Source organism: Suricata suricatta, chromosome X (assembly GCF_006229205.1).
Source record: "Suricata suricatta isolate VVHF042 chromosome X, meerkat_22Aug2017_6uvM2_HiC, whole genome shotgun sequence".
NCBI lineage: Eukaryota > Metazoa > Chordata > Mammalia > Carnivora > Herpestidae > Suricata > Suricata suricatta.
The window spans coordinates 10,406,491-10,517,808 of record NC_043717.1 but is presented as its reverse complement, the minus strand read 5'-3'; the positions used below and the strand labels follow the sequence as shown (position 1 = coordinate 10,517,808).

The window sequence follows — 111,318 nt, the reverse complement described above, 5'->3', positions numbered from 1 at the left end:
AAAACTGAACCCTTGGGACTTCATCAAGATCAAAAGCTTCTGCAAGGCAAAGGAAACAATCAAGAAAACTAATAGGCAACCGACAGAATGGGAAAAGATAGTTGCAAATGACATATCAGATAAAGGGCTAATATCGAAAATAATGCTGCAGTGAACAAAGGGGTACATGTATCTTCTCATTTTAGTGTTTTTGGTTTCTTCAGATAAATACACAGAAGTGGAATTGGTGGATCACATGGTACTTCTATTTTTAATTTTTCAAGCAACCTCCATGCTGTCTTCCATAGTGACTGTACCAATTTACATTTCTACCAACAGTGTACAAGGGTTCCCTTATTTCCACACCCTTACCAACACTTGTTATCTCTTGTCCTTTTGATACTAGCCATTCTGACAGGTGTGAGGTGATATCTCATTGTGGTTTGATTTGCATTTCCCTGATGATCAGTACTGTTGAACATCTTTTTATGTACCTGTTGGATACGTGTATATCTTTGAAAAAATGTCTATTCATATCTTCTGTCCATTTTTAAATCTGATGGGTTTCTTTTTTGGCTCTTGAGTTGTATGAGTTCATCGTATATTTTAGCTCTTAGCCCCTTATCAGATAGGTGATTTGCACATACTTTCCCGCATTCCATAGGCTGCCTTTTCGTTTTGTTGATGGGCTCCTTTGCTGTGCAGAAGCTTTTTAGTTTGATGTAGTCCCACTTGTTTATTTTTACCTTTGGTGTCACTTCCAAAAGAAAAATCACTACCAAGACCAGTGTCAAGGAGCTGACTGCCTATGTTTTCTTCTGGAATTTTTATGGTTTCAAGTCTTATATTCAAGTCATTTACCCATTTTTAGTTAATTTGTGTATATGGCATAAGATCGTTATTTAGTTTCATTCTTCTGCATGTGGCTGTCCAGTATTCCCAGCACCATGTACTGAAGAGACTGTTCTTTTCCCATTTTTTGTTCTTGGCTCTTTTGTTGGAAATTAATTAATGATATATGTGTGTGCTTATTTCTGGGCTGTTCTGCTTCATTGATCTATGTGTCTGCTTTTATACTGATACCACACTGGTTTGATCACTATAGTTTTGTAATATGGTTTGAAATCAGGTAGCATGGTGCTTCCAGCTTTGTTCTTCTTTCTTAAAATGGATTTGGCTGTTAGGGGTGTTTTGTTGTTCCATACAAATTTTAGGATTGTTCTATGAAAAATTCCATCAGAATTTTGATGGGGATTGCATTGATTCTGTAGATTGCTTTGGGTAGTGTCAGCATTTTAACAAAATTAATTCTTCCAAATGATGAGCACAACATACTTTCCATTTATTTGTGTTTTCAGTTTTTTTTTTCATTAATGTCTTATTACTGTGTGGGTCTTTCTCCTCCTTGGTTATGTTTATTCCTAGGTATTTTTTGATGCCCTTATAAATGTAATTATTCTCATTCCTCTTTCTGATAGTTCATTATTAGTGTATAAAAATGCAACAGATTTTTGTATATTGATTTTGTACCCTGCAGCTTTACTGAATTTGTTGGTTGGTTCTAGCAGTTTTTCGGTGAAGTCTTTCGGGTTTTCTCTATATAATAGCATGTCATATGATATGTCGACATAATGTCATGTCTACAAATAGCAACAGTTTTACTTCTTCCTTTCCAATTTGGATACCTTTTACTTCTTTTTCTTGCTTTTATTTCTTTCTTTTTCTGGCTAGGACTTACAATGCTATATTGAATAAAAGGGACAAGAAGGGGCATAAAAGATACTTCTTCTCAGCAAATGATGAGCTGAGGGTCACAGTGAGGAGGTAAGCAGTGGAAGGAGGGGAGGCTGGGATAGAGAATTCCAGGCAGAGATGGGACCTGTTCTAGGAAAGGGAGGTGTATACAAAAACCCTCCAAAGGCTGAAGGAAAGTATAACCATACTTTTCTAAGCCATGACCTGGAAGAAAAAGGCTGATAAGTGCAGCTTAACAAGAAATGGTTTACTAAGAGGATTTACAGATAGAAGCAGGTCTTGGGTGGCAGCAGGACAAGTAGATCCCACAACCTCACCTCCTGTAAGACCTGTTTCTGAAGCCCTAGCGGCTGTGAAGTAGGTGCTAGGAGACCACACAGGAGGAGAATGCTTGAGAATACATGTGTGTCATAGTCCTGTCTCTAAGACAGCTCTACAAGGCTTCAGGTCAGAGGGGTCATCATGGTGGATTTGTCCAAGATGGCGTTAGTCTGGTTCATACAGGACCATACCATAAAAAGGGAGGCTGAGAAGGTAGGCCAAGAGCCAGATCTTCCAGGAGTTGGAAAGCCAAGTTAGGAAATGTAATTATGGGCTAAGAGCCATGGAAGCCACTTGAGGGTCTTAATCTGGGGAGTTGCATGATAGGATGTGCATTTTCAATGAGTCCTGAATATCCCTGAATGCCATATGGAGAAAGGACTGCAGAGAATCAACAGTACTGCCTGAGATGGTTGCAGAAGTCAAATGAGAGATGCTGTGGATCAAAGAAGGGGGGTTGCAGTGGAAAGGGAGAGAAGTGGGGAGTGGAGGGGCCCCTGTGGCATCAAGGGTGAAGATCAGGTCTCTAGCTGGTACAACTGAATGGAGCGTAGTGCCATTCATTGAGATGGGGACTGAGGACCAAGTCTGGGGGAAGATCATGAGTTGTTTTTGACATTTTGTGACGGACATCTGGAACTGCCAAGTTGATGGTAGATACAAATCCTGTTCTAGAGTTAGAACAGGAGGTCTAGTTAGAATGTCCAAGGGTTAATGACGTACCAATGCTAATTACAGCTCTGGGTTTTGAGATTACCTATGGCAAGAAAGGAAAGGGAGCCTAGTTCTTTTTTTTTTTTTTTTTTTGGTAATCTTTTTAGTTCATTTATTTCTTGAGAAGAGAGAGAGAAAGAGCATGAGCAGGGGAGGGTCACAGAGAGAGAGAGAGAGAGAGAATGAATGAATGAATGCCAAGCAGGCTCTGCACTGTCAGTGTAAAGCCCAAACTCACAAACCATGAGATCATGACCTGAGCCAAAATCAAGAGTCAGAGGCATAGCTGACTGAGCCAGCCAGGCGCCCCAAGGGAGCCCTGTTCTAATATTAGCATCTTACAGACTTTGTGGAGGAAGATAAGCCAGTAAAGGACACTAAAGAGTGGTAGTGGGAGAAGAAAAACCTAATAGTTGGTGTAGCCAAATGCTGCTGTAAGAATTTACTTCAGAGTCAAGTGACAGGATGAAGTGACAAGAGGTCATCGTTGGACTTAGGGCAAGTACTGTTTCTCTGGAGTGATGGGAATAGACATTAAAATGGAGTGAGATAATAGGAATGAGATGTCCTCACCACATCTCCGTTTACATCTCATTCCTGAACAGATTTCCATCTTGATTTTGGCCTCAACCATGTGAAGCATGTCCTCAAGTCTTAGAATCAAGAGGGTCTGTTCCACTTTATGTAGAATGCGAGATGTGATTTTTTTTTCTCATTCATTCTCATTTATCTTGTGCCTCTTAAGACGATCTTGCTGATGGTGATTCTAGTTTTGGAGACACAACACATTGTACTAAATCCCTCTTGCAAATAAAGCCAACTAAACACATTATCTGGTATTAAGATTAAGGTCTGGAGTCACCTAGGTAGGAGTTACTACAGCTGTCTATGGCGGCAGCTTTCTAATGAATTTTCAGGGGAAATTTTACTGTAATCACTGACTTTGGATAGAACTCTTCTATAAAGTGTACCTCCTAAGATCTTAAGTGGTTTAAGTGATCCCAGAGTAGTAAATACTGAATTTGAAAGGAAGCTTTGCTTTTTATTTCAGTTTCCTTTTACTTTCCCTGTTTAGTAACAGCCTTTTTAGTTCAGCCACATTAAAAAACAGTTAAATTTTGTCAGACTATCATACTATTGTTAGTGCTCCTAATAATAACCTCATCCCTCCCCACTCCCTTAAAAGGAAATAGCTTGAGTCACAGTTAGGATATTGGCAAAGTACCTAAAACACATTTTTGACATTAGTTTATGATAGAGAACAGTGATTTGGTGTTTGGCTCAAAGTTGCTCAAGCACATTTGCCTGTTAGTGGGCAAGAGCAATTCTGGACAAATTTAACAGCATATAGTACTTGTGGTGAATGAATCTCAATCTGTATGCTAGTATTAGAGTGAGGGCTTGGTATAGAAAAGATGTAGAAGTATTGGAGTGGGAACAACAAACGATCCACTTCTTTGATTGTCCCAGATCCAGCAAAAGGGGACAGGCATGATATTGGGAGTTTCGAGGTTTCTTGCAAAGAAGACATACAGAGAGTGAATTCAAGTCTAAATTTCTGAGGCAACAAAAAGTCCATGCAAGACAGTTTTAGATGACTTCCAAAAACTGGTGAGATTTTTCAACACATGCGCACATGTGTGCACACATGCGCACGCGCACACACGCACACACACACACACACACACACACCTAGAATGACATGAAACTGTGCAGAGGACTTTCTGGAATAATAGAATTCAATGTACTGGACTTTGATCCAAAGTAAATTGGACAATACAAATGCTGGGAATCATGATGTAAGTTTCTGGAAGAAAAGGATTTTCTCCCTTTCTTAGAGTTTTAACCTTTTTGGTGTAGCTACCGTGACAGAGCAAATTTATGTCCAAGAAAGCTTATTTAATTAAACTGACTGAAATGAATGGGTTATTCTGAAAGAAAAGAGAAAGTTGAAAAAAAAAACCAAATTGTTTTTCACTAGAGCTTTGCTTCCAAAAGTACACAGTTACTGGACCATTGCCCTAGTGCATTAATCTGTCATAAAAATGTATCTTGAGTGTTTGTGGTTGAACAAATGTTGAAGATGCTGATTATATACTTTCCTTTAAGTTGGTTTCCATGTGTTTGAATACGTGTGTTCACTGAAAAAGAAAGTCAGCTGAGGTAGAGACACATGATGCCTGTCATTCGGTGCCTAACATGATCCTCATCTGTTTTCTTTCACGTGCGGGACATCAGTGAATTCAAATCCATCAGCTGGACTGGGTAAGGTTGGTTTAGCTTTCTGACCCTCTGTTTTCTGATCTGCAAAATGGGGGGACCAGATTGGATGAGCTTGTAGATTCCACACCCTGTGTAGCCCTCTCCCCTTGAGGGGGGGACAGAGCTAGTGAATGTGATGAGATAGCACTCACATAAATTAAGTTCGCTTATGCAGCAGGAGGGATTTTGCAGATGTAATGAAGGACAAAATTATGAAGATGTGAAAGATCTGTGTGATCTTTTTGTTGAATTATTACAAATTTAAGGGAAACTTATGGGTGGGATATTGCAAAATCAATGTGTGTGTGTGTGGGGGGGTGGTTTGAAGGGGTTTGGGTGCAGTGGTGGAAGGGAGCATCTGACCAGGTCTTCATCAGACTGGAAGGGATACTCCTTCACAGGACTCAGGGCAGCCAATCATCACTGGCCTTCTAAAGTGTTTCTCTTGACCTGGGCACTAGAATTAATAGTAGAGTACCCAGGAGGCCAGGGTGGTAATATAAAGCAGGGAAAGTTTGGAGAACTGATGATTGGCTTCGAATGTGGTGGCATGTTCAGTAAGATCATCCGAAGTGTGGAAAGTTCTAGGAAGCCGGCCTGCAAGGTGGTGGGGGCCACATCAGCAAAGCCAGGGCCTGCCTCTCCAGGGCTTCTGCACCTGCAGTATTTCCTTTCACTCATACTCATCCTGTGGCACAGTACCAGGACGATCAGACTCAGAGATGAAGAAACAGGCTGAACGAGGTCAAGTAACACCCCAAGTAACAGAGAGGGAAGTTGAACACCGAGAGTCTTACTACAGAGCCCTCACTCCTTCCACCTTTGCCTCAAATGGAACAAATGGGACGATTTCCATGGTCTCCCTGGGGCAGGGGAGAGCGGAGTCCTATGCTTCCGGGCCGATGTGGTGGCAGCGGGAAGCCTCGAGTTGTTGGTGAAAACTTAGGGGAGAGGCTGGAGCTGGATGTCAAGTAACCAATCCTGCCCTAGCTGGAACTTTCCCCACAGGAGCTCTTTCCTAGAGAATTCTTTCAGGAAAGGAGGGCATGGCCTCACAGGCCTCAGGAGATGTGCTGCTTCTGGGTAGGTCACCATTTTGTTTTTGTCGTTCTATTCTGAATTTCTCATCGTTTTGTATTTCCACTTCTTTTTCAGTTTTGAAGATGGGTCTGTCCTATCTGTTCCATTTTTATGGAGTGGGAGCTGCCATTGGGGAATTAGCATCCAGTGGTGAGGGGACCACACCGACAATCCTAGGGCCCCGCGGGTGCCTCGTCACAGGGACTGCCTTCCGTGAGCGCAGAGCCAGCCGGGTAGGACGGTCTCTCCACAGCCCATTTCCCGCTGGTTCCCGTCAGCTGGGAAGGTGTACATGGGGCGATTCTGACTCGGGGGGGGCAGCTCTAGTGAAGGTTCCGTGATGGAGCCCCACGGCATGACTGTGGTTGAGTTTGGGGGAAACGGAGAGCTGCACTGAAGAGTAGCCGGGCTCTGACCTGGGCTGACGAGAAACAAGACACACGAAGGACAGGTTCACCCGAGAACACAGGTGCATCTCTGGAAGCTCACAGCACTGTCCTTATAAAAGTGCAAAGCAGGTCCAGAACAAATGAATGTGCTCTTTAAAAGGTCAGAGGGAGCCTGAACATTGATTTTAAGATGCTTTATCAATTAGAGACCAGAGATTTTTCCTGATGATATTTATTTCATAAATGTAATTATCTTTCTAAAACATATTAAAATAGAAAACATGTTCTTTAGATCAATTATACAAAGAAAATACCAATATAGTAATAAAATACTGAAAATATATGAAAAGCACCAGAATATTAGAGAAATTACACTGGCAACAATTCTAGGAATATATTTTTTTTTTTGCAATTGTACAATAAAGTGCTATTAAATCCAGTCAAAATTAGTGGCAAGATATAAAAACAGTTATGGTATTACTGTGAAATTTGAGGCTAGGTTTAACCGCAATTGCATTTTTAGGCTACTTTCAGATCAAGCTAATACTATTTTATTAATGTTTTCATGGAAAATCTATTAATTTCCATTCTCAAGTGAAAATCTCGATCTTAATGTTGATCCTTAGCAATTTGGTCATGAACAGGTAATGACAAGAAAAAATGTAAAATTATTATCAGAGTGCTCAGAGTAATAATCATACAAAATGTGATTAAATAAAATCAAGTGAAGACAGAATAAAATCAAATGTAAAGAAGTGATTAGTTAAGAACAAAAGTTTAGTGCCTTTGATTTTATAGTTAATTTTCAGTAATCTTGCATAGTCACATTTAGTAGACACACAAACATTAACAAGATAGGTTATTAACTTCAACTGGCCAGACTGCAGCGAGGAACATTTCAGTGAGTCAATGCCATTTTCATAGGAAACATTAAAGGGACACTGTTAGGACAATACACTTCCAATTCTGACCAATGATTTCCTTATTCATTGGCTGAGGGACAGAAAACACACACAAATACTTGGGGGCCAGGTTATACGATAGCCGGAATGGAACACATAAAGGGGCCGCTGTGCACACACAGGGAGATACTATGGGCGGTACTTAGGGTGTACTGACGTCACTTTCGCGGCTGGAGTTGGCAAACTGCAACAGAAAAACCCAAATTAAGACCAAGTATCAGACCAGTGTCCTTTTAAGGTTTTATGGGAAGGCCGATTTTGAAGGGACTCTACGAAATCACTCTCCAACTCGGTTTTGGACTCCTCAGCTTCTCAAGATGAAAGCTGCCAACACTACGCTTCAGAACAAAAAATTCTCCAAACTTGGCTCAATCAAAACTCAAAATTTATTTAACAGGCAGACTGTGTTTTCTTTCAGAGGAAGTGGAGTTACATGTGGACCAACGTGGACTGAAGCTGGCTGTGTGAGTGAGAAACTAATGGCATTGGCCTCTGCCCCTGCAAGTCGTGGCGCTCTAGGAGTTGAGGGACCACCCTCGGGATTGCTGGTGGAAAGGCAGAGCGCCGCGTCCGCCCGTCGGCCCTGGTCGGAAGGTGTGTACCAGGGATCGGGAGCTCTAGTTTTCACTCCTAAATGGAGAATCGACACTCGAGTTTTCTTTTTTTTTCCCCGTCACGTGTATAGATACTCCAGTTCTGTCACGTTTCCTTATGGCTGATTTTCATGTGGAAATGAAATGTGAATGAATTCTACTGCTATGCATCTCAAAAACCAAGGTTTCAAAGAAATTTTAACTCCTTTCACTTGGAAAGGAGGGTGGAGATGGTACAAAGGCCGGTTAGACCTTTATAAGAAATGGAGCGGGGGGGGGGGGGGGGGGGGGGGGGGGGGGGGGGGGGGGGGGGGGGGGGGGGGGGGGGGGGGGGGGGGTCAGTGTCCCGCCCCAGTGAGCAATGTGCACCTGCACAAAAAAAGACTGGAAGCGAAGACCAAGAGGAGTTTTCTCCACGCCGCCACTGACAGAATTCAAGAAACCCAAGCAAACTTCGGTTCCCAAATCCTATGTAAATGTGCGTGTTCATACAAAAGTCCGAGATTAATAAGAGGCAGACTGGTAAGGAAGACAGATTAAGAAACAAAGGCTAAAAGGTGGTTTGGCATTAAATAGTTTTACATACACAAAGAATATTGACGAACATCTGGAAGAAATTCTCAAAATTACAAAGTCATGTTTACAGAAATTAGTCTGTTTTAAGTATGGGCTTTTTTTTTTCCAATATACATGTTCTATATACATAGTATAGAAAAGCTAATAAGTTGGTTCAGCTATACTACTTTTATCATAAAAAAAAGCAGATTACATTTTTTGGCTGCAACAAAGCTTGTTACTTCTACTTTTCAGTCCAGCTAATGGGTACATACAATAAAACTGAAACTTTCAAAGTATTCAAATCAAAAGGAAAAAATAAATTATATCTAAAGTATTAATTTACACAGTGGCTATGCCTTGACTTGATTAAGTATAACTATGGTCTCTTAAAATCAATCTCTCCAGTGTTTCCTTATTCTAACAGAGTTTATTTTCGGGACACATATATGTTCCCCTCTAAGTGTTGCACGTTTCCTTTCAGGAAGCACAGATGTGCAAAACTTGTAGTAGCATGAAGTTCTGGGTCCTTTTCCAACTAATGAGTGAAAGAGCTGTTTCTCACTGAACTGTAGTCCTTTAAGTGTACAACAAGTAGAAGAAAGAGATGACCAAAGCAAGCGACAGCATTGTTAAGGAGAGCAGCAGCTGCTGGAACCAGATACAACGCTGAACGTGGTCTTCAAGCTTCCTATTGCTTTCTAGTAAACGATTGAGCTAAAGAGGGGAAAAAAGGATGAAAGATTTATATCAGTAAAATGGTACATTAATCATGTGCATGACAACTAGGAATATTAGAAATCCAAACATGTACACAGGATGGGGTCCGCCTACTTGGGACAGCTGGGAGCTGGAAATGCAATGAGGTAAGAGTACATTTGGTCGGTGAACAGACGTGCGCCTGCTTACTCATGTTTCGGAAAGGTCTAATTTTCCAGCTCAAAAGGAGCAAAGCAGTCACTTCCGGGAGGTACCAAAACCAGCTAGTCAGAAACACAGCCTGTCCAGTCTTTTTCGAATTTAAACGGTACTTCTTCCTTGAGATCAAATTCTTTCTTGGATACTCTCCAAAGCACCACATCTTGTCCAAATTAGAATGGCCAGAGCTTTTAAAACGTTAACAGATCTCGAAAAGTAACTCACCGCTTACCGTTTCCCATTTGGCTTCCCCTCACAAAGAAAAGAGCATTTCTGTCGTGTCTATGCCAAAGGTTTTCTCTAGGTCAGTGCGGTACAAGTGCGTTTCTAATGTTGGTTAGCATTAACAGCTCCGTGTTAGTTAGGGAGAAAGAACGCTTACTTGTAGATAGAGATCCTCACTGGTTTTATCTGACATGTTAAAAGCACTGTCTTTCAAGGTCAGGGTGGTTGGTTTACTGCTCTCAACAATATGGCATCTTAACCTATGGAAATGCAAAGGAAACACGATTATGAAAGTAAACTGTAAAATGAAAACAGTTGAACACAGAAATAGATGTAACAGGCACGAAAGCACTCATTCTCCTCAGTTACACGCTGTGCACTGACCTTGGAAGGGGAGCGGAATTGGCCGCCCCAGGATACGCCTCTCAGGCAGAAGGAGTATCTGGGGCTCGCTATTTGTGAAGAAACAGCAGACATCAGGGCAGCTCTGGAAATCTTTTGTAAGGGGACACTGACATTTCGGAAGGAAATGTCTACTTGTAAGGGCGTCTTCCTCTGTGTACCAGGAAGAGGGGATGACAAAATCTCTAGAAGGGACCTTCTCCGTGTTGACTGTGATTTTCCTGGCAGCCTTCCCTAACTGGCTCGCTTACTCCCCAACATCTTTTCCTGGGCTGGCCATGGCATTTAAGGTGGCATCTTGGGCTATTTGGGGGGGGGGGTGCTGTTTCCCTGGCATGTCCCATGCATACAGGAGGTAGGTGTGATTTTCAACTTCTCTTTTCTCCTCTTCTGTCTTTTATTCCAGGGGATGGGGGTCCCCGCCAAGAACCCAGCAAGGCAGAGGGCCCTGCTGAGACACTGTTCTTGCTTAGGAGCCTACAGATGGGATCCTGGAAAACTGGCAGAAGCCGGCAAAGGGTAAGAATTCTTAGCAAACTCAGCTTTTCCGGGTCTCACACTACTGCCAGGTCGAGAGAGACACGTAAAACTTTCACCTTGTCCCTACCTTTCCAAATTTAGATTAGCAGAAGAAAATCGGTCAAATGAGGTTGTCCTTTCATCTCGTTCTATGTATTGAAAACCTGGGTTTGTGACCAGCAAGAATATTCTCTTGGGTCTCTGCCGGCTGGAGAATGCATGTGGACACACGCACGTAGCAGCCAGCTGAACAGGCCGGGGGTCCGGGACCCACAGGGTGAGCCGCAGCATTCGCTGTGTCCGGCAGTGCCAGCTCTCAGGGCAGTTTGTCATTCGGGGCCCCAGTGCACTTCCCTGGTATCTCACAGATCACAGGCTCTGTGACCAGAGGCCTCGCACATTGTTGTGGGAAACCGGAGCTGCCACTTGAGGCGGTGACGGCCGCTGTTTTCTCGCGCTCCCTAACGGCTGCAGTGTTGGCACCTCCTTTCGGGAAGCCTCTGTGTCCAAGGTTAAGCCATTCAAAGGCCTGTTGCCTTGAATCGCTATTCAGATTAATATAAGACGCAACTAGTCAGTGCCCGCGGGTGGGTCTTGTGCACTGGAGAAGCGTCTATGCTTAAAACATTTTCAGAGAGATCTCATCCTGAACAAGGGTCTTATTGGCCCCTCTGGAAAGACCAAATTGAAGGAGAACAAGTATGATGGCTAGCCTGAGGGACTGCCATAGAAAGAGGAGATTACAAAGTTTTTTATCTCCATTTTCAGAAGAGAACCACCTACCAAACTTAGAGAAGAGGTAAAAAGATCAGTCTCCGTCCCCGCGGACTGTGACTCGCTGCTAAGCGTTGTGGTTCTCACCGTGACTATACAGTAGTTACCAGATAAGCCACATGCCCCCCTGGGGAAGACTCTCCTCACTGGAAACATGACCAGAGTTTCTCCCAGGCCCTCCTGCAAACGCTCAGGAAACAGATCAGCTGAAGGCTGATGTCTGGGAGCTGATAGACCAGGTTTTCCCCCTAAATTAAATTGGCTCAAGGATGAACTAAACACTCAGAAAAAGGACAGCATTCTAAGGCCTTTGTTGGATACATCCTATGAACTTTTTAAAGGCATGCTGCATTAAACCCTGAAGCTCCAGAACATAGAGATCACGTCACTTTCATCTGAGTTGGAAATCTCCCCGACAGAGCAGACTGAAGAATGTAGCTGGATGGGTGGGCAAGTCCCCTGATCCCATTCAGGTTGCAACACAATTATTTGAGGAATTAAAAGCAACCTTCTTTGCCTTGCAAATCTTGACAAAACCACAGATGCAACACTGGAAGCAGTTCAAAGTCCACCTAACATGGCCCATCCCAAAACCTTTCCGCTTATCTGCAAATACATGTCGGTATTATCAAAGATCAGGGCGCTGGAAACAGAACTGTCCAGCGCTTAAGACAAAGAAGGAAAATGGAAATAGTAATTACTGTAGCCCTCTGATAATAGGCAAAACACCTAAAAAAAAAACCCCTAAACAAACCCTAATACTTTCTCTGTGCCTTTCAGGTATAAATTTTCTACTCTATCTTTTCTAGAACCTAATAGCTAACTGTTCGAAATACAAACTTTAAGGTAAACTTATTCCAACTGCCAGAAACACAATTTGAACCTAAATGTTCTTGTATAAACTACTGAGTTTTGCATTATTGTACCTCATTCATGGCTAAAATTTTAGAGCTAGGTAGCTGAAAAGTCTCTGTGTCTATATATGTATGTTATTGGATATGTGATATTTTTCTACCTCCGAACAGTATTGCCAAGATTAATTTGTAAAAGCTCTATCTGACTGGCTTAAATAAAAATAGGCACTTCCCAAATTAAGTATTCCTAAAACTCTTAGAAATATAGAAACTAACCCAAGCGTCGTTGAAGTTCATGTGATGTGGAGTAATCTTAGGTAAGATAAAAGCTAAATTATGTTTGTTGGTTATCAATATTAGATATAATGGAGAGACGCAATTTTTTTTCTACTTGAGTTTTAGGTGATATTGTCTACTTAAAAACAGTTTTTCAACTATGTTTGGTAACTGGAAACTTTAGTTTTGTTAAGTTAAATAGGAAAGTATTTCCAAACAAGATAAAATACTGAAACATTACTGAACACAGGTTTATCTTTTGGATTCTTATTACAGATGAAGCAAGAATATTTAGTCTGTTAGTAAATATATCTTGTGCCACACTGAAAAGCTACCGTGAGGAAGCATAGGCTTCTAGAAATTATGTATCCTTACATTTGCCAATCTACAGAATGTTGGTGTTAATTGACCACAATTGTTTACTACTTAGTTTTCACTAAAAATTATGGTTTCTAAGGGTAAAAAATTCTGATTCACATATGTAAATTAACACTACTCAAAAAAAATGGAGACGACGAATGCCATGTGCAAGGAAAGGTGTGGCCGTGGATGTTTGTTAAGGGGAATGAAAGTAATTTTACCCTAAATTCGAGCTGGTTATTTCTGAATAGGGAAGACGGTAAGGAAAATGTTCCACTGTCTGTAGTCAAGCTGGCTAAAATGGAATGGATTTGTTACAAGGGTTATAAAAATAAGCTTTAATGTCAATAGCATACTTATGTAAAACTAAAAGTTAACCTCTGCTAAAAGGACAGCATTTTCTTGGACTATCAGTCAGCTACTGACAAGAGACTGTGGAAGGTTTTTCTTTAAGTAATCTGCCTAGAAAGCAAAGATGGTGTGGTTTATCAAAATAATTTCCTGTGCTTCATGTTATCTTTATCATCAGGTATTTGATTCCTTAGGAAAATAGCTCTTTTAATCTTTAGAAGACTAAGTTTTATTGACAACAACGTAACTTTCTGCATTTGCCTTTGACATTTTATTGTCGCTGTGGTTAAATGGATAATTAAGTATTATTTCATGTTGATCTAGGATTCTGTTTAGTCAGGTTTTAGACACTTGACATTTTTGACAAACCACAACTCAAATTCTAAAAAGCCTTTTTGACCTTGAACTATCTCTGGAATTTTTCAGAGGGCTTCTGGAACATATCAAAAGATTTGTTTTCTCTTTTAAAAAGAGCCATACAACTAACTAGGGACTAGGTTAAGTTACATGGGAAGCACTGTCAAGTAATCCTAAACCTTCTTGAGATTGTATTTATATGATATATTATTAACATAAGTGTTCCTGAAATTGTATAAAATTCCTAGGAAATGGCTATGTTCTGGCATAATGTTACTGTTGGATGTCACAGAAGTAACTACATTTCCTTGTCAAAAGCATTACAATAAATCTCATCAGGTCTGTAACCATGGCCCTTTTGGACATTTATAGAAACTATTATCTTACTTGGATCCTTTCGCCAACGTGCTTTGTCTTCAGAGATTCATGGAAAGGACTCTGACAAGTACTCCAGAAAACGGGTTTCTGATGAAATGGTAAGAATTTCCCGTATAAAACAGCTGGTTTCAGGCAGACCAAGAATTAATAACATGGGAGGGAATGAACTGATGATTATACTTTTTAGGACTTTGAAACACTGTTTTGTTTTCCGGGGCTTCAGGAAATCTTCTACTCTTTTCTCACAAGCTATGATTGGCAGCAATTTAGTAAACTATACCTTTGTAAGCAGAATTGAAACAAGTTTTCTCCCCTACCTGGTCCCTCCACCATTCAGAAACTCACAGTGTTCTTTCATGGAAATACAGTTTTTTGCATCAGTTCAATAATCTCTTTTCCTCGGAAGAGGACACAATTCAAAGCATAGTTATAGTACTAAGGCTTTGCTGGAATGTCATATTTGAAAAAACAGGTGTAAAGGCCTAGGACTGGCTTTATGGACCCGATAAAGCCCCTGGGAAGCCTTGCTTCTGGGCTTCCGGACAGACAGCCTCGAGGTGAGGGACCGTCCTGCCCTCTGGCAGGCTCAGGGAGGGGTATCTAAATGTGCCTAATGACCCTGCCCTTGTTTGCTGTGCTTTTCCTGAACGCCGCCCGCCAGCTTTCTTCTTTCACTGGAGATGGTATTTAAGGTGCGTAGAGGGCAAATTAGTTTTCCTTCGCTACCTCTTCCTACTTGTTTTTTTCATGTATATTTTGAGAAAGCACCAGAGTAATGGGGGAGGAGCAGAGAGCAAGGGGGAGAGAGAATCCCCAGCACGTTCGCACTGTCAGCACAGAGGCCTTGAACTATGAGATCATAACCTGAGTTGAAATCAAGCGTTGGGTGCTTTACCGGCAGAGCCACCCAGGCACCCACTTCCTACTTCTTCATGCATGTGCAATAACACAAGCAACTACAGATGCTGCTCAGTAACCTACAGGAAGTTTATTTTATACGGTAATCAGTAGAACCCACCTGATCTTACTACTTATTTGCAGGAGACAACGCTTTCTAGATGGGAGTCCACGCTTTACTCAGGCCTTCAGCACCAAACCACCAAGGCTCCCTCTTTCTGGGAGGTAAGTGATCCTCTCTTGACTTACAGAAAATCAAACCATGAGGAACTGATTAAAAGAGAAAAACCTGCTTTGGAGGGATTGTTTGATAAGAACTTCAAATGAATCACCATCTTTTATACCAGTGTTACTTAACCTTTGAATTTATTTTTGTCCAAGGCTATGAAAACAAACTCTTGCTAAAAACAAAGTGCCGTGTCACAACTTGAGAATTTATCTATTCTGTCCCCAGACAAGTCAAACCCATCCCAAGCCTTAACCTGTATCTGCTTTCCCTCCTCCTTCCTTGGCCTGAGGTCTTGTGCGTTCAGCGTCCTCAGGAACCCGCTAGTAGTGACTTCCCCGCTATAGCCGGCCCCTCCCATTGAAAACCTAAGGCACACAAGCCCTTCACCCCCACTCCATTGTTCCTCCCTCCAGCAAGCCAAAGCTCTAGAACAGTCTTACTACCTCCATTTCTTTGCCCCTCGGGTGGTCAGTGATGACCTCCGTGAGGTTGCCGGTGGCCAGTGCCCACACCTCATCCTTCCTGACTGGCATGGAGTCACTTCGTAGTGCTGGTCCCTTCCTCTTTTGTCAAACGCTCTTCCCTGGACTTTTGATGACACAGCTCACCTACTGCTTTCCCTCCTGAGTCCCTGCTGGATTGTCCTTCTCTGGCCACAAAATATTCCGAGGCTGTCTTTCCCCTCTCTTCCTGGAACAGCAGACATTTACAGCTGGGCTTCCCAGGCCCGCTCCTGTACCCTCTGTGAACAAGCCTGCGATGATCATGCCGAAGGTGAATCAGGTCAGGTCGATGTCCTCCCACTGGTTGTACGACGGTGACCAAGCTCCTCCTCTGGGCCCTATCCACCTCTGTCCAGCTTCCTTCTCACCCTGCGTCCTGTCACTCCTGTGGTCCAGCCATGTGTGTTCTTTCCATTGCTTTTGAACATTTAACCCAGCCATGACCATTACTAGGTTTTCCAGCTTCTCATTTTTCAAATGGGACAAAGAACTACTTACCTCCTAGGGTCATTTTAATGACTGAGTAAAAATAAGAGTAAAGCACTTAAATAGAACAGGGCTGGCCTACGGTGGGCTCTAAGTGTTAACCCAGTTATCACGCACCTTTGTCTACACTCTGTTTTCCACACAGCCCCTCAAATAATCCTTAAAAAAAAAAAAAGCCAGATCACATCCTGGCTCTGCTTAGCACCAACTACAGTTTCTGCTCTCAAAACCAGAAGTCCTCACCGTCCTACGGTCTCTTTGACCCCCTCTCCTACCAAGTTGCACTTAACCTCCTTGCTGATCCTTACACAGGCCAAGCACACTTTTTCACTTGTGGTTCCCTCTACCTGGAAAGTACTTTTTCCAGTTAGCTATATGGCTTACTCTCTCTCTCCCGTCAAGGGCTACAAAAGTGCCATCAGAATGACTCTCCTTAACTACCGACCACGCTTTGTTTTGTCCTTCGCATTGTGGGATGTACAGCAGCATCCCTGGTTGCTGCCTGCTAGTTGCCGCGGTACCCACTGCCCACTTGTGACAATGAACAGTGTTTCCAGATATTGACAAGTGTCCCCTGGGAGGCAGAACTGGCAGAGTCCAAAAGAAAATCACAATGGTCTCCTTCCTCCTTTTCTGTGTAACTTTGCATGCAAATACATACTTGTATATGCCAACGCAGTCCGGGGTCCCCCCTAAAATATCATGGCTGCCTTTCCGTATCAGAACAAGAAGAGCTGCAGAGTACTCCTGCATCTGCTCAGGTGAGTTTGACTCGAGCTCTACTGGTGCCCATTTAGGTTTGTTCTTTCCATTTTTCACCAGTACAAACAATGCTGCGATACACTCATTCTAGGACACAAAGTGAGTGTTCCTATAAAGGGAACTGCCGGGCAGAGAGAGCTCGGTTCATGATTTGGGCACATCCAGATTCTTGCACTGGCCTGTAAGCCTCTCTCCTTGAGAAACTCCAGATCTCATTCACCTGGGCACCCCAGAGCCCCGCACAGCTCAAGGCCCACCCTAGAAGCCTAAATGTCTGCCAAATGCAAGAAGGAAGAGACACCTGCCTCTCTCTCTCTCTGATTCTTCCCATCACATCTGAGAGTCTCTAAGAAGCATACCTATGCTCCATCACTTTGTTTCTGGGAACTTCTTTCCAGAACTGAGTCAATTCTGCTGGGCCCGTGCCAGAGGACTGTTCCATTTCTGCAGCCATTATCAGAAAACGGTCTTGGGCAGAGACTGTTAAACCTGCATTCCAAAAGAGTAACTTATGATTAATATTAAACAAGAGCCTTTACAAAGGGTTGGACATGTGGTTTAAGGCATTATTCTAGAAAACTGTGGAAAAAGGACGATGGGAACCACCTTAAAAAGGAAAACGTTTTTGTAAAAATCAGGACTTTTTAAAAAATTCTATTTCAACTGGTATCAGTTTAAACAATTTTATGTATTAAAGAGACCATTTAGCCATCTCATTTTACACATGCGGAAGTGGATGCCTAAGAATGCAGCGAGGTGACTTGTTGACGCTCTGATTTCCAGATTCTAGTCCAGCTCTACGGACTTCTCACCCGGCCCCACGTGCCCCAGCGCACCCTCTGCGGCCACCAGACGCCAACTCACCTCCGTGGGGAGACACGACTATATCAACGGAAGCCCCAGGGTCACAACTGCTGTTGCTTGGCTTGACTCTGTACTTTTCGGGGGCAGTTGTTCTCACCTGTTTATAAATACAATAATCAGATAACTAACAACATAAAGATAAAAATGCTTCTGGGGAGTAAATGGCTTAAAAACGATTTTTAGAAAACTAGCAGTTAATAATAAAGTCTACAAAACAACCATGGTGGTCAAGCATAGAATGTAACTTTCCCCATCAACAGGAAAACAGTATCTTAATCTATTTTTTAAAATATTCATTAATCTTGGAAGTCCAACTGTCACTCAGCCTTCTGTTTAAACAAAAACAATCTGTGAAGTATCCTATCTGGCAATTGCCTAAATTTAATACAGATTCCAAAATACTGTGTATTAGGACATGTGACAAAAGTGTTGTCAAAGTAAAAACGCTAGATAATCAAAGAACATCCAGAACATCGTAGTGGTGCAATCTAAATTAAACAGACAATTCAGGGAAATAATCTCTATGCTACGGGGCGGTGGGAGACTCGGCCATGAGGTTAGCATCCAGCATAAGCTACGTTCCAGAACTGTATCACACTTGGGGGAGCATACACTCGTGATTTTATACTTTTATGTTTTTGCTATTATGAATTATTTATATGATGAAGAATGATTTCCCTTGGGTTTTTATTTACAACAAACATTAAAGCCTGAGATTAATTTGGACATTAGCCTATTACGGCTCATTCAAGAGCGACATACAGATCCTAGGGCAAGTTCTGGATACGCTACGCCCTGTGGTTCATACGTAAAAACACTGTGCAAGTCACAAATGCCCAATCTTTCCATTAGAATGTCTGAAATCAGATTTCCACCTATAATCTATTGTATCTTTCACACACTTACCTTAAATGCCACGATGTTTTTCGTTACATTTGTCAACACTATTAAAGTCTTCTTCTCTCCAGATTCTGTACTTCCAAAATACAGTTCTTCTGCTGGGCTAGGTGGTGACAAAAACATAAGGCAGTTGTAGAATTCAGAATAAATGACAATCTAGCTGGAAGAAAAGTGTTTGATATTTTATGCTTATTTGTATAAAGAGATTTCATCAAAAAAGATCAGAAAACAATTACCTAATATCGTTTGTGTTTAATCTTACTAATTCATTGCATGCTGTTTAAAAGTCCTGTGGTTGGTTTCCCCAAGATCAAAAGCTAAATAGAAAGAATAAGATGATTCTGAATTGACCTATAATCAGCACCTTCTAAAGGTGCCTTTAATCTCTTTGGAAGGTTATAGATAATCAAAACAGAGAAGAAACTGCCACTTCAACTTTAATGACAAACAGATTAGAATGGGGCATAATTTTGAACAATCATTACAGATCTCTTGAAGTAACAAAGACCTTACTATATAAAGGCTTTTTCTAAGTAATATGGAATACAAAAAACATAGAAGTAAAATTTGGGGTGGGAAATATTTGTCAAACAGTAAAATCAGTGGGCAGCAAAATACAAATTTTACTATTACTTGCCACTGTAGAGCTCATGAACTAAAAAAAACTAAAGGACTGAAGCAAAGTTTGAGTAGTTTTTATTCTTTTAATGTTTATTTTTGAGACAGAGTGTGAATGGAGGAGGGGCAAAGAGCAAGGAAGACACAGAATCAGAAGCGGGCCCCAGGCTCCGACCTGTCAGCACAGAGTCCCAAGTGGGCTCAAGCCGTGAGATCATGACCTGAGCACAAGTTGGACGTTTAACCGACTGAGCCACCCAGGCGCAGGTGCCTCCAAACAATGGGCAGAACAGTGTTTTTGTTTTAGATAAAAAGGTGAATTGTTCACACTGTCCTTGACTATATATGTAAGTAGATTCATTTTATATCAGGAATGTCTGCCTATCAGAGATTTATTTGAAGAACACATATTTTTAAGGACGTGCTCTCCTAGGAGGGCTTTGTCCAGCTTTGGACAAGACAAATGAGCACGGCTGCTGCCTTACTTTTAGAGCCCATCTGAAATGTAACACAGAAAAGACAAGAAGGTTATGAATCTCAGAAGTACTCTCAGTAAGCAGCAAAAAACCCATGCGATTTCTGGGAGACAGCTGCTGTTGGGGTGCCTGTGTCTGTGGAGGAGACGTGCTGGGACTTTTCTGGGGGTGGAGGCGGGGGGGGTGCCGAGCCCAAGCTGCAGCCCTAGAAGCTGCCCTGCCTACCCTGGCTCTAACCAGCTCTCCTGGCCAACTCTTCACGCTCATGAGCCAAGATCTCGGGTGTCCACAAGCCTCCAATGAAAAGTGGGAAACTTCTAAACCATTATAGGAGAAGAGGAGAAACAGACTTCCCCGGGGGGAAATGGCAAAGAAAAACCATGATCAGCACAATATGCATATGGGACCTCCTCCAGCCTCCCCCCCCCACACACACGGTAGAGATAAATCCAAATATAACAGTAATCCCAATATATGTTAACAAGCCAGTCTTCTCTCAGTTAGAATATCAGAGTTTTTAAAAGTCTGGCTCTATTGGTCATTAGAGTCATACCCAAAAGAGTTACATAGAAAGATTCCAACTATGGAACAGAAAATGATACATTAGGTCATCAAAGTTGGCACAGCAATATTAACATATGGCCATATAAATTTATCAACTAAAAGCATCATTAGTGAGAAAATCTTTATGTAATGATAATTACAAATGATCCTGAATCTCAGACGAAGTAACCCAGAAACAAAAATAGAGATCTGCTGAACTTGGGCTTTGGTTTAAAAAAAAAAAAAACTAGAAAAAAATCTATTTTTCTAGTCCAGCTTTAGCTTTTAGAAAGTCACACTGATAAGTGCTTAGTTCACTGTCATCTCTGGCATTCTCAAAGTTGTCCAAGTCAAACACTATCAGTAAAATGAGAAAAATATATGCTGTTCAGATTAACTCTTCATATATGAATATTCACTTTTATTACCTGATGTGAAATGAGGGCGCTTTAAACACACTCAATGGAATAACAAAAAGATAAATAAAAATGTCTACTACGTCTGGAAACCAAGGTGAGTCTCTGGATAACCTTTGATTAGAAAACTTTTGTACTCTTTTTCAAACTGTAGAAATACATTTTCCCTCAGGTGATCAAGACAGATTATTTAAAAAGGCATAGTTAATAAAATCCTCAACTCTTATTACCTGATGTGTAGTAAGGGCCCTTTAAACACACTCAATGGTTTCTTGAAAGCTTTCATTTTGGAATCAACCTTTTCATTCTCCTCTGCTTTGGAAGTATGTTCGGTTATGTTAATCTAGAGACCAAAAAAGGAAGAGATAAAGAAATTTAGTTTCATACTGACAGCCAGGCAGTTCATTAGGTGAAAAAGTATACATTATAGTGATTCAATCCAAATTATAATCTTTAGCATAAGCTTATTACACCTAAATTACATATTTAACATATATTAACATGACCATTAACAGGTTTCGGTGCCTACTACAAATAAGTCACTTCAGAAAATATAATATGGGCTTTCCCTTAGGGTCTTTAAATTTGTTGTAAATTATATTTATTCTTCTATCAAGCCCTTGATGACTCATAAAAATATAGCTAAGTGCTCTTTCCAAAACTGATATAGAGGAAGTAGATCAAAGGTTTTAAACTACTTTTACTTTATCTCTGATAAAAAATATTTTTGATAACACAATTCCTTCAAAGTGCGTTTTGCCCATTATTATAAAAATGCATGAAATCGGCCCTGTCATACACCATGAAGACACTACTGGTTAGCCAGTGACCTCCTTCCTCTTTCTTTTCACATACAAAACGTGAAAGGACAGGAAGTTAGACGAATTACCCAAAATCACACAGCTAGCTAGTTGCAGAACTGTGGACAGGCCACAGCTTTTGACTCAAATTCATTTTATTGTTAAAACTACCTTTTTTAGGAGAGCTGTTTGTTCTTCACTGCAAATCGTTTCCAAGGTTTCTTTGCCATCACTTTCTAGATCTTCTTTACTGGAAGCTTCGTCTTCACTGGCAATGGGCCCATTTTCACACAGCGGTGTCTGGAAGTCATCGTCTACTAGTGGTGGGTAGCTGTACTTGAAAGGGTCCTACGAGAAAGGCATTTAGAACAGCCTAAGAGCTGGGCAGACAAATACTTCCCTGAGTAAGGTTGAAAATCCACTGTCCCGGCCAGCAACCAAACCAAGACAAAAAAAAAAAATAAATAAATAAGGGGCTTAGTGAATTTAAAAAGGAAGCATTTCAAAACACAAGGGGAAAGAGCAGTGTGTGTGCAACTGACTAGCTCTCTGTAAGAAACCACGTTAGATCTTTAACTCATTCTTTGCCCCAAAAACAATTTCAGATGAATAAAAACTTGTAAGTATGTTTTTAAGTTGTTTTTTTTTTTTAAGTAATCTCTACACCTGATGGGGGGCCCGAAACCATGACCTTGAGATCAAGAGTCACTTACTCTTCCAATGGAGCCAGGAAGGTGCTCTGAAAGTGTAATTTTAAAAAAATATATATAAGCTTACAACAACAACCACATCAACAACATAATCTCCAGGAAAACCCATAGAAGGATAAAAAACAAAACAAAAAACGGGCACCTGGCTGGTTCAGTCGGTACAGCCTGTGACTCTTGATCTCAGGGTTGTGAGTTCAAGCCCCATACTGGGTATAGAGCCCACTTAAAACAAATACATTTAAAAACAACAACAACAATAGAAAACCTAAGTAGCGAAGACCTTTCTAATCATAGCACAAAACCCAGCAGGCATAAAAATACTGATAAAAAATGAGCACGCTAAAATGAAACATTTCTGAATAACAAAAAAAACCCAACAATCAACCCCCCCAGCCTGCCACCACCAAAAACAAAATAAAAAATGCTTTAAAAAGTTTTTTTTAAAGCCACAGTTGGAAAAATATATAGCCCATGTATCAGAAACAAGACAGCTTTTGCAAGTATGTACAAATCAAGAAGAGTAATAATAGAATTTAAAAAAAGATACAGAGTTCTTAAAGAACAGAGTACCTTTTAAATCATACAAAAATGCTTGACATCACTTATAATAATACAAAATGCAAATTCAAACCACACTAGGATATTTTTCACCTGAGACTGACAAAGGTGACAAAAAAGTGTCTGCAGCACTGGCAAGGGTGTGGTTCAGGCATCGCCACATGACACTGGGAAATGAGCACAATCTCTTTAGGGGGACACTGGCAACAGCTATCCAAATGGAAACTACAAATACCAACCGACCTGGTGACTTTAACTCGAGGAACGCACCTTCTACTTACACCGCTGCACCCATGTACACTGCAGCACTCCTACAGTGGCAAGATTAGAAAACAACCAATAGTCCTTGTGAAGAGAAGGGATTACATACGTAATGTTACATCCGTACAATGGAATATTCTGCAATGGTGTAAAATATCAGGTAGACCTCTGTGAATCACTGTGGCATAAACTAACAAGATATGACGTGGAAAAACCCGTGAAACAATGTACACTCTGTGACCATTATGTAAAAAAGGAAAATGGACAGAGTATCTCCGGGAGAGAAAAGTTGGACACCGTGGGAGAGACACATGCTGGGCACTATACTGCTGTCCTTTTCAGTCCTCACTATTGTTTGCTTTTAAAACAATCATGTATAAGTACTACTTTAGGGGAAAAAATTATGTTAAAGAATAGTAGTCCTACTATAATTCTGAGCAGTCCTAAAAAAAAAAATACCATTAATTCCAGAGAAGGGAGATAACCTTTTGTACTCCTAAAAATAAAAATAATTTTTACTAGATGCTATTAATTTTAAGTTTATTTATTTTGAGAGAGAGAGAACCCCAAACAGGCTCCTCACGGTCAGCATGGAGTCTGTTGCGGGACTCGAACTCACGAACCCGTGAGGTCATGACCTGAGCCGAAATCAAGAGTCAGACGCTTAACCAACTGAGCCACCCAGACACCCCTAGATGCTATTAATTTTAAGATATAATAATTCTAGGGGCAGATTATTAAAAACAAATCAAATAGCTGGTTTAACTAAAGGTAGTACCTGAAATGAACCATATTGTGCTTTTCTAGGACAAAATGTAAAATATAAAGTTTCAAAATAGGAAAGCGGCAAATTTCAAATTAAAGATATTGGTTCAAGTTTTTCTAACCAAAGAAATCAAAAGGACACTGTTTTGCCAGGTAGGCAGTATCTGAAGTAGATAGTAAAAATCAAACAAATGAAATATTATCAACAGGCTAACCCAAAGCACACCAAATCCATAGGTTTCATAGTTTATAAGGAAATTCTTTACACAGTATGTTTCATTACTATGTAGCATTAAAAATTTAACACATACCTACTTATTCTCGGTCTCTTATTTGTAAGTAGTAAAACCATTTGAAAAAAAGTTGATAATACATATTATCTTTTAAATTAAAAAGACTGTTAAACAGTAAAAAGTGGAAGCAAAATGAGACACATGAAAAAAATTCAGTAACTCACACTGGAGTACTATGTAGCCATAAAGAAGACTAAACCAGCTTTTCGCATTGATGCGGAATGATCTCTAAGACATGTTGTAAAGAAAGCAGGATGCACAATGGCATAAAAATACACTACTTGTGTAAAAGTGAGGAGAGTGAGTTACGTATTTGCTTATGTGCATTACATGTAAACTGTATTGCTTATACAGGCAACACGGGTTCCTGGAAATAAATCTAAAAGATAGAACTGGGAAGGAGAGAGTGATTGGGATAGCAATAGGAAGACATTTTACTGAACACTTAAGTCTGAGTATTCGTATTGAATACCAAATACTTTCCAGTTTAGAACCATATAAATATATAACCTACTCAAAATTAAAATGTAACAGTTCAAAAACCTACACAAACATGTCTATAATGGGACTATTGTGGAGTATCTATGATCTTTCTCTGGACAGTAAGGTACTGCTTTTTCTTTTTCCTTAAGGCAAGAACACGGCCTAATGCGCCCCGATCCAGTCTTATTTTAGAAACACACTTCAGGCACCGTACTTACAGTCCCACCCATGTGCGGGGGCAGGTACTCCACACTGACGTAGTCTTGGACTTCATTCTTACTGGTAAACTTCAACAAGCTCACTGCTTCTGGGCCAAGCCAGGATTTCACAATTTTGAAAGCAGCTGAGGAAAAAACGGTCACTTCATTAAATCCATTCTCTTTCTCAATTAATTTACTGTATGTGCTAATGCAGGTCTTCTGATACTGGTTTGGGCTAAACTCTGTTAATATGTATCTTTCTGTGGTATGATAATTAGCATTCACTAATTCCTGCTGGCATTTACACAGTGGCTATCCGGTATGGGTTCCGAATGTTCCAGGAAGATTCAGGAAGATTGAATCACCTTGATGTGCACCAATAAACTTAACAGGGTTTTGGCCCGTGTACAAATCTGTCAATGATCCCGACCACTAGGACGCCCAGACACGGAATCACACGGCGCTGTGATCTGGGGGGTAACTACACAATAGTATGGAAAGAGTCATTTTTCCTTACACTTCTGACAAACGCCCAACCTGAAAACCTCCTCAAATGGGAAGTCGAGAAGGAAATAGCTCTCCTTATTACGGGTTTAAGCTAGACTCAGACTTCCATCCTAACCCTAAATGTCCCTGCCTCTCTCCCAAGCCCTGCACCTTATAGAATTGTGAGGAACTCACGGAATCTGCATGAATAAACCGTTATCAAACACAACTGTTTATTTACAATCTTGTTCTTTCATGTCATTCTAATTTAGATTTAAGTTTTTTAAACCTTGTTTCCATTCTGACATTCTAACCACATTTTAAACAAATTAAAAGAGGACTCCTGCATTAAATTTGCAAAACCATCAATGAAAAAAAATCAGGAAATAAAACATTCAAGTAGGCTACTTGAATGAACTAAAATCCTAAATCTGATTTTTTTATAATAGCTTTATTGAGATATAATTCACATACCATAAATTTCACCCCCTTTAAAGTATGCACATCAATGGCTTTTGGTGTATTTAGATGGTTTTATAAGTATTACCATTACCCTATTTTATTTGAGAGAGAGAGAGAGAGAGAGAGAGAGAGAGAGCGAGCGCGCGCACGCGCGCGCACACGCATGCACACGAATGGGCAAGAGGGACAGAAGGGGAGAGAGAGTATTAAACAGGCTCTGCCCTTGGCACAGAGCCCGATGTGGGGCTGGATCCCATAACCCCGGGGTCATGCCCTGACCCGAAAGAGTAAGATGCTCAAACGACTGAGCCCTCCAGGCACGCAGCCAGGCACCCCTCCCCCCACCACGGTCTCATTTTAGAACATGTCGTAACACCGAAAAGAAATCCCTACCTGTAAGCAATCTCTCCTTCCCCTCCCATCCCCCCATTCTCTGACAACCACTGATCTACCTTCTGGATTTGCCTATGGTGGATACTGCAGATAAATGGAATCATACAACGTGGTTTTTCTAGTTGGCTTTGTTCACTCAGCATGTTTTCAAGGTTCATCTCTGATGTAGCATGTATCAGTGTGTAATTCCTCTTTATGGCTAATTTTCCATCTTATGGATCTACAACATTTGTTTATTCATTCATCAACAGCTAAAGCCTGAGTAGTTTCTGCTTTTTACTACCATGAATAATACTGCTCTGAACATCTGTGTACAAGCTTTTGTGCAGACATGTGCTCTCGGTTCTCTGGGGAACACGCCTAGGAACGGAACTGCTGAATGATATGGTACTTCCGTGTTGAGCTTTTTGAGGAACTGCCCAATTGCCTCCCAAAGTGGCTGCACGGTTTTACATCCTCACCGGTAATGCACGAGGGCTCCAGAGTCGCCACAGCCTCAACACGTGCTCCTGTCTTTTTGATTATAGCCATCCGACTTGGTGTGAACTTGAATCTCATTTGGTTTTGACTTGTAGTTCTCTAATGACTAATGGTGTTGAGTATCTCGCTATGTGTGTTTATTGTCCATTTGCATATCTTTGGAGAAATGTCTATTCAAGTCTTTTGACCGTTTTAACTGGGCCATTTGTCTTTTTATTGTTGTGCTATAAAAGCTGTTTATATATTCTAGACATAAGTCCCTTATCTGATGCACGACTTGTAAATATTTTCTTCCATTCTGAGAGCTGTCTTTTCACGTTCTGAATGGTGTCCTTTGAAGTACAAAATTTTAAATTTTAATGAAGCCCAATGTATCTATTCTTTTCTTCTGTTGCTTGTGCTTTTTTGGTGTCTTGTGTAAGCAGCCACTGCCTAATCCAAGCCACAAAGCATTATTTCCGGGGCTCCGAGTCTCGCAGCCCCAGATCTCATGTCTAGGGCTCGAACACATTTTGCACTAGTGTTCGTCCCCGTAGGGAGGCGGAGGCCCAGCCTCATTCTTTTCACTGTGCACATTCAGTCGTCCCAGTATCACTTATTACAAAGACCACTGCTTCCTGCGAGAGATCTTAGAGGACAGGCAGCCAAGCAGCACCCAAGGCGCGCCTCGTCCCACCAACACAACTAGGTAACTACCAAGTCATCCCAAATGCCCCACCAATCCATCTGCAGACGGGCAGCACAAACTACACGTAAAGGTAGAGAAGCAGCCGCATCGAGGAAGGTAGAATGCAAGGAGGCCCGGCCTGGGAGAGAAATGGATCGTGGCTGCTACGGTGGGAAGGGAGCCTCGGGGTCACGGGAAGGGCGAGAGACAGACTAGCACGCAGGGGGGCATATGGGCCGAACGTGGACAGCAACAGGCTTGGAAGCTGAGAGGGCCTGCATGTTGTGAGTTCTTGCAAGCAGCGGGGCTGAAAGCCTGGAGTTCTAAAGGTTAGCATGCTTGGCCCTGGGAGAGCTCAGAGGACATGGCGCTGCTCTCGGAGAGAAGGCAGGGCAGACAGGCCATGGACATACAGCGAGGAAAGAGCCATCTGAAGAGTGCCTTGGGCACAGAGTGCAAAGGGTATCTGCTCGTCTGGGAGCACGTTGCAGAGAGGCAGCATTCATGGAGAGATCCCTCCTGGAACAAAGAACCTGGCAGGTATTGTTTTACTGCCCTGCCCCTCAGCATGAGCCGGGGCCACCTGTAGGAGGCAGTGCAGTGCTGACACTTACCACCTAATCTGCTTACCCCAAGCTCCTCCACATCGCTGTGTTCTGGAAGAACCATCCTTCCCAGTCCCGCCTGCCTAAGCCCCAGGCCAGCAGGACCCTTTCCCTAGAAGACCGGCCCGAGGCCCTGCCAACGTGGTGTGCCCTGACCCAGGAGTTTTGTGAGGCCTCAGATCTGGCAGCAGCAGCAACACGTCTCATTTCACAAGCAGACCAGGGCACACCTGGCTTCAATGTGCCGCATTCAGGCCAAACAACAAAAACTGCCCACGACATCTGCAAATGACTGGCCTGAGGATGAAGCAGCCTGGACACAACAGCAGAGCACACAGAGCACACACTGGAGACGGTCCCGGGAGCACCTGGCCCGGGACGCTTACACAACAGGGCACCACAGGGCCTCTTCTTCATAAAGCCATTGCCCTCAAGAACAGGAGATGGAGCTGCCTTTCCTAACAGTCAGAGACAGGCACAGAGACTTGCACAAAATAAGAAGATAGAGAACAGGGCAAGGCCAGGGCCAGAGATCTAAGTGAAACATAAGTAGCATGTCTGATAGAGAATTTAAAGCAATGATCATAAGGATACACTCACTGGACTTGAGAAAAGAGTAGCAGGCATCAGTGAGACTATTACCACGGTGATAGGGAATAATAAAGCAGAGATAAAGGGCTCAATAAAGGAAGTGAGAAACACACTTAAAGAAAATGGACAGCAGGCCGGAAGAAGCAGAGGAACCAATTAGTGACCTAGAAGACAGAGTAATGGAAAATAATCAAGATGAACAAAAGAGGAAAAAAAAGAACTATGCAAAATGAAAATCGACATAGGGAACTCAGTGCCTCCATCAAATGTAGTAACACTCATATTATAGGAATCCCAGAAGAAGAAAGAGATAAGCGGGCAGAGAATTTATTTGAAGAACTAATAGCTGAAAACTTCCCTAATCTGGGGAGGGAAACATATCCAGATCTAGGTGGCACAGAAGACCCCCCAAAAATTAGCAAAAGCAGATCCACACCAAGAAATATTGTAATTAAAATGGCAAAATATGGTGATAAAGAAAAAATATTAAAAGCAGCAAGACCAAAGAAGACAGTTCCATACAAAGAAAACCCCATAAAGGTATCAGTGGATTTTTCAGCAGAAACTTTCTAAGCCAGAAATGGGTGGTATAATACAGAGTAATGAATGAGGAAAGCCTGCAGCCAAGAACAATCTATCCAGCAAGGTTATCATTCAGAAAAGAAGGAGAAATAAGAGTCTCCCAGACAAACAAAAACTAAAGGAGTTCATGACCACTAACAGAGACCTGCAAGAAATACTAAGGGGACTCCAAGGGGAAAGGAGAGATCAAAAGTGACTGTAAAAAGGTAGGGCACACAAAAGCAGTAAAAATGAGTATTTCTGTAGGAAATCAGTCAATGAGGTCACAAAATAAAAGGACGTAAAATATGACACCATATACGTAAAAGAGCGGGAGTAGAGGACGAAAGAACAGGTTCAAACTTAAGTGACTATCAACCTACTATAGGCTGCTATACGCAGAAGAGGCTATATACAAACATAATGGGAACTACAAATCAAAAACCACTAATAAATATGTAAACAATCAAGAGAAAGAAATCCAAATATACCACTAAAGAAAACCAGCAAATTACGAAAGAGAGAAAGACAAGAAAGGATCAGAGAAAATCTGCAAGAACCACAAAACAAGTAATAAGATGGCAATAAATACATAACAATCAATAATTACTTTGAATGTAAATGGACTAAATGCTCCAAAGACACAGGGTGACAGAATGAATAAAGACCCATCTGCATGCTGCCTAGAAGAGACTCATTTTAGACCTAAAGAAGCCTGCAGATTGAAAGTGAGGGGAAGGAGAAACATTTATCATGCAAATGGATGTTAAAAGAAAGCCGGAATAGCAATACTTATATTGGACAAATAGATTTTAAAACAAAGACTGTAACAAGAGATGAAGAAGGGCATTATATAATCATAAAGGGGGTAACCCAAGAAGAAAAACAATTGTAAATATCTGTGCACCCAGCATGGGAGCCCCCAAATACCTAAAACAATTAATAAGAAACATAAAGGAACCAGTAGATGATAATACAACAGTAGAGGATTTTAACGTCCCCACTTATATTAATGGGAAATCAGGTAAACAGAAAATGAACAAAGAAACAATGGCTTTGAGTAACACACTGGGCCAGATGGATTTAACAGATATATTCAGAACACTCCATCCTAAAACAGCAAAATACACAGTCTTTTTGAGTGCACATGGAACATTCTACAGAACAGATCACATATTAGGCCACAAACAAGCCTCAACAAATTCAAAAAGATCGAAGTCCTATCATGCATCTTTTCTGACAACAGTGCTATGAAATTAAAAGTCAACCACAAGAAAAAATTTGGAAAGACCACAAATACATTCAGGTTAAATAACATGTTACTAAACAATGGTCACCCAGGAAATCAAAGAAATACAAAAGTACATGGAAACAAATGAAAATGAAAACACAATGATTCAAAACCGATGGGACACAGCAAAAGTGCTGTAAGAGGGAAGTTTATACCCCGAAGCAAAAAAATTTACAAATAAAAAAACTGACCTTACACCTCAAGGAACTGGAAAAATAAGAAACAGAACCTAAAACCAATAGAAGGAAATAAAGAATAAAGATCAGAGCAGAAACGAATGATAAAGAAACAAAAACAAACCCAAAAAACAAAAGCAAAAAACACTGGAATAGATCAATGAGACCAGAAGCTGGCTCTCTGAAAAAAACCCAGTAAAACTGATAAACCTCTAGCCAGACTTATCAAGATAAAAAAGAGAAAGGACTCAAATGCATAAAAAAAAATCACAAATAAAAGAGGATAAATAACAACAAATACCACAAAAATACAAACAATTATGAGAGAACATTATGAAAAACTATATGCCAGCAAACTGGATGACCTAGAGGGACATAGATTATCACCAAAGAAATTGAATCAGGAATCAAAAAACTCCCAATAATCAAAAGTTCAGGCCCAGATGGCTCCACTGGTGAATTCTATCAAACATTTACAGAAGAGTTAATAATGATTCTTAAACTACTCCAAAAAACGTAAGAAGGAAAACTTCCAAATTAACTCTCTGAGGCCAGTATTAGCCTGACACCAAAATCAGATAAAGACACCAACTAAAAAAGGGAATGACAGGCCAATATTGCTGAGGAACACAGATGCAAAAATCCTCAACAAAAAGCTAGCAAACCAAATTCAACAATACAGTAAAAAAAATCATTCACCATGATCAAGTGGAATTCATTCCTGGGTTGCAAGGGTGATTCTATATTCACAAATCAATCAACACGATACATCATATCAATAAGAAAAGAGCCACATGATCATTTCAAGAGGGCAGAAAAAGCATTTGACAAGGTACAACATCCATTCATGCTAAAAATCCTCAACAAAGTAAGTTTAGAGGGAACATACCTTGACATAACAAAGACCAGACCATATATAAAAACCCACAGCTAACATCATACTCAATGGTGCAAAACTGAGAGCCTTCCTCTAAGGTCAGGAACAAGACAAGGATGTCCGCTCTCGCCACTTTGATTCAACACAGCACTGGAAGTCCCGCCACAGCAGTCAGACAACAAAAAGAAATAAAGGGCATCCAAACTGGCAAGGAAGAAGTAAAACTTGCACTATTTGCAGATGACATTTCTATATATAGAAAACCTAAAAGACTACATAAAAAAACTGCTAGAACTGATAAATGAATTCATTAAAATCACAGGATACAGAGTCAATGTAGAGAATTCTGTTGCTTTTCTATACACCGATAAGGAAACAGCAGAAAGAGAAATTAAGAAAACAATCCCATTTACAACTGCACAAAAGATATTAAGATACTTGGGAATAAACTTAACCAACGAGGTGAAAGATCTGTACTCTGAAAACTTAAACAATGATGGAAGAAATTAAAGATGATGCAAAGAAATGGAAAGACATTCCATGCTCATGAATTGAAAGAATAAATACTGTCAAAATATCTATACTACCCAAAGCAATCTACACATTTAACACAATCCCTACCAAAGTACTAATGGAATTTTTCACAGTAGAACAAATAATATTAAATTCGTGTGGAACCACAACAGATCCTGAAAAGCCAAAGCAATCTTGAAAAAGAAAAGCAAAGGTGGAGGCATCGTAACTGTAGACTTGGGCAGGGGGTGATGGGCATGGAGGAGGGCACTTGTGGGGAAGAGCACTAGTGTTATATGGAAACCAACTTGGCAATAAACTATATGAAAACAAATTGTGGACTTGAAGTTGTATTACAAAGATGTAGTGATCAAAACAGTATGGGACTGGCACAAACACACACATTGATCAATAGAACAGAACACAAAATCCAGAAATAAACCCACAGTTATATGGTCAAATAACCTTCAACAAAGCAGGGAAGAATAATGTTTGTTTTTCCAATGGAAAAAAGACAGTCTCTTCAACAAATGTTGGGAAAACTGGACGGCAACATGCAGAAGAATGAAACAGGACCGCCTTCTTATACTGTACACAAAAATAAATTCAAAATGGATTAAAGATCTAAATGTGAGGCCTAAAACCATAAAAACCCTAGAATAGAAGACAGGCAGTAACTTCTCTGACAAGAACTGTAGCAACTTTTTTCTAGACAGGTCCCCTGAGGCAAGGGAAATAAAAGCAAAAACAAACTATTGGGATTAAACCAAAATAAAAAGCTTCTGCACAGCAAAGGAAACAATCAGCAAAATTGAAAGGCAAATAACCTGCTAAATGGGAGAGGATATCTGCAAATGACATCTGATAAAGGGTTAGTATCCAGAATACATAATGAACTTTAAAATTCAGCACCCAAAAAACCAAATAATCCCATTAAAAATGGGCATAAGACATGAATAGCCATTTCTCCAAGAAGACATCCAGATGGCCAACAGGCATGAAAATATGCGCAACATCATTCATCATCAGGTAGATGCAAATCAAAACCATAATGAGATACCACCTCATACCAAATCAGAATGGCTAAAATAAAAAAAAAAAAAAACCACAAGAAAAAGGAGGTGTTGACGAGGCTGTGGACAAAAAGGAACCTTCAGGTTGGTGGGAATGCAAACTCAGGCAATCACTGTAAAAAACAGTGTGGAGGTTCCTTATAAAGTTAAGAATGGAGCTACCCTGGGCCGCCTGGGGGGCTCAGTCGGTTAGGTATCCGACTTCGGCGCAGGTCATGATCTTACAGTCTGTGGGTTCGAGCCCCGCGTCAGGCTCTGTGCTGACGGCTCAGAGCCTGGAGCCTGCTTTGGATTCTGTGTCTCCCCCTCTCTCTGCCCCTCCTCCGCTCATGCTCTTTCTCTCTCTCAAAAATAAACAAACATTAAAAAAAGGAAAAATACGGAACTACCCTATGATTCAGAAATCACAGCACCCAAATGATACAAGAACGCTAATTCAAAGGGACACATGCACCCTGATGTGTACAGCAGTATTATACAATCACATTGAAGTTGGTAAAGAATGTTTATCAATGCTTTAAAGATGTTTTTTCACCACAAAATGTATCATGATTGTCTTATTTAAGTGACTATAGCGATTTGGAGTACATTTTAGATTCATCTCACCTTCTTCCTCAACACCCAAAGCCCACGAGAGAACCTAGCCAAGGCCTGTGTTCTGTGACGTACCCCATCTGTGGGTGACAAACTGAGGCTTCTGGCTCTAGTTTTACCTGAATGTGGAACATCTTGATGCTGTTTTTAGAGAAGACTAATGTGTATCCCTAGAACCTGGGGCTGGAATGTTATCTGAGTTTGCTTAGGAACAGCCTTTGAATGTGCTAGCTCTGGCACCTTAAAAAGTATACACCAAGCACAACATAAACAAACATTCTTTTAAACAACCACAGAAATATGGCTAAATTGGGAAGAAGGAAATCAGACCTTTTGTTTTAGCAAACTATAAATAATATATATAACTCACCATTCATTATCCAAGGCATATCAAAGATCACCATTTTTGCTGAAAGACAAAAAAAATTCAATGAATGTGATTTGATATCACTATAGTATTATCACTTATAATCACAGTAGATATCACATTATAGTATGGCCGGCCTAGAAAAAGCTGGTGATCTAAATGTAACTAAAAACTGAGCTGGTTGACTCAGTTCTGATTCAGTGACGTGTGAGTGGTGCTCAAACCAAATTAACTTCTCACACTGATGAGTGGCCCACCCAGGGTGGCTTTTGGGAAATCAATAATGCGCTGTCACTGTCCTTTGGCAGGCTGCTCTTTTGTTCATTTATTGCTTTTGCTGTTTGCAGAAAGGTACAAAAGAAAATAGTTAAGTAAGTGGAATCTTTGGATGTGGCAGGTCATATAAGTGCCAATGTTCAGTGAATTGTAGGATGATTTCAATATCTAATTTATTGGTTTTGATAATTTCCTAGAGATTATATTGTTAAACCACTTACACATTTTTCTCTCATCTCAATTTTAATACATTATGTTTTAAAAAGATGTATTATTTATACTTTTCTTCATATTATGAGCCCCAGGAAGCCAATAATTCCCAAGTGTACAGAAGTATTATATGCATATTTAGATGAAGACCTAAACAGCCCCATTAACAACTATGAGAAAGAACCGGAAATCACAAAGGGAATTCTTGATATCTTACTCATTCTATTCCAAATGAATCAAAATGTAATTTCATTCTTCTCTGAGCAGAGAAGCTCCTAGAATGATTATATTAATGTAGGACAAGTAAAGTACCTGTAAGAAACAAGGTATTTTCAAAGAAGTACCTTGGTGCTTCATACCTAGTCTTCCTTCGTCTGTGATGATGGTTGTATTTCATGAAAGATTTTGAAGCGTAACCAATTTAAGATTCTACAAAATTCAATGTCTGCAAAACTATATTATGTAGGTAAAATATATGCATTACCTCTAGTTAACTGGAAAGAAGTGTTTCAATTCCTCTTTATATAGGCCCATGAATTTACTAATAGTTTCCTCAAAAGAATCTTAGATGTGTTTTATAAGGTAAAAACGGTATTTATACTATTTCTAAATGGCTCTTCACAAACTTAGATATTTCAATAGCAAGTGGATATTTTATTTGCATTTTGTACAAAAGAGGGGCAAGCTAATAATATGGGGTAGTGATGCCCTATTGATCACTGATTGGCTCCTCTCAGTAAAATGAATCGGAGGTACGTGGTGGATCCAGGAAGAACTCAGAAGGAATGGCAGATCCTCCGGGTTTCCCAAACAAAAAGTCCCTTTCCCTAAAATGTTTCACGAGTACACTCTCTGGAGACATGAGAGCACGGGGTAAGGGTGGCAGTGGTCCTTGATACTCATCATGCTTTGTGTCTGTTCCTCACTTCCCATGACTAATAATGGGAAAGCACATCAAGGTAAGACGATTTAGGGGTTTTATGCTTTAGTATCACCTAAGTCATGAGTCCTAAATGATCCTAATTATGGCATTTGCCAGGGTGCGCTCAGGCAGACCTGTGAGTTTCCACTTTCTGATATCCCTACTGCCTCTCTTCTGCTTTTTTCACTTTGAGTCCACTGGAATGCAAATATATGACTGTTGGGGTGTCTGGGTGGCTCAGTCAGAAGCATCCGACTCTTGGTTTCGTCTCAGGTCACGATCTCACAGTTTGTGAGTTCAAGCCCTACGTCTGGCTCTGTGCTGACAGTGCAGAGCCTGCTTGGGATTTTCACCCTCCTTCTCTCTCTCCCCGCCTCCCCTGCTCCTGCACCACATGTCCCTCTTTCTCAAAATAAATAAGCGTACATTAAAAAAATACATATATATGATTGTTTATGTGGGATAATGTCTTGATTTCTCCAGAGGCAAACCACTGTATAAAGCTAAGAAATCAATGAATCAAAATGAGTACATAGATTTACGAGTTCTTCATTCAGGTAATTAATGCAAGAATCACAATTAAAAACAAACTCTAAATGTCAGATTCAAATGTAGTCTATACTTTTTAAAAGTTTATTCATTTTTGAGAGAGAGAGAGAGAGAGAGAGAGAGAGCGAGCACGCGAGCGGGTGAGGGACAGAGAGAGAGAGAGGGAGACACAGAACCAAAGCAGGCTCCGAGCTCTGAGGTGTCAGCACAGAGTCTGATACAGGGCTTGAACTCACGAACCACGAGATCATGACCTGAGTCAAAGTCAGATGCTTAACCGACTGAGCCACCCAGGCTCCTCCAGTCTACTGTTTTCTTAATGACAGTTTTTAAATAGCGATTAGTAACACAGTGTACTTTCTGTTTGGGTGCTGCTTCTACACAGTATACTTCATCTATCAGGACTGCTTCTCTGTGTCTGGCATGTAAGAAGTTCCATATAATAAATATCATTTTAAAGGAGTTCATCATTGAAAGAAGAATAAAAATGGGAAATCTTGGAAATAAAGGCATGTTTTTATGCCCCTATATATGTGTGTGTGTTACAGGATGCCATATATACAATTTAGAACTTAAATTCTTAAAACTGTAAAGGACAATGATTTTGAAAATTTTCCTTTATTATCTACTAGGATATGCACTTAAATTTCTATGCACACATTTAAGCTCCTCATCAGAATATAACACTTCAAGTAGTAAAGTCTATAGTAATATAAAGCAATTTCATTTGCTGTCTACAGTTTCTATACATTGTATTTTTATAAAGGAGTAAGTTACTTACAGAGGTATTTAGGGTAATAAACCTTAAAGCAGTTGATGATAAAGCGCACAAAGTCCATGTCCTAAAACAAAGATCATACATTTAAAGTTTTAAGATGAGCCACGTTAGAGAACTTTAAATTGCACACTTGTAAAGGTGATAAAATATTAAATACAAATGAGACAATAAATTCTTTAAAAAATAAGCTCACAGATAAGTATATTCCCAGAGGTTAAGGTTTTAAGTCATTAAGCTTCTTGTAATATTCAGTTCTAATATCAAGTGAAAGAAATCAGATACTTTAACATCATTCATGTTACCTCCAACAAGTTGGATGCCACTGGCTAAGGTAACATGGCATTATAAAGCAGATCTAAAACTATTCCTGCTGAGAAATTCTAAAAATCTGTTGAACAATTAAAGAATTACTGAAAGAAGCATACAGTTTACCACCTTACTACTTGGAATGATAATACATATAATATGTCAACTCTGGTGTATTTGGTTTTTAAAGCTAATTTCTACACCGTGTATAGCTTTGATAAAATATGTTTTATCAATCTTTTACACAACAGCCAATCTGATCATACTGGTGTGCTGTATCTACTTTGCTGCTAACTTCTTTCCTCTTAGAGACCCAGAGTTAGAATTCCTTAGTTTACATTCAAGTGTTCTTCATGGACTCCGGTCCCTGACTTACTAATCCTGATTGGCCATCTAAGAAGGGCTATAGGATGAAGGATAATCATGCAAACTTAAACCCATCAATCACTGAAAGGTGAGCTGTCCCACAGATGAGTCTATAAAGTCATCGCTAGGACGTGAGTTATAGTATCTTTAACCTCCGCAAACTGAAAAGTAAGCATCTTTAACTATCTTAAGTATTTACTACAGAATAAATCCTAGTATATAATAGTAACTTTATAACTAATCTTTATATCCACTGTGCACTGAGGTTAATAATTTGTATTTAAGAGTCAAATAAGTATCTCTAAATAACTAGTTATATAAAAATTTGGTTACCTGGTATATGATCTATGGCCCCCAGAGACTTTGCCAAAAAAGTCTTCATCGACTTTTCTTGTTTTTGTCTTTTAATTGAATAGCCTTGCTTATAAAATCCCAAGTTACTGCTAATTCAAGTGGATTTGAAAGGATGCCACTGGTGAGGTATATTAGTGGGTACTACATGAGAAAGCTCCATGAAGCCTGTTGCTCTGCAATGTGTGAGGAAGTCTTCAAGGACTATTTATTATCTTGTAAAACGTCTTCCCTTTGGGGACCAGTGAAATATTTTTCTTTCTAGTTCAAGTATCTGGAATAAGGACACTTCTCCTAAGACACTGGTTTTAAACATGGCCACTGAATAATTTTATTGTAGCTTTTAATGTTTTTAAATTTATTTTTGAGCGAGAGAGAGAGAGAGAGAGAGAGCGAGCGAGCAAGAGTGAGCACACGATCACGGGAGGTGCAGAGAGAAGGAGGAGACACAGAATCCGAAGCAGGCTCCAGGCCCGAACTCATGAACCACAGATCATGACCTGGGCTGAAGTCAGATGCTCAACTGACTCAGCCACCCAGGCACCCTGGCCACTGAATAATTTTACATGGTTTCATTTCTTTCAGGCAGGCCGCTGAGAGATTAGAGCCTGATTAGTGGCCCAACTCTAACAAAGGATTTTTAACTTTTTTTTTGCCTTGTAATTCTGTATGCATGTTTATAAGCCAGCTTGAATCCTCTGTGAATCATGAGAGAGTCATATATAAAAATAACTAAATTAAGGGTAACTGCGTGGCTCAGCTGGTTAAGCGTCTGACTCTTTGGACTTTGGCTCAGGTCATAATCTCACAATTTGTGAGACCGAGCCCTGTGTTGGGCTCTGTGCTGATAGTTCAGGTCATGATCTTATGGTTCGTGAGTTCAAGCCCTGCATCAGGCTCTTTGCTAACAGCATGGAGCCTGCTTTGGATTCTGCCTCCCTCCCTCTCTGCCCCTCCCCTGCTCACACTCTGTCCCTCTCTCTCAAATATAAACACTGAAAAAAGTAAAACAGGTTTCCAGAAGCTAGTTACCAGGCAAAGAGTACGAATATGCACACTTTAAGTTCTTAACATACTTTGCCAAGTGGATTTTCGAAAAGGTTTCAAGGCGACCCCAGAGCGGTGTGTGAATGCGCCTTCACTTCTACCAGAAGGAGCTCAGGCTTGAACGTAAGAGACAACAGTGGCTGTGATAAATGTGCCACAGGATCCCCATCACTGCTGAAGGGGTCACAGTTACCACTAAGGTCACACGAGGGCCCAAATTAAAGACCGGTGGGTTTTACACTTATTCTTTAAGCTTGGCAAAATCACATAAAGAAAATGGGTCTCCAAAGCCAATCAAATCAAACAAAAACTCCATCATGGTGACAAAGTGCTGAACAGGTGAGCATCTCACAAGTGCCAAGCGTGGGATGACTCTGATGGCACTGAACACAGCGTACCTTACGTCACCCCATATTTACTGAGTGTATTACTCTGTGCCAGGCGCAGCGTTACATGCTGTGGGATATTAGTTCTGGCAGAGGAGTTCACTATTACCCCTCCTACTCATGACCCTGCCAGCTTTGACATCCTGCCTTGACATTGTGTGTATCAGAAGAGGAGCATTTCTAGAAAATACACAGTTTCAGTGCCAAATATGGAAGCAAACTTATTTCTCCACAAATCCTATTTCATGTCTGACTTCACTCACAATACAGAAGGAAAAAAATAAATCCCAAACAGAACTTGGTTAGCTCAAACTTACGGCAACATCTGGTTGCGGGGAGTGGAAGGGAGAACATGATAAAAGAGTGGTTTGGAATTAGAGACATGCTTACTATGTTATTTATTCCAGTTTCTGACAGGTCAAACATCACTGTTACAGGTTTCCCGTTTTCTCTCTTAGCATAACGTTCCAACCAGAATGCGATAAGCTTCTTTTTGTCCAACGTGGTTTTATGGTCTTTTATGTGATACTTCACCCTGATCCAGACTTTTAGCAGAACACAGAATACAAATAAGAAAAATATGTGTCATTATATTATTTTATGCATATACCATTCCTACCCATTGACATTTTTCTTCTTTTACAATTCATTTTCTTTCTCACGTTAAAAACGTCTCTTCCTTCTTTTAAGTGGGAAATAGTGTGCCCTTGGGAACCTTAGAGAGGAGCAGAGATACACACAATTCTCCACTCTTAGGAAATAAATAAACTTCCTTTACTAGTAAGGAAAGGGTTAGAGAAAATACAGGTGAACAAACAATATTTGGTAATAACCTAAAAGTACTCTTCACCTTGCTTAACACAAAAGAAAGCCAGTGGTTCCGTCGAGCACTAGAAAAGTCCTTCCATGCGGAGCAGCAGCCTTGACAGAGGCCCGAGGGCAGCCGAGTGGGGTCTGGGGTGGGAGCCGCACGCCGTGGCGAGCGAGCAGGGAGGAGAGGGGCTGGGTAGCCAAGGGCTGGGCTCGAAGGGCTCCCAGGGAAATGCTAAGGTGTGATCCTCCTACTGAAGACACCAGACACGGCTTGGAGGCCAGAGCACGGGGGGCGGGGAGGGGGTGCGGAAGAGGCAGAGGAGACCCAGCAGGCCGTGCCGCAGGAAGGCAGGGAGGGTCTCAACTGAGAAGCGCTAATGGAAACGGAGAAGGGGCTACATGGAAGCCATGTCAAGTACAGGGCCAAGGGCCATGGGTTGTGCGGAGGGAGGGCAGGCAGCGGGATGCAGCCCAGCTGGGTTTCTTGTTGAAGGTGGCCAGTGAGCCGTCCAGTGACACCGGTCCTTGGGTAGCTGGGGCCCGGGGATGGTGATAGGTCACCACTGTTCCTGGAGAGGCAAGGAGCTTGAGATCACCCAAGAGGATTGATGCAGACGGAAAGTAAAAGACACCAAGCAAGGAACGAAGCCCGGGACGCGCGCGTAAGGGACAGCGGGACCCGAGGAAAGAGGAACGAAGACAGGGAAGGACAGCCGGTGAAAGGAGGGAAATGTGAGAAGACCGTTAAAACAGGGCTGGGCTGCACGCTGCATAGACGGCAAGCAAGCCGAGTGCTCAGGATCGGGCTCTGACACTCCCGACGTGTCCCGGCCAAAGTACAAAGCAGGATGGATTCGGGGCAAGGGGGAGAGAGAGTAGCAAGGCGGTCTCCGGGACAGCAGGGTGGCCCTTACCGCTCCTCCTGCTATCACAGATTTCACAAGAAGCTGAGGGGAGAAGATGGGGGTAGGGCCTTGAAAAGTCCAGTTAGCAACCCTTAGCGATGGTCAAAAAGATTTTCCACGAAAATACTGGGTTGAAGTTTAGTATCGGTAAATTAGAAAGATGACAATGACTCCAAATTCCATTACTGTGGCCTTGTCACAGGATGTGGCATTTGCCTTTACTGCTGTATCATAATGCAAACAGTACATACAACTAAGGGCTTGCCACTCTGTCAGGACGGCCCTAATGATCCCCAACTGTAAGAACCTTGATGTGTGGTACATATGGAGAAGGTTCTGATTGTTACTAAAATGCATCTCCAAATCTTGACAAGCCAGTACATCAATATACTTACACAACTTGTTGCCTTCTTTGTCATAACCGTGCAGATAAATACCACCTATTTCCAATAACCATCTGGGAATGGAGGATTCAGTGAGGTCTAAAAAAGGATAAATCTGATGAGTAATTTTAACTTAGAGGCACTTTAAAAAGAAAACTTACAGTGTAGGGGCACCTGGGTGGCTCAGTCGGTTAAAGCGTCTGGGGGCGCCTGGGTGGCTCAGTCGGTTAAGCGTCCAGCTTCAGCTCAGGTCATGGTCTCATGATTTGTGGGTTCGACCCCCGCATCGGGCTCTGTGCTGACAGCTAGCTCAGAGCCTGGAGCCTGCTTCGGATTCTGGGTCTCCCTCTCTCTCTGACCCTCCCCTGCTCACGCTGTCTCTGTCTCTCAAAAATAAATTAAAAACATAAAAAAAAGCGTCTGACTTCAGCTAAGGTCTTGATCTCACAGTTTGTGGGTCGGAGCCTCAATCCAGGCTCTCTGCTGTCAGCACAGAGACCACTTCGGATCCTCTGCCCCACCCTGCTCTGTCCCTCCCCTGCTCATTATCTCTCTCTCTCAAAATAAATAAACTTAAAAAAAAAAAAAGAAAACTTACAACGTAAAGGTTAATGTTATATAGGTCTGATATAAAAAAATAAGCTTATTCAAACATTTGGAAAGAACCTCTGGAAATAAAAAATGGTGTTTCTTACTAAACAAACAAACCAAAGGCATGGATGAGAGAAATGGGGAAAAATTCATTTCCCTTGACACATCAGCCATTATTAATTATATGGACACATTTCCATGGTTTGGTTGTGTTTCATATAATAACTTTCAACAAATCTTATCACTATTGGGACAATTTCAAGATCGCATGCTAGTAAATATCCACATTAGAGCCTCAGGATTGATTTAAAAAAATCACTATGGTTTCTCTAGTAAAAGATTTTTCTGTAGAATTTGATACCAAAAAGAGTCTAATGCATTTTATAATCTTGGGGCAAGTGGAAAATACTCCCCCCCCCCCCAAAAAAGCTAGATCCTTTAGCAGGCGGGACAAAATAAGACCTGTCTGGTCTGTAGTGAGACTAAGAACCAACACAGCAAGGCAGCGAAGACCAAGCCTTTTGTTTCATTCACTCTGAGAACTTTCCAAGATTCTTTACCTTTTTTGGGTACCACATACCACATCGCTGCTGTCTGCCACTGGAAACTAGCAATTCTATAGAAGAAAAAACTAATGTTGAGTTTAGAAGTTTATTCTGTACTTAAATGATTTCTATTTCTTTGTGTGAATTTTAAAAGCTTCACTGTTCATTGAAATGACCTACAGTTTCTACATTTCCAATCAAACTATTTATTAAATACTCCCCTTCTCCTGGATTCTTTCTACAACTATGAAGACTGGGGAGAGTTTCTGCTCTTGATTTATTTGTTGACTTGTTTTGTCACTCACTCCAGGGTCTGTTACTCTCAACGTCCTCAAAACCATTAGTTAGGCCAGATTCTTCCTGTTAAATGCTTAGGACAGAAATAATGGGTAATTTTCCCGTGAAGGGTGTTTCATCTACTTGAAGACTACTTAAAAACCCCTTTTGAGATTTAAACTCCATTTTGGGGGGGGGGGGGAATGTCCATCTAGAATTGGGTCTTGAAATCAAGAAGTTAAACAAAGGCTGCCATAGGCATCCTTGGAGATAAGCGTGCTTTTTTAGGGCTCCCCGAAACATTTAGTAATGCTACAGGGAGCACCCATTAGCACAAGGAACTCGGGGACAGAGAAAGACAATAAGGCAACAACTGGAAAAAAAAAACCCCAAGCTAGGAAAACAGTATCTCCTTACCTCTAGGCCTAGTAGTGAAGATGGTGTCTTGCTATTGTTCAACGGTACCCAACTACATAAGCACAGATGAAGTCTGCTCCATGTTAAAGAACCTCAATGTAATTCTGCTCCCCCGTGATCTCATTTCTCTATGAATGATACTACTTTTAAGACAATCATAAGATGTTCCTGTCAAAGTGTTAGTGGGTTGTTATAAAACATTCTGTTTTGGTGTTTATGATGATTGCCAAGAATATCTGCATGCTATTTGATAAATGGAAAACTAACTTTTATGCAGGGGACAGTATATGGTCAGGTTAAATGGAAAGGCTTACCGTTGACAGACATTTCTTTCCTCCACTGAAAACTCTCATCAAGCATCTTCAGTGTTTCATCGACATTATTATGCCTCCAAAATAAGTAATTTTCAATCCAGTTATCATCTTGTTGTAGCCTTTCAACATCACGTGGATCATATTTATCTGATTTCTCTAAGGGAAAAACAGTAATAAATGGCCAAGTCAGATGCATTCTGCACTGAGGAATACCAAACACTAAAGCCAAAGTAGAAGAAAGATGTACAAGGCTAAGCTCCAGAAGATAGCTACTAGAAAAGTGCAGTTCAGATGAAAATGCACTTTAAAGGATTGATGGCATTTCTAATTGAGAGGAGAATAAAGTTATCCAAGGATGGCAGGTTTACTTTAAATGTGCCACAGTAGAATTAGAAAATAAGACCACAGTAAATATTTTGCATGACCCTCTCCAAAAGTATAAACCAACATCTAGGAAGATTATGTTACCTGAACGTGAAATCCTTACTGTAGGTCAATGAAAAATGAAATTTTATATGTAAAGAAAAAAGTTGGGGTGCCGGGTGGCTCAGTCAGTTGAGTGTCTGACTTCAGCTCAGGTCATGATCTCACAGCCTGTGGGTTCGAGCCCCATGTCCAGCTCTGTGCTGACAGCTCGGAGCCTGGAGACTGCATTGGATTCTGTGTCTCCCTCTCTCTCTGCCCCTCCCCTGCTTGCTCGTGCACACTCTAATAAATATTAAAAAAATTTTTTTTAAGTTGTACTTAAGGAGACATTTGTTTGCCAATGTCATTTGAAAATATGAACTACAAAATGGAAAACCGACGTGTGTAGCAGTCAACATTTCCCATGATTTACTGAAGGACTGTTTCCAAAACCAATTCCCCGTCATCCGCCTACACACATGCTAGGGTACCTGATATTCCACATCTTGCTCCATCCTTCCTTACCTGACCCGTGTCTCCTCACAGCCACCTAGGCACAGCCAGATGCTACCATTCTACAAGACTTCTTTCAAATGTTTCCTCTTCCACAAAATTTCCCTGAGTCCAGAAGTAATTCCTTCCCTCCTGAAACAGCTACAGGACTTTAAGCCTTTTTTAAGGCACTTAGTATGTTTTCCTTTTAATCAGAGTTACTGGCACATGGGCTGTCTCTTCCCATATAGAGACTGTGTGTAACAGCATGGTCTATGCATTTTAGGCGGCCTCCAAAGCACATGATCCTGGTGCCAATGAAAAGGCCTTCAGGAAACATTTGTTAACTGAATCTATTCCTTCTCTATTTTTATTATCTCAGTTAATGGCACCCTCCCAGGAGCCCAAGTGAGAACTCAGAAAACTCCCTGTTCCTTAATCTTTTTTCTTCTCTTTTGCATCTGGTTAGATGCTAAGTTTTATAGATTCTCTCTCTTATTTGCTCTGCCTCATTTCAAGCCATCAGAGATAATAGCCGAAAGGGCAGGAAAATATAAAGTGCATTCAAAGACTCTTCTTTGAGTCTCAATTTCCTTATCTTTAAACTGCTTTAGATAATCACAGGGTTGTGTGAAGATCAGATGAAAATGGATACAAGAAAGCACTTGGGAGCTTAAAGCACTACAAAACGTAAGATTAGACCATAAACCATGCACTTGTACAGTGTCACCTTGGATTTGTTTTCCATACGCGGGCTCTATTTTTCTAATCTATACAATAACTGGTTCTATAGTAGGCAAGCCTTGGAAAATGGTTTTTAGCTCTGCTACTCAAAGATTCGTCAGTATTCAAATTACCAATTTTCTCTAGTTCTGACTTATAAACAGGAGCCAGATAGGAGTTTACACGGTTCAGCTCAAGAGGCCCTTGAGAGCACGTGTCCCATGAAGAAGCGCCATCCGCTCTGGCCACTGGACAGCCCACTCCGCTGACTTCTTCATTTTCGAGAACATTTCTGCCAAATACCCGAGTCTGAAGAGCTACAGTTTACTTGCCACGAAAAATGTGACTAATTCAAGTGGGAACTCCAACAAGCAGAAGTGGTTAGTGCGTCCGGCCCAATTTTGTCACAGAGAACATGAAGAGGACATGTATCGAAGGGTCAAGGTTTAATAAAATTTACTGCTTCACTGGGGGCTTTCTAAAATAAAATTGACTTTCTTAACAATCTGCGAGTATGCACAGTGAAGACGCCACTGATCCCTCGTCTTGATGTGCACTGAGGAGCCCGCGCAGCGGCCCATCACTGCTCCTGTGTCATCAGCTCAAATAGGAGCACAGTGCAAAAGGCACATGGCGTCTCAGTATTATTACGAAAACAGTTTTGTTTTTAAATTTTTTTTAATGTTTTATTTTTTTTTGATACAGAGAGATAGAGCATGAGAGGGGGAGGGGCAGAGAGAAAAGGAGACACAGAACCGGAAGCAGGCTCCAGGCTCTGAGCTAGCTGTCTGCACAGAGCCTGACACGGGGCTCGAACCCACGAACATGAGATCTGACCTGAGCTGAAGCCGGAGACTTAACCGACTGAGCCACCCAGGCGCCCCACGAAAACAGTTTTGACTTCACAGATTCCTGCAGAGTCGTGGGCGTCCCTAAGGCTCCAAAGACGAAACTCAGAACCGCTGACCTAGAACAATATGTGGCAAGTGGTAAAAACTCAATAAATATTAGCCATGGGGCACTTGCGGGGCTCAGTTGGTTGAGCACCCGACCTTGGTTCTGTTCATGATCTCACGGTTCACGAATTAGGGCCCCACATTGGACTGCGTGCTGACAGCTCAGAGCCTGGAGCCTGCTTCGGATTCTGTGTCTCCCTCTCTCTCTGCCCCTTCCATTCTCATACTCTGTCTCTCTCTCAAAAATAGATAAAACATTAAAATTTTTAAAAAAGTAGCCATAAGAAGAAAGAATAAAACATTATTGTTGTTATTATCATTATTACTATGACTGCTGGTAAGACCACAACGGATACCACAGGAGACAGTGCCTCTTCCTAAGAAACTCAGAGCAGACTGCTTTTGAATAGCTTTTAGGGATGCAGGTCTTTGAAGTTAGAAGTCTCTATTTACATTACACTTACTACTACTATTATCAGAACATGTACTCACCTATGAAATACCTGTTGAGTATTTACCCCTAGAAAGGCCCAGAAAAGAGAGATAAGGGAAAAGATGCAGAAGGAGAGGATTGGGGAGGGGGTCATGTGGTGCTGGGAGGGGGTCATGTGGTGCTGGGAGGGAGGGACGCAGGAAAAACGTCCAGCAGGAAGAGGACAGAGAGAAGGGCTGAGGGGAGGATAGGAGAGAGAAAGAGAGAGAGTAAAGTGGACACTCAAGGGAAGGAAAACTTGGCCTGGGACCCCACGACCGCGTGCAATAAGTATGTTTATGACAACATAATTTGCTGCTTTCAAACACAGCGCCCGGGCAACCAAACCTGGGAGTGTGAGGCAGTCTTCGGAAACCTAGTCCTCTGGCAGAGATGTTACAGGAATAAACTAAAGATGTGCACGCAAAAGGTAACTAAAGCTACCAAAACACACATTTGTGCACACACACCTTTGCCCCCCACCTACTCAGGACACTCTTTCTTAAAGACTTTTACCTCTTAATAATTAAAGCATAAAGAGGAGGAAGAGATTAGTTTTATACACAGACATGTACCCATACAGATATATTCTCATAATACCTTACCCTTATTACTTCCATCTTGCTGTGAACCACTGAAAACCTTCACCGGTAACCAACATTAATCTCAGGTGGTGGGATTTATTTATTTAATTAATTTATTTCTTTATTTTAGAGAGAAAGAGAGAAAGCACACACACTGGAGCAGGGGAGAAGCAGAGAGAGCCGGGGGTAGAGAGAGAATCCCATGCAGGCTCCGTGCTATCAGCGCAGAGCCTGACACAGGGCTCAACCTCACTAACCATGAGATCATGACGTGAACCAAAATCAAGAGTCAGACGCTTCACCGACTGAGCGACGCAGGTGACTCTAGAACTGTGTTTTAAAAGTTAAAAAACATGGGAAAAAACCCATCTAGCCAGATTCAGTATCCAGGGCAGAGTGATGGAATCAGTATAGGGGCTAACTATGTATATAGGGACAGCGCAAGTCACACTAGGCCTGATTTTGTCTTGGTGAAATGGAGGGAAGGTCTGTCTCTACCCACAGTCTTGTGAAGATGAAGAGCATTCCGGAAATTTTAAATACTATATAAGTGAATTTTGATTAATGTGAGGTAGAATTGTACCCATGAATATAAGATTAAATTCTAACTGACCTATTAATCAGTTGAGAAAATGTTAGAAGTATACTGTAGTTATTATAAATGTACCTACAGTTTAGATAAAGGTTGGAAAAAATACAAACGTATTCTGAAGACGAAAATTAGAGAACAGCTATGAACTGGACATAATGATGCTCAAAAGCAGCAAATATGCAACTGTCAAACATGATAGTAATTTCGAACGTCTTCTTTCTCCAGGACTTGGAGCACTGATCCCCCTGAAAGTCCTGGTAGGGCCCTGGAAGAACATCTGTAGCAGCTGGGCCATTACTACCGGCTGGACTGTGTTAATGTCAACAATGGAGCGATCAGGCTGAAATAACAAAATACTCCCCTAGGCGCATGCTCGGTTAGTCGGCCACAGCCCGCCCTACATCTCCGCTTTCCTGTGCAGCTATTTGGTGAGAGCGAGGCAGGTGGCCTTTTAAGACGGGATGAAACCACTGGCCTATAGCAGTGATTCTCAAACTTCAGCTCCGGTCAGCATCACCAGGCACGCTTGTTTAAAGAGATATTATGCGACCCCACTCCCAGAGTGCCTAATTCATGGGCGGGAACCAAGAATCTGGATTTGTGCCAAGTTCGGATGGGATGCGGACACGCTGGCGCAGGGACCAACCCTTCGAGAACCGCCGGTACAGGTGCGGGCAAGCTTTCGGTAAAGCGCCAGATGGCAAATAGCTAAATACCTTAGACTTTGAAGGCTACAGACGGCTGTCAGTGCTGCCTTTTTTTTCCCAGCACCTCTTTAAAAATATAAAAAACCATGCTCAGCTCGAGGGCTGTACAAAACAAAACTTTGCTGACCTGTGGTCTATTGTAGAGAGGGGAGGAGCTTTCTATCTTAGATGAGATATATCTTATTTATTTGGGTCTTCTTTTGATGTTTAGTAATATTTCATAATTTTCTCAATAAAAGAAAAATGTTGCAAATGTCTTGTTAGATTTAGAAATATTTGTGTTGCTATCATGAGCCAATAATAACAAGATTGGCAAACCTCATACTGACTCTTACTGTCCCTGCCATTATAGATAACTATGTTATTTTATATACTGTAGAATTTTAGAAATAATAGTGAAGATCACTGTCTTACCTTTGACTGTATGGAAATTATTTTCGAGTTTCACAATTAAACGTGACATTTGCTGCAGGTTTTTAGAAGATACACTTAAAGTTTTCCTTTGCTAAAAGTTTTGTTTGCTTTACATAAAGTTGAATTATAGCCAGTGTGGTTTCTGTCTTTATTGAAATAAACACATTTCCCTCATTTTGTTAATGCATATGTATCTGTATTTGCTCAAATAAATATGGAAAAAAGAGGAAACAAATATGGTTAGATCAAAAGAGAAGGGACTAAAGAGACACAGGAGATGAAAGATGTCTGTTTACCTTTTTGTAAAGTTTATTTATTTTGAGAGAAAGCACATGGGAGGGGGACAGAGGGAGAGGGAAAGAGAGAGAGAGAGAGGGAGGGAGGGAGGGAGAGAGGGAGAGAGAGAGAGAGAGAGAGAGAAAATGAATCCCAAACAGGCTCCTCACTGTCAGCATGGAGCCCAAAGTGGGGCTCGAACTCACAAAACTTGGGTTCATGACCTGAGCCCAAATCAAGAGTCAGATGCTTAACCGACTGAGCCAACCAGGTGCCCCACAATGGTTACCTTTTTATGTAATTTTGATTGTTGACCTGTACATATTCAAAAATTTCATTGGGGAGCATTCTGTTAATGTGGTAAACTCCTCTGCTGCATTTTCTGATCACAAATCATCCTGCATTCCTGGGACTCGAGAAACTGCTTGGGCCTTGTATGCACGTGTGTCTCTCTGTGATGGGGACAGTGGTAGAAATCTACGGCTACCAACTCAATTTCTTGAATACTCACTGATCTACTTTGGTTTTTACTTCTAATTGAGATAATTTGAGATCATTTTTCTTTTCTCCAGAAAGTTTTCCACTTATTCTAAGTTTTAAAACTAACTTTGATAAGGCTGATGACTGTATTCTCTTACGATTTTTTGAAAAAAATCTCTACCACGTCTATAATTATGTCTGCTATTTGCTCCCATGTAGGTCTTTGCATCATCCCTTTGCTATTAATCAGTCATCCTAGGTTTGTCTGTTTCACCAGTCCTTTCAAAACCCCAGCTTAGGGGCACTCAGGTGGCTCAGTTGGTTAAGGGTCTGATTCTCTCTCGGTTTTGGCTCAGGTCATGATCTCAAGGGTTCTGGCTTTGAGCCCCGAGTTGAGTTGGGCTTTGCACTGTCAGTGTGGAGCCTGCTTGGGATTTTCTCTCTTCCCCCCTCCCTCAAAATAGATAAACAAACATTTAAAAAACGCACCTGAAGTTTATTATACTATCTTCTCTCCTATACCATGAATAGCTGCCCCCATTGCTTTCCTTCTACTTTCTCTGTTCATTTTGTAGCACCTTGAATTGAATCTACAGCTGATTTTTATTTGGGCCTTGTTTTCTAATGCATGAATGTACGACCATAGATATTCTGCTGCTTAGCTTTAACTATTTAATACTTTCCCTTGTGATATCTTCTTTAACCAAGGGATGATTCAGCAGAGGTAAGAATTACACACATTACTGAGAAGTTGTTAACCCATGGATCATTTAAAGGTGTGTTATTTTAGTTTCCTAACATTAGATTTGTTTGTGAGTATCTCTTTGACTTTTTTTTCTTTTGTTTTTTTTTGGGTGCTGGAACCCGGGATCTGTTACTTCTAATATAGTTGCTTAATGGTATGAAAACATGGTGCAGATGATCTAGCTGCTTTGGAATTTCTGAGACTTCCTTGATGACTTAATATGTGGTGAATGTTCTCAAGAGCTCCAAGAAAACAAATATATTTTTTCTTTTCTTTTAAATTTATGTATTTATTTTTGAGAAAGAGAGTGTGAGTGGGGGCGGGTGAGGAAGGGGGGAGATGAGGAAGAGGGGAGGGGGAGGGGAGGGAATCCAAAGCAGGGTCCAGGCTCTGAGCCCGCCACAGGGCTTGAACTCCCAAACCGTGGGATCATGACCTGAGACGAAGCTGGATGCTTAACTGACTGAGCCACCCAGGTGCCTCTATGTTTTCTGAAGTATCTATTTCCTACTGGGCAGGAGAGACTATACATTCATACACATATGTATATATCTATGATCAACCTTGCTTGTTGTGTTAAATGAAAGTCTAAACTCCTTGGGAGCCCAGCTGACTCAGTCAGTAGAGCATGTGACTCTTGATCTCAGGGTCGTGAGTTTCAGCCCCATGTTGGGGGTTGACTTTACTTAACAAAACAAAAGAACATTTTCATAAACTCTAACATCTTAAGGTTTTCTTGCCTGCTTGTTCTGTGTATTTCTGAAAGGTTTGTTAACGACATTCAACACATTTGTGGATTTCCTGAATTTCTCTCATAATTCAGGAGGCTTTTGTTTTATATATTTGAAGGCTATGTGGTGAGATACTATTTTATGTTGTTAATTCCTAAATGTTATACCTTTTCAGGGTTCCATTAACCCAACAGTAGAATCCCTTTTTAAATGTATTGATGTTTTCCATTCTAAATATTTCGTCTAACAAAAGTATCGCTTTTGTTATGGGCAACATAGTATCACTTTTGGTTAGTATTTGTTGTGCACACTTTTTCCCATCTCTGTATTTTCAAACTTTCTACATTAATTTATTTTAGGTTCGTGCTTTGTAGGTGGAATGCAATTAGGATTTTAAAACTCTGCTCTGTTAATAAGTATAAATTTGCTTATATTTAAGGTAAGGTGATAAAGTTGAGATTATTTCACTGACTTACTCTGTATTCTAGTTCCTATGCTGCTTTTTTTTTGTACTTTCATGCTTTCTGCTGGAGAGAGTCACCTTTTTATTCCTCCACTCGCTTGGAAATGAAATATTTATTTCTGCAGATCGGTGGTTATCCTTATTTGAAATATTCATTTTACTAACAAACTCTACAGTTAATTATCTATACCCTCCTTCTAAATAGTACAAGTCCTTCCAACCTCCCTACACTTGCTAATACTGTCAATTTTTTTTTACCATTAACATGAATTTAGGTTTTTTTTTCTAATTTGCTTACCCATTTCTTTGCTTTTCGTTGTTTCTTACTCTTTCTGCCTCTTTCTTGGTTTTATATTCTTATTCATGAAGTAGTCCAGGACGTTTTTATTAGAGATGGACTGTCAATCTTTGTATACCTGAAAAGTATTTACCTTCACTTTTGACTAAATTTCCTAAATGGGCAGTTACCTCCCTTGGCCTTTTTAGAAAATTATTTCCCTGTTACTTGGTATTACCTGCTGCTGAGGAGAAATCAAATAGCGGTCTGATTTGTTCCTTTGTAGACAATCTGTCACTTCTTTCTGGTTGTCTGATTTTTTTTCTTTGTGGTGTTTTGCAGTTTCACTATGGTATGACTAGGGAATAATTTCTTTTTCCTTCATGATGCTCAGATCTTGTTATGCTTTTTTAACCTGAGGATTTATTGTTATTTTCTTTTAAGTTTATTTATTTATTTTTGAGACAGAGAGAGACAGAGAGAGACAGAGAGAGAGACAGAGAGAGAGAGAGAGAGAGAGAGGGAGGGAGGGAGACTGACTATGAATCCCAAGCTGGTTCCATGCTGTCAGCATGGAGCCTGAAATCAAGAGTCAGATGCTTAACCGGCTAAGCCACACAGGCGCCCCAAACCTGAGGATTTAATGTGTTTTATAAACTCCGGGAAGCTGTCAACTATTTTATCTTCAAACAGCATGGTTTCTTTTTCTTTCTGTAAGTCCTATTAAATGTATATGGAATTTCATGTCTTTTATTTTCTCTTACACAGTTCTGATTTTTTTCCTCCAATGATCTGGGTAAAGAGTAATTGACCGTACAATAACTTAAAAGCTGTCTATGAATGTCCTGTGTCAGTGAATATATAGCAGTATAATGGGGAAAGAAAAACTTCTGCAAATCATGGTCTAACTATAAATATAAAGTAACTAATATGAAACAAGTTCTATACAAAATCTCAACAGTCAACACATATTCAGCTGGAAACAGTTTGGACACAAATGTAGCAAATTTTTGTCCTCCCCTTCCTGGATGAACAACTGCAAGGGGAAAAAATTATGATTTCCGTGACCTCTACTCCACCTCCTTGAGACCTAATCAAACCAAAATTCTAATAAGAGATTAAATTTTCAGCAATGAAAAATCATTCATGTACTCTGCCATCCAGAGGACACAGATCTGGCAAAACAGACCCCTCTTCTCATGCAAGCTTTTCAAATAGTTGACAAAATACAAAGTGACATCTTAGGGATGACACTGTACTAGTAATAGTCTCTAGAGTTGCATTATCTCACTAAACACTCAGGATGAATATACATGAAGAGACGGTATCAACAACTTAAAGAGATAAGTAAAAAAAAGTATTTGCCAGGCACTGATAAAAGTTATTACCGAGAATAAAGATTCACAAATCAGTAGGTCAACCAATTCCCTATCCCATCGCCCATTTACCGCTCAAGTCTCCAAGCAAAGTTACAACCTTCTACTGCCCACGACAGCGGCTTGGTATATTTTTAGATGTGGAAAACAAGTACCAAAATTGATAAACTCTTAAAATCTTTTCCTCTTATTCTGATCATGACAACTTTAAAATATTAACCTAGAGAATGTTAAAGATGGAATAAAAGTTAAGAAAATTCAAGGGTCTATCTACCTATCTTTTAAAGGCTTCCACTCTGGGAGGTTAATACATAACTCATTCGTTCTGAGACTCATTTATGATCTCCCACCACGTGCTAGCTCGAAATGGAGCTAAGGTATTGCAGATACAAAAACGAAGAATGTCATTTTCCTTCCATGCTTCCTCTCCAGAGAGGGCAGCTGATAAGGACAATCCCCTTTTTATGTACCCTTTACCTACAGATGCTCCTTCCAGTCACTGCTAATCTTCCTGTCCTGGAAATTTTCTCAGAGATCGTCCTGGTTCGTCTACTTCTCTAATCACTTTGACTCCTTCAGCCTAATAAAATGAAGGCATTCTTCAAGGTTAATTGCTTAATGGAAAAAAAGGAAGACAAAATAAAGACACTTCCAAAACTAAGAGTTTACCACAAAGATCCCAGCAAAACAAAAGCTAAAGTTATACTTAAGATGAAACACTAATGAATTCGGATGCAATATATGAAACTCAAGAAGGAATGGTAAATAAAGATATTAATAAATATATGCTAAGTACACAAACACTACTATGTAGAAATCATGAATTGGGGGAGGGGTGAATATGGGGAACCAGGTTAGAACTACACAATGACTCTATCTTTTAGGGAGTAGAAAAGAGGAAACGCTCCTAACTCATTTTATGAAAGCTGCATCATCTTGATGTCAAAATTGCACAAAAAAGGTATGAGAAAGGAAAATGACGGGTTAATTTGTGAATATACATGCAAAACTCCTAAATAAAAGATCACCTAAGTGAATACAACAATATATTTTTAAATCCTGATTACTAGTCTACCATATTAACAGATTAAAAAAGGAAACCCATGTGAACATCTCATCAGATACAATAAATGTGTTCAAGAGATGAAGAAAATGCATTTAGTAAAATTCAACCACCAGTGGTAACGGGTACAAAACAACGGACAAAACCCCATAGTAGCAAACCAGAAATAGAAGGAAACGTCTTAATTTTGATAAACAATATCTACAGAGATCATATTTGATGGTGACATGTTTGGGGCTTTCTTTCTATGATCAGGAATAAGACAAGTAGGCTTTTATCACTGCTTCAATATGACAGTGGTCTAAAGGTTCCAGCCAGGGTAAAATAAATGTACTTAAAGTTTTAAGAATAGGGAAGTTAGAAAGAAAACTGTCATTATTTCAAGGTGATATCACTGTCTACACAGAAATTCCAGGGGTGCCTGGGTGGCTCAGTTGCTTAAGCGTCTAACTCTTGATTTAAGCTTAGGTCATCATACCAGGGTTGTGGGATCCGAGCTCTGCATCAAGCTCCATGCTAGGCATGGAGCCCGCTTAAGAGTCTCTCTCCCCCTCTTTCTCACCCATCCACACCCCCCCCCAAGAAATTCCAAACTAACCTAGAGATAACGCTGAAATTAGTAAGAGCTGGTAAGGTTTGTAAATTCAACATTAGTGTAAAAAAGTCAAATGTACTTTCTGTTAACCAGAAATCATCACTTAGAAAATAAATTCTTGAGAAATACCCTTTAAACAACCACAAAAATAAAACATGTAGAGTATCTGGGATTAAATTCAACAAAAGTGACTTAGATTTTATGGAGAAAATTATAAATCTTTCAACAAGGAAGAGTTTGGCAGAGATATACCAGGTTCTTAGATAGGAAGACCCAATCATGATGATGTCAAGTCTCACAGAACTGGTCTTCTGATTTAACACAATGCCATTCAAAATCCCAATATCACTTGGGTTTTGTTGTTGTTGTTTTTGCAGAAACATAATAAGCTGATTCTATAATTTATATGGAGGAACAAAGTGCCAAAGAAGAACCCAAAGAAGTGATTTTCACAGAAGCAGAGACCAAATGGCCCATAAAGATAGGAATAAATGCTCAATCTCACTGTTACTCAAAGCAAGGCAAATAAAAACCACAAGGAGATATTCCTACACCCTAATCAGATGGGCAACAATTAAAAAGAAACACACACCAATTTTTAGAGTGGGGGAAAAACAAGGGCATTCACAAACTGCTGGTTAAAATGAAAACCAGTACAATCACTTTGGGAAACTGTTCAGCACTACATAGTAAAGTTGAACATGTGCCTCATCTATGACCCCCACATTTTGCTGTTGGGTGCAAAGCCAAGAGCAGAAGTTCTCAAACTTCTTAGTCTCAGGCACCCTTTTATACTCTTAAAAATAACTGAGGGGGGCGCCTGGATGGCTCAGTCGGTTAAGCGTCTGGTTTCAGCTCAGGTCATGATCTCACGGTTGATGGGTTCGAGCCCCACGTCGGGCTCTGTGCTGACAGCTCAGAGCCTGGAGCCTGCTTCGGATTCTGTAGCTCCCTCTCTCTCTCTGCCCCTCCCCTGCTCGAGCTGCCTCTCTCTGTCTCTCAAAAATAAATAAAAAACATTAAAAAATTAAAAAAAATAACTGAGGGCTCTAAAGAGCTTTTTTGTTTATATGGATTATGCCAGTAGTGACTCTATTTGGTATCAGAACTGAAAGTTTCACACGTGAGAACACAAAAGCACATGTTCCATCAGCTGTCAGAGTAATGACATCATCACATGCCATGGGGCCCCTCTGGAAAATGCCACTGTATGTTTGTGAGAGAAAAACAGTGGAAGAGGAAAATGATGCTGTGATGTTATTATAAAAGTAGTTTTGACTTCTTAAGCTCCTTGAAATGGTCTCCAAGAACTGTGTTCCTGGACCAACTGTGAGAACTGATGCCCTTAGAGTAAGTCCAGGCACTAGAGATCTTAAAGACTGTTTGGGCGCCTGGGTGGCTCAGTTGGTTAAGCGGCCAACTTCGGCTCAGGTCATGATCTTGAGGTTCGTGAGGTCAAGCCCCATGTCGGGCTCTGTGCTGACAGCTCAGGGCCTGGAGCCTGCTTCGGATTCTGTGTCTCCCTCTCTCTGCCCTTCCCCCGCTTACACTCTGTCTCTGTCTCTCTCTAAAATAAACATTAAAAAATTTTTAAAAATGTTTGGAGCAGCATTGCACATAAGAGCAAAACTGAAATCCATCAACTGATATTTTCATTCCATGCACTACTACACAGGTATAAAAAGGACTCAATTACACTTACGTTTGAGAATACGGATGACCCTTGAGTTAGAGAAGCGAGTCATGGAGAAGGACATTCATCTTTTAAAGTTTAAAAACAGGTAAATTTAATAAAGGACCGATGTGGAATACATCACACGTGGTAAAGCTAATGAAAAGCAAGAGAATGAACACCAAATGCAGGGCAAGCGGCCGCCCCTGAATGGCAGGGCTGGGCTACACAGAAGTTCCATTTCTTCGGCTGAGTGGTACGTGTATGGGTGCTTACTTTACTCGTGTTTTGTACCATTTGCACTGAAAAGAGATTTCAAATTATAAAAACTAATAAACCAAGACAGGGGCGCCTGGATGTCTCAGTGGGTCAGGCATCCAACTCTGGATTTCAACCCAGGTCATGATCTCATGGTTCGTGAGTTTGAGCCCCGTGTTAGACTCTGCACTGACAGTGCAGAGCCCGCTTGGGATTCTCTGTCTCCCCCTCTCATTCTGCTTCTCCCCCACTTGTGTGTGTGCGCATGCACTCTCTCTCACTCTCTCAAAATGAATAGACTTAAAACAATAATAAACCAAGACAAAACAAAAGGTAAAGGACCAGAAAATTATCGGAGAGAAAATGATTTAACAGCAATGAAAGAAACCACAAAGGAATGGGTAATTTTGAATACATCCAAAAAATGAAAAAAGTGAAAGTGACATAAAAGAAAAGTCCAAAGCCATAGTGATGAAAACAAATCTTAAACTACAAATCAATGTAAATATACAGAAAGAAGTTTACTCTCACTAGTAACCAGATGCAAACTAAAACAACCATCAGTTAAGAAACGATGACAGTACTCATGGGTAAGGCTGTGGGGAGACTAACACTTTCACACGTGCTGGTAGGAATGAATCTTGGTGTGACTTCTAGGGAGGAAAAGTTAGCACACACATGAAGTGTCTTAAAAACAGTCACACTCTTGAAACCAATAATTCTACTTCCAGACATGAATCTTAAGGAAGCAATCTGAACAACCGTATTAAGGCTGTATCAGCAAACAACTGGAAAGAACCTAAACATCCAAATAGGGAGTATTTAAGATGAAAGACAATTATCTTTTACTTAAGAAGTATTAAACACTTACTTCATCCATATAGGGAAATTAATTTGATCATGCCAATAAAACAATGCAAGCCCTAAAATTACATACACAATTGTCCTTTAAGTACTTTTTTTTTAATGCATAGAAGAAAAAAGGCCAGGAAAAAAATGCATCTGCTGTTAGCAGAGCTATCTCTGGATGGTAAGCTTATGGGGGACTTTTTGGTATCATCCAAATTCATTTAAATGAATTCACATACTTGTAAAGTCAAGAAACAAAGCTAAAATAAGAAAACCCACCAACATCTCAAATGCTCTCCAAACTCACTTAGGTACACACACTTTGCTTTGTTCAAGGCTCTCCACGGTACGTTCCCACTGTTTTTAGCAGATGTGCTTACCTCCTTGAAGTTCATGAAAGCGGACTTCCCAAGGCTTCCCCAGCATGCCCCGCGCCTTCTCACTGCAGTTCCTTAGCTCTATTTTGTCCACCTGGATCACTTTCTCTACTGGGCCAAGTTCTACCATCTTCCAAAGTTTCATGAGACACACCACGTTTTCTATAAAGTTTTTTCTTACTCCGCGCTAACTCAATCGCCCGGACCAGATGTGATCTTTTCCTGGTCTCCGACTTCTACAGAAATGATATTTGCACCCTTATTCCCCTTGACATGACTTGCCTCAACTCTAATAGCTCTGTTTTAACGCTTGTACTAGACTGTAAGTTCAGGAAGGGGCTCTATCCGTTTTCAGTTCTTTCTTTAGTATTGACACACTGCTTCCCAGAATGAAGCATATAATGAGTATTTGAGGAACCCAATAAATTACTGTCACAACGGAGTGGTCTTTTGCCTTAGCCACAAGAAGGAGGAAGAGAGAATGGGAAATGTTTCTTATTTGAGACTATGGCATTTCTCACAGAAACAATGACAAAAAAAAATAAAAAGGACTATTTGTAATGCATAAAACAATTATGGGCTTTTATTCTTTTTGCCAGCTACAAATCTATCCATAATTGGTAACTTAATTTCCATGGAAACCAAAATGTGCTTGGAATTCCCAAGAACCTACCTCCAAAAGAGTTTTTGGAGTACAGCCAGCGCTTAAAGTGACATATTTGCAGATGATATTTTCCTTTAGGAGAAATATCACGTTTGTTGGCTTAAGTCAGCCTTAAGCCTCTTCTGGAACGAACTACTGCTAATGATCACACAGGGGGTGAAACGAAAGATGGAGGAAGAAGGAAGGTGCCTGCTCTCTCAGCACTTGAGTTAATTTCTGAAAAGTAAACCTGACACGGCAAACACACGCAGATCAAAAACCTCTTTTTACCACTTTCCTACTTTACCTTTACTTGACGCAGTGTCTCAGGAAACTCAAACTTTAGAAAGTCCTAAAAAGTTGTTTTTCCTTTCCCATCGCCAAGTCCTTTTAAATTAAGTTAGTATTTACAACAGCTGTGCAAGATGACCCACTCACATATCACGTACATTCACACATAGCCAGGTGTGTATATTTGAGGACAAAACGTTCCCTATAAAGTGCTTTAATCTGAAATAATGCTTGTCTTTATGCAACGTATTGTGAAGGCTGTTCTTTGCCAGATGTTGGCGGGGGTGGGAAGCCAGTTCGGACCACTCATAATGCAGATTTGGATTAATCTCCCCATGTGTATATTTAAGCATTGCTTTATTGAATATATACTGAAAACTGTGTTAGGTATACAGAAGGGAGTCAGACCCTGCCCTCCGTGTCCACAGGTTGCCCTAGACCCATACACATGCCACTGGAGGAAATGAACAATAAGTAAACCGATGAAGATGATAATTACAGGTTATGGTGAGAGTTGTAAAGGAGACAAACAAGACAGGGAGGCTATTTAATAATCAGGAAAGGCCTCTCAGATACATTTAAACCAAGATGGGAAAGAAAAAAAGGAGCCTCTCAAACAAAGAGAAATGGAAAGGTCCCGAGATAAACATAGATTCAGGTTGTCTGAAGAACAGAAGAGAGGCAGTGTGGCTGGTCGTGTTTTTCTGTGGGTCATGTAGGTTGTGATGTCAGTTTTGTGGGACACTGCAGCAGGAACTGGTAGGTTTTCAAAATAAGTATTCTTGAACGAACTTTTGCTTCAGCTAAGTGTTCGTGTGTACTAGATTGCAATATGTGATATGTTTGCGACCGTGGGCAGCGGTAAAATCTGTACTAAGCACAGAGAGTAGTTACAGATTAAAATGGAGGGGTGGGCAGGAGCTCTAGCATGTTGCGCCTTGCCGTGTAGGCCACCATTAAGAACTGAGATTTTGGTTCTAAACACAGTGGGATGGTACTAAAGCGTTTCCAGTTGGGGAGTGACATGATCTAATTCGACATGCTGGTGTTGCCAAAGATTTTCACTATAGTGAAATTCAGAAAACTTGAGCACCAGCCCAAGCCTAGCCACTAACACAAAGGATTTGGAGCAAATCACTTAATCTCTCTAGATCTTACTTTCTTCATTTTAAAAATGAGAAGGTTGGACCAAGATGCCTTTTGAGATCTTGTCTATTGCTACATTTCTCTGACTACATATACATACTATACATATACACATGTCCTACTTCCTGCTTTGGGTAAGTACATGGCTATTGGGGAGACACGAGCACATTAAGTTCTGGATTACTTCTTAAAATACTATAAACCATGTGACTATAAGAATTACAGCTCTGTAGAAGGAAATCTTAGAATTATCTCTTTACTGAACCAGCTATATTGTTAGAAATGAGATCTCTGGGCTAAAAGTGAATCGAGTGCTTTTGCAACTCTCTAGTGCAAAGTTTGGGATGTGAAGAAAACTGACAAGGAGGATGAAAAGATTTACTGACCAGGTTATTGGGAACACATCTCCTTATTTATTCTAGGTCATCAACTGACATGTAATCTAGGGCAGTCTAAAGCTGCAGAGAACCTCTGCTGAGCACTCAAGATGCAGAAGCTTAACCCCTTCCACAGCAATCAAAATGATTATCGAGACAAAATAGTTGAGAACCTACAATAGGTTAAGCCCAGGCTACACAGTTTGATATATGCTCTTTCAGTTAATCCTCCCAACCTAATTATTCACGTTTCACAGATACGGACACAGGGGCTTAGAAAAGACAACTAAGCTATCAAGTAAGTGGCAGAGTCAGGATTTAAATATTTATTCCACGTTTATAACACATTATCCTGCAGATTTAAAAAAAAATGGCTGTACAAGGATTAAGTCATCAGTTTCAAGTATCTGGGACATCTGTTAAGTCACATGAACACGTAATATTCAACCAATAAATCAATTTTGGACTCACAGGTACTTTGCTAGGTACAGTGTGGGATGAAAGAGAACTTGTTCCAGCACCGGAGGGTCTGCTCCGTGGGTAGCATAGCGGGTTGCAGGAAGTGGAATTAGGCAAAATACCCAAAGAATTCGTCTCCCCAATTAAGTACACGTGAATAACAGTACGGCAGTTTCCATGTTCTTTTTCTCTATTGCTGGTGAAAGGTCAGCAAAGAAACTGTGCACTGGACACTGTCACCCCTGCCGTGGGCCTTGCAAGTGTCCTCGAAGTTCCATAAACTCGAGATGCTAGAAACTCACCAATTTTCAACTTACATTAACCCTTCGGGAAGCAATGGGCGTATCACCTGTCCGAATGGAGCACCGTCCATGGAACGTTATGGAGAAGGAAACCTTGGAAAAGTGCAGGGCATCATCCCTGTGAGGGTCGATAGGGTCCCTAAAAGGCTCCCCCTGAGACGCCTTGCAAATACCTTTGGAAAGTTGGGGACGCTTACTGCACACCTGCCTCAACACCGAGAACGCGGCACCCACCTGTCACATAATCAGTTTCGAATCTCCGTCGGGTCTCAGAGATGAGCTTGGCTTTATTCTGGGTGGGACACTGAAAGGGAGACACGAAGGGACGCTTAGACACCGCGCATCATCCCGCTTCCCTTCAGCCCAGCCCACCTGCACCTGGGGGCACGACGCCCGGGCTTCAGAGGAAGCTTCCGGGTCTGGGGGGCGGCGCGGCAGAAGTGTGTTCGGCTCCTCACCTCGGCCATGGTCGCGGTCCTGGACGTGATTTCGATCGCCTTGGCCACTTCCCCACCTGTCCGAATATCTCATCACTGGCCAGGCGGGCCGGGAGGTAGAGAGGGAAGGGCGGGAGGTGGAGACCGTCGCGTGACACCCGGAGGCGGGCGGAAGCGTCGCCGCGCTGCCCAATCCGAGGCGGCCGCTTGGGTCTGGAGGCGGGACCAGGTCCTGAGGCTGGCTTTCCATTAGCTTTTCGAGCGGGCTCCTCTCCCTCCGACGTAGCCTGCACTGCGGACCCGCCTCCGCCTACCGCCGGATCTCGGGGGCTTCCAGTGCCGAGCTCCGCCCGAGCAAGCTCCGCCTGCCCTTCGCTTTCACAACCTTCCCTGGAGGCCCCGCCCACTCAGCCTCCCTTGGCAACCGTCTCGGGACAGGCGCCTCAGGCTCCGCACGCCCCGCCTCCTCTGCTCTCGGTGCAGCCTCCCGCCCGGGCCTCCCAGGATGCAGCGCGCGGGCGGGAGGTTTGGAGCCGCGGGACTCTGCTTCCGCGCAGGGCGTCGGGAACGTGGCGCCCGTGGATGCGGAACGCCGGGCTCAGGTAGGGCAGGCGCATCGTCCCACACCTGTACCTGGCCTTCACCCGGCCGGCCGGCAGCGTTGGGTTGGCTTCCCTGGTGCCCTCTTTGCGGATAAGGGGATGGAAGCGAGCTTGCCGGGGCCTATGTCTATCACTCGGTGGGATGATGACTAGATTTTAAGTGCTTCCTCTATGGGATTAGTTCGCTTGAAACTTTCTTCACCCCCCGCCCCCACGAATCTTTCCCACCTGGAGTGTGAGAAACTTATAAGGATACAGGAGTGCTGATGCATAGGGGCACATGTACCCCAATGTTCATAGAGGCACTTTCTACAATAGCCAAATCATGGAAAGAGCCTGAATGTCCATCACCTGATGAGTGGATCAAGAAGATGTGGTCTGTATACACAATGGAGTACTACATGGCAATGGGAAAGAATGAAATCTGGCCGTTTGTAGGAAAGTGGATGAACCTCCAGGGTGTCATGCTAAGTGAAGTAAGTCAGGCCAGGAAGGATAGATACCATATGTTTGCACTCATCCGTCTAGTAGAGGACCATGGTGGCGGAGAGGGGGGGAAAAGAGGGAGAGGGAGGGAGGGAGGCAAATCGTGAGAGACTCTTGAATACTGAAAACAAACAGGGCTGAAGGGGAAGGGGGTTGATGGTCATGGAAGAGGGGCACTTGTGGGGAAGAGCCCTGGGTGTTATATGGAAACCAACTTGACAATAAACTATAAATAAAAAGCAGGGTTGTTGGAGGAAGGTGGGTGGGGAATGGGCTAAATGGGTATTCAGGAGTGCACTTGTTCTGGTGAGCACTGAGTGTTATATGAAAGTATTGTACTGAATCACTATATTGTACGCATGAAACTAATGTTGCACTATGTTATCTAACTAGAATTTAAATAAAAACAGGATATTTAAAAAAAAGGAAAGGGGGAGATTCTGCTGACCATTTAATAGTCAGATTCTCCTTACCTCTGTCACACTTGGATATTGATGAACCAGAGCACTGTGTTGATTAAATACTAAGTTAGCAAATGTTAGTATGTTTGATGGAGTTACTGAGTTCCCAAAATCTATTCTCATTTGGTATAATTCTTTTTTCTTTTGTTCAGCTTGATTGCTTCCCATTACTCTCCCTTCTAGATTACTAATTCGTTTCTCTGCCTCTTCCAACCTACTGTTCATTCTATCAAGCATATTTGTAATTTCCTTTGTTGAATCCTTTTTCTCGACTGTGTTATTGCTTATCTCTCTGTTAAGGGTCTCACTCCTGTCCTTCAAAATCCTTTTCTGTGTAGAAGTTACTTTTGGTTATTTTTAGTACTATTAAGAAAAACCTTTAATGTAAAGTAGGTAGTAAAAGACAAATTTTTAGATCTTTACCTCAGATTATATCATAATAGTGTTAAAAAAACCAATATATCATTTAATGCTAATAAAAGTTTTTTAGAAATCTGAGACCTGACATGTCTGTGGGAAATTTTAAGTAAATTATTATTCATATATTTTGTAATACAATATTTATTTCTTTAAACTAAATGAGAGTTCCATAAGTAAAAGCCATACCTTTGATTTACCTACTTAGCTTCTTTACCGAGACAGCTGAAACTGCTTTATGATACCCATTGTCCCAGATCTTTGTGGTCTTTGCCTAACAACAAGCCAGCAAGTCAGTGACTTTCGCTAGTTTGCCTTATGACACCATCTCTCCAGTTACTTCAAGTAATAGGTTTCGTGAAATTCTCAAAAACAGTATCATCACCTTAGAGAAAAAAATACCATGGAGGGATGTATTTATCTGTTACTGTATAACAAATAGCAGCTTAAAACAACAAACATTATCTCAAAATTGCTGAGGATCAAGAATTTGGGAGCAGCTTAGCTCGGTTGGTCCTTCTGGTCAGAATCCATCTAAGGGGCTGAATCATCTAAAGGCTTGACTGGAGCTGGAAGATCTGCTCTCCTGAAGCCTCACTCACAAGGCCGTTGGCAAAAGGCTGAGGCTTTGCTGACTGTTGGCAGGAAGCCATGGGTCCTTGCTGCGCGCACCTCTCCGCGGGGGTGCCTGAGTGACTTAATAACGTGGCCCGCGGCTCTCTGCAGGTGATCCAAGGGTCAGGTCAGTGTGGAAGGCACAAGTTGTCCCTTCTGCCGTATTCTCATGGCTGAGAGTGAGTCATAATGACCAGCCCTCACCAAGGGAGAGGAGAATTAAGTGCCATTTCTTGATGGAAGGAATTTCAAAGAATTTGTGAACGCTCTTTGAAACTACAACAAATGATGTATTTGGAATTCAGACAATAAGCTATGGCATCTCCAACTGGAAGGTAATTGCTGACTAATCTAGTCTGCATTTTAATAGGATTGCCCCTCAATTAAAGCTATTGCTATGAAGTGCTACCTTAAGTTAAATTTTTAGATGTTTTTGTGATACTTTTTTTTCAATTTGGTAGATTTTTATAATAAAAGAAGAAGACCTAAGCCTTTGGAGTTTCTCATTCAACAGAAGAAAACATTATTACTGAAGTGCAGATGACCTAGTTTTATTTCTGAAATGATTGAATTTCCTAGTGTAAATGATCCACAAGTAGAAAAGAAAGCATATGAGTTAGAGTTATTTATAGTGGAGAGAGACCTTCCAGCATTCAGAAACTGTTGGTGTGTGACTATTCTGATGTTTCCAAGAGCTGGCCATGATGGGGATGATAATGATAATGGATTGGCTAATCTTTATTGAGCACTTTCTACGTGCTAGGCTCTGTTTTAAGTTGGTTATATTAGTTAATTTCATACCTCGTGAGGTAATACTGTTACTGCACCCTATCATATGTGGATGGGAGGCGCAAGGGATTACATAGTCCTACATCTAGTAGAAGATAGGCCCACCATTCACACGGTTGTCTAGGTTCTCCAACCATGAGCAATTCTTAGCATATGCTGAGCAGTCAGTAGCCATTAAAGGAGTGAGTCTGCATATATAGACACTGAGTAAAGATCAACATCTTTCTCTTACATGTGTGTTCAGTGTAGTGGGTGTTCCTTTGTTGTAATTTTTTTTTTGCAGTTGTATTTGGCATGTTTTCTTTATTTTTCTTTATTATTTTCTTATTGACATGTTATATGTTTTAGGTGTACAGAGTACTGAGTCAACAATTCTATACATTATTCAGTGCTCACCATTGTAAGTGTAGTCACCATCCAGTGCTATTTCAATATTATTGACTATATTCCCTAGACTGTACTGTTCATCTCCATGACTTATTTATAAGTGGAAGTCTGTACCTCTCAATCCCCTTCCTCTCTTTTACCCGTTTCCCAATGACCTTCCCTCTAGTAACCACTAGTTTGTTCTCTGTATTTAAAGAGTCGGGGGGGGGGGGTTGTTAATTTTTGTTTTTTTTTTAGATTCCATGTATAAGTTGAATCTTATAATATTTATCTTTCTCTGACTTATTCCACATCATATAATATCCTCTAGGTCCCAGGTATCTATTGATAGATGGATGGATAAAGAAGATATGGGTGTGTGTGTGTGTGTGTATAAAAATATATATATATATATATATATATATAAATGGAATATTACTCAGTCATAAAAAAGAATGAGATCTTGCCATTTGTGACGCAAGAAGCGTTCCTTTCTTCTTAATCTACTTTACGAATTCTCTCAGGTTGCCTTGCTTATAATCAGTATTCTGAGGAAGGAGATGCACGCCAGGACTCTGTGGAGTTAATAGTGTAGGCTCAGCAGTCAGTGGCCCGTCTTTTGAATCTAGTGCCATTGCCAATTAGTTTTGGAACCTCGGAGAATTTTCTGACCTTTGTTAAAATAATAAAATTTGCCTAGTTGAGAGAAGTGATGATAAGAATACTTACTTTAAAAGAATAGTTGTACGCATTAAGTGGAGTTTTGTATTGTATGTGGCATATAAACCTGAATACCTGATACCTATTATTAATTCTGTGTTCATTGGAATGTTACTAATCCTCTAGTTTTTTCTACTTGGAATAGGAATAGTGACTTCCTTAAGGTCAAAGCTGCACTGTTTTTGCAAAGTAAGATTTAAAATTAATTTCTATTACTCTTACGGAGAATTTTTTTAAACCATAGTATGGTGTCGTCTCTTTTTCTTTCTGGGCTTTTCATTTTGGCCATAGAGTCTAAGAGCGCCTGTTTCAGGGAAGCAGGACCCCACGTGCCTGGGCTGTGGTAGCCGTCTGATTTGAATCATTGACTCCCTGAATTATCAATGTAGAGAGGCTAAGGCTGAGAGGAAAAACCCAGGTTTAAGTCAACAGGGTAGAAAATGAGGGGAAAAGAAAATGGGGAAATCAGAATAGGTTGGTAGGTTTGAAAGAGAGACAAAAGTGGAACCTTAAGAAATTCCCTGAGCCACAAGGAATGTCTTCAGGCACTTTCAGTAAACCACCTACAGATTCTAATAGATGCTGCTAACACATTCAGTTTCACATTCAGGTTTTTTGCATTGTTCGCAAACTGTTTTTTTAACTGTGTACAGGAATAATATTTGGGATGGGGTTTTTTGATAACTGTAATGTTCAGAGAGCATAAAAAGCTTTAAAATGTTAATAAAATTTATAGTTATTTATATGATATCTCTCTAAAAGAAACATGTTTTCTTTTCAACTGTCTACTTGATGGTAGTTCTCCTCATTACATTTTTAGGTTTAAAAGCATCAACTGGAATCAATTTGCATTTGAAAATTGGAGCAACACAAAGATTTGATACTGTGGAGTGACTAGCAAACAAGCAATGTCATCTAACGAACAAGAAAGGCTCTTGTGTTACAATGGGGAAGTCCTTATTTTTCGATTGTCTAAAGGGCATGTTGCTGGTAAAGGCCCTGTAGAGACACCCGTATTACATGTCAGGAGAATGGTATTTGACAGCGGAACAAGAGCATTTGTTCAGAAGTCCACTGGATTCTTTACGCTGAAGGGTGAAAACTCTCATTCAAAAATTATGTGTTGCAACTGTGTGTCAGATTTCAGAACTGGAATTAATCTCCCTCATATCATGATACAATGCAATAAAAGGAACACTTTCAAATATTTTCTTCTGTTTCTTCACAGCACCAATAAATTTGAAAAACGTTTGAGTTTTAGACTACGCCATGAGTTGAAACATGGTGTAAGGGTCCTTAATGGCCCTTTAGTTTTGTGGAGACATGCAGAAACATTCTACTGTATGTCTTCTCTAATGGGCAAAATTAAGACCCTGTCTGTTAATTTTTCATCTGTTGAGTGGGCAGGAGAGATTGAAAATCTAGGTATGGTGTTATTAGGGCCAAAGACAGGTCTTTTATCTGGGAAAGGATGCACCCAAAAGCTTTCAAAATCGGATTATGCAATTTGGAATACCAAATTTTGTGTATACTCCCTTGAAAATGAAAAAGTCATAAGTGATGCATACATTATCCCTCCTGCTTATAGCAGTGTGGTAACTTGTGTGCATGTCTGTGCAACTGAGAATGTCAACAACCAGTTAAGAATGTCTTTGATTGCCCTTACTCGAAAGAATCAGCTGATTTCATTTAAAAATGGTACTCCGAAAAGTGTGTGCCAGCTTCCCTTTGGAGATCCTCGTGCAGTTCAGCTGATGGATTCAGGTGAAGAAGAATTTTTCATCATATCCTTCAAGTCCAGTGACGTTTGTGCTGTTTCGAAAAAGAACTTTCAGGTATAGTCTTTAATTTCATAATCATTCAGTTGGTGTAGACTTAGACCTATTAAGCATTTATATGTTTCATAGAGCTTATCCTGAAGTCTTATTATCCAAATCAATTATTAGTACTGCACTTAAAATCATGTATGTTGCATCTTTCTTTCTTCTTAAAGTTTTCCAAATACAACTTGATGAAGGTTTTGCCTGGGCGTTTTGAGTCATAAAACCTTTGAGTTGTTTAGAAGTATATAGATATATAGCTACAATTATTACATATTTATTTATCTTTTAATATAACTATTTCTAATTTTTATAAATGTGGCAGTTAGGTGGGGTTTTTATAAGTTTAGTTATTTATTTTGAGAGAGTGAGCAGGGGAGGGGCAGAGAAAGAGAATTCCAAGCAGGTTCCCACGCTGTCAGCACAGAGCCTGATGCGGGTTTCAAGCGTATGGCCTGTGAGATCATGACCTGAGCAGAACTCAAGAGTCAGACACCTAACAAACTGAGCCACCCAAGGCACCCTTAGAGAATTTTCTTTTATTGGCTACTGGAAAACTTAAAATTATATATATGCCTTGCATTGTCTTTCCTATATTTCTATTGGACAGCACTATTCTAGAGCTGTAGATTGTAAATGTGTGTGCAAGCTCTATGGTATTTGCATGTTGAGCACATTGTTATTACTAATGTTTTCATGTAGTTAATTGTACTCCATGATACTCATGGTGAGGGCGGGAGGATATGGGTATACGAATAAGCTTCCTTTTTGCATAAGTGAAAAATCAAAGCTTTGGAAATTAGCCTTATATGGGGCAGATTGATACATAGAATGAAGTCTTACTTCTAGTCCTACTCTAAAACACGCCACCCTCTATCATCTAGATGATATGTCTGTGCTGCTGCCATCATTCTGAATGAGAGTTTTAGCATTTCTGCCTGAGGGATAAGGGGTATCTCATCCCCTTGGTATTAGTTTCTGGGGGACCACTCTGGAGGCTTTAAGCTTTATGGACCTTTAGGGAGTTGTCTTGTGTTTTAAACTTTGGGTCTCATGTTTTGATGTAAACTGATCACGTCTTTCCAGTGGGATAGGATGGTTCTAGATGCCCCACTCTTAGGATCCATCCCCTTTTGTGTCCCTAATAATGGTTATGTTCTCCTCCACCAAGGTTTAGGGTATTAAGTTCATCTTGACTCTTAAAAGTTATTCTGCTTTGAGAGCTTTTGAGGGTTTACCATTACCTTGTAGTTACCTAATGCAATTGAATTCCTTATGTAATTGGTTAGATCACAAATACATATCCACTAAGGCTTATGAGAGAGAGGGTCATCTTTAAATGTGTTGGAAAAAAAAAATCTTCACAAGAGTTATTCATGAGAAATCTCAGAATATCTAAAATAGTCATGAGAAATGTTCCCATTTATAAATTATAATAAAATTTTAATATAGAAATCAGGAACATGACAAACCCTGGAGAAACATGGATAAAATATTAAATTTAAGTACCTTGGTATTTATAAAATTATTGTTTAATTCCTTATGTTATCTGATCCCCAATATCTTCAGTTTTTAGTGTGTACACTACCATTTTCATTACTTGTTTATAAGATTGAAGATGACATATTACACCTACATGCAACAAAATGATTTAGTTTATTTTACATCTGATTTTTTTTCTTTCTCTATCCCTTCTTTCCCACTCTCTTTCAGGTTGTTGCTAAGTGGGAAAAAGTTAGCTCAGTACTGATAGATGACTTCATAGGAAGTGGAACCGAACAAGTACTGTTACTTTTTCGGGACTCCTTGAATTCACATTGCCTGAGTTCATTTACAGTAACAAATCTTGGCAACATAAACTATTCAGTAAGTTATGTATACTTTTTATATATGTTACTTTAAGAACCATTGTAGAACATTGATTGGAGTGCTTTAAAGCTTTTGGCCCAGTATTTAAATATTTGTAATTACATACAGTAAACTTCTTGAACTTTAAAAATATATAGATTGAATTTTTAAATATGTAAAATATTTATTTATTTATTTTGAGAGAGAGAAAGAGAGAGCACATGAGTGAGCAGGGGAGGGGCAGAGAGAGAGAGAGGGAGAGAGAGAATCCCAAACAGGCTCTATGCTATCAGGGCAGCACCAGATGCGGCGCTCGATGCCACAACCATGAGATCATGACCTGAGTCAAAATCAAGAGTCGGACCCTTGGGTTGCCTGGGTGGCTCGGTTGGTTGAGTGTCCGACTTTGGCTCAGGCCATTATCTTGCATTTTGTGGGTTCAAGCCCCGCATTGGGTTCTGTGCTGACAGCTTGGAGCCTGGAACCTGCTTTGGATTCTGCCTCCCTTTCTCTCTCTCTGCCCCTCCTGCACTTCTGTGTGCGCTCTCTGTCTTGCTCTCTCGTTCTGTCTCTCAAAAATAAATAAACATAAAAAAAAAAGATTTGGGCCTTTAACTGATTAAGCTACCCAGGTGCTCCCATATTGACTACACTTTTGAGATAAATTTGAAATACAGTATATCTGGTGTTCACTCACATGATAGTAATATCGTAAGTTAACTTTGTTGCTTCTGAAAATTCACATTGTATACCAGATGGTAACATTGAATTAATTAAGGAATAAAAATGAAACTGCTTTATTAAGGAACAGTTCATAATATCTTAAGGTCTTGGGCAGAAGGGAAATAATACCCCTGAAGTTTCACACCTATATAAAATATCTGAAAAAAAAAATCTGAGTCTCGGTTTTTCTTAATAAAATGAGGACAATTCTTATTTTCTCTAGTTGTGGGATTTTATAAAAATCTAGTAAGCTGATACTTTTTGAAAGAATATATAAATGTTAGGTCAGTGGTGGTAGCAATAATAGTTGTTTTTTTCTAGATACAAAAAAAATGATGGGGAATTTTATATTTTTTGTGTCATATAAGAGTGTGTAACATGGAAAACTGCCCTTTGGATAAACTTTAATTGTGTTCTGTTAATTCTATGAATTTTCAACTTACTTCAAAATTTCACTTTTAGTGTATTTTTTTATTTCGTAGAGTGAAACATTGGATTGCAGTGAAGATGACTTATTTGAAGACAAACAAAGGAATCATTATTTAATGGTTCTACCTCTGGAAAAAAGATTGAAAGTTGGTGACTGTTTGCTTTTTGTTTTTACTTCTTTGGGTTAGTGATATTCTAAATGAAGGAAAGAACATGGAGAGGAAGGATCTTAATGTATTAGCAACTCAGTGATTGGGAAAAATGTTATATCAAAGGATCTTAAGACTTATAAAACATATGAAGCTCACTTTTGAAAACACATTTTTTCTGGTCTTAAGGATCAGAATACTAATTGTATATCTTTTAAAAGAGAAGCAAATATGTGTGAAACATGAACAATTTGCCCTCGAATTTTCCCTACAAAGCTCTCTTAAAGAGTTTTTGTTTTTTTCCAAATGTATGAAGGTAATGCATATTCCCTATAAAATACTCAGACTGTTCAAAGAAATATTAAAAAGAAACTAATAATTACCTATGATTCTGCTACTGAGACATAACCAATTTTAACACTTTGCCATGTATACTCTTTTAGATGTTTTAAAATGAATATATGTAAATTTAAATAGAAATTTAATTATATGATGCATGTTCTTTTGTAACCTGCCTTTTTTCATTCATAAAATTTTTAAATATTCAGAAAAATTCAAAGAATAGTACTATAGTTTATCTCTAGTCCTCACATGGATATAACTAGTACTTTTAGAAAAGAATTGTGTGCTTCATCTGTGCTTTGTGTGCGTATGCACGTTTGTATGTACATTTTTGCAGAACTATTTAGAAGTTGCAAATACTGTAATACTTCACTCTTATGTACTTTACCAGGAATTGCCTATAAAATAAGGACGTACTCCTATGTAACCACACCATACTGTTATTACAGTTAGAAAATTAGTAATAATATTTTTAATGTTTTTTTTTAAATTTTTTGAGAGCCAGACAGCGTGAGCAGGGGAGGGTCAGAGAGAGAGGGAGACACAGAACCGGAAGCAGGCTCCAGGCTCTGAGCCAGCTGTCAGCACTGAGCCCGACACAGGGCTCAAACCCATGAACGTGAGATCATGACCTGAGCCGAAGCTGGACACTTAACCGACTGAGCCACCCAGGCGCCCCAGTAATAATCTTTTAATCTTATTTATTATTCTCTCTATTCAGATGTCTTTAATTGCCACAAAATTTTTTAAACATTTTCATTTATTTTTAGAGACAGACAGAGTACAAGTGGGTGAGGGGAAGAGAGAGAGAGAGAGACATATAGAATCTGAAGATAGGCTCCAGGCTCTGAGCACAGAGCCTGACACGGGGCTCGAACCCACACACCATGAGATCATGACCTGAGTCAAAGTTGGACATTTACCTGACTGAGCCGCCTAGTCTCCCTAAAAATTTTTTTATATATGCTTTTTGCAGGATCTGGTCAAAGTTTACACTTACACTTGATCATTATATGTCTTCTTGGTCTTTTTATCTAGAATAATGCCCCTCCCCGCTTTTTTACAGTGAGACTAATGAGGAGGCAAACCAGTTGTCCTTCCTTTTGGATGTGTCTGTTTCCTTGTGTTGTTGTTTTACTTTTTCATCTATCCCTGGCAAACTTTTCTGTAAATGACCGTATAGTAAATGTTTGTACTTTCCAGGCTCTTCAAATATTTTTGCAACTATTTTAATTATTAACATGAATTTACTAAATGTTTATTGAACACAGATATGAGTGTTGGCAGTAGATAATAAATTACCATAGTGGGCATGGTACCATAAAGGAAAATATTGATTATATTAAACTTTCATGCCCTGAGGGCACCTGGTTGGCTCAGTCAGTGAAGCAGCTGACTTTGGCTCATGTCACGTCATGATCTTGCAGTTCACGAGTTCAGTCCCTGTATCTGACTCTGTGCTGACAGCTCAGAGCCCAGAGCCTGCATCAGATACTGTGTCTCCCTCTCTCTCTGCCCCTACTCTACTTGTGCTCATTCCCTCTCTCTCAAAAAAATAAACATTAAAAAAATTTTTAAAAACTTGTGGTCTGAACAAAGTAAAATATATAAAAACACAAATTATGTAAATAGAAGTTGTAACAAGCAATAAAGGATTAATTTCCTTTGGATGTTTGGGTGGCTCAGTCAGTTGAGCGTCCAACCCTTGGTTTTGGCTCAGGTCATGATCCCAGGGTCATGGGATCAAGCCTGTGTCTTAGTGTGGAGTCTGCTTAAGATTCTCTTTACCTCTGCCCCTCTCTCTTAAAAAAATGATTAATTCCCTTAATATGAATATGCATTCTGAAACTTATTGCTGAGAGTATAAAGTGGTTCAACCTTCTCAGAAGGAAAGTTGTTATAGCTATTAAAATGTGGACTGGACATATCTTCTTGCTCTTACCATTTTACTTCTAGAAATCTGTTCTAAGGATATATTTGTACAGTAAACAAAGGTGATTTCATAGGAGTGGTTATATAGTATTTATAGACAACAAAATTCAGTCAATCTAAATATCCATCTTTAGGAGTTTGGTAGATCAGTTATGATATACCTGAACTATGGAAAACCATGAAGCTGTCGAAAAGAATAAAATAGATCTTTATACTGATTTAGAAATGATAGCAAAATAATTTAATTTATGAAAGCATGACTTTTAGAAATTCCACCTCTGGTAAGATGTCACCTAATTTATTTGGACCAACTTTTCTGATAAAAACAAGTTAAAATCATAGTTGAAATTTGTTTTTGAAATCTCCTTAAGAGGTTCAAAGAGCTAAAAATGTAAGAATAAATTATCAGCCAAACTTGAAAGACTGGAGCCCAGAGAGAACCCAGAGAACACTGATGCTGCTTTTGCCCTGGAAGCACTTGTGTCTGACCCGAAGCAGTAGTACCCTGGGCAGCTGGCGGAAATGAACACAAAATCCTCTCTCAAAACACACCTTTATCCAAGGCCTCGTAACTCTCACAAGTAATTTTTCAAAGAAAACGAGCTGCCCACAGAATAACTAAGTGCAGAAACAAGGCATTGTGAGCAGCTATTCACTGAAAATAACCAAATAGCATTTCTGTGAACAAAAAATATATTGAAATAAACAATGTCTCATCAGATGAGTTTAACAGTTGACTGAGAGATGCAGAGGAAAGAAGCAAACCAAACTATGTTAGAAAAATTATTCAGAACGTAACAGAGAGTCAGGAAAATATTAAAAAACACAGAGGGGAGGCAGGAATGTATGAAAGTGAATGAGACATGGTTGCATGTCCATTTTATTTCAAGTATCCACATGTTCTTACTAGCTCTCAATTTGGATAAAAGTGTTGGAAGGCCTTTTAGAGACTAACAAGTCTACCCTCCCCCTCCCCCATTTTACATCTGAGGAAACAAATAGTCAGAAACGTTCAGTGACGACCAGAACTCCAACCAGCATCCATTTCACCGTTCTTTCCCTTATGAAATTTGTTTCACTGATAAAAAGTAATTTACCTGATTTAAACTGTAATTTGAAAGAACAGAATTAAAAAACAGGATGCATTTTGTTTTTTCAATCTAGAAAAACATGTTATATTGAAAGCTGGATTACTACTTAGGTAGTCTCAGATATCCATCTGAAATGAAATAGCTTCTATCAATCCAAACACATGACTTTAAATTTTTAGTAGCAAAATATATTTCATAAATGTTCCATCCTTAGTAGTGAAATCTATTTATCTGGTATAATAAAAGGAGTGGATTTCTCTTTGCCCAGTCAGAGCCAAATTTTCTTTATTGTCTATAGTTAAGAGTTGACACTAGCACTGAGTTTTTTAGCACAAAATTAAACTTGTCACAGTTTGGGGGCTACGTGTTATCTTTAAAATTTGCTATAGGGGCGCCTGGGTGGCTCAGTCAGTTGAGAGTCTGACTCTTGATTTTGGCTCAGGTCATGATCCCAGGATCATGGGATCAAGCCCTGCGTTGGGCTCTGCACTGAGTGTGGAACCTGCTTAGGGTTCTCTCTCCATCTGCCCCTCTTCCCAGCTTGCATGCTTGCACGTGGGCGCTCTCTCTCTCTCTCTCTCTCTCAAATAATAAATAAATTTGGTATAGATATTATATTGCACAGAGGATTTCAAATAGTATCAAATTAAAAGTGACTATTTATACTCATAATGATGTCTTTGGTTTTTGAAGCAGAAATTATTTGATCAAGAAGAAAAACAGTTTACTTGTGGGGGTAGAGTGTTGGTAGGCCTTAATTTTTATTCATATTGATTAGATATTCATGTTTGTATTAATCGATTACTTAATTCAGTGGTGAAATGCTCACTGATACACTGGCATTTATATATCAGTATGATATATAAACTCTATTGCAGTTACTTGTCTGTTTTTTCCTTTATAATTACCTAACATTTATAAATAAAATAGTTTGGCCCTGAGAAGTATTCTTTGCTTTTCTATAGAAAAATGAATTAATAAACAAATTTGGAGAAAGTACTTTCTGAATTAATGGTATTGTCAGATTTCATTTGAAATGATATCTCTGGCAATGATATTTCTTTCTGCTTACAGGTTGGTTTGGCTTCTATTCAGGAATTACAGCATGATCTCTTGCTTAAGGAAAAATTTATTTCAAAATCTTGGAAAATTTTACTAAACCTGATTCAAGGGAAAGATGAAAGTACATCAGGTGCAGAGAAGGTAACATTCATCATGTGACCATTTTATCATTTTTACGAACTGAAAATCTACAAGCTATTGGAAGAGTCATTTTTTTTTTTACTTTATACGTTTTTCCTTTCTTAAAAAATTAAAATTTTAGTTAACATACAATGCAATATTGGTTTCAGGAATAGAATTTGGTGATTCATCACTTACATATGATACCCAAATGTTATAAGTGCCCTTCTTAGTACCCATCACCCATCTAGCCCATCTCCACCCACCTCCCTCTGTCAACCCATAGTTTGTCCTGTATCATTAAGAGTCTCTTGTGGTTTGTTTCACTCTCTTCTCCTTTATTCCCCCCACTTCACTTATGTTCATCTGTTTTGTTTCGTAAATTCCACATATGAGTGAATTCATATGGTATTTGACTTTCTCTGATTGACTTATTTCTCTTAGTATAATACTTTCTAGTTCCATGTATGTCATTGTAATGGCAAGATTTCATTCTTTTTGATGGCTGCGTAATATTCTGTTATATATATGCATATATACACACACACACATATATACATACACACCACATCTTTATCCATCAGTCAATGGACATTTGGGCTCTTTCCATAGTTTGGCTATTGTTGATAATGCTGCTATGAACATCGGGGTGCAGGTACTCCTTTCAAATCTGTAGTTTTGTATCCTTTGGGTAATTCCTAATAGTGCAATTGCTAGGGTGTAGCGTAGTTCTGTTTTTAGCTTCTTGAGGCAGACCTCCATATTCTTCTCCAGAGTAGCTGTAGCAGTTTGCATGCCCACCAACAGTACAAGAGGGTCCCCTTTCTCTGCATTTTTGCCAACTCCTGTTGTTTCTTGTGTTGTTAATTTTAGCCATTCTGACAGGTGTGAGGTGCTATCTCACCATTGTTTTGATTTGTATTTTCCTGGTTATGATTGATGTTGAGTTTCTTGTCATGTGTCTGTCAGTCATCTGGATGTCTTCTTTGGAAAAGTGTTTATTCATGTCTCTGCCTACTTCTTCACTGGATTATTTGTTTTTTGGGTGTTGAGTTTGATAAGTTCTTTATAGATTTTGTATCTGCTTTTTATAGTTTTACTCTCATTTTCCTTGTGGCTGACCAGCATAAGAACCTCTTTAGGTACCTTGCAGTTACTTATGTCAATACAGTAATGTAGAAAGTTAGCAAATCTCCTTCAACTTCATAAAAAATAGTATTTATGAACATTAGTTCCATACAGAGAAAGCATAGCAAAATTTAAAATCAAGAAAAGCTGGACATGGAGAACCTTGATACTACATTTTATTCCCTCAAGTTACCTTAGTGCCTAGCTCAGAATTCCTTCTAGATTGACCAGTCTTGCAGCAGTCTATGCCTTGTGTCTGTATTTCAGTCTTAGCAACATGAGGACTTGGGTCCAAAATATGACTCCATTAATGTAAGAATCATAACAAAAGCACATCATGTTGCTTTTCTATATTACTGTTCTAATCTCTTGGGAAAGCTCATGACAATCATTGTTAAAAGTCTCCCCGTTTTCCTTACCCCTCTCATCCCAGTGATTTGCCAGTATTAGAAATGGGGAAGGAATGTTTAGAAATTAGTGCACCGAAATTATGTGCAAGGCACAATTTGGGGCTGTTTACATGATTAATTTTAAAAGCATATCTGGCAGGTAGTAAAAATTATCCCAGGTTTCAGATAATGGCCTGTCTCAAATCTCACAGCTACTGGCAAAGGCATCAGATTCCTAGAAAGTTGTTCTGTCTACTATAATGTAAGTGTCGATATCTTTTTTTCAGTAATTACCACATAGAGGGACACTGTAGAGTAATGGCTAAGGTAGGGCATGGGCTCTGGAACCAGTCTGCTTTGGTTCAAATCCCAGCTCTGCCACTTGCTAGCCTCCTGTCTTCCTTATCTGGAAAATGTACATAACAATACTACCTACCTAAGGTACTGAGGTTTTTGTGAAGGTTAAGCAGATTGAATCCAGAGTAATACTGAGAATAGTGCCTGACACATCGTAAGCATTCAGGAGGTGTTGTGAGTCATTGATTCTTCTTCTTCTTCCTCCTGCCATTATAAGTCCCTATGTGTGTGGAAGTGAGTGAATATGGCCTGGACTTTGAGAATACAATTTTACCCCTAATTGATCAGCCATCTAAACATAATCAGTTTTATTTGTACAAAATTTTACAGTTATTATGTTAGTATAAGTCACTTTAATAATGATTGTATTGTTTTCAGCCTAGCTGGGACACATATTATCGATTATCTTCCCAAATGGACTCTGGACTCCACGTTTCTATCTCTGCTGGCTCTGTGTTTGGATACCCCCTCTTGTTTCCAATCAGGCCGTGCTTCTTGATCTCAGTAGATAGTTAATTATATATAGGTTGTATAAATTTTGCTTTAGTGATTTATATATAATTTATAATATAAAATGGTATGGTACTGAGAACAATTTACTTTAAAATATGTAAGTCATAAGACCTGACTGAAAGCTAATATACATCCTTTAGTTTTCCCATATTGGTAGTTTTTGTGGTACTAAGTTGTTAAACATGTTTTTCTTTAAGGCGCATCTTGTTACTCTTTGTGGTAAAGAAGAAAATCCTACCTGCACCTTTGATGAAAAGACCCCAGACAATTTTCAAGATTCAGAACAGCTAGTAGAGAAGATATGGTATCGTGTAATAGATGATAGCTTGGTCGTTGGAGTGAAAACTACATCTTCTTTGAAGCTGTAAGTATCATGATAACATTATCTTCACCGTCTAGAATAGCAGTGTCCAACAGAAAAACAATGTTAGCCACATAAGGAATTTTAAATGTTCTAATTAACCATGTTCAAAATGTGAATGGAAACAGGTGAAATTAATTTTTACAATATTGTATCCAAAACATTATCATTGATGAAGGGTAAACAATGTTCTGTATTAAAAAGAAGAGTTTATTCAAGTTATTTAGGGGAGTGTAGAATGCCATTTTTACTTTAAAGGTTGGGGTGGAGAAAGCTACCTCAGAAATAAAATACAGCATTATTTTACTGTTCCTTTTTCTTAAGAAAATTATTTTCCTACAGTTCAACGTATTTATAGTGTTTTTGCTTTCCTATTTCAAGAAAATGCTATTATAGGACCTTCAAAAATGTGTTTGGATTTTGCACTTAATTTTTTGGTATATTTTACATTTGAAATGACATCTCCTAGGAAAAGGGAGGATGCAATTTTGTTACTGTTTGTGTGGCATTTAATCATCTCTTTGTTTCTAAAGAATGAGCTTTTGGACTTAACTCTGGATGTTTTACAGGTCCCTGAATCATGTGACTTTATCACTGTTAATGGATCAAGCTCTTAGCTCCAGCTGTCGGCTTATTAAGTGTCACAATAGGGTGATCAAGTTGAGTAGGGATTTTTCCCCAGCTCCACGCTCAGTGCCATGTGAAATAGGATCAGAGGCAAAAAGGATGAAGTTGACTATTGATAGAAAAGAAGAGGGAGAGGAAGAGGAGAAGGATGAGGAAGGCTTTGTTGGTGGACAAGCATCTAAGAAAGAGTGTGTACAGGTCATTACTGCTGTAACACCTCTTTCACCACTTTTAGCGTTCTGTAATTTCTGTTGCATTGTGCTGCTACAAATTAGCAAGAGGGAAAATGGTAACTCTTCTGAAGATCACTATGTTCAGTGTGGCAGACTTTTTATAAGTCTAGAAGATCTTTCAAGTGGGAAATACCTGCTGACATTTCCAAAGAAGAAACCTATAGGTAATTTTTGTTGGTACTTTTCCCCTAATTGAATTAGAAAATTTTCAGTTGATAATGGACAGTTTAATGACGGAGCTTTTGCCATGTTTTTCTTGTAGAACGCATGGAAGATCTCTTTGCACTTCTCACAGTGTTTGAGAAAACTTGTTTTCAGGTTACATCACCCAGCTATTCTCTGACTTCAATGAAGACGTGGCTCCTAGAACACATGAAATGTGAAGTAATCAAAAAATTTCCAGAAATTTGCTTTTGCAAAAGGCCAGGAAGTTTCTATGGCACACTCTTCAACTGGAAACAAAGAACACCATTTGAAGGGATTTTAATAGTCTATTCCCGGTAATGCAAATCACATTGGAATATGTCCAAAGAAGTCAGTGCATGTGTGTGTGCTCCAAGAGGCGTCTCCAGAGTGGAGATCTGGGTCACTGGGGGACATGTTCAGGTCACTGGAATAGCATGAATGGATATAATTGGCCTCATTTGGAAACCAAAGCTTTTAACTTGATGCTCGTTTTGGGTTTTTTTTTTTTTGGTCGATTAGGACCTAATAGTTATCTTAAGATTTCTACTTATCTTTCTCTAATAATGAAATTTTAAAAATATAATACTGATCTTATTACTCAGAGGAAAAATGTAATCAGGAAGCAACTGATTAACATTAACTGACTTGGTAAAGGATATGTATATTTGATTGCTACAATCTGAATTATATCAAAGATCACCTGCATGCATTATTGGTTCTGTTCATCAGGAAAGGGTTTATAAATGAATATTAAGTGATTACTACAGTAAGTTGTACACGACCGCTTAGTGGTGTCCCGAGTTTTGTAATATTGTGTTTGTTCTTTTATTTCAGGAATCAAACCGTTTTGTTCCAGTGCCTTCATAATCTCATCGCAGCTCTCCCTACAAATTGTTTCTTCAAAAGGCTAAAACTGGGACATGAGGATCTCCTAAGTGATCGTTTGGCCTCACCTTTGGAGCAGGAGCTGGTGATCCTGGGTTCTCTTTCTTCTGCCGTAGTTAAGGTCAAAAACAACTTGGTGCAGAGTTGCGAAGCAAGCAAAGAAAAGAGTAGTGGTGCTGTGGCTGCTTTATCAGACAGGAAGGAAAGCATCCTTGCCTACAGGAAGCAGCTTCAGAGAGAAAAGACGCAAACGTTGCGGACGAACCTAAAAGTGAGTGGTGCCCTTTATAGAGAAATGACTTTGAAATTAGCTGAGGTTCAGCTGAGATCAGACCTTGCTGCACAGAAATTGGCTGGTTTATAATTACCATCTCAATTTGATTCTGTTATAAAATATGCTTTCTCTGCCTGGATATTTTGGTTCCACATTTGTTTCAATGTTACATTCTCTGCCTCCTTTGCAAAAATAAAGATCGAGGCGTGTACCGCTGGTGCACAGAACAGCATGCCCCAGCGCAGCAGTTCGCACCTGGGGTCATTTCGCGTCCCTCCACCCACCTCCGCCACCTACGGGTTTCTCTGTGTCTGAGAGGTAAGGGGGGAGGGGGGGCAGGGCTGCTATTCTCATCAAGTGGGTGGAGCCCAGGGGTGCTGCTAAACATCTTACCTCGCACAGGACAGCTCCCACGACAAACAGTGACCCTGCCCCAAATGTCAGCAATGCTGAGGGTGAGAAATAACTGCCTTAAAGTTAGCGCTGAAGTGAAGACTGAAGTGATCTAACAGTATTTTTTAGTCTAAACCTTTAAAAAACTTAGTCTTTTTATTGCATCCTGTTTAGTAAAACCTAGCATATAAAAATCCACTTCAAGCAGATAAACAAGGTTGTCAGGATTCCCAAGTTGCTGTACAGGTCAGCTCCTGTGGAAATTGAAATGGCAATGTCTGGGTGAGGCCATTCAAATGAAAATCTTTGAACCCCTTGTTAATTTAAATTTCATTAGAAAGCTTTTCTAAAATTGTTAAGTCTGTAGGAATATGAAAATTTTAGGGCATTTCTCTGAAAAGCATATTTCTTTCAAAAGGCTAAGCATACCTCATAAGCCACTATTTTAAAAAACTGAAAATGCCTTTAAACCGTTTGTAATTCCAACTCCAGGCCAAGGTAAGATACACAATTCCAACTAAAATAACTTGAGGAGTATGATGCTCCTTAGGGACTGAGAAATTTCAAAATAAGTGAAAATTCACTTAACAGTTACAAAGCGATTTTTAAGGGGTCCATTGAGCCATTTCAAAGGGTAAAGATTCAACCTATTCTTTTTTTTGGGGGGGGGAATAAGAATTCTAGAGTAATGAGAAAATGTCAGGAGAGAGGAAGACACAAAACGACATGTGCCAAAAAGAGTGTTTCCGATTCTTTTTCCCTAAAGTCCTGAAGTGAGATGGAAGTTTTGATCTCAGTTGAAAGAAACAGCTGATTATAGAAAGTGGCATTTTGTGTTTGCAGTTCTGAAGTGCTAATTTCTGCCATGCCTTCAAAATGCTTGCACCACATGATCTGGTGACACAGATGGGTTTAGAAAATATAGGTTATAACCTTCTCGGCTTGGTTTTTATGACTGTCCGCGTAACATGCTATGTCTTGTTTTTGTAAGCCGTTACGAGAGGAGCTAGAGCCCTACAGCTCTCTTTGAGGATTAATTATGGAAGTCTGGAAGTATTATATGTCAGCGGATACATTCCAGCTGCGTGGGACATGTTCTGAAAGAACAGCCATGTATAAAATATAGGAACTAAATTGTAAAATGGAGGCTGTCAGAAAGTAAACAGTTTAACTTTAATAGTTTATTGCTAGGAAAGTTAGAATAAATGAAGAAAAGCATGTTGCTTATTTTTTTATCTATAAAAGCAACCATGAAGTCTTAATCTATATACACCAGAAAACCTCTTTGCAAGTGGGTTTTGTACTCCAGTATATTTTTTCTGCCCACTACAAACAAGAAAAGGCAAAGGTTGAGGGATTGATGCCCTTGCCGCGGTCTCATGATTCAGTTCTCTTTGCCTGTGCCTGTAGGCACATTCCTCTGACCGCTGTCCTCCCAAATCCACACTGAAGTGAAAACGGGTGTTGTTTTAGAACAGAGCTCGCCATAGTTTTCGGACACCAAACTTTCTGTTGTCCTCCTGATCCCTTAACTGAGGAAGGTGCGCAACCCAGCTTAGGTAGGACTTTGTTTTGTTCAGTGACTAGGTTGAGGGAGGGGGAAGAAAGGTAACATTTATTAACTGCCAACTGTATCCCAAACAGTAAGCTAGAAACACACATACACACAAATATCCATACATATGTATGCTTAAATCCTTCACAGCAACCCATAAAGTATAATTAGTAGTATTGTCCTCAGTATGAAAAAAAATGTTAGGCCAAATTAAGGGTATGCGTGCAAACAACTTGATACTATATACGCTTGTTACAAATATTTTCAAAATGAGCAGCTCCTTTTAGAATTCTAATAATATATAAGCAAATCTTTTATTGTCCTTATGCCATCTCTTTATACCATATAAAATTGGCTGCTCAGTTTTTCTCAATCTTTTTTTTTTTTTTTTGTCAAGTTAGCTAACGTAGTGTGCTCTTGGCTTCAGGAGTAGGGTCCTGTGATTCATCTCTTCCATACAACACCCAGTGCTCATCCCAACAAGTTCCCTCCTCAATGCTCATCACCCATTTCCCCAACCCCCTCATCCCCTTCAATCTCAGTTTATTCTCTGTATTTAAGAGTCTTTTATGGTTTGCCTCCCTCTCTGTTTCTATCTTATTTTTCCTTCCCTTCCCCTATGGTCATCTGTTAAGTTTCTCAAATTCCACATGTGATTGAAATCATATGACATTATTCTTTCTCTGACTGGCTTGTTTTGCTTAGCATAATATCCTCCCTTTCTTTACATGTTGTTGCAAATGGCAAGGTTTCATTCTTTTTCATTGCCGAGTAGTATTCGATTGTGTGTATGTACCACATCTTCTTTACCCATTCATCAGTTGATGGACGTTTGAACTCTTTCCATGATTTGGCTATTGTCAGTAGCACTGCTATAAACATTGGGGTGCATGCGCCCCTTCAAATCAACACTCTTGTATCCTTTGGATAAATTCCTAGTCATGCAACTGCTGGGTCATAGGGTAATACTATTTTTAATATTTTGAGGAACTTCCACACTGTTGTCTAGACTGTGTCGCCGCCCAGACCGCCAGCGGTTGGAAAGACGCACGACACCGAGATTCGTTGCAGAGAGTTTTATTGGCCACTTCTTCCTTCTTCCGCCCTCCCCCGCTCTTGCTCTCCCATATATACATGCCGTCCAGGCTACGCGGCCGCTCATGATTGGCTGGCAACAGCAGGGCTGACCCATTCCATGGTCTTGCATTGGTCGCTTATTTATCGCGGTATCCGGCCGGGGGGTGGGAATACCAAAGGCCGGCGGGCCGTACCTCGCCATGTGCTCGGGCAGGATGCCAAGGCGCCATCTTGCATCCGCCTCCCACAGCTCCCCCTTTTCTGTTTTTTATAGCACGGAAAGGTGCCTGTCTTAGGTTGCCACCTGTCAGTGGATCACAGTACCCGTCTTTGGATGACCCAGCAGCGTGGCTGGTCTCCTGTCTTAGGTTTGCTGAACCACTCGGCGGTCTTACCCGTCATTGGCTACCCTTTCAGCATGCCAAGCCAGATCGCTGGCGAGGACTGTTCTTGCATTGTTAGCATGGCTTGGATCAGAATTCTTTGGTCAGCCCTTTGTTGCCTACGCAACTTACATATGCACCAAAGACCAATCATCGAGCCTAGTACAAGTAGAAGGCCCAGCACCCCGATGCCCGCCCATTCCTTAAGGGTTCTGAATGTCTCCATAAACCACTGTGCAAACTCCATCGCGACAGGCAGGGACACGCGGGATGCATTGACTGTCAGTATCTGTGAGCGCAGCTGTTGCAAGGTCCGATCAAATCCTACAGTCCAGTTTCCTTGAAGCTGTGAACTCAAAGTTCGAGAGAGGTTAGCAGCAAGGGAGAGATTGTCAAAGGGTATATTGGTGACACAAAGACCTTGGAGATTTACCTGGCACCCGGCAGAGGCCATCTGTGCTAATATATCTACCTGTTCTTGCAAGAGATCAACCCGTTGGTTGACCAAGAGGATGCCAGCTTTCAGCTGGGCATTAAGATTGACTTGTGTCTGGAGTGCCTCTGCGGTGGCTGCAGAGAGGTTATTTACTGCCGCAGCAGTTTCGACGGTGGTGACCAAGGAGGCGATCAAGGTGGCAGCAGCAGCCGCAGCAGTAGTGATTGCTGTGACGATAGCAATCACAACCCCCACAGCTCTCTTAGCTCGGTGGAGCTCAGGCACTAAAGAGGACTGTACCGGCCACGGCACAAAGGCTGGGATACGCACAACGATCGCAATAGAGAAATTGGCGGTCCAACATTTGGAAAGGAAACAAGTGGTATTCTCACAGATGAGGTGGTCCCCCGAAAGGGTGGCATTGGAAACCACAAAGAAGAACGGGGGATTAACGCATATGGGAGTCGGATCCATCGTATGGTTCTTAGTGCACTGAGTTATGTTGACATTGGTTTCGAATGTATTGTTTCACGTAGCAGAACAGTTTTTAATCGTTCCACCTTTCAACATGCTCATGGCACTTATACCAGTGCAGGATCCATTAACCCCACACAGTAGCCATAAATCAAACGGGTTAGAACGTACTGCTTGGGTGGGATTTTGATAAGTCCAATTGTAGCCCTGAAATGAATCATTTTTATACGTGCCTATGTGAGGAGAAAAGGTAAAGTAGTCCGCAACGGCCCAATGATTGCCCTTGCGACATACGAGACACAAGCGAGGGGTAGGCTGCCCCGCTTGTTTTGTACCCTTTTGTGGGCAATCACGTTTCAAGTGGCCAACCTGCCCACATTGAAAGCACCCCCGGGGGGGGCCTCTCGCCCCAGGGGCTTTGGCCCCTTCTCTAACCGCAGCTATTACTGCCGCGGCGAGGCCTGAATTAGTAAGGGGTCCGCCCATCTCCCTACAAATCTTCATCCAGACCTCCAACCCCTTAGATTTGTAGGGTGAGATCACCTTTCTACACTCCCCAGTGCACTGTTCATAGATTAGCTGTTTTACCAAAGGCATGGCCGTATCCACATCCCCAAAAACCTTTCCTGCTGCCTCAACCATCCTTGCAACAAAGTCAGAAAATGATTCGTTGGCTCCCTGGAGAATCCTAGTCAAGTTACCACCGGGTTGTCCCTTATTGGGAAGCATCCTCCAGGCTTTCGTGCACAGACCATTTATCTGATCATAGACCATCTGGGGATAACCTGTCTGTTGGTTAGCAAAACGCCCTTGGCCTAAGAGCATGTCTACATCCCATGCAGGCTGCCCGTTCCGCTGGTTGGCAGCGGCCTGCTCCACAGCTAATTCTATCACCAGCGATTTCCAATCCAGATATTGACCAGCCGTCAAGCAGGCTTTGGCTAAATTTTGCCAGTCTCCGGGAGTCATGCAGAACCGGTGCAAAGATTCTAACTGCACCAGGGTGAAAGCGGCGCTATGCCCATAAACCCTAACTGCTTCCGCAAGTTGGGACACTTTCTTCCACTCCAGGGGTTCATGAAACCTCTGTCCCTGAGGATCCTGAAACACAGGGAAGGCCCCAAGGCTCGGAGGGGCTTGAGCCCAAACCCCAGGATATGCATATCGAGCCGGCTTCTCCCCACCTGGACCATATGGAAGTGGAGTTGGGGCCGAGGGCTGAGGACGAACCCTCAGGGCCCCCACAGCTTTGGAAATGGTCTCCAAGTCATCACAGGAGTCAGAGTCACTACTGGAGGCACTTCCCTCCTGGATTGCTGATCGAAGCTCTTTCACTTCCTCCAGCCCTTCAGCAGCAGCCTGCAGAGCGCTCTGAAAAGCCTCTACTGGGTCTTGAAGGCAAGTATTCACAACTGTCCACAAACCTATAACCCCGGGGGGTAAGGAACCTGCGGAATCAGCCCTTTCTAGGTCTTTCCCAAGCTTACACCATGAGCCAGGTGTCAAATGGCCCATGTCCAGATACCACGGGGCTGCTTCCTCCACCGCGGTTATAAATTTTTCTAATGTCTTCTGTTTCAGTTTCAAACCTCTAGCTCTCATGAGCTGGCACATAGCTTGTATCGCTCGCTCGCGGGACGAGCTTTCCCCATTGTCCCTTAACCTGGAACTTTAATACTCTACGTCCCTCCCCGGGATCCTGAGGTGCTAGCACTTCACACTTACCTGCAAACTTCTGAAGAGGATGAAAGGTTCCCCGTACGGGCCACCACTTGTCGCCGCCCAGACCGCCAGCGGTTGGAAAGACGCACGACACCGAGATTCGTTGCAGAGAGTTTTATTGGCCACTTCTTCCTTCTTCCGCCCTCCCCCGCTCTTGCTCTCCCATATATACATGCCGTCCAGGCTACGCGGCCGCTCATGATTGGCTGGCAACAGCAGGGCTGACCCATTCCATGGTCTTGCATTGGTCGCCTATTTATCGCGGTATCCGGCCGGGGGGTGGGAATACCAAAGGCCGGCGGGCTGTACCTCGCCATGTGCTCGGGCAGGATGCCAAGGCGCCATCTTGCATCCGCCTCCCACAAGACTGGCTTCTTCAGTTTGCATTCCCACCAACAGCGCAAAAGGGTGCCCTTTTCTCTACCTCCTCGCCAATATCTGTTGTTGCCTGAGTTGTTCATTTTAGCCATTCTGACTGGTGTGAGGTGGTATCTCAGTGTGGTTTAGATTTGTATGTCCCTGACGATGAGTGATGCTGAGCATCTTTTCATGTGTCTGTTGGCCATGTGTCTTCTTTGGAAAAGTGTCTATTCATGTCTTCTGCCCATTTCACTGGATTATTTGTTTTCTGTGTGTTGAGTTTGGTAAGTTCTTTATAGATTTTGGATACTACCCCTTTATCTGATATGTCATTTGCAAATATCTTCTCCTATTCCATTGGTTATCTTTTAATTTGGTTGATTGTTTCCTTTGCAGTGCAGAAGCTTTTTATCTTGATGAAATCTCAATAGTTCATTTTTGCTTTTATTTCCCTTGCCTTCAGATGTCAACTAAGAACGTGCTATGGCTGAGGTCAAAGAGGTTGCTGCCTGTTTTCTCCTGTAGGATTTTGATGGTTTCCTGTCTCACATTTAGGGCTTTCATCCACTTTGAATTTATTTCTGTGTATGGTTTAAGAAAGTGGTCCAGTTTCATTCTTCTGTATGTTGCTGTCCAGTTCTCGCAACACCATTTGCTAAGGAGACGGTCTTTTTCCATTGAATACTCTTTCCTGCTTTGTTGAAGATTAGTTGGCCATAAATTTGTGGGTCTATTTCTGGGTTCACTATTCTATTCCATTGGTCTATGTGTCTGTTTTTGTGTCAGGACCATCCTGTCTTGATGATGACAGCTTTGTAATATAGTTGTTGTGAGGCCTCCAGCTTTGGTTTCCTTTTTCTTTTTCTTTTTTTAAAAAGTTTTTTAATGTTTATTTATTTTGAGGAATAGAAAGACAGAGTGAGAGCATGGGTGGGGCCGAGAGAGAGGGAGACACAGCATTCGAACAATGCTCCAGTCTCTGAGCTGTCAGCACAGAGCCCAACACAGGGCTCAAACTCACAAACCCCAAGATCATGACCTGAGCCAAAGTCAGATGCTTAACCAACTGAGCCACCCAGGCACCCCTTGGTTTTCTTTTTCTTTTTTTTTTTTTTAATTTTTTTATGTCTTTTATTTTGAGAGACAGAGACAGAGAGCAAGCTGAGGAGGGGCAGAGAGAGAGGGAGACACAGAATCTGAGCAGGCTCCAGGCCCTGAGCTGTCAGCACAGAGCCCGATGCAGGACTCGAACCCACGGACTGTGAGATCATGACCTGAGCTGAAGTCGGACGCTTAACCAACTGAGCCACCCAGGCGCCCTTGGTTTTCTTTTTCAACATTACTTTGGCTATTTGAGATCTTTTGTGGTTCCCTATAAATTTTAGGATTGTTGATTTTAGCTCTGTGAAGAATGCTCATGCTATTTTGATTGGGATTGCATTGAATCTGTAGATTGCTTTGGGTAGTATTGGCATTTTTAACAGTATTTGTTCTTCTAATCCATGAGCATGGAATGTTTTTCCATTTCTTTGTGTCTTTTTCAATTTCTTTCCTAAACATTCTATAGTTTTCAGCATACAGATCTTTTACCTTTTTGGTTAGGCTTATTTTTAGGTATTTTATGGTTCTTGGTGCAATTGTAAATGAGATTGATTCCTTGATATCTCTCTCTGTTGTTTCATTATTGGTGTATAGAAATGAAACTGATTTTTGTACATTGATTTTATATCCTGCAGCTTTGCTGAATTCAAGTATCAACTCTAGCAGTTTTTTTGGTGGACTCTTTTGGGTTTTCCATGTAGAGTATCATGTCATTGGTGAAGAGTGAAAGTTTGACTAATTCTTTGCCAATTTGGATTCCTTTTATTTCATTTTGTTGTCTGATGGCTGAGGCCAAGACTCCAGCACTAAGTTAAACAACAGTGGTGAGAGTGGACACCCCTGTCGTGTTCCTGATCTCAGGGGGAAAGCTCTCCGTTTTTCCTCATTGAGGAGGATATTGGCTGAGGGCCTTTCATATACAGCTTTTATGATGTCCTGAATTTCTTGCGGGTTTTTATTAAAGGGTGCTGTATTTTGTCAGATGCCTTTTCTGTATCTATTGACAGGATCATATGGTTCTTATCTTTTCTTTTATTCATGTGATGTATCACATTGATTGTTTTGCAAATATTGAACCAGCCCTGCAGCCCAGGAATGAATCCCACTTGATCATGGTGAATAAATCTTTTTATATACTGTTGAATTCGATTTGCTAGTATCTTATTGAGAACTTTTGCATCCTTGTTCATCAGGGATATTGACTTATACTTCTCCTTTTTAGTGGGGTCTTTATCTGGTTTGGGAACTAAAGTAATTCTGGCTTCAGGGAATGAGTCTGGAAGCTTTCCTTCTGTTTCTGTTTTCTGGAACAACTTGAGAAGAATAGGTATTAACTCTAATTTAAATGGTAGAATTCCCCTGGGAACTCTTATTTGTTGGGAGTTTTTTGATAACCATTTCAATTTCTTCACTGGCAATGGATCTGTTCAAATTTTCCATTTCTTCCCATTTGAGTTTTGGTAATGTGTGAGTATCTAGGAATTTGTCCATTTCTTCCCGAATGTCCAGTTTGTTGGCATATAATTTTTCATCATATTCTCTAATAATTGTTTATATTTCTGTGGTGTTGATTGTGATCTCTCCTCTTTCATTCATGATTTTATCTGTTTGGGTCCTCTCTTCTTTTTGGAAGTCTGGCTAGGGGTTTATCAATTTTGTTTATTCCTTCAAAAAATCAGCTCTTAGATTCATTGATTTGTTCTACTGTTGGGGTTTTTTTAAATTCTAAATTGTTTATTCCTGTTCTAATCCTTATCATTTCTCTTCTGCTGCCTTTGGGCTTTCTTTGCTGCTGCGTTTCTAGTTATTTTAGGTGTGAGGTTAGGTTCTGTATTTGGGACCTTTCTTGCTTCTTGAGATAGGCTTGGACTGCAATGTATTTTCCTCTTAGGACTGCCTTTGCTGTATCCCAAACAGTTTAGACTATCATGTTTTCATTTTCATTTGCTTACACATATTTTATTTTCTTCATTAATTTCCTGGTTGACCTATTCATTCTTTAGTAGGATGTTCTTTAACCTCCATATATTTAGGGGATATCCAATTTTTTTCTTGTGATTTCAAGTTTCATAGTGTTGTGATCTGAAAATATGCATGGTATGATCTCAATCCCTTTATATTTGTTGAAAGCTGTTTTGTGACCCAGTATGTGATCACTTTTGGAGAATGTTCCATGTGCACTCAAGAAGGATGTGCATTCTGCTTTTGGATGAGAAGTTCTGAATATATCTGTTAAGTCCATCTGGTCCAGTGTATCATTCAGAGCCATTTTTTACTTCTTGATTTTCTGCCTTGATGATCTGTCCATTGCTGTAAGTGGGGTATTAAAGTCCCCTACAATCATGGTATTATCTATATGTTTATTTATGTTTGTGATTAATTGATTTATATATTTGGGTGTTTCACATTGGGGGCATAAACATAATTGTTAGGTCTTCTTGATGGATAGACCCCTTAATTATGATATAATGTCCTTCATCTCTTGTTACAGTCTTTGTTTTAAAATCGAGTTTTCTGATACAAGTATGGCTACTCCAGCTTTCTTTTGACATCCAGTAGCATGGTAGATGGTTCTCCATCCCCTCACTTTCAATCTGCAGGTGTCCTTAGGTCTGAAATGAGTCTATTATAGATAGCATATAGATGGATCTTGTTTTTTTTTTTTATCCATTCTGATACCCTGTGTCTTCTGATTGGGGTATTTAGTCCATTTACATTCAGAGTGATTATTGAAAGATATGGATTTAGTGTCATTGTGTTATATGTAGGTTTTGTGCTTGTGGTGATGTCTCTGGTCCTTTGTAGTCTTTGCTGCTTTCCACTCACAGAATCCCCCTTAGGATCTCCTACAGGGCTGGTTTAGTGGTCATGAACTTCTTTAGTTTTTGTTTGTCTGGGAAAGCCTTTCTTTTTCCTTCTATACTGAATGACAGCCTTACTGGGTAAAAATTCTTGGCTGTATATTTTTCCCATTCAGCACATTGAATATTTCCTGCCACTCCCTTCTGGCCTGCCAAGTTTCAGTTTTTGCTGCTACTACTTTTATGTGTCTATCCTGGTAGGTTAAGGCCCATTTGTCCTTAGCTGCTTTCAGAATTCTCTATTTTTGTATTTTGCCAGTTTCACTGTGATGTATCGTGGTGTTGACCTGTTTTTACTGATTTAAAGCGAATTCTCTGTGCCTCTTGGAGTTAGATGCCTGCTTCCTTCCCTAGATTAGGGAAGTTCTCAGCTATAATTTGTTCAAATAAACTTCTGCCCCCTTCTCTCTCTCTTCCTCTGATACAGATATTGTTTCATTTCATGGAATCACTTAGCTCTCTAATTCTCCCCTCATATTCTAGTAGTTTCCTTTCCCTGTTTTTTTTTCAGCGTCATTATTTTCCATAACTTTATGTTCTGTTTCATCTATTCTCTCCTCTGCTCCTTCCATCCCCATTCTTACTGCATGTAGTTTATTTTGCATCTCATTTATAGCATTTCATAATTCATCATGACTGTTTCTTAGGTCTTTCCTCTCAGCTGCAATAGATTGTCTGCTGTCTTCTGTGCTTTTTTTCAATTCTGGCTATTAGTCTTGTAACTGTTATTCCAACTTCTTGTTCAGATACATTTATATCTCTTTTGGACAATTCTTTAGCGTTCATTTCTTCTTGGAATTTCTTTTGAGGAGAATTCTTCCGTTTCATCATTTTGGCTAGGTTTCTGTCTTTTATGTGTTTTAATAGCTTGTTATGTGTCCTCTATCTGTGAGAACTATGTTATTAAAAAGGGGTCATGCACTGTCCAGGTCCTGGCACTCCAGGAAGTGTTTCTGGTGTACATTGCATGCACTCTGCTGTTGTGTATTTGGCTGCTCTACCCCACTGGTCAGTCCTCGACAGAGCTCCTCCTCGCTGGCAGTGGTGGAGTGTTTGGCCTTTAACTACGTGTGCTTTGATTTATTTGTTGAATTAACTCTGGAAAAAAGGAAAGGGGAGGGAACATATTAAACCACAGGACAGTTGTCTTTTGGCACCTGGGACCCGTGGCGGTGCTGGTCTGGTTTGGTCAGTGTCAGTTTCACTCTGGTAGATAAGCAGGCTCAGAGGGCGGGGTTTGGCGTAGGCGGGTCCCCTTCCACTCCGAGCACTGCCCTGCTGTCTGAGGTCCCACCTTGTTGGTGATGGGGAGAAAAGTGGCGCACCCCAGTCTCTTCTCCCCAGACCAGGTGTGTTAATCCACATTGGTCAGGCGGCCCTCACAAATAGCGCAGGTGGCCGCCTTGTCCGGTTGCACGGCCTCTGGGCCCTCCCTGGTGCTTGGCTGAGATCCAAACCCCTTGTCTTAAAGGATACCACCCCACGCGACCCGGTTCTGGGGTAGTGCCCCTCTGCCCTGCCGATATGGCTGGCGCCTGCAGGGTCTTTTGTCCTTGGGTGGGCAATATGCCCTCTTCCCACAGTATTCGAGGGAGGGACCGTGCTGTCCCAGTGCGCCCCCGAGATCACTACCGCGCCCCGGCTGGCTGGCTCCCCTCCCCGCCCGCACACAGGGCTTGGCTCCAGTCTGGAGAGAGCCACGCCCTTTTGAAAACTCCGATCTTCAGCTCCTGAGGCTGTTTGCAAAGCAGAGACTGGTACTCTCCATAGTTCTTGTTTCCCAGTCCGTGGTCGGGAGAGGTTTTTCTCTCGTCCTGGCACAACACTGCAACCCACAGCTTCTCTTTCTCTCCCTCTTTCTGCACAGAAGGGGATCCCTCCCCTCTGGGCCCATGCTGTTTTATGTCCCCCAATCTGCACCTGCGAACCTCTGTCCCACCGCAGCGGCTCCCTCCACCTGTGGAGATTTTTCTGTCACTTTGCAGTTTGATTTCCTTCGTGTTCTGAGTGTTTTGACCTCAATACAGCTATGCTTGAAGGACAAGGGAAGTCCCGACCCCCTACTTCTCCACCATCTTAATTCCTCCAGTTTTTCCCAGTCGTAGAAAGGGTAAGATCTGGGGCACCGGGGTGGCTCAGTCAGTTAAGCAGCCGACTTCCACTCAGGTCAGGATCTCATGTTTCCTGAGTTCAAGCCCCACGTCGGGCTCTGTGCTGACAGCTCAGAGCCTGGAGCCTGCTTTGGATTCTGTGTGTGTCTCTCTCTCTCTGCCCCCTTCCCCACTCATGCTGTCTGTCTCTCTCAAAAATAAAGATAACTTAAAAAAAAAAAGAAAGTGTCTAAGTAACTTACTTCTCTGCCTGCTCTTCCCAATAAAAGCAAAAACTCAACTGTCCAGCCTAGAAACCAATGTAAAGCTTTCTCTCTCCCTCCCTCCCCCGCTTCTTTTTGCCTAAAACTTGGATAATACCAGATACTGAGAGGTATCGTTTCCCTTCCATGTACTGAAACTTGTGGAAACATTACTTTCCATTCTAAGAATTTGAGAGGGAAAATGATTTCTTGGGTGACTCCATCTGGAGTAAGTTAGGCATTTCCTACTGAAGCCAGTATGGGGCAATGGAAAGAGTGCTGATCCGTAAACTGTGTACTTAATTGAATCCTTTGTTCTCTTTTCCCTTTTTGAGTTTCTTGGATCTGTTCCTTGAATTGCTTTCTCCCTCAACAAAGTAGCCCTCTTTTATGAAATCCTACTGTGTTCAGTATCTTCATTGTGCTAGTGGTCTGGCCGCTTTCTGGGATCTTACTTCAAAAATCTTGCCGTTTAATTCGGTAGGGTCGCAGGTGCTGTCAGATAGTGAGTGGTCGTTGGGGCAGAAAGTCAGACGCCTACTCTGCCCTCTCCTTCAGTTTTCCTGTGCTTCCCTTGTGGACAGCTGCAGTGGACAGAAATGCTTCTGTGCATGGCTGAAGTCGTCAGAATGGTCCTGAGTTCAGCTACGAAAATTCTTTAGCATCTTAAACTTTATCTTTAATTTTCCATTTCCTCTCAGGAGCGGTCACTTGCCCCCAAAGTCCAAGCGGCATTATGGGCCAGTACCGCGTGCCAGTAGTAATCCGCTAAAACAGTTCACACCGGACACCGAGCCCGTCAGGAGTGGGAGAGACGCGTGAGGCACTCCGCTGATGGCCTTTTCCTCATTTGTTTCGGCCTTTTCTTGTACTCTCACTTTGTTCAAGAAACTTCTTTCTACAGTTCATGTGATTGGGAAGGTAGGCCGCATCCCCAGTTCCAGAAGTTAGTCCTGACTAGTGTAAGCCACGTAGTGTAAGGCATTGGCCTGCAGCTGTTACCACTCTGGCACGGGCACAGCACCTACATTGGGCCTGAGTGGACCGAAGGCTGGAAAGGACTTGGTGTTTTGGTGAGGACGAGGCTCTTGCTGTCCTGCTGGAAGGGGCTGGCCCTAATGTAAAATGTTGAGAGTTCTCTTATAATCCTAAGAAATTAGCCTTTAGAACGAATCTGCCGTGGTAGGCTGTGAAATTGTTTTATCGTGCCACTGAATCAAACCGAAATCCCATCCTTTCCTGGGACTACTTGTTACTTCAGTAATAAAAGTTCCTTTTAACAGAAATCAAGGGTTTGATTAATTGCACCTGCAAAGTTTCTTCCCCCGCCCCCCCCACAGTTCGACATGGGAAAATGAATCCCAGAGGACAGAGCTGACTGGGGGACACCTGGACGCCCAGAACGGGAAGGCTCCCGCGAGGCAGAACTCTTGTACCTGCCACGGAGCCTCACGTGCATGTTTCCTTGCTGAGCAGTGACTCCCCGGCCTCTTTCCTGGGTTTTGGTTTTGATTTTGTTTTTTTTTTAGTTTAAACTCAATTTAGTTTGTACCTGATAATAGTTGATATCTGGGCTAAGTTGGTTTACTTTTTAAAAAATTCTTTATATTTTCCCTGTTCCCTAGTTGAGCTTCTGTCTCACATGACTCCAAGCCATTGGCTCAGTGATGCCTTCCTCAGTGGGTTGGAGGTATATGTCTGATTATTTAACCTCTTTCTCCAGATTTCCTGTCTTATTTTTTAATCAAATTTTGCTTCTTATTTTTAATTAAAAAAACCTTTTAATTGAAGTATCGTTGCCATGAATGTAAGTAAAATTACACATGTAAGTGCCATATCTCTCTTGTTTCTTAGATATCAGGAAAATTAAGACTTGAAATTCTCTGCAGTTGTTTTTATATTCTCAGCGGTATCCTCTCCAATAGGAAGAGAAAGAAATCTTGATCAATTCTGACTTTGTAAGAGTCTTTGAAAAAAAAAAGAAGTCTTTGTGCTAGGAAAAACAGGATGGATATTCTGGGACTGTTTTGGAAATAGGACAGTACTGCTGTGTCAAAAGAGATGCCCAACATTATTAATTTTGAGCTTGTAGCTTTTTCAAAGTTAACAAATAAATGTATTAGAACGTGAACAGTCACCTCTTAATATTTACTAGGGAACAAAATACAAGTCTTTCTAACTTCATTCTAACCTCATTTACGAAACATCATGATGGAAATCTTTAGTGTAGGTTTTATAAACCTGATGAGGTGTTTTAAGGTTTAGAATGACCCCATAATTTGGTTATGTTAAGTTCAATAATAAAATCTTCTTATAAGTTATCCAAACAGGAAATGAATAAGCTTTCACACTCGAAAGATTCTGGTAAATGTAGCAAAAACATTGAGAGTGGGGGCTGGCAGTAGCATCTGAAGGGAGCCAGGACCAAATGTGTTCTTGATCATCTGCAAAATCTTCAGAGAAAATGAACATGCAGTACATGTGTAGGGCCAAAGAAGGGGACACGGGGTTTGGTGTGCAGGCTGCTCCGGTGTTTCCTGTAGCTGGTGCCACCTGGAACAGGAAAGAATTAGCCTGGAAATATAAATAGTAGGAACAATAATTATAAACTATTTGGCTTCTAAAGTTTATTTGTAATAAAACAATGCCATGTCCTCTGACAGTTTTATGTTAACAAAGTGCACCTATTGTTAGAAAAAGATTATAAGAAATGTCCAATTCAATAAAAGTATACATTTGTTCATATAATTGAAATATCAGGGGAAATGTGGTTCATGTTATCTTCAGTCCTGTAATGGACAAGTTCTTAGAGTTGATTGATTGCCCCACCTGAGTTTTACCTTTTGCCTGTTACCCTCCCACTATATCTAAATACCTGAGTGTCTCTTCCTTATTTCCTTTCAGTTGTCTTTGTTAGAACTATTACTCTCCAGAAATATTGCCAATTACCATTGCTTACCTGTAGTTGGAGGTCTCTTATCAGTTTCTTAAATGACCCTTTAGTAACTTCTCATTGAGACGTCTCTAGGGGGACTTAAGATTCTCTGAAGTGTTGGTTGTTGGCAGGGAATCACTGTGGTAGAGGGTGGAATTCTAGAAAAAGTTGTGATCTGTCTAGCCTAGAAAACATGGTTTTTATTCCATAGGAGTACTAGATCACTTGAGAAGAAAGGGGGTAGAATTCTTTCTCTTTTAACTGTTTCCATGCTCTGATCCTCCCAAATGATGTGCCAATAGAAAACATTTCATCTCTTTCAAAATATCAGTGCTGTGGGGAGGTGCCTGGGTGGCTCAGTCAGTTAAGATCCAACTTCGGCTCAAGTCATGATCTCACAGTTTGTGAGTTCGAGCCCCGCGTTGGGCTCTGTGCTCACAGCTGAGAGCCTGGAGCCTGCTTCAGATTCTTTGTCTCCCCCTCTCTCTGCCCTTCCCATGCTCATGCTCTGTCTCTTTCTGCCTCTCAGTAATAAATAAATGTTAAAAAAAATTTTAAAAAATCAGTGCTGTGTGAAGTGGAAGGGGATATGGACATCTTTCATTCAGTTGTGTGTTTATTGACATTTCATTGAATACATCGTCATGCCCAGGTATATCAGCACGTACTGGGGATATAAAGATATAAACCTTCTGAGGTTTTAAAGAGCTTGCAGTCTTAATTGGACAGACAGTGGCCAAGATTTGGATGCTACACTGACGTAATCCATGCAAGTATACCGAGAGTTCCATGGAAATATCATTATAGCGCACTGTACCCGTTAGGGGCACCATCTGAGAGCAAGAGGTCTTAATTTGGGGGAACAGGACCTTTTGGGAATCTGATAAAAGCTAAGAGTATTCATGTTGGAAATAGCTGTGGATTACAGTGGTATTGGAATTTTGCCCGATTCAGGGATCAGCTGTCAGACCTGTTCATGCCCCATAAAGAAAGGTGCTGAGAGAAATGTATACATGAAGAAGTTCAAACCAGAGCACTTGGTACAGTAAAAACGGGTCTAAAATACTTAAATCATGCAATTTTGAAAATCTTATTGATTGAAAAATTGGTTTTATTGTATTGGTGAACCTATAAGATAATTATATTCAAAACCCTTTAATTTTTCAAAGTTTATTTATTTATTTGAGAGAGATAGAGACGGCATGTCTTGGGGAGGGGCAGAGAGAAAGGAAGAGAGAGAATCCCAAGCAGGCTCCATGCTGCCAGTACAGAGCTGGATGTGGGGCTCAAACTCAGGAAGTGGTGAGATTATGACCTGAACTGAAACCAAGAGTCGGAGGTTTGACCAACTAAGCCACCCAGACAGTGCTCAAAACCCTTTTAGAATAAAAAAGAACAAAACAAATTTGTTTTGAAAATTAACATATACATGTATGTCAAAGCAAGTAATCTCCTTAAATTGATTATCTGAATTATTTTGCCTATTGCAGTAAATACATAACATTAGATTTACAATCTTAATCACTTTTAATTGTACAGTTCAATAGTGTTAAGTATGTTCACATTGTTGTGAAACAGATCTCTAGGACTTTTTAATATTGCAAAACTGAAACTCTGTACCCAATAAACATTAATTCTATCTCCTCCTCTCCCCAACCTTTGCCCTACACTTATTAATAATTCTCAGCAATGGTTGTACCTAAGAGTCACCTGAGGACTTCTTAGAGTGATTTGCTGATCCTGAGCCTCACCCCAAAGGTTCTGAGCCAGTTGTTCTAGGTTCTGCCTGGGCCTTGGAATCAGCGTAAAAGCTCCCCAGGTGGCTCTGATACACATTTAGGGTTGAGAACTACCACTTGACTAGAAGCAGCAAATTAACTTGATCATTTCAGAGGACACAGTTTCACGAATTTTTGTTTGTCAGTGGAATCTTTCTCTTAATGTAATATCACATTGTTTCTCAAGCTTTAATCTAGATATAAATCACCTGGGGCTCTTGTTCAGCCCTACGTTCTGATTCAGCAGGTCTAGGGTGTGGCCTGAGACTGCAGGTCTAACAATCTCGCAGATGATGTTGATGCTGCTGATTTATGGACTCCACTCAGATTCAAGGGTGATAAGCCACCCTATGGTATTGTGAAAGTCAAGGCTTTTGTGTTGGGGAATATTCAAGTTTTCAAATATAGTTTCATTGTCATGCCATATATTCTCACAATCTGATGTATTTTTTGAATGTGTAAGTACAAAGTAATCCATCTCTGCTGGCATTGTGCTTCCACTGATGCAAATTCTCTACAGAAGTATTGCCTTGTATTATCTGTGTTCCAACATCTTTGGTGATGAAAGGAAAATCATGGGATACATTAGACTCTTATTTTCTTTGACATTTTCTAATTTAGGTTATCTTCCATGCTTTATCTCCATAATCATTGTGGAAGGATATCTTTTCTTTAATTCCTAATGATGACAAATTTCTCTGAATACTGAAACAATGAAAAGATGATTGTACAATGCCTAATGACACCGTTTATCCGTTAGGACCTATGTTGAAAGAATACCCAACTCAAAACAAATTTATCATTGAAGGAGATATCCTGGTTATTATTACTGGTTGCTGGTGTGCAAGCTTGAGTCTCTTTGATTCAGCAGCTCAGCAGAATATCAACGATGTTCTCATCTTCATTCTAAGGTTGGCTCCCCACACAGTACAGAAAGGCTGCAACACATCCAGAATACACATCTGTACATCACTGCATCCAGAAAGAGAAAACCTAGAGAAAAGCAAGGAACCTTCTTTTCCAAAGGAAAATCTTGCCTCATGTCTTACTGCTCACATTTAGCCACACATTCAGTCCTGAAATAGTCTATGACCATGTGAATACCCTGTGTGGGTTGACTTTGGACCAGGTTATAAGAGGGAGACTTTTCATTCACTATTTACTACTACGTAAATGTTTTTATGTAAGCATTTGTTACAGGTTGAATCGTGTGCCCCCCAAAAGATATATTGATGTCCTAACCCATGGTACTTAAGAATATGACTTTGTTTGGAAATAGGGTCATTGCAGAGGTGATTAGTTAGGATGAGATCATACTGGAGTAGGGTAGGCCCCTAATCCAATATGACTGGCATCCGTAGCTTATAAGAGGTGAAGACATAAGAAGAACCCAGTGGTACAGTGTAAGCAGAGACTGGAGTTAGGTAGTTATAAGCCACGATTGCCAACAAACTACCAGAATATAGGGAGGATTCCTCTACAGATTTCAGAGGGAGAATGATCCAGCCTACTTCTTGATTTCAGATTTCTAACCTCCAGAACGTTGAAATAATACATTCCTGTTGTTTTAATCCACTCACTTCCTGACATCTTGTTTTAGCAGTCCTAGGAAACTAATACGAAATTTATTATCTATTACATTCGTTTAAAAATTTTTTAAATCAAGGCTGGGGCACCTGGGTGGCTCAGTCAGTTAAGCATCTGACTGTTGGCTTCAGCTCACACTATGATCTCAGGGTTTGTGGGATCAAGCCCTACATTGGGCTCTGTGCTGACAGTGCGGAGCTTTCCTGGGATCCTCTCTCTGCCCCTTCTCCGCTTTCTCTCTCTCTCTCTCTCTCTCTCTCTCTCTCTCTCTCTCAGAATAAATAAACAGACATTAAAAAAATCAAGGGTCTTTTGGTGGAGGCAACATAGGCTATTGTTAAGGCCATGAAAAAACAGACCATTTGCATGGAGTAAAGGCAGATGGTTGTTAGTGTTAAATATTCTGTCAACTTGTCTTAAATATCTTAATTTGTTTTCTCCACTTTCATTGCCCCCTTCCCATTCCATGCTGCCACTATTTCTTACCTGGATTATTTCAGCAGCTTTGCAACTTGTCTTCACATTTCTACTCTTGCTTCCTTCCAGTCTTGTTCTCCAAACAAACAGCAGCCACAGATGTCAAAGCACAAATATGATTGGAAAAGTTGCTCATCATCTTTCCATTCTTGCAGTGTTTCTTCAGAATAAAGATCCGAATCAATGTGTGGCATGTAAGCTATATTGGTGTCATCTAGCCTACTCCATGAGTTTAGCTAGGATTCTACCTCTGTCCCTGTGGACACTAGTCATTGACATGCATCATTTCTTCAGGCACGGCATTTTGCTTTCTGCCTCAAACTCTGCACATGCTGTTCCCATTAACTATGCCGCCCTCTTTCCAATCCTACTTTCATTGACCTCATTTCATGCTCAATCACTCTTCAAATCTCAGTTACTCATTTACTTCCGCAAGGAAACCTTTGATCCTCTAAGACCAGGCCAAGTCCCCCTGGTATATATACTTTTATAGTACACTATACTTCTTTCCAGTGACTATAATTTAATCACTAATTATAGGCAGGTACTGTGGTTAACTCCAATTTGAAATCAGGACTGTTAACTCTAAAATGTAAAACCTTATGCTCTTAACTTTCTCGTGGGCAAAGTCCATTTTTTGTCTCAATCAACTTGAAATCTCATCTAGCATAGTACTCTGCACATAATTGGTACTTAACTAATATTAGTGTGCTTTTTTAAAAAATTAATGAATGAAATGTAGTTTTAAGAAATTCAAGTAAAGAGCCAACTTTGGTGTGTTTGTGTGTGTGTGGTAGAGGGGAGGATTTCCATATTACATGTCACATTGAGAAGCTTTTACTTAATTCCTTAATTGGTTTTTAGACTTTGAAATGCAATTTCTGAAATTTTAAGAAATATGAGTTTAACATGCTATGAGGGGACCTAGTGGACTATAGAATAATAAGTGAGCTGGGATATGGGTCAATGGAAAATAACTCAGACTGAAACAGAGAGAAAAGGGTAGAGTATAAGAGACATATGAGACACATTCAAATAGTTTAATATTCATGTCATTGAATTCCAAGAGGAAAAGGAGAGATTGAGACAAAAGCATGATTTGAAAAGTTGAGAATTTGGTCTAGACTGTTGAAAGATCAACCAAGAGAGTCAAGAAACTCAGAAAAACTCCAAGTATGAAAAAAAATAGTAGGAAACCACATGCAAGTGTGGAAAAACTACTGATAAACAAGGACAAAGTCAATTAGGAAATGTTAAAAGTAGTTGGAAAAAAAGATGCATTACCTTGAAAAGAGCAACAGTATAACTGACAGCCACTCGAACAACTGAAATCAGAAAGCAATGGAATTTCAGTTTTAAACTGCTTATAAGAAATAACTGAGCCTAGAATTCTTTATGTAGCAAAAATGTGCTTCAAAGATGAAGATAAAGACATAAAATTTATTGCTAGCAGGCCTGCTCTAAAATATTAAAAGGATTTCTTCAGGCAGGACCAAAATGGAAACAGAAATGCAGGGGGCAATGAAAAGATTATAATTTAGTGGGTAAATTATACATGAATAAATATTGTATAAAACAATAATTGTCATGTCTTGAGATCAAATTATTTGTAGAACTGAAATGTGTGACAGCTGGGGAGTGGCACCACTAAGGTGTTGGAGCAGGAGACCCAAGTCTCCATAGCCCCACAAAAAACAATAATCAGACAGCTATCCACAAGTGAAAATGGCTCTGGAAGAACTCAGGAGTGCACTTAAGTAGCCTCAGCAACACAGGTGCCTGACACCTGCATGCTGCCAGCCTGACTTCTGTCAGTATCATTCACGTGCCTGCAGCTAACCTGGTAGCCATAGGAGTGCACAGTGATAGCTGCTTGTGTACCAGGAGCTGGGCCCACGCCCTATCATAGCCTGCACCACCTCCTGCACTAGTGGTTAGCCCCTGCAGCTGTGCTCCTGTATGCTGCTTGCTTCCGCTCTCATCATTGATCCCCACTGCTGTGTGTATTTGCTCCTACAGTAGCATGAGTGCACATCAGAAGCCTCACAGCTTCCTGGGCACCAGGAGCTGGTCCTGACCCTGTTATAGGCCTATGTCAACATGTATGCCTGCGACTAGTCCCTGCAGATGCATACCTGCACACCAGTGGCCCTGATTCCTTTCATTGAGCCCTGCTGTTGTGCATGTATCTTTGGCTAGCCTCTGCAATTATGCAAGGGTAGACTAAATACCCTGGGACCCTTCAGATACTTAAATGTCCACAGTTGACCCTGACCTCTGAAATTGGCCTTAGCCCTTGCCACTGCTTGTATGCTTGCACCTGGCCCCTACCACCACACACCATACCTATAGCCAGGCCTCACAGATGAGCATGTGCACACCACCCATTCTGGTCCCTTGTCTCTGGACCTGGAGTTTCTACCAAGGACCTCAACACCCGTTGTAGCCACCACAGACACCTTGCACCTCTCACTGCAAAGAATCATACAGTTGTCAATGTGGAAAGCAGCTGCTTGAGCTGATGAGACACCATTCCCCCTGCCCAGCCCCAGAGGTACCACATGGCCCCAGACTTGGAGTCTCACACACTAGACCAATGGCCACAGCATGCTCCAGCATGTCTTGCCCCACAGGTGAAGGTTTTTTTCCTAATTAAAGTCAGTCCGTAAAGTCTGGAAGATATGACTGCTTCAAATTTGCAGACACCTACCACAAGGCTACATGGATTGCTACGACTCTGGGAAACATGACCAAACTTCACAATAAACCCTGTAACCCCAAAGAAATGGAGATACACAAATTTCCTGACAAAGAATTCAAAATAATTGTTCTAAAGAAGCTCAGAGAACTACAAAAGAACACAGAAATTCTAACAATCAGGAAAACAAAAGAACAAAAGGAGAACTTCAAAGAGAAAACATTAAAAAGACTAAACAAATTTTGGAGCTGAGGAATAAAATGTGTGAAATTTTTAAAATGCAAAATAGAGCTTCAATAGCATACTCAGTCAAGCAGAAGGAACAAACCAGCAAATTAGAAGATAGGCCATTTGAAATTAGAGGACAAAAAAGAATGAAGAAAACCGATGGGACTCTAGAACATTAAGTGAAACTTTATTCACATTATAGGAATCCTATAAAATGAATAAAGAAAGGGGCAAAATGCTTATTTAAAGAAATAATGGCTGAGAATCCCAGTTCTGGGAAAAGATATGGGCATACAACTATATGAAGCTCACGGGTCCCCTAATAAATTTCAGCCCAATGGAGACTTCACTGAGGTAAATTATAATTAAACTGTCAAAAACCAAAGACAAGTCATCTTGAGTGCAGCAAAAGAAAGGAAGTTTGTCACATACAAACCCTACCCCAGGTTCAAGGGAACCTCCCTATAAGGTATCAGAAGATTTCTCAAGCAGCAACTCTGCAGATCAGGAAAGAGTGGGATGATATATTCAAAATACTGAAAGGAAAAAACTGCCAACCAAGAATACCCAACAAAGTTTTCCTTAAAAAATGAAGGAGAGATTGTTACATTCCTAGACAGACAAAACTGAAGGGTGTTCACTAGACCTGCCTTACAATAAATGCCAAAGGGAGTTCTTCAAGTTTAACGGAAATGATATTAAATAGTAACATGAAATCTTATGAAAGTATAAAACTTACTGTTAAATGTGTAGTCAAATTCAAAATATACTAATACTGTAATAGTGGTGTATGAATCACTTATAACTTTAGTATAAAACTCAAAGGACAAAAGTATTAGAAATAACTGTAGCTATAATAATTTGTCATGGATACAAAACATAAAAAGATGTAAATTTTGACATCAGATATATAAATTGAGAATAGATTGTTATAAATAGGAAATGTTTTATATAAGCCTTGTGGAAACCCAAAAACAAAAACTTATAGTAGAAACAGAAAAAGATACAGAGAAAGGAGTCAAAGTATATCACAATAGAAAATCATCAAATCACGAAGGGAAAAAGTAAGAGAGGAATAGAGGACCTATAAAGCTTCCAGAAAATGATGGTTAAAATGACAATAGTAAGTCCTTACCTATCAATAATTACTTTAAACATAAATGGACTAAATTCTCAAATCAAAAGACATAGAGTGGCTGAATGGATAAAAATCAAGACCCAACTATATGCTGCCTATAGGAGACTCACTTGAACTAAGAACACATATAGGCTGAAAATAAAGGGATGGGGAAAAAAAAGGTACTCTGTGTAAATGGAAACCAAAAAGGAATGTGATAACCACACTTATGTCAGACAAAGTATAATTTAAGTCAAAAATGTAATTAGAGACAAAGAAGGTCATTATATAATGACAAGGGGCTAATTCATCAAGAGAAAATAATAGTAGTAAATATATATGCACCCAACATCAGAGCAACTACATATATAATTATTAGCAGATCTAAAGGGAGAAATAGTAATACAGTAATAGTAGAGGACTTCAGAACCCCACTTTCAACAATGGATATATCATCCAGATAGAAAATCATTAAGCAAACTTTGAGCTTGAATACATTAGACCAAATGGGTCTGACAGACATATACAAAGCATTCCATGCAACAGGAACAGAATAAAATTATTCCCAAGAGCTCCTGGAGCATTCTTTAGGATAGAACACATATTAGGCCACAAAACAAGTCTTAAAAGATTTAAGAAGAATGAGATCATATCAATGTCTTTTGACCACAATGGTATGACTTGAAGTCAATAACGAGAAAAATCTGGAAAATTCACAAATATGTGGAGATAATGCACTCCTGAACTACCAATAGGTCAAAGGAGAAATCAAAAGGAAAGTTAAAAAATATTTTGGGGCATACAAAAATGAAAACACAAAACTCCAAAACTTGCAGGATGCATGAAAATTAGTGCTAAGAGGAAGGTTTATAGCAATAAATGTTTACATTAAGACAAAATAAGGATCTCAGATAAACAACTTTACACCTCAAGGAACTAGAAAAACAAGAACAATCTAAGCCCAGAGTTAGAAGAGAGGAAGAAATAACAAAGATCAGAGAATCAATAAATGAAATAAAGACTAGAAAGAGAAAAGATCAATAAAACTGAGTTGGTTTTTTGAAAAGATAAAATTGGCAAACCTTTAACTAGACTAAGGATAAAAAAGAGGAGACTCAAAATGATAAATGAAAAAGGAGATATTACAACTGATGCCATAGAAATAAAAAGGATGATAAGAATCTACTCTGAACAATTATATGCCAACAAACTGGATAGTGTAGAAGAAACGAATAAGTTCCTAGAAATCTGCAGTCCAACAAGACTGAATCATGAAGAAATAGAAAGTTCAAACAGACCAATAGCCAGGAAGAGGGTTGAGTAAGTGATCAAGAAACCTCCCAACAAAAGTTTAGGACCAGATGACACAAGTAAATTTACACAAGTAAATTCTACTAAATACTTAAATAAGACTTAACACCAAACTTTCTCAAACTCTAACAAAGCATTGAAGAGAAGGGAATGCTTCCAAACTCATTTTATGAAGCAAATACTATTCTGTTAACAAAGCCAGACAGAGGCACCACAAGAAAACTACAGGCCAATGTCCCTAATAAATAGAAATTTAAAAATCCTCCAGAAGATACTAGGAAACTGGATTCAACAGCACATTACAAGATCATACACCAAGACCATGGGATTCATTCCTGTGAAGCAAGGATGGTTCAACATATGAAAATCAATCAATATAATATACCCATTAACAGAATGCTGGATAAATATCACATGATCATCTCAATAGACACAGGAAAAGGATTTGACAAAATCCAACACCCTTTCATGATAAAAACTCTCACCAAAGTAGGAGTAGAAATAAATGACTTCAATATAATCAATGTGATATATGACAAAACCACCACAGCTAACATAATCCTCAATAATGAAAGGTTGAAAGCTGTTTCTCTAAGATCTGGAACAATACAAGAGTTCCTACTCTCATCACTCCTATTCAAAATAGTACTGGAAGTCCTAGCCAGAGCAATTAGGCAAGAAAAAGAAGTAAACACCATTCAAATTAAAAAGGAAAAAGTGGGGGTGCCTGGGTGGCTCAATCGGTTAAGCATCCAGCTTCGGCTCAGGTCATGATCTCACGGTTCGTGGGTTTGAGCCCCGCATCGGGCTCTCTGCTGACAGCTGGCTCAGAGCCTGGAGACTGCTTCAAATTCTGTGTCTCCCCCTCTCTCTGACCCTCCCCTGCTCACGTGATCTCTCTCTATCTCTCAAAAATAAATAATAAAAAATTTTTAAAATAAACAAAAAGGAAAAAGTCAAATTATTTCTGTTTGTAGTAACATGATCTTATACATAAAATACTAGAGACTCTACTAAAAAAATATTAAAACCAACAAATGAATGCAGTAAAGTTGAAGGATACAAAATCAACAGACAAAAAGTAGTTGCTTTTCTATACACTAAGAACAATCTATCAGAAAAAAGATATTAAGAAAATTCAAATTTTAATAGCAGCAAAAATAAAAAAATACTTTGGAATGAATTTAACCAAGGAGGTGAAAGATCCATACACTGAAAACTGTAAAACATTGAAGAACAAAATGAAAGACATCATAAATTGAAAGATATTCTGGTTATGGATCGGAAGAATTAATAATGTTAAAAGGTCTGTTCTACCCAAAGCAATCTATGGAATCAGTGCTATCTCCATGAAAATTCCAATGGCGTTTTTCATAGAAATAGAAAAAAAATCCTATAATTTTTATTGAACCACAAAACACCCCCAAATGCCAAAACAATCTTGAGAAAGAACAAAGCTGGAGGCATCTCCCTTCCTGACTTCAAACTATATTACAGAGTTATAGCAATCAAAACTATATGACAGTCATAGCATAAAAACAGACATTTTGAACAAAGATATCAAGAAATATACTGTGCGTAAAGGAAGGATGGGTTCTTCAATAAATGGTGCTGGGTAAACTGGATAACCACATTCAGGAGAATAAAATTGGTCACTTTTCTTAAACTATACGCAAACATCAACTCAAAATGAAAGACTTGAATGTAAGATTTGAAACAGCAAATCTCCCAGAATAAAACATAGGGAAAAAGTTGGTTTTAGCAGTCACTTTTTGGAACTGGTACCGAAAGCACAGGCAACAAAAGCAAAAGTAGGCAAGTGGACCCCATCAAACTAAAAAGGAAAGCTAAGGAAATCATTAACAAAATGAAAGGATAACATGCAGAATGGGAGAAAGTATTTGCAAACTATATACCTGATAAAGTGTTATATCCAAAATTATAAGGAACTCCTACCACTTAATTGGAAAAAATCTGATTAAAAAAAAACAAAGGATCTCGATGGACATTTTCCCAAATAAAGCATACAAATGGCCAACAGGTGCATGGAAAGGTGTTCAACATCTTCAGTTGTTAGGGAAATTCAGATCAAAACCATAATGAAATAGCATCTCATACCTGCTAAGATGGCTGTTATCAAAAAGACAAGAGATAGCAAGCATTGGTGAGGATGTGGAGAAAAGGGAATTCTTGCTCACTGTTGGTAGACACAATGGAAGATAGAATGGAGAATCAACAAAAAATTAAAAATAGAAGTTAATTAAAAATTTAAAAATCACATGATCCAGCAATCCCCACTTCTGTGGATTTATATCCAAATGATATAAAATCACTATCTGAAAGAGACATCTGCAGTCCCATGTTCACTGCATCAGTATTCACAGCAGGTAAGATACAGAAACAATATAAGTGAGTTCTGGACTGCACCTCCCTCCAGAGAGTTGCAGTGGATTGGTTGTGCACTCTCTGGTGTAAGGATAGCTTTCCTTTCCCCTTTGGGGCCTGTCAGCTAAGGCCTTTGTAATCCTCTATGGTTGGGCCTGAAAAATCACACACAGATTTTTTGCCAGAAGTTGGATTCCTGTTCCAATTGTAAAATGGGGACCATAAATGACAGTATACATATAAAATGTTTAGGAAACACCTGGCACGTAATAAACTCTCAATAAATGTGGGTATTGTTATTTTAACGTTACCATTATTATTATCCCTGAGTTAACACTCCTTGTCGTGACCTTGCCATACTTAGTAAGGTATGTATATACATACATATATATATACACAAACACATGTACATACATATATATTTGGTCTTTGTCCCCATTTCTGGCACAGGACTTCTGTGCTTCCCATTCCAAACCCTTGAAATTTACTGTGAAGAGAGTGATGAAAGTGTTTTTTGTTGTGTTAATGAAGTGACTTTTGGACTTAAGGATGCCAGTGGAGCAAACTAGGTGATTAGAGGGTTGTAACTTTCAGTCCCACCTACTGACCTCCAAGGAGATAGTGATGGGCTATTGATTTAGTTCAATTACCAAGGACCATTGCTTTAATTAATCATGCCTATGTCACAGAACCTCCATAAAAACCCGAAAGGAATGAGTTCAGAGAGCTTTGGGGTCGGTGAACACATGGGGATTTGCGGAGAGTGCAGATGACATGACACTATATTGAGAAAACACTAAAGACCACCAAAAATTTAATAGAACTGATAAATGAATTCAGTAAAGTTGCAGGATATAAAATTAATATAAAAAATCTGTTGCATTTCTATACATTAATAATGAAGTAGCAGGAAGAGAACTTAAGAAGACAGTCCCATTTGTAATTGCACTAGAAAGTATGAAATACCTAGGAATATTCTTAACCAAGGAGTTTGAAAGACCTGTATGCCAAAAAGTAAAAACATTGATGAAAGCAGTTAAAGATGACAAACAAATGGAAAGACATACAGTGCTCATAGATTGGAAGAACTAATATTGTTAAAATGTCCAAACTATCCAAAGCAATATACAAATTTAATGCAATTTCTATCAAAATACCAACAACGTTTTTCACAGAACTAGAAAAAATAGTCCTAAAATTTTTATGGAACCACACACACTGAATAGCCAAAGCAATCTTGAATAAGAGCAAAACTGGAGGTATCACAATTCTAGATTTCAAGATATAATAAAAAGCTATAATAATTAAAACACTATGTTACTGGCACAAAAAGGGACACACAGATGAGTGAAACAGAATAGAGTCCAGAAATAAACCCACATTTTTATGGTTAACTAATCTATGACAAAAGGCAAAAATATACAAAGGGAAAAAACAGTCTTTTCAAATGGTGTTGGGAAAACTGGATAGCTACGTGAAAAAGAATGACACTTGACCCCTTTCTTACACCATACACAAAAATAAACTCCAAATGGATTAACGACCTAATTGTGAGATCTGAAACCATAAAACTCCTAGAAGAAAACCCAGGCAGTAACTGTTGGACATCATCTGTGGAGACCTTTTTATAGGTATGCCTTCTTTGGCAAGGGAAACAAAAGAAAAAATAAACTATTGATACTATTCAAAAATAAAAGTTTTTGTACAGTGAAGGAAATCATCAAAAAGTGAAAAGATGACCTACTGAATGGGAGAAGATATTTGCAAATGTCTCCATTAAAGGGTTAATATCCAAAGTATATGAAGAACTTAACCAAAACACACAAATATTCCAATTAAAAATGGGCACAGGAATGAACAGAAATTTTTCCAAAGAAGACACACAGATGGCCGACAGATGCATGAAAAGGGGTTCAACATCACTAATCATCAGGAAAATGCAAATCAAAACAGTGAGATATTATTTCACACCTGTCAGAATAGCTCGAATCAAAAACACAAGAAATAACAAGTGTTGACCAGGATATGAAGAAAAAGGAGCCCTCATGCACTCTTGCAAATACAAGCTGATACAGCCACTGTGGAAATAGTATGGAGGTTCCTCAAAAAATTAAAAATACAATTATTGTAGTCTAGTGATTCCACTCCTGGGTATTTAAAGAAAACAAAAATACGAATGCAAAAAGATATGTGTATCCCTATGTTTATTGTAGCATTATTTACAATAGCCAAGGTATGGAAACAACCCAAGTGTCCATTGATAGGTGAATAAAGAAGATGTGGTTTATATATAAAATATTATTCAGCCAAAAGAAAGGATGAAATCTTGCCATTTGCAATAACATGGATGGATCTAGAGGGGATTATGCTAAATGAAATAAGTCAGCAAAGACAAATACCATATGATTTCACTCATGTGGAATTTAAAAAGCAAAAATACAAAGAACAAAGAAAAAAAATCAGACTCAACTATAGAGAACAAACTGGTGGTTGCCACTGGGGCGGTGGGTGAGGGGATGGCTGAAAGAGGGGAAGGGATTAAGAATACACTAATCTTAATGAGCACTGAGTAATGTATAGAATTGTTGAATCATTGTACACATGAAACTAATATAATAGTATGTTAATTATACTTGAATAATGAAAAGAAAAAACCTAAAAGCACATGCCCTTTGACAAAGAAATTCTACTTCTAGGAATTTCTAAAATTCCTGAGATATATTTGCAAACATGTATGTATGTGTATGTATGTGTGTGCACACATACACAGTTGTTTAATTTGCTATTTTAGTAAAGTCAAAAAAATGAAAAGTGAATGGAATTGGTTATATAAATTGCATGCATCCATTCATTGGTGTTCTGTCCACCAGAAGTTTGAGAAAATAAATTTCTGTTGTTTTTAAGCTACCAAGTCTGTGGTACTTTGTGACAGTGGCCATAAGAAAGTAGTGGAAAAACTAACAAAGGTAATTACTTCTTTGGAGAATTAGGTGATTGAAACACAGTGGTGCTAGCCAGATTTTTCACCAATGATCTTTTTATAATGTTATTGTTACAAGATGAATGCATTTATGTTTTCAAAATGTAAACTGTTAAAAAATTAATCTCTCATTCAATTCAAAACTCTCCCCCGTCTTCCCAGCCCCGGCCTGGCCCCAGTTCTGCAGAGCAGCAGCGAGGAAGAGGGATCGGCTACATTGTGGACCTTCCTGCGCTTTGCTGTCCTGGCCGGGTCCTGACTTGGAGACTTGAGGCACAGGACAGTCCCTCCGGATCGGTAGCTGGTGGTATCTCTATCACAGAAGCACGGCCTAAATGGAGGCTCCCGATTTCACAGCTTGTGTGTATGAGATTTTGGGAGATCCCTGTGGAGGCCTTGGCAGGGCCACATTTCATGATCGAGGTGAGAAATGACTCCTGACTTTCCTTTAACTCCTGGCTTTTGACTCTTGGGAAGCAGTATCTAGTATCTTTTCCCATACTGAATAATGGATGCCTTCTCCTCCCAATATTGACATAACCAAGGGAATTCAGTAGATTTTACAGAACAATGAGGATCAGTTGCCAGGCCACCCCCCACCACATGCACTCCATTCACTATCTGCCTGCCTTAACAGGCAATCTGTTACCCAAGCAGCCAC

General features: G+C 40.3%; 2 protein-coding genes across 8 annotated transcripts; one reads left to right on the top strand and one right to left on the bottom strand.

Moving 5' to 3' along the window:
- Positions 1–7,035: 7,035 nt before the first annotated feature.
- On the bottom strand, positions 7,036–61,673 carry MOSPD2 (motile sperm domain containing 2). 7 transcript variants are annotated; one of them, XM_029929825.1, is made up of 15 exons: positions 61,543–61,673; positions 61,319–61,388; positions 43,360–43,515; positions 41,229–41,315; positions 39,506–39,660; positions 36,663–36,723; positions 33,928–33,966; positions 24,807–24,931; positions 21,690–21,866; positions 20,949–21,061; positions 18,672–18,768; positions 17,766–17,862; positions 17,261–17,390; positions 9,911–10,013; positions 8,509–9,327 (listed from the first exon to the last, which is right to left on the bottom strand). In XM_029929825.1, exons 1-15 carry the CDS (start codon positions 61,549–61,551, stop codon positions 9,190–9,192), a joined length of 1,557 nt encoding a protein of 518 aa, XP_029785685.1. In that variant the 5' UTR covers positions 61,552–61,673; the 3' UTR covers positions 8,509–9,189. The 7 variants fall into 7 exon arrangements, 5 of the variants coding, with proteins under 5 accessions (XP_029785686.1, XP_029785685.1, XP_029785684.1 ...); XR_003905025.1 differs by lacking the exons at positions 8,509–9,327; positions 61,319–61,388; positions 61,543–61,673 and adding exons at positions 14,034–14,146; positions 15,043–15,191; positions 57,870–58,230 and having other exon boundaries at positions 9,930–10,013; XM_029929826.1 differs by lacking the exons at positions 8,509–9,327; positions 61,319–61,388; positions 61,543–61,673 and adding exons at positions 7,036–7,646; positions 57,870–58,229.
- Positions 61,674–61,937: 264 nt separating this feature from the next.
- FANCB (FA complementation group B) lies at positions 61,938–80,735 on the top strand. The gene is made up of 9 exons (XM_029929992.1): positions 61,938–62,123; positions 66,798–67,812; positions 69,511–69,663; positions 70,851–70,943; positions 75,386–75,514; positions 78,078–78,244; positions 78,811–79,265; positions 79,364–79,601; positions 80,122–80,735. The coding sequence occupies exons 2-9, from the start codon at positions 66,886–66,888 to the stop codon at positions 80,534–80,536; spliced, it is 2,577 nt and encodes an 858-aa protein (XP_029785852.1). The 5' UTR covers positions 61,938–62,123; positions 66,798–66,885; the 3' UTR covers positions 80,537–80,735.
- The last annotated feature ends 30,583 nt before the right edge of the window (positions 80,736–111,318 follow it).

Excerpts from the sequence above, each read along its gene's own strand:
- FANCB (XM_029929992.1), top strand. The coding sequence starts at position 66,886 with ATGTCATCTAACGAACAAGAAAGGCTCTTGTGTTACAATGGGGAAGTC. Across the intron at positions 78,245-78,810 it reads ACTACATCTTCTTTGAAGCT|GTCCCTGAATCATGTGACTT; the intron begins GTAAGTATCATG and ends GATGTTTTACAG. Across the intron at positions 79,266-79,363 it reads TCCAAAGAAGAAACCTATAG|AACGCATGGAAGATCTCTTT; the intron begins GTAATTTTTGTT and ends TTTTTCTTGTAG.
- MOSPD2 (XM_029929824.1), bottom strand. The coding sequence starts at position 58,011 with ATGAAACTTTGGAAGATGGTAGAACTTGGCCCAGTAGAGAAAGTGATC. Across the intron at positions 41,316-43,359 it reads GAAAGAAATGTCTGTCAACG|ACCTCACTGAATCCTCCATT; the intron begins GTAAGCCTTTCC and ends ATCCTTTTTTAG. Across the intron at positions 39,661-41,228 it reads CAAAGAAGGCAACAAGTTGT|TCTGGATCAGGGTGAAGTAT; the intron begins GTAAGTATATTG and ends TTCTGCTAAAAG.